General features: G+C 46.2%; 1 protein-coding gene across 2 annotated transcripts; it reads left to right on the forward strand.

Moving 5' to 3' along the window:
* Nucleotides 1–13,061: 13,061 nt before the first annotated feature.
* On the forward strand, nucleotides 13,062–94,054 carry JCHAIN (joining chain of multimeric IgA and IgM). 2 transcript variants are annotated; one of them, XR_015309344.1, is made up of 5 exons: nucleotides 13,062–13,382; nucleotides 38,365–38,494; nucleotides 42,213–42,293; nucleotides 92,324–93,108; nucleotides 93,171–94,054. XR_015309344.1 is itself a non-coding variant. In XM_086961774.1 (4 exons), the coding sequence occupies exons 1-4, from the start codon at nucleotides 13,316–13,318 to the stop codon at nucleotides 92,520–92,522; spliced, it is 477 nt and encodes a 158-aa protein (XP_086817900.1). In that variant the 5' UTR covers nucleotides 13,062–13,315; the 3' UTR covers nucleotides 92,523–94,054. The 2 variants fall into 2 exon arrangements, 1 of the variants encoding a protein (XP_086817900.1); XM_086961774.1 differs by having other exon boundaries at nucleotides 92,324–94,054.
* The last annotated feature ends 50,125 nt before the right edge of the window (nucleotides 94,055–144,179 follow it).

The raw sequence follows: 144,179 nt of genomic DNA on the forward strand, positions 1-144,179 counted from the left end.
GGATGTCCCATGCAGAATTGCCTAAAAACTTATTTTTAAATAAATGTAGCGCTTAGAATTCTTGGTGCTATATTCTTAATCACTATGTTTTGAACTCTTCCCACTCACAGGCCTTTGGCCCACCCACACAAGTGAGGTATCATTTTACTCAGGAGAACAAGGAGAACGCTGGGTGGTAGGACATTTGTGCCGGTATGGTGATCCTACGCAAAAATGTAAGGAAAAAGTGTTTTGCTCAGCTAAATTGGAGGTTTCAGGGGATTCTGTGTAGTGAAACATTGGGGGATCCATGCAGACCATACCTCATTGGACTCCCAGGGTGTCTAGTTTTCAGAAATGTGGGGATTGGGTAGGTTTCCCTAGATGGCGGTGAGCCTTGGGCCAAACAACATGTGCCCCTCCAAAACCAGGTAGTTTTGTTATAGGCAATTTTGGGGTCTCCACAACACTATTTTGGCCATTTACTGTTGCTGCCACAATGCATATTCACACAAGTGAGGTACCATTTTTATCAGGAAACCTGGGGGAACACTGGGTGGTAGGAAATGTGTGTCTGCCTGGTGATCCTACATCTTTCCCACTCAGAAATGTGTGAAATATGTGATTTTTTCAGAAAAATTTGAGGTTTGCAGGGGATTCAGGATAGGGAAACGTTGGGGGATCAAAGTAAGCCATACCTTCCTGGACTTCCTGGCCCGGCTGCCTAGTTTTCAGAAATGTATGGGTTTGGTAGGTTTCCCCAGATGGCCGCCGGGGCCGAAAACTCATGAGACCTCCCTTGCAAAACCAGGTTGTTTGGTGATAGGTCATTTTGATGTCACCTCAATAGGCGACTTGCCTGTCGCGGATACTTAAACCACCCATGCGAGTGAGGTACCATTTTTATTGGGAGACCGGGGGGAACACTGGGTGGTCGGAAATTTGTAAATCCATGCATATTCCAGAACTTTCCCACAAAGAAATTTGAGGAAAAAAGTGATTTTTTCAGCTAAATTTGAGGTTTGCAGGGGATTCTAGGTAGGAAAACATTGGGGGTCCATGCAAGCCATACCTTGATGGACTCCCCCGGGTGTCTTGTTTTCAGAAATGTGTGCGTTTGGTAGTTACCCAAGATGGCCACCAAGCCCGGGACCAAAAACGCAGATGCCCCCTATGCATTTGAAAATTACCTGGTTTCGCAAGGAGGGGTCCCCTGGGTATGGTGCCCAAAGGGTCCATATTTTCCTATGCTTTGAAGGGCATCCATGTGCTAGGAATACTGCAATCTCTGCACCCATGCATCTGTCAAGTTCTGTCTTCCATTTGCCCAGTGTCAGAGGAGATGTCGCCTTCCATACTTGTGCAATGTCCCTCTTGGCGATAGTGAGAGCTAAAAACAATAAGTTTTGCTTATACTTATTAACCTCGAAGTCGTCAGTGCTGTGCAGAAGGAAGAGGGGCAGGTCAAGCAGAAGCTTGCATGAAAGCACCTCGCTAAGACAGGACCTAGTTCTATGCCAAAAGGGTTGCAACACCGTGCAACTCCAGACTGTGTGCAAGAATGTCCCCTCTTCCAGGTCACACCACAAACATGTGGGAGACTGGATAACACCCATCTGGGAGAGTCTGGTCCGCGCGTAATAGGCCCCGTGTAGGTATTTAAACTGCATCAGGCGGTATCAGGTGGAAAGCACCGGGCCCTGTGGGCTGGCAATAGCAATAGTCATCGTCCGTCAGGTCTGGGATATCGGCCTGCCACGCCATATGCGTCTTGTCTAGTGTTGTTTGTCGGTGTGTGAGTCATCAGGGTCTGATATATTTGCCTAATCTTATAGAGACCAAGGTCACCCATGAGAAGTAGGCCTTCCAGAGGGTGGAATTCCGGGAGGGTCTCAGGTCGGCAGATCAAAGGAGTGAGTTCACGACGAAGTTGGAGAAATTTGTAAAATTGTGATTTGTGTAGGTCGAACCCTGCCTGTAGTTGTTGGAAGGATTTCAGTGTTGTACCCCGCATCACATCTCCCATGGTCAAAACTCCCACTAAGTCCCATCCCAGAAACCCTCTCAGGGCAGCCACAGGGTGGAGGTATGTGCCCTGCCAAAGTGGGGTCGCCTGGGTAAGCTTCCCATTCCAACCCATCTCTCAGACCTATGCCCGCCACAGCTGTATCGTGACCTTCCCGGCAGGAGGCATAAAATCGAGACGTGTGGCACTATAAAGGAGGTGGAGGAGAGGGGATCCTTCCATTGCAGCATGTTCAATCGCATATGCCGGGTCTGTGGGGGAGTTGTACCGCCATTGATTCACCATGAGTATGTGAGATACCACTTTATAGGAATAGATATCTACTGCTGCAATCCCTCCGCAATATGTGGATTGTGCACATGTGTGGAGGGCAACCCTCAACGCACCACCGTTCCAGAGAAATGTATTCAGTATGGCATCCATCTGTGCAAACCAAGAGCGCGGAATAGGATAAGGGAAGTTTTGGAGACGGTACAAGATCAGGGGCAGCGACACCATGTTAAAGAAGGCCAAGCGCCCATATAATGACAGGGGGAGGAAGGAACATATTGCTGTTTCACTATTGAGACTAGCCAATAATGGGGTAATATTATGTGCCCAGGAGACTGTGGGGCATGGGGATACGAACACACCGAGATATTTAAAGTCTTCCGTCGCCCGGGACAAATGCGAAGCCCAAGCTTCACGACCCTGATGACCGCACACAGGAAACAACACAGATACTGCAGGGTTTGTGTGCAACCCTGTAGTTCCCCCAAACACCCTAAGAATTTCCAAAATACGGGGCCCAGAATACCAGGGGTCTGTCATGAAAAAGAGGACGAAGTCCATGTATAACGCGATACGGTCCGATCGCGACTGAGACAGTCAAAGCCACGGAGCACCGGGTCACTTCTAACCCACGCTGCTAGGGGCTCAAGCGCAAGGGCGAACAATAGTGGACACAATGGACAGCCCGGTCTAGTGCCTCTGTGGATTGGTAAGGGGCAGGAGCGGTGCCCCGCAATACGTTCTGACGCCATGTGCTCGGTGTACAGCAAGCACACAAAGGCAATAAAGCACGGCCGAAAATTGACAGCCTCTAGCAGGTAGGGTGTTTAAATATCGATTGCAAAAATATAGTTGACAAAAATATAGTTGTATAAATATCGTTTACAAAAATATCGACACCCTATACCTAAACAGGTAAGTACATAAATATCTACTCAAAAATATCGATGTAATGAATATAGATGTTGAAAATATCGACTTTTTAAATTAATTAAAATTATATTAAATAATTATAAAATATAAGTACTATTAACAAAATACATTACATTACTTTTATATTTTAACTATTTATAGCAAATTAACTAAACTTTTTCATGATAAACTTAATAAATGTGTACATATACATATATTTAACACATAAAATTAAATAACAACAATAATACATACATTTATTTAATATATAAAAATATTATTACTTAAAACATTTGATAGCGAAGGGGTAAAAATTACTATTCCCTCTCCATAGGGTGCAACAGTAGGGAAAGCGTTGGATAGCGTAGGGGTAAAAATTACTATTCCCACTCCAGAGGGTGCAACAGTAGGGAAAGCGTTGGATAGCATAGGGGTAAAAATTACTATTCCCACTCCAGAGGGTGCAACAGTAGGGAAAGCGTTGGATAGCGTAGGGGTAAAAATTACTATTCCCACTCCAGAGGGTGCAACAGTATGGAAAGCGTTGGATAGCGTAGGGGTAAAAACTACTATTCCCACTCCAAAGGGTGCAACAGTAGGGAAAGCGCTGGATAGCATAGGGGTAAAAATTACTATTTCCACTCCAGAGGGTGCATCAGTAGGGAAAGCATTGGATAGCGTAGGGGTAAAAATTACTATTCCCACTCCAAAGGGTGCAACAGTAGGGAAAGCGTTGGATAGCGTAGGGATAAAAATTACTATTCCCACTCCAGCGGGTGCAACTGTGGGGAAAACGTTGGATAGCGTAGGGGTAAATATTACTATTCCCACTCCAGAGGGTGCAACAGTAGGGAAAGCGTTGGATAGCGTAGTGGTAAAAATTACTATTCCCACTCCAAAGGGTGCAACAGTAGGGAAAGCGCTGGATAGCGTAGGGGTAAAAACTACTATTCCCACTCCAAAGGGTGCATCAGTAGGGAAAGCGCTGGATAGCGTAGGGGTAAAAATTACTATTCCCACTCCAGAGGGTGCAACAGTAGGGAAAGCGTTGGATAGCGTAGGGGTAAAAATTACTATTCCCACTCCAGAGGGTGCAACAGTAGGGAAAGCGTTGGATAGCGTAGGGGTAAAAATTACTATTCCCACTCCAGAGGGTGCAACAGTAGGGAAAGCGTTGGATAGCGTAAGGGTAAAAATTACTAATCCCACTCCAAAGGGTGCAACAGTAGGGAAAGCGCTGGATAGCGTATGGGTAAAAATTACTATTCCCAATCCAGAGGGTGCAACAGTAGGGAAAGCATTGGATAGCGTAGGGGTAAAAATTACTATTCCCACTCCAAAGGGTGCAACAGTAGGGAAAGCGCTGGATAGCGTAGGGGTAAAAATTACTATTCCCACTCCAGAGGGTGCAACAGTAGGGAAAGCATTGGATAGCGTAGGGGTAAAAATTACTATTCCCACTCCAAAGGGTGCAACAGTAGGGAAAGCGCTGGATAGCGTAGGGATAAAAATTACTATTCCCACTCCAGAGGGTGCAACAGTAGGGAAAGCGTTGGATAGCGTAGGGGTAAAAATTACTATTCCCACTCCAGCGGGTGCAACAGTGGGGAAAACGTTGGATAGCGTAGGGGTAAAAATTACTATTCCCACTCCAGCGGGTGCAACAGTAGGGAAAGCGCTGGATAGCGTAGGGGTAAAAATTACTATTCCCACTCCAGAGGGTGCAACAGTAGGGAAAGCGTTGGATAGCGTAGTGGTAAAAATTACTATTCCCTCTCCAGTGAGTACAACAGTAGGGAAAGCGCAGGAACTCAAAAAAATAATAAACCATCTGTCAAATTTAGTATTACATTTAATGTAGAATATAAACTTATTTAATATATACATTAAAATATATTATTATTAACAAACACCTACACACCTACACACCTAAAATTAATTACTCAATTACATATAATATTTACTAATTAATTATTGATTAGTATTGTATTTTCAAAATATTTACATAATTAATTAATTGATAGCTTTCACACCATATACACTTATAAACACCACAACACAAACTAAAATGTAATTTTTTTTATTTATTTATAATTAATTAATCATTAATTATTTAATTATTCAATTAAAATGTAATTACTTCACTACATTTTCACTTAAAAATTCCAGTACACACACCTAAAATTAATTAAACAATTAACATAATTAATTAACATAATTAATTATCAATTAACTAATTGAAATTAATTAAATAATAATTATTAAACTATTTATATTAAATTAACACATTAATTAATCAATTATTTTATTATATTTAAATTACTTCCCATCCTATTCCCCTATAAACCCACAATCCGCTACAGAACTCTTAACACTAAATTCAACATAAAACACATTATTAACTAATAAAATGCTGCAAAATATACTATTTTCACGAACAATACTCATTAAAAACACTAAATTACTTATAATTATTAAAAAAACGATATTTTTGTAAACTATGTTTTTGTAAATGATATTTATTACAACTATATTACTGTTATCGATATTACTTACCTGTCTGTCGATATTCTGGTCAAACTTTATTTTTGACATTGATATTTCTTCTTGTAGATATTTCTGCGGCGATATTAAGGTAAGTCGATATTTTCCCAGCGATATTCCCGCTCTACACCCTCTAGCAATTGGAAAAGGCACACCCAACTTAAGGAATCAAAGGCCTTGTCGATATCGGCCAATAGCATGGCAGCCGGCCGGCACAGTGCTTGGGCAGCTGCTATAGCTTATGCACCCTCCTAATATTGTGGCGGGTGGCTCTGTGGGGCATGAATCCAGACTGGTCGTGATGAATTAAATCCGAGACGCAAGCCCGTAGGCAATCCGCCAGGACCTTCCCCAATAGTTTAGGCTCAAAATTGATGAGGGAAATGGGACGGTATGAGGAAGGGTCATCCGGAGGGCGACCAGGCTTGAGGAACACCACTATCTCGGCATGGCGCCAGTCTTGGGGCAATATGGTTTGTTCCTCTGCTTCTTGAATTGTCATCAGCAAATGGGGCTTTAAAAGATATATGTTTGTCCGCAGGTATTCCATAGGGAATCCATTCGGACCCGGGGCACGCCACGGATGTATAGCGTGGAGGGCGCCCGTCAGTTCCTCCACTTTGATTGGGATCTCTAATTGCTCACAAAGACGATCCGAAAGTTTCCGTGGTGGAATATCCATGAGGAATTCCGCTATGAGATCGGCCGAGATCAGATTGTATCGGACATACAGAGCCATAAGGTGTTGAGCAAATGCCTCGGCAACACACTCTGGTGACGGGCGTAGTGATCCATCTGCGGCGCAAATAGTGGGGACAATCGCCGGGGAGTTATTAGCCTGAATAGCCGGTGGAGCATTCTGCTTGATTTATCGCCCCTTTGATATACCCTGTGTTGAGACGCCTCCCAAATAATCTTAGACTTCCCTATAAGATATTGCTGCAGTTCTTGTTGCGAATGCAGCAGGTTGCGCTGTATACTAGGGCTAGGGTCTAGGTTGAGCTGCGCAACCAGGGCCTACTGACGCGGCTCCAAAGCCTCACGTTGCTCCCATCGTGCCTGTTTTTCTTTGGTGTGATAGCTGATTTCAACACCCCAAATGGTGGGCTTGAGGGCCTCCCACAGGGTACAGCGGGATGGGGCGGAGGGGCCATTCTTGTCTAGGTACGTGACGATCGCCCCACAAAGCATATCCTGATAGTCTGGACACTGGAGTTGCCATGGAGACATGCACCAGCGAAAGGGGGGCTTGAGAGAGCGCATGTGGAATCGTAAGGTGACCGGGGAATGATCTGAGAGCCCGCGGGGCTGGTGAGTTACCTGTGAGAATCTGTGGAGGAATATACATGGGGTGAAGAAGTAATCCAACCGAGACTGTGACCCGTGGACGGCAGATAAATATGTGTAGCCCTGCTCGTCAACCCAGCTCAAGGTGGAAACCAATGTACTCATTTTAGTATAATCCGGTAATGGGCAGTCAGCACTACGTTGTCTGTTTACAGGCCCCACTGTGTCATTCCAGTCGCCCCCTAGAAGGGTCACCCCCGCCTGCAAGTCTCCCCAGACTCCAGATATCTTGTCAATGATGGCAGTCCCTAGTGGGGGAGGGGCATAGACGCTACCTATAGTGACTTGTTCCCCATACATTAGGCCCGTGAAGAAAAGGAATCAACCCCCTGGATCAGTCCTATGCGGTATGTGTTGGAACTGAACCCTTCGATGTACTAAAATGGCCACCCCCAGGAGCCTTGGGTGAACCCTGCATGATACATTTGAATGAAACCAAAACGAGCTAGACATGGGGCTACGGTGCCAAGGAGGTGGGTCTCTTGCAGGAGTAGGATATCAGCCCCATACCTCTTAGCTTGGCGTAATAACACGCCCCGTTTCACTCTATTCAGGAGACCCTGTACATTCCATGAGACAACAGTGAGGTCCCCGAAGGGGGTTACGTCACCTGGCACCATTATCCCTGGCTTGAGAAAGTAGCAATGGAGAGATCGAAATTGTGATGTACTCTCTGCATGAGACATAACAAAACCAGCAACCATTGAGAACTACAACCCCCAATATCCCCCCACCCCAAACCTGACACTGCCATAACAAGGAGTATCTGTTGCGGTGTGTGGAACACCAGGCGCCCAACAGGGGAAACCTACGCTCCCACAGCAAAAGCACCCTACCCACCCAGAAAACAGAAAAAACAAGTGGGCAAAAAGAGTCAGTGGCTCGGACGTTCCACGGCCTCACATCCACGCCATCCCAGAGAAAGATTTATACATAGAGTCTCGCTAAATAATGAACAATGTCAATTTGCGGTTTACTGACAAAGGTGCATGGCCCCACATCCACGCCAACCCAGAGAAAAATTGTGGCAAAGAGTCTCAATGAACAAAAACCAATGTCGACTTGCTGTTTGTTGTCAGTTTTGTGCCAAAGAGTTCAGGGGGGGGCTGCTCCGAACTTGTGGACCTTCTGTCAGAACCAGAACCGTGCCGCCTCTTGGATTTAGGCCTCTGTGGCCTGCGTGGCCATAAGCCGCGCGATGAGTCTGAGTCCAATAGCTGCGGGGTACCTGGCCGAAGTTGAGGACACTCATCAGTCTAGGCAAAAACAGCGTCCGGAGTATAAAAAAAAAAGGACTTGGAATTGTAAATCACCTGCATCCTGGCTGGATATAAAAACATATATTGTAATTTCATGTCTCCCAACCTGTGCTTTGCGGCAGCGAAGAATTGGCATTGTTGCTGGACCAGGCTCCTATAATCCGGAACACCATGATGGAGCGGGACTCATGTTGAAAGCAGTCTTTGTGTGTCCGGGCATATCGCGGTACTGCATCTCGGTCAGCATAGTTCAGTCTCTTGGCAATCACCGGTCTGGGAGTCTCTCCCGGGGGAGGCTTCTGAGTCAGGGACCGGTGAGCACGCTCCACCACAAAGGTCGAGGACAGGAGATCTCTTGGCATGAGGTCCGTGAGCCACCCAGTGATGAAGCTGGTCATGAATGTGCCCTCGCACCCCTCCGGCAGGCCCACAAAGTGCAGGTTGTTGTGTCGCGCTCTGCCCTCAACATCCTCCACCCTAGAGGCCAGCTCCTGCGACATGGCGGTTTTTATTAACCTTTTTCTGGAGGGTGGAAACTGTATCTTCTATGGTTGAAACCCTGGTCTCCGCTTACATGATACGATCAACAGCCTTGCGGAGATCCTGGCGCAGAAATGACACCTCCGACCCCACTGCACCGATCTTAACGTCTTACATGTTTCTAGCACTGTTTATCGCTGCCAAGAGGGCCGCATTGTCGGGTATGGAGCCCCCCTTCACCTCCCATGGAGCCCCAGTGGGCACAGTATACTGGTCCAGGGTGCCCTGCTTGGGGCCAGCTGCGCTGGATTTGTCTCTGCCCATCGTGGAGGAGTGCAAGAGTATTTCGGCTGTGTAAGAAGAATGTACTGGTGCAGCATGGCCGTATACGTGCCCAGGGATGTGTTGTCACCGTACCGGAGAAGGTCTGTCCGAGCGGGAACCAACCTGATCAATGGCTTCCGGATGGTCACACAGGCCGGCCCCAACAGAGCGCAACGCCCGGGGGATCCCAGGCCGTATGCAAAAGCAGCGGCAGCGCCGCAAACGCAGTCGTCCAGGCGCCTCTTCTGGAGATAACATGAGGTTGCGGCTGGCCACCTCAAGGGATCTTGGAGAGGGGTGCAGCAGAATGGGCCAGATCCACGATGTCTCCCCCAGGTTGGAGGGGGGAGGAGTTACCAGTTGCCACCAGTAATATGAGGGCCGTGGGCAGCAATACAGAGGGCGCAGGGTATCGGTGCACAGCTGCACCGCATTGGAGCTCTCACCCTTGGGGGGCCGCGGCTGTAATCCTGGATTCCTCAGGATCGGGTAACTCTGACACCACCCTAGAACACCGCTGTTTGAACCTCAAGAAGATGTAACAGACGTGTCTTGATGATAAAACCAGCTCTTTATTTCTGCTTGCTCCTGCCAGATGAAACTGTATACTATGCTATACAGTGTAGGGCTACGGTAGATGTTCCAACCTTCCTCTGCACGGATGCCCGTCCTAGCATCCACCAACAGAGGACACCGTGCTAATTAATGGCCGACAATGCCACTCGATTATTGAATAAGCTGGTTGGCGAGATAAAGTCGTCCTCCGCACTCGTGTCAGTCCTGAGACGCTCCAACGGAGGGCAAACAAATACAACAACGAACGGAATTCCAGTCTATTTCCTCACACTCGATAACCCTCGAGCGGGGACTGGCTGAGTTCAAGAAGGGTACAAAGTCCCACGCACTCGATAACCCTCGAGCGGGGACAGGCAAAAGTCAGTGTAAGGACGGAGTCCCAAACGCTCGATAACCCTCGAGCGGGGACTGGCAAATATCTGTAAAGGGACGGAGTCCCAAGCGCTCGATAACCATCGAGCGGGGACTGGCAAATGACTGTAAAGGACCGGAGCCCTAAGCGCTCGATAACCCTCGAGCTGGGACTGACCAATGTCTGGGAAGGGACGGAGTCCCAAGCGCTCGAGAACCCTCGAGCGGGGACAGGCAAAGGTAGTGGACGGGTCACAAACGCCCGTGAAATGCAGGGTCCGGTTTGTGTCTTTACGCCTTTCAGCTCTTGCGTCCTGCGCTTCCACCACTCTCACATGCAACACGGAGATCACCTTCCTTGAAGCTTCGGCAAAACGGACTCGGGTCTATGATTCAAAATATCCGACGCCGACTGCTGGCTTCCTGGTGGTTTTTATGGTGACGCCCTCCTCGTGTGTTCACCGCGCTATGCCTTCTGGGAAGTGTAGTTTTGGGCGGGCGTGATTCTGGGTCTTGTGGTTCCTTGATCGTTTGTCTCCTCTACGGGGCTCCGATGTGTGTCTTAACAGCGGCCCAGCCCCGGCACTCCTCGATGTGTCGCCCGGCAAGGTCGGCGGACTCCAACTACAAGCGGCTCTCCATCTGATGCTGTCACTACTGTGCATCTGATAGTGTCAATAGCATACTGCGGGCGCTGTTTCTGCTCTTGTAAATGACAATGCCTTTTAGTTATCTGTTTTAAAAACAACTGTTAGGGATCGGGGTCATTGTCGAAGACATTGACATGTGTTCAGGGCTGGACTTCACTGGGGGGTATGCTATTTGGAGGCGCTCCCTAAGCCCCGTAAAGGGACGCCTCTCACGTAAGCCGTTGCTTTGTTGCCGCCTTGTTCCTGTGTGGCGTCTCAGCGTCTCCGCTTCTGAGCTTCACCGCGCGTTCCTGATCAGACGATTTCTGGGCTTGGAGGCTTTCCCGCCTTGATGTCTGGTATTTGGTTGCAGTGTTACTCAATTGCTGCCTCGCATTCCTTGCATTTGTATCCCTTATTTTGAAGCCTCGGTACTTTCCAGTGTGTGGCTTTATATTCCCGCATCGTAGTCTAAGACGCTACGACTTCGCCTTATCTTTCACGAGTGTTTGTTTGTTCCGCTCTATATCCCCCCAGAGCAGGACAACATTCCTCGTGTCCCTCCTCTAGTGTGTTGCAGTTCTGCTCTGTTTACCCCCTTCGGAGCCGGACGGCACACCTCTTGAGTGTGTGTCTGCTCCACTCTCATAGGTCCTTGGGAGCCGGTCGGAACTCCTCAAATCCTTTCCCTTGTCTTGAAGTCGCTGCATTTCCCAGCCACAAGACACATCTAAATCCTTACGTTTACCCTAAAGAAGGTTTTCACTGCAGTCACTCCTTTTGTGAAACCTTTCTTTTCTGTTGTCCCATTCCACTTATATTTCATCCGGTGTGAATGGTGTGTGAGTGCCCAATTTTTGATAATCTCCTATCGTGCTGGCTATTGAAATCTTCAGCTCGAAGACCTGCTTCAGTGGCTACCTATATTCTTTATCCTGGAAAGACTTGGGGTAAGTGATGAAGATAACTGAACACATGTCAATGTATAACAGGATAAAGTGTGTTATAGAGGAATAGTGTGTGTTAGTGTTACTATATTGCTGTGTTTTTCAGCACCTGCTGCTCCTGACTGACCAATCCCACCAGTACATTCAACCACGTATGGGGAGAGTGGTGGACACTCCTTGGTTTTAATTCCCCCATACTTTTAGAGAACAGTCACTAAGAACGTGTTACATCTAGAATTCTGGGTGCTGTTTTTTTGAAGTTAGGGGTATTTGTCTTTGCTCCTGTGGATTCTGGCTTAACCAGGCCTCACCCAACAACAACACATAAATAAAAAGCATTGTCATTTACAATGCCAATAGCTCAAACTCTCGTAAATGCGAGACCTATTGCATTGCAAATGCTTGTTAACTTCAGTAATGCCAACAAAGGTTCGAGATCAGGGGTATCACTTCTGGTGATGTTGTCAGTGTCAAAGGTCAAATGATGTCATTTCCTGTCATGTCATATGGCGGTCAAAAGCCTTGTCATGTCACTTCACCTGCCCCAGGTATTTTTAGTGAATCGATGTATTTGCTTCAGTTGCTGAAAATTCAGCCGATAACTGGCATTAACCAGAAGCCCCAATGTCCCCAAAATCACCTGCCTGAAATAAAGCAGCTGGGCCGAAGGGCTGATAGGACGCTGCCTCCTTGAGTCTTGATGAGGGCTAATCAGAGGTACGTATCAAGTGTCCTTCATATGTCAGACAATCGCAACAAAGCATATTGGATCAAACTCCCTGTTTATTAACGCTTCTCTCTAACAGTAGAACAGTCATCTCAAAAACGTAACTAGGCATCAGTTTAAGGTTTGTAGTAGGCAGTTCTTTTTATTGCTGTTATTGAAAGTTCTATTTTCATCCATGACCATCTGGACGCGTCTAAATCTTGCCCCAAGACTCTCTTCCTATAGTTCCTATGGAAAATGGTCAGTGCTTTTTTAAGACTTGCAACAGAATTCGGTGCCATCTTTGGGGCTCTCTGAGTTGACGTCATAGTGCACCATGTTTTGAGATGAGGCCACACGTGGGGCATTACTCTGAGTAGACATAGCGTTTCGAGCGTTTAGAATGCGATGCACGTTGTTGTATTTCTCTCTGCTCGCTAGACGTATGGCCGTTAGAGTCTAGAATGCATATATAACGTACAGGTGCTGGGCAATTTTGCAATGTCATTTTGCAGTCAGTACCAAAACATTGCCATTTACTGACCTTTCAAAAAACCAACATTTTGCACCTGACAGTTGATGCAAAATGTGTTCTTACACTGGCTGGCCAGTGCAAATAATTCGGCAGAGTTATCTGCACTGGTGCAATCTATGTAATCCTATCTAAACCGCGCTGCACCTGTACTAGCACCGAAGAAACCACAGCTGGTTTCACAGAGAAGTATCAATCTCGCGCCAACGGATACAGGGCAAGGACGGCGAATGTCTGCGCGGGATGTCGTGACCCCAGGAACCCCCGCTGGTTTCAGCGATGCCACAGCCTTTGAATTCGACCCACACCCCCACCCCTCACACCGAGTTGCAGTGTCAGGACTCACGCACCTCGTTTCATTGTCCTGGGCTCTTACAGACGCCAGCATCGCCGCTTCCGACCAGAGGTGTTTGTAGGAACGGAGTGACGCAGCATGGTGAGGCACGGGTCTGTCCTCTGGGCTCTGTTGGCCCTTTCCCTTGGAGCTGCTTTTGTATCAGGTAAGTGTGACATGGGAGATGGAAGGTAATAGTCCTTTTTAATGAATAATGAAATGATAATTAACTGTTATTGTGATCATCTCTACATTTAGCCAGACATCGCCACCTTGTGGCACACTGTCACAAGCGTTGTAGACATTAGGTGCTGGTGTGAGCACCAGAAACCACCGGCTCAAATTAAGCACTGGTAATACCGAAGGAAAACACAAACCTGCTCTTCTGCTCCAGGTGGGGGCGACTTTTGACTACGTTGGGCCCAAGACCATTGAGTCTAGCCTCTGTGCGTTATTAGCAAACTACTTTTAAACACTCCCACCCCCCTCCCAATTTCGGGCTGCCGGCACCCGATCTTTCACTACAGCCCCTCATTTCCTTCCTACACTTTTTCCTTTCCTTGCCTAGGGATGCCACATTTCCCAGAGAAAAATTCTGGTCGTTTGCTCAAGTTTTAAGTTTCTGGAAGGGCCAGTGCCTGATACTTAAGAGGACTTTATATAAAATCCGCCGTGTTCACTTTCAACACAGGGTTTCTGCCATTGTTTAATTTAACTATCAGTCACTGACCAATAAGAGAGTATTAGAACATATTTTTAAATTAGTTCTCTTTTGCTGCTTTAAGTGTGCGATGATAAGAGGGAAAATATTGGATTAAGGTGATTTTTCTTAATTTTTGTACTGCCAGGAAATAAAAATATTGCTCACCCCAGTAAAAAAAAAAATCGGCCTTGTGGCAAACCTATTCTTGTCTCCATCTTCCTTCCCCCACCTCTCCTCAGGGCTCCCACTATCTGTTTAGCGCCATTGGAGCTTGTGTGCGGCAGAGCAATGTCAAGTGAGCGGAGGAGGTGTTCAGGTCTGGTCACTGTGTCGAGGTGAACAGCATGACCTGACCTATGAGCACCCACCAAATGACCCAACCCCTGACATCAGAAAAGGATCGAGGCGAAGAGGAGGAAAGACATAGGGTCAATTGCTCAGGTTGCCACATTTTCAAAAGAAAAACAGTAGCCATTTGTTCTTACACAGAACGCCATATAAAATCATATGTATTCATTTGAAACATGCCTTTTCTCTTTTTGTTTACTTAGCAGTCAGGGATCGTTAATCCAGTTCTAGAGCATTTTTAAAGTATTTTTTTTATTTTTCCTGTTTGAAGTATGTAGTGTTAAAGGGGAAAAAATACTGGCTTTAGGTGAGTTTTCGAATTTGTGTGCGAGGCGGCTATAAAATAAAGGTCATGCTTGTAAAAAAAAAAGCCAGGCGGCAACCATATTATTTCATTTGTAGCGGAGGTTGAAGAAAGTAAATCTTCCCTTATTCTCTGTCACAACACAGCGACCCCGCCCCTTCTCTCTCAACTATATTTCCTTTCATGCATAGCGCTTAGCAAGTCCAAGTGAGAGGAGAGGGAAGAGGATTATGAAGGGTGCCAAACTTTGTTACCCAGGGCGAAATCTGAGCAAAGTTCAGCCCTGGCTCCAGGCATCACGTTAAAAAAAAAATTCTCCGCTTGTCTGCAGATCGGCAACAAGGTCTGTGGGGCACCGGCGCTTAGACCCCAGCAATATTTCACCTGAGGTTCCCCACGTTTACTGGGCAGAGTGCAGGCTGAAGTGCCAGGAATCAGAGAGGTGTAGGCCGCGTATCCGCCGATTGACCCGGGGGGGAGAGGGGCACTGTGAGCATAGAAGGCTGTCGGTCTGCATAGGATGCAGACAGCAGGGAGAAGAGTATGAGAAGAGGAACAGGGAGCTCAAACAGCTGTATTTGGACAGCGGCTGTGCAGAGAGGGCAGTGTGAGAGCAGAACGGACAAGGGGTACAGAGGGCAGTGCACATGCACAGGGGGTACTGAGCAGAGAGGGCAGTGGGTGAGCATAAGTGGAAGAGTAAGGAAGTGGGAGAGTGCATGCTGTGGGACAGGAGCAGAGGAGAGTGTGATATCTGAAGCAGCAGGGTGCAGAGAAGCCAGTGAAGACTGGGCAGTGTGTGAGGAGGAAAGACAGGGCGAGCTGGGGCACAGTATGAACAGAAGAGAAGGGAGGTCAGTATATGAGCAGACAAGGCAGGGTGCAGATGTGTGTGAGGAGAAGGGGCAGAGAGCAAGCACGGTATTGGGTGAAAGGTGGCAGGGGACAGGAAAGGCAGTGTTAAAGCAGAAGGGTCAGGTAGTAGAGAAGACTGCTTGGTTTCACAAGGCACTGGTGAGTTCGGATGAGGTCACCTTTCAGCTCTTTTCTTGAGATTCTTGCCTTGTAGTGCCATATTGTTCAAGAGAAAGAGTGAGGACAGAGGAAAAATCACTTTTTAATTCCAGTGCAGCGGCCGACTTATAGATCTCTTAACCCTTTCACTGCGGCGGCTATTCTGCCGCAGTGCTAAGAGGGCGGGGCGGAAATGCGGCGGACGCATGCTGGTGACGGAACCGCTCCGTCACCAGCGTCGGTTGCGCTGTGCTTATCACGGAGCGGTTCCGTCATGGCCCCGCCCGCTCAATAGAACGCTCAGTGCAGGCGCGGAATTCGCGCCGCGCATGAGCGGCGGGAGGGCCATGACAGAACCGCTCCGTCATCAGCACAGCGCCACTGCGGCTGATGACGGAGCGGTTCCGTCATCAGCAGGGGAGGGGTTAAAAAACATCATAAAATATATCTGGTCTACAGAAAATAGCTGGGACAGGCCTCCAAAATCTGGGATGTCTTGGCAAATCTGAGGTATCTGCCCCCCTACCAATAGAGTAAGATCTGTGACTATAAAGTGATTAAGATTACTGTTACCCAAATTAAGCATTCAATGATAAGCGGGAAACAGCCGTTACAACATGGTCATAACCACCCATGACCATTACCACGCATCCTTTACAACATGGCTTTACCACACATGTTTGTTGCCACGAATCATTTACCACGAATATGCCTTTACCATGCATGCCTTTACTATGAAATCAGGTCTGCATGTTAAAGGCATATTTGTAGTAAAGGATGCGTGTTATGAACGGTTTAGGATTCAGGGCCGGAGGGAGAGTTTTAGAGCTCAGGAAAAGAGGTGGTTGTAGGGTTCAAGGCTGGGCAAGGGGCTTCAGCAGGAGGCAGTTTTTAACTCAGGGCCAGGAAAAGCAGCAGTTTGAGGGTTCAGGGCCGGGCAGGGGACTGTGACAGGGGGCAGTTTTAGAGCTCAGGGCCAAGTAAAGGCATATGTATGGCAACACACAGCGTTCAACACAACTCTGCTCCTTGGTACCTTTCTGCCACTCTTGTGGAACCCCTCTCTGTTCAAGTTCTGGGACCGATTTGATACTCTCTGTCTCTGCCCCGGTTAAGATTCTCTCTATCTCTCTGGTTCTCTTTCTTCGGTTCTGGCATCTCTGCCCTGGTATTCCGTCAGTAGATGCAAGTCTGTTCACAATGTCTACTTTCCTCTGTGAGCGGATCGCATGTGGATAAATACTTTAAAACTAGACGGCTGATTCTGCAACTACACACATGTCATTACCAAGCATGAGCCTTTACCATGCATGCCAAATTTTGACCAGCAATATGCCGTTACCAACCATGCCTTTCCAACGAAATTTTCTTGATAAAGGCATGTGTGGTAAAGGCATATACGTTGTAAAAAGTTTTATGGTAAATGCATGTGTGGTAATGACTCACGTGTTGTACTGTCGACATGGTCAGGCATGCGTGCTAATTGCATGTGTGATTCCGTCATACATCCTTGATAAGCATACACTAGCCCATTGAAGAAATGTGTGACCGGGCTTTTGGCTAGACTAATTTCAAAAACATGTTCTAGATCATGCCACAGAAAGGGATTGGAGGAATATGATGTAGATGCCCAATTTTTTTTGATAATTAAGAACATGAATCACAAAACACTAGGGGACTGTTTCAGAGTTTGGCAGACACGGTACTCCATTGTAGCAGCAGCGGAGTTCACTGTCTGCCAAAGTCTTGTCTGCCTCACAATTTTGAGTTGGGTGGCCTGCCAGGTATATGCCGATGGAGTAAAATGTACCTGTTGGTGTAAATCATCCTCAAGTGTCCAGAGAGAACATGCCATTCAAGTTCTGATCATCCATCAGTGGCGGCTGCTCCTGAGAAGCTGTAATGGGGCGGGTTAAAAAAAAGATAACTTACTTGCCAGCTGGCCTGCAGGCCGCATGGGCAGCTGCCGCTTCTCCTCCGTCCTCTTCCTGGCTTCTGTGCAAACAGGAAGCAGGAAGCACCCAGGCTCCTTAAAGCCAATCACACAGCTGCAATGCAGCATTGTAAGTGGTCTGAACGCTGTAGTTCGGTGCTCAGACAGGGAATGGGAGCCTGGCCATATTCTCTACCTAGGTTGTAATACAGCTGGGATTGAGAACTTGGAAAGTGCGCATGACTGTTTGGCCGGCCCAAGATGGCCTGCCAAGCATTCTTGGGCACTTACAGAGTGCCACCACTCCTCCACCTGCGCTGCCCAGCTTAGCCCCGCATCACCCCGCAAAACTGCCTCAGCACAGAAAAATAAAGTGATAATAACCTTGTGTTATTATCATTTTCTTTTTCTTTTATTGCAGTGCTGAAAAGTAGTGGTGTGATACTCCTCCACCTTTGCTGAGGAGCGGCCACTGCCATCCACCCCTTTTTAGAATGGATAGTTGGATAGCTTATTTTTACTGTCTGTCACCGCCAGGAATATTCTGGTGTTTAGGGAAACTCCCATGGTGTTGAGGCTATTAGTGTTTACTTTTCCAAAAATAAACTCCCACTTTGGTTGTTTTTTCTGGAAGAGAAAAAAGTTGACAAAATGTGGTGTACGCATCCATTATCAGAGAAGGTCACAAACCAAACGTTTGAATGGCTTTGCATGATCCGCCGTGGCAGTGGTTCATACAAACCCATAGACATCACTGCAGGGCATAGGTGAACTCTAAATCTGGGGAGAGTGGGTGGGGTGGAGTAAAGGCAGGGTGGCTGGCATACATTGCTCCCCACTCTGGCTGCCTTTAATCTGTCTACCAAACTGTAAATCGGGCCCTAGGATTAAAAGTTGGAAATATGTGCATTATTTCGATATTTGGAGCAGGTTTCTGACTTTTTAGGGATTCACAAACAATATCAGATGCACTCAAGAAAATCTTTAACACAGGTAGGTTTCTTGGAGTGCTCCGGTATGTAAAATGTATGAAGTAGATTTTCCAACAGGTAGGGAAATTCTGCATATGCAACGTTGACGCAGATGTGCTATAGCATATGTAAGCTTTTTTCTGGACAGGGAAGACATTTTTCTCTTAAGATTGGCCCTGGCATCCCAATTATTAAGGGGATTTCTTCCTTGTTCCCATCCGAGAAAACCCCTTACTCCTAACTTCATTTGGTAGGAGGAAATTACATTTTAACAATGCAGATTTCCTACAGTTATGATTCGGTGATGAGAATATATATTTTCAAATATATTTTTTGCACACTTTGCAAATTTCTTTGTGACTCACTCCTACAAAGAGCAGAAGAGAGGGTTTTTAAAGACTTTCCTACATATAGAGATCCGAATAGGAGACAGAATGAATAGTGAACGCGCTGAACATCTCAGTAGAAGTGGAAATGACAGAAATATGGGCCAACATTCATATAAACAGGATTAGGCTAGCTGAGGACCACTTAAGGTCTCTCTGTCTACTATTGATGGAAGAATGATACAACTGTATGAGCCAAATGGTTTCAATGCATCCTTAAATTGATGCTTTGGGGATTATATGTACATTAATCTAATTCAGCACGAGACCCTCACCGGTGATTTGCTGCGCTCTATAAATGTGTGATTGATTTATTAGAATATGATACCAAAATTTAGAACGGTAAGTGAACATAACTCATAAACACATTTATGTGAAACTTGCAGGCTAGAGGTTTGAAAGCTGGCACGGCCATCTTGGTCTTTCATCATGCCAAGAAGATCTCTAATATGAGAGAGTTTCATTGGGTAACATTAACGTTTGTTAATTGCAATGTAACCAACTTCTAAAAATATGGTGTCAGTTTATACATTTGATTTGAAAATATATATATAGCACACAAATGCCCAAGGGCGTCTACGCGCTAGAGCCGAGGGGCCCGGTAGGTTCCCAGATAGAGAATGGGAACCCATTTTAGTTGCTAAAGAGCCATGTTTTTAGTGATATTCTAAAGGATAGCAGTGTTTTTTTTTTATGTCAGCCGTGAGCGAATTCCATGTTTTAACTGTCCCCAGGATAAAACTTCTTCCGCCCCAGGGAGCTTTCTTGAATCTGGGGGTCTGTAAGAGTTTGCTCTGTGGCGATCTTACATTTCTGACAAGCGCATACTAGGCCAGGTGTTGCTTCAGGTATTGAGGCCCAATATAAATATATATATATATATATATATATATATATATATATATATATATATATATATATATATATATATATATATATATATATATATATATATATATATATATTTTTAACGTTGGACTATTGCTACAGAAACAGTAATGGTTTCTAAATCCATATTTCACTTGACATTTTGTAATTATCAGGGTCAATGTAGGACCCCCACAAATGGCCACGATTGTATTCTCGATTGCCACAAATGGCCTCTGAATATAATTGTTGGTAGAAGAAGTTCAAGTCTAAACAGCAAGATATCATTTTAGCCTAGGCTCTGAAAATCCCTAAATTCCATCAATTATTTCCCATAGTTCACGCACATTACACCATCACTTTGAATCACAGATTTCAGCCAATGAGGAGCCTGGAAATGAATATACCATACCATAGTATGCACTTTTCGACTAAAGACCAGCGTTTAAGAGACGAGAGGTTGAAAAAGATCATAGGACACGCATCTAGTCGAATAATGAGTATGGGTGACCTCATTTTTGAACACTGTAAACGCTGTTCTCTGAAGTGACTCATAGTGGCACTATAGCGCTATGCAAAGCTCCTTTATAAAAAATAAACACTACATCCATAAGTGAAGTTTAAAAATTATGTGTATTATTAGTTCCTGATGCCTACTCCATTCAGGCATGGCATTTGGGAGAATGTATGGTATAGCTGTTAAGTTACCAAGCGTGAAGAGAGGAGCTCCACGCCCAAATTCTGTCTGTCATGCTTGCCAAAATTCTGAGATGCTTGGTATATTATATTGAGTCTCACAGTTTCTTTAGATGCCTACATTTAAAACACATCAGTCACACACATCTCTCCTCCTCTTAAGTGACTGGTGTATGGGGCAGTGGTAAATTCACAAGGAATTGGTTCACAAGGTATGGCTAGTCAGAATCTCCTCTCCCATTGGTTTACTCCTATTCTTGGAGTATATGTCTCACTTGCTGGGGATTCACAATACATCGCCGGAAATCTATGAGACTCAAACATTTACAGAGGTTGTCATATGGAGTAAAATGATGCATATTTAACATTTCGACCTAGGGACCATACTTGTCCATGTGGGAACAAATCATCCCCCACATCTCCTTGAAACTGCGAGTGCCTCTTGCCTCAAACTGGTAAGCCACTTACTGTTTCTCTTAAAAGGAGTCGTTTTTACATAAAACTACCAGCAAAATGTTTATGAATACCACAAAGATATTGTAGCCATTTTCTGTAAAATCTCCCTTCCCACTGTTAACCCTACATTTAAAATTACGTACTACCCCACGTTGGCTGAATTTCCATTATTTTAAGACCAACTATGACACTTGCCCTGCTTCATCGAGCCAGGGTTTGGGTTTTCGAAACTCAACACTTTATATGTCTTTGGCTCTGGGTGTTCAGCTGAAATTAAAGTTGCTCTTCTTAATACCAGATGAACTAATTAGGGCTCACTGACCGAGTCTTGCCCATATGAGGGGCTTGAAAGGCGAACTACTTCTCAAAATGTTGTCTTTCTTCAGACTTGCTGGAGTATGTGAATCTGGGCATGTTAGAGATTGTGTAGTTTCTGCTCACGCTGTCACACTCCTTTGTTTTTCCAAATCTTGATGATGTTGTGTTTTGTGTAGCAGCAGGCAATGTCCCTGCATTTTAAAACGGTCATGTCAATAACTTCCGTTCATGCCTATATGGCATCATTCTATTTATTTGATAGCATCTCTGCTTTGTATATGTTACCATGTGGATTACTAGACTTTCTCTGATTACTTAATTTTTTTGTGTTCACGCATACTGGACACATTGCCCCCCTGGACAGGTTGGTGGTGCTGCTGTGTTACTACTGCCTGTATTTTCGTCCGGCCCTGTAAATTGGCTACTTATAGCGCATACCATCTAGGTAAATTCCTGCCTCTTTCCCCTCTTGCCTTTGATCCATACTAGCATGTTGTCCGCTTGAGTACACAAAACATACGCCTTGTGTACTTGAGCGAACAACATGCTAGTATGGATCAAAGGCAATAATCCTTTTAAGCTCTGACTGAACAGACGCAAAGATGATTACCAGCGTACACATACTACATCTTATAATAGAAAAATCGCCGTGGCTATCTTTAAAAGATAATTCCAACCCTGAGAAAGTCCATGTTGGACGAAACGCGTTGGCTGGGCTGATGCATTTGACTACAAATAAAGAATAATTGAACAAAATAAATCTCAAGATTCCCTGCTCACTATTTTGCTTGGATTTGTGGATTTTAAGAAATTGTGCATAGTTTGCGAATGAATTATGTCTAATCACATGCATTTGCATAATTGATGAAGGAATTATGTTTAATTGCATGCTCCTTTTCGATATCTGATCATTTGGAGAGAAAGGCTTTTCTCTTATATTTGTGACTTCTTAGCGGTGGGGTCACAGGAAGTTGAGCATCTTCACTTTATGCATATATGAGAACTAACATACTGGTGTAGCTCCTATTGCCCACAATGCTGTTTGCATAACTTTATGGAACTTTTTTTGGTTTGCTTTCCCTGGCTGCCCACATTGAAACCGTGTCACAGCCATCGTTGCATGTTGTTTAAGCACAGCATTTTGTTGCTTGTCCGATGATAATTGCATACATTTAATGCTTAAAGGTTTTGTTGCTTGATTTTGTTTCACTTTATTTTGTTAGCTCGTGTCCTGTAATTAAGCTACAAGCCACGTCTGTCAAGCGTTTTTTACTACATACCGAGGGACATCTCTCTGCTCCGCTATTTTAATAATCGATTTCACGATTGTTTAGCCTATTTGCACATTGTAATTGAATCTGTATGAATTTGAATAGAGCTTTTAACAGTCTAACAGTTTTATACACTTTTGATTAAATTCTACCTACCACCAGTATAGCACTTGCTCCTTCCAAGGGGGCGGCTGTACTTTGCTGCACTTCTGATAGACCAGAAATCACTCAGGGGAGGGTCGGCGGTCTAGATGCCGAGCTTCAATGGAGAGAAAAGCGCGGTCTAAGGCGCCCCAAAACTAAGCAAGCCCGTCTGGACCCGTCCATGCCTGGCCTGTGCACCGGGGTCCAGCTGGCAGAACTCAACAACAGAAGTAAGTGCTGACAGGAACCTAGTCTTAGCACTGACTCGTTCGCAGCACCTTTCCAGTGCCCAGACTGCAACCTTTTCATCTGCCCCATTAAACCACAATTGGTGTCACTCAGTTTAAAGCGTGTCCCGAAAGGGCCACGCAGGACTAGGACAGTCCTATGTACTTTAATCAATGCACGCTCCCTTTGTAAACATGCCGACAAGTTTCTATGTTTGTGGAAACCCACACTGTTGACCTAGCCTTCATTACCGAGATGTGTGCTGAGGCCTCTTCAGATCCAGACTTAGCCATGGCTGTCCCTGCTGGGTATACAATGTTTAAACAAGACCGGGTGGCAAAAAGGGGCAGGGGGCAGGCCGTAATATTTTGAAGTAGGTGAAAGGGGATATTGATCACCCCAAAAATATGCCAACCCTGGAATCCTTTCTGGTCAAAATCGCAATAGACCCTCAATACACTTTTAGCATCCTTTTATTTTATCGACCTCCTGGCCCCGGGCAGACTTTTCAAACATCATAGGTCAATCCTTGGATGTGATATCCCAGTCCTCAGACTTTACACTCCTGGGTGACTTCAACCTTCACCTTGAAGACCCATCAGGCAGAGACGCCCTACATTTTATTGATATTATGAACAGCCTAGGACTCACCCAGCAGGTGGCAGTATTCATTCTGGGGGACACTTGCTTGATGGAGTATTTTCAAATAATACGTTTTTACAATGTTGTCCTTCTCTACTGCTCATTTGGTAGGATCATAAAGCTGTTATGTTCTCTCTCTCCTTCCACAACCTGCAGGTTGAGAAGTTGAGAAACAATCAACCCAGAAAGGTCCGGCCTTGGAACGAGATTGCAACTGAAACCTTAGAAAGTTCCCTGGCCCAGAATCCATCCAAGTCTAATAAAAATACAAATATGGCAGCTGTTGCCCTTGAGCGGTGGCTCAGTAGCTCAATTGCTCATGTTCTACCTGTTAAACTCATTACTAATCATAGGAAAAGACACACTGAACCCTGGTACTCTGATTCTCTCAGACTTCAAAAACAAAAATGTTGCCGCCTTGAAAGGAAGTGGAGATCCTGCTATGATATTAATGACAGAACTGCCTACAAACAAGCCTTGCTTGAATATAAAAAATCAGTGTTGGAGGAGAAAATCCGCTTTTTTACTACAGCCATAACAAATGCAAAAAACTCTTCGAAAGAACTTTTCTAAACAGTAAAAAAGCTAGCTAGATGCCCCAAAATGACAGACACACCAGTAAGCCAGACCTTCTGTAACTCCTTAGCCACTTTCTTTCAAGACAAAGTCAGTGCAATTTATGTGGCTTTTCCACTTCTTTCTCTCAGGGAGCTACTCTCTCCCCGGGTACACCAGCCACTACCAGCGGGACAATGGAAATCTCTTCAGTTACCCCAGATATTAGTGACCCCCCCCAAATTATCCTTCTTTCCTTCACTGACCTCTGACCAGGTCATTAATCTTCTTCTGTCCACTAAATATGGTTCCCCATTGGATGCTTGTCCCCCCAAAATCTTTCATCTTCTGTCAGAAGTATTTGCTTCTCATCAGTCTCCCATCTTCAACCAAAGGCACATCCCCCACCAACTGGAAACTGGCATCTGTTCTCCCTCTCCTAAAAAAGCAAATCTAGACAGGGCAGATCCCAATAATTACCGCCCAATCTCAAGACTCCCCCTGCCTGCAAAAATGGTTGAAAAAGCCATGAATGTGGTATTATTAGACTATAATGAGAAACATGCCTTTTTGGATGCCACTCAGTTTGGCTTTAGAAAGCACCATAGTACTGAAATGGCACTGATTTCAGCATCCAGACAGATTAGGCAGACAGGCGATGCAGGGGTAATACAGCACTTGTGCTGCTAGACCTCTCTGCTGCATTCAACACTGTCATTCATAAAATATTATTGGAATTCCTGGAGAGGATAGGCATCAAAAGAAAGGCTCTTTCTTTACCTAGTTCATTCCTGATGGGCTGTGAACAGTTCGTGGCTCTTTCGGAATTCAAGTCACCTAATTTCACACTGCCATGTGGAGTCCCACAGGGATCATCATTGAGTCCCACTTCCTTTAATATTTAAGCTGTTCCTCTGGCAAGGCTAATCAGATCTCTGGGTTTCTCTGCAATTTCCTATGCCGATGATACCCAGATTGTGGTTTCAGTGACAGGCTCGCCATCAGATACAGCAGCACAGTTCTACACCTGCCTCTGCCAGGTTGGGGACTGGATGGCCACTAATTGTTTGAAATAAAATTCCAGTAAAACCGAAGTCCTACTCTTTGGCAGCAACACTAATTTCTGGTTGCCTGCTTTGTGGCCTTCGGAGCTGGGCACGCTACCTATCCCAACAAATAGGGTAAAAAACCTGGGAGTCACTTTCGACTCCATGCTCTCCTTTAAAGGCCACGTAAACCAGGTCACATTTGTATCTTTCTGCACACTAAAATTACTTAGAAAGATCCGTCCATCTATCCCTGTTAATTTATGGAAGTTAGTGGTCTCAGCTCTCGTCCTATCCAGAGCCGACTATTGCAAGTCTTTTCATCAACCTCTGGCCGAAATGTCTAACTAAGTTGCAGATTGTGCATAATGCCTCAGCGTGCTTGTTGCTGAACATTCCTAAACACAAATCCAGTTACCCTGGTTACCAGTAAAGAGACCGATCGAGGTTAAGACTCTCTGTATAGCATTTAAAGCAACTCACAACATAGGACCTGTCTTTTTTAAACAGAATTTTCAGCTATACACTCCTGCTCGCCATCTACGCTCAGATCACGCTCACAATTTGGTAATCCTCAGATTCAGAAAAAGTTCTTTGGGTGGGGGAAGCTTCCTGGTTGGTACGGCCAGACTCTGGAACTCGCTTCCACAGAAGTTAAAAGATGAAACTCACTTGTTGGCCTTCAGGAAAGCGTTATGGACGTGGCTCTTCAAACTTTGATTTTGTGTTAAGAACTTGCAGCATTTTTTTCAAATGATGAGCTAGCTTCTTGACACCCTCGGGTAACTGTATTGCGCTTTATAAATTTCTTTTTAATTTAAGTTAATCTAATTTTTCATTATAAAGCTGGCTCCTGAAAACTTGATGAAGCCCAAACAGGTCAATTAAAAATAGTCTTGCTCTCTTCCCCCTCTCTCTATGTATTGACAAACCAATCTGGCCCCCTTTCACTTGATCTCTATTTTCCGCTGCTCTTCAAACCTTCCCAGGAGTGAGCCTTCCTTCCCCTCTGTGCGCCCACAAACTGCATCCCTTTCTCCCTTAATCATTCCAGTGACAGCATGATTTGGTGCATAGAAAGGCCTCAGTTTATTCATACATAACATGGTTGTACATTTCGCAATTTTATTTGGACATTCATAAACATCTATGTCGTTGTATATCCTGCATTGTCCTTGGAACATTCTTGTAGCTGTTCACTTCCTGACAGTAGCACAGTTTTTGCTCGAGCTGCCCTTTGCCAGGCCTCTGATTTTGCGGTTCCAGTATTCCCTTGCTACTGATTTTGTGGGCGTCTGTTAGGACCGGCCCGGGCTGCAAGTGCCGTCCCGCTTGCACTGGACCTTTTGCTGGCCACTCGCCTGCTCCTCAGAGCCCCTGCGGTGTGGCATGCCAAGGATCCTGCACAAGCATCTCATCTACTCTGCCTGTGGCTGTCCTCTGTCATTTGCTCACTCAGTACCCCTGCCGTGTGCCATCCCAAGGACATTGTGTGAGTTGTCTAGCTACCATTAGTAATATCCTCTTTTATGTACTTTTTCTGGGTTTCCTCCAACCTTCACCCTTGCGTCTTGTGTTGGGTGGGATTTCGGCATTGGCTGGAGGGATTTGAGTGCCAAACTGGGACCCTGTGCCCCTTCTTAAGTCCCCCCCGCCCCTCCCTTGCTGCTTGCCGCCTCGTTCCCTGATTCGGGGGGCCAGCGGCAGGGTTGGTTTGGGATTCAAAATCGGCCCGGGCAAGATAAAAAAAAGTGGCCCACATTTACATATTGCCTTTGCAAAACGCTGCTTCGGCGAACTTTTGTTTAAAAAAAGGGGTGGAGTGTAAAAAAAAATGCTCGGACTAGCTTGCACTGGTGAAGCACACCTGAATACATTTGAGACCACTTTTGCTCCGGCCCCCTGCCCCGCTCAATATGCATATGTAACTGGGCTGGCCCCAGCGAGAGAAAGGGAGTGACACCTCTGCCCTTTAATAAAAGGGAGGTAATTGAGGCCACTCAGGCACCCAATGGGCTGCTGGTGGCATCGGAACAATGCGTAGAAACCGGCCATCGCCCCCCAGACTGCTAACAAAAAGCAGCTGGAACTAGACACCGGCCCCTCGGGCATTGCCCGAGTGCCCACGTTACCAATCCGACGCAGGCCAGCGGCAATTGTCCCAGATCCCCATCCGGTCTGGCTGCCCCTCCCCTGGCCCATGTTTCTTCCTTGCTCATGTGCCCTCCCTGTCTCCCCCCCCCACCCCACCACTCTTCTTTTTTTCACACCTTGGAGTCCTCTGTTGCCTGCACCTTTTTGCACCTCCATGCGCCCCCTCCCAGTGTCCCGACCACAGGCTTGCCCATAAAAGCACTGGTGAGTTATTTTGGGATGTGGATACTCCCGGTGGGCGGTGTCCGCCCTGCTGCAGGAATGATTCATGAATCCTCCTCTGTTGACTGGTTTATTGGGTCACGTGGTTATTATAAACAGCCGGTAGAGTTTTTTATTTACCTTTTCGTTTCCATTGCCTGTTTTAATAAGGATCACCACAGTACAGTGCAAACAGTCAGCCCACCAGGAGCGCAGCTATGAGGAGTGTAGCAGGTGCAGTGCCAACGGGGCCTGAGAATGTGATATGGGACCTACTACACCGCAAACGCCATTTTTCTTACTACCGAACTGAGCCATTTTCCTTACTCACATTAGGGCATGCGTTACACTTATTATATCAGCATTGCTCTAATCACTCGCAGGGGGCAGAAATGTGTTCGACCCGTGATCCTCACATCCTATCAGAACACCAATGACTTGAAAAACATCATATTTTGCTATTGATCATGTTGGGCTGCTCTCATTTCCTTTTCGAAGGCCTAAGACAGCATTCCTCTCATCATGAGTGAAACAATTTGTGTTTAGGGTGTGTTGTAATGAAGACTCGTGAACCGATGGTAAGTTAACTCTTCTTTATTGATGTCACCCTGCTCTCCACACTGACAGGAATAAGTCACATTCCATGGATGACTGGGGGGAAGATACCAAGTGGCTGGGGCAGGGAGGGGGAATGGATCGTACCACTTTATCAAAGTTTGATACACATGCGTAGGTTACAACACAACTCCCTTTGAACCAACAAAGCATTTACCATCCCAGCTTAAGTTACAACACATCTCCCTTGGACCGAAGGGAAAGAGGGATGGAAAAGAGGGGAAGGGGAAAGGGAAGACAAAGGGGGGAAAATGCTGGCACTTAATAACAGTAACACGCAGGGATGAGGACCCTAATAACACAACACCTCGAGGGGCGGTTGGAGTGGCTAAGGTGGGTATTACCCTGGTCAAAAAGACAAGGACCTCCCCACCCTCATTTACAATCTGTATGCAATGTACCTCACCCTAGAACAGATAGAAAAAGGTTATTAGAACACATAGTTTGGATCCTGTACCTCTTTGCTTTGTACCATTCTTACTTGACTCCTCTCCCCTTCCTTACACACCCTTGCGAAGTGGTTCCTTCTGTTACACTTCATACAAATAGAACTTCGTGCAGTACAATGCACACTATTAGCAAGATGATTATTGCTTCCGCACCTGAAGCATTTCAATCCTTCTGTGACACTAAAGGGCTTATCACTCTTTACCTCTTTAGATTTGATCTTGTTACCTTCTCCTTCTCTTTTATCTTCCAACACCAACCCTTTGATTTTATTCACACAACCCATGGATTCTTTAGGTTGGTCCATCTCCTGGATGCACTTTGCGGTGTGCTCAATGGAGTTGGCGATGGCCACCGCTTCCCTCAACGAGGGATTCTTTGCCAGAAGTTTTTCTTTTATCTTTGGGTTGTGGGTGCACCTCACCAATTGATCCCTAATGAGGGAATCGTTCAACTCCCAAACTCACACAGCTGTGTGAGACCTCGGAGAGCGGCAATGTAATTAGTTATGGATTCACTCTTTGCCTGCACTCGTGAAAAGAACTTGTGACGCTCAAGCACAACGTTAAACTTGTCCCCAAAATGAGTCTCTAGTTTAATCATTGTAATTTTGAAGACATCTGAATCTAACTCGTCGTCTTCCAATGCTGGGTTTGGGAGAGTGTCATATATTTTCCTCCCTTGCACTCCTAGATTATGAAGCAAAACATGTTGCTTCCGCACCGCTGAGAATTTTCCCCCCCAATGGCTATTAGATATGAGTCAAACAAGTTGATCCAATCCTTCCAGTGTATGTCTGGATCGCCGATGTCATTTAGGAAGGAGGGGGGGGGGGTTCATAGATGAAGCCGCCATGTGGAAGGTTAGCAGCTAGAAGCACCAATGCACTAGGAAGAAGTGAAGGGGAACCTTTATAGGTCCTTACAGATGCTCGGATATTAGAAATATTTACTTGCAGAGGACAGGGAACTAAGGGCCCGATGTAGGTAGGGCTTTACCGATCGGTATCGGCCGAAAATACCGATTTTTGGCCCTTACCGATCGGTAAACAGCCATCGAGATGTAGGGAACCAAAAACAGAACGAATCGGATAGAAAACCGATTCGGAATGAGTACCGAATGGGAAAGAATCCGATACGTACATACCGAAAATCGGATATGTAACGAATCGGAAAAACACCGAATCGGTTACAAGGACCGATTCGGTCCATGTACCGAATCGTTAGTGACACCGAATCGGAAAATCACCGATTCGGTCCAAGAACCGAATCGTTAGTGACACCGAATCGGAAAATCACCGATTCGGTCCATGTACCGAATCGTTAGTGACACCGAATCGGAAAATCACCGATTCGGTCCAAGAACCGAATCGTTAGTGACACCGAATCGGAAAATCACCGATTCGGTCCATGTACCGAATCGGAAAAAATACCGATTCGGACATGAGCCGAATCGGAAAACATGCCGATTCGTATGAATCTCCGATCGGGAAATTCCCCGATTCCGACAGTTGGGGAGATGTAGGGAGGCACAGAAACACCGAAATCGGCTCAAAATCGGTAGAATTCACTCGGTATTTACCATGGATTGCAATCAGGTGGTAACCAACTCCAACCCATATAAACAGTCCCAAAATGCATTGCAACTTGCAGGATGGCAGCTTTCTATGTCATTGCGAGGCGGCTACGGCTACAGCAGGAAGGACAGAGGGAATGGCTAAGAAATGAACAGGTCTACAGACAGAGGATAACCCTGTTCATGCTCACTGAGGCTGAGATCCTACAGAGATACAGGCTGGACTCTGACACCATACTTGAGCTCATCAGGGACCTTAAGCCATACTTGGACCACCACACCCCAAGGGCACACGCCATCCCTGCCCACGTCCAGGTGCTATGCAGCCTACACCTGGTAGCGTCTGGCAGCTATCAAAGTGGAGTAGCAGCAGCAGGAGGGGTGAGCCAGAGCAGCCTGTCAAGGTTCTTCCACATATTCCTTGACGCCATGATAGACAGGATGGACCAATACATCTCATTCCCTGCAACCCACGCAGAACTGCTACAAACCAAAGCAGACTTCTACCAGATGGCACAATTTCCCCAAATCATCGGTTGCATAGATGGCACGCATATTCCGATTTGCCCACCAGCGGACACCGAATACATATACCGCAATCGGAAATCTACACACACCATCAACGTGCAGGTGATCTGCAATGCCAAGTGCACCATCACAGACCTGGTAGCAAAATTTCCAGGAAGTACCCATGACTCCTATATATTCCAACAGAGCGGCATATATGCACGGCTGATGGCTGGCGATTTTGGAGAAGGATACCTCCTAGGTGAGCCACATCATCAGACCCCCATAACACATAGTAGGTAGGTGTAATACATGTATGCATGTGTCTAATGTGACCCCTTTCTCTTCCAGGCGACAGTGCATATGCCCTCCGCTCATTCATACTCACCCCCTACCTCAACCCCTCCACACCCAGCCAAAGGAGGTATAACCGGGCCCACATACGCACCAGGAATGTTGTTGAACGGACCTTTGGCATCTGGAAAAGTAGATTCAGATGCCTGCACAAGAGTGGAGGTGCAAGGCAGTATACCCCCATCACCTGCTGCAAGATCATAGCTGTATGTGCAATGTTACACAACCTTGCGGTCAAGAAGGGCACTGAGGTGGAGTTGTCTGACTACGAGGACTATGACGACGACGAAGCTGTGCCACTGACACAGCCAGCTGGGGTGTGTACGCCAAGTGATGGCAGATACAGACGTGAGGAGATCACTGAGAACTATTTCTGACTGAGTACAGATGCAAAGACAGCTAAATGTTGCTTTGAAAAAATTTTTTTTAATAGTGATGCACCACAGTTACAGCACTGATGTGCATCAAAAAATGGAGATTGTAAACTCAAATAAAGTCCAGGGTTCTGGTTTGCTCATCCCCCCTTGCCAGGCTATTTTTTGGCCCGCTTTCCAGACCCACTGGGGTGTCCCTCGGCCCCCTCCGAATGCCCAGCAGCATCAGCGGATCGCCTGGTGCTCCTCCTTGGCTCTGATGCAGCGCTGGCCGGGCTGCTGCGGCTGCTGCTGTCTCCAGCATCACCCAGGTCCAGGGCAGGATTGGAGGCGGCGTTTGATATTAACATGGCCTCCATGGCCGTGGTGATCCTGGCCATCCCCCTAGTCAGCTCAGCTGTATGCTGACTGAGCACCGATTCTTGATTTGAGCTGCGATGGCACAGCTGTGCGGTCGCCGCTGCAAGGCGGGCCATGGCCCGGTTGAGCACCCGGGCATCCCTCCTGCGCGCAACCTCATGCTCCTCCTGCCTGGCAGATGAGTGGGTGATGGCAGTGGTCAGCCTGCCCAACCCTGCTGCCACCTCCTTGTTGCTGTCCACAACAGCCTGGAAACCCTTCACCAACTCCCCCATCTGCATGTTGTGCTGCAGGAGCTGGCGTTGGCAGGCCATGGTGGATCTGGCCTGTTGGCGCTGGATTTTGACCATCTGGCCCTCCAGGCCCAGGAACACACTGCCCTCCCGTGCTGGTGCAGCAGTGGTGGTGGTGGTGGCACGGCGTCTGGCACTGCTGCCTCCGGCCTGCTGAGTGGGCAGGGGTGCCACTGGTGGGGGTGTGGTGCTGGCCGGTCCCGGAGCCCCTGCTCCCAGGACAGGTAGGACGGGTGGCAAGGCCACGGTTGTGGCAGGAGCTGGTGTCGGCGGAATGGTCTGCCTTGTAGGGGAGTTTTCAGGTGAAAATTGCAAGGGGGGTGTGCTGGCCAGTACTGGGGAGTGCACTGCTTGGTAATCAATCACCAGGACTCCCTCCATTCCAAGCCCTGGGGTGTCTCCTTCCTCATCCTCATCCTCATCCTCCTGGGCAGCCTGGCTGGTGCTCGGCCCTGCGACTGCAGTGTCTGACGTTGATGCTCCCTCTGCTGTCACAGTGTTGCCGCCTGATGGTGCCCCTAGGTACAAAGAAGCATTTGTAAACTGAGTGCCGATGTATTACAGTCAGTACAATTATGGCATTCCACATGTCCTTGCATCTCCTTACACCGTGTCACACTGTTTCCTGTCTTGTGATTCTGCACTGACATATTTGGCTAACTTCTGCTGACTACATGTACCATGATGCTTGTCTCTTGTATGTTGGTGACAGTACAGTGCTGGTGTTTGCCTATGCATTGTGTCTAATGGGGAGGTGTCTGGTAGGGTGTGTCATGATGCGCATGCTTCTTACCTGTAGCTGTGGCTCTCGCAGTGCTGTCCAGGGTCCCGATCCCTACAATGCTCTCCCTCTCGATGGTGCTGGAGACAATTTCCTCCAGCTCGGTGAGGGGTGGCGCCGGGTTCTTGCCTCCTCCGGTGTGTCCAGCCTGCCTTTGAAGGTCAGCCAGCTTCCTCTTCGTGAGGCTGCGGAGGTCGTAAAACCTTTTCTTCAGTTCCTCAATGGACCTGGGGGTGACACCAGCAGCATTGACCTTCTGGGCGATGTCGGCCCACAATCTCCTCTTGGTGCTGTCTGGCACGTTGAGGGACAGCTTGCCAAAGAGCTGGCGGTGCACCCTCACCACCTCCTCAACCAGCACCTGAAGTTCGGTGGTGGTGAACTTGGGCTTCCTCTTTTGGGAGGACTTCTGGCTTCCTGCCTGATCTGCCATTTTCTCCTGCTCAGTTTGCAACCTCCTTCTCCCACTGCTGCTAACTGTGTGTGTTGGGCTCAGGCAGGCTTTCCAGAAACTTCTAGAAACTTCTTAATTAGCTGCACCTGCCAGGGTTGCCACTCCCTGTTTGGGTGGGGGAGGGGGAGCCACCTCATTGGCTGAATCGCCTATTGCCGAATCGGCTTTTACCGATTCGGTAATTTCCGAATCGGTAAAATCCGATTCGGTATTATCCGATTCGGTAAAAGCCGAATCGGGTCATGCAATGCATTCCTATGGCCTTTTTCGCCATGGGTCTATGATTGCCGATTCGGTTTTGACCGATTCGGCTTTTACCGAATCGGTATTCGCCGAATCGGAAATATCCGAATCGGTGGTAGCCGATTCGGTGATTTCCGATTCGTTGTTGGCCGATTCGGTAATTTCCGATTCGGACCGAGCAGAATCGGAACGTACCGAATCTCATTACCGATGCCGACCGAATCGGTATTCATTCGGTATTTTTTTCCTACATCTCGTTTTCCGATTTCAGAATACCGATTCGGCCCGCCTCGGTATTTTGAAATCGGAAAATCGCGTTTACCTACATCGGGCCCTAAGTTATGTAGAGGGAAAAATCGTCACCAAGAAGTGGTAAGTGAACTTCCTGGGACAAGGTGAATCAACAATACTAAAGGTAAGGGAATACAGCTTTATGACCTAGGACATTGAGCAAAAATAATTCTCACACCTTAAGCTAGGAAAACTGCAGGTGTCCTTACACAGTACCCTGAAGCTGATGGAGAGGTTCCCCAATGCCTACGCTGCTTCGTGGAAAGTCACAAAAGTCAACAATTTAATTAAATTGGATTACTAACACACGGTAGTCACCATTACAATGTTCACCCCCCCAAAACACATACATGAACTGATTTTATCTGCTACCTCAGTACTCCCCCTCTGCAGACAGGAAATTGCACATATAATTCTGATATGACTGTTGTGCAAATGGACAATCTCACACCTATCACGCATGTTCCATGTATACACTGTTAGAACATTGCACGGTGCACCCTAGAATTTACGGTAGTACCCTTTTTCCCCCTAGTATTACGCTGCATGGACGGGTAGCAATGCACTTCAGGAAATGGTAGGTTAGAGCTACTTAATGCTTGTAAAACCGCACACAGTAAGCATAGATGACCTCAGAGCTTCAAAATAAACATGGTAGTAGTTTCACTTAGGAAATTCTAATTATGTTGAAGCATGCAAGAAACTTTGCTTGTGAAGTAACCAACAATATACCACAGCTATGAACTACAACAATTTAAGTAGGTTACTAAAGTGATGCCGATGACCTGCAGCTGATAAAATGCTCGACGTCAACTCCTGTCATGAGCACCACTGGACACATGAGGGCGCTGGATCCTTACATAGAATATAGCAACGAGACTACGGTTTAATCGTTTGTCAATTACATATAGCCCCCAGAAGACACAGTACTGAAAATCTCTCTCAAAATGCAGGATATTAGTACACAGTCACGATTCTCTTCCAGATATGGGGTACAATGACACAGGAGCACCAGAGACACAGCAATATACCGGCTAACGGAAGTAGTCTCTCTGCCGGTAGATGCGTAGTGAAGAGCTGATCCCACAGAGGAGAGTGTTACCGCGGGACCAAACGTTCTAATTTAACTCATAGAAGACCTTACTTGAAAAAGGAAATGCCCCAAAGTGCTTCAAAGTGCGATGGAAAACTCCGATTATCTCTGCTGAAAATTGAATATACCACTCTGCAACCGCTGGTGATCCGGAAGGTCTTGAGGTGGCTGAAACGCCGGATTTTGACACGCGGCGTTCTGACTGGAAACTCCGTGTGGCAGGGACGACCAGGGAGGTGCAACAAAGGAGAAGCTTTGTCCGTTGCTAAAAACTCTTAAATCTGTGTTGCGGCCCGCTGGGAGGCACTGGACGCCGCCCTCAATGATTGAAAATAATGGTATTAGAGGTAGCTCTGAGGGAAAAATGCACCGGAACTCACGCCTCCTTCATCACTGCTGACGTTACTGACAGGATTCCAGGCGGAGCTGCTGCGCAGGCCCGAAAAAGGAAACTGACGAGGATCCTCTGAGGCGAATGAAGAGCGCCTTTCTGTTGACAGGAATGACTACCAGGCTGCCCTAGGCGGCACAAACCAAAGGGATTCCTCGGTGGGCAAATTGTACTGCGGTACAGAGAAACGCCGGCCAGGGCACACTAAAGAACTGAGGGGTAGAACTCTCACTGTTTCTTAGACTGGCAGCAGGGCAAAAGTCACCCCGTAACTCCCAGGCAAATGTACTTAACACCGGACAACTAGCGAAGACTCAGAGCCTTCAAATAAATAGGGTCGTGTAAAAACGCCACCCCTGTTGCAGCAGTTGTATGCTTCACCCAAGTACGGGATTAATCACCAGGCGCAGAAGAGGGGAACATTACTGAGGGAAGTGCTCCAGCAGTGCGCTTTCCGATATCCTTGACAAGGAAACTGCTTTCCAGTCAGTAGCGCACGCTTTCCCACCCAGTCTCGGCTTGGCTGATCGGAGCTGTTAAACTCCTCCTCGATAAGTCCATTGAACAACAGTGGTCATGCACACCTTGACTTCTGACGAGAAAGCCCTCTCAGCCAACGGCGCTCACCTCCTCACCTTTAATCATGGCATCTGCTTCAAAAAAATCTCCCGAAAACACAAGATGACAGACCTTCCTGAATCCCTAGGCTACTAGTCCGTCGAACAGAGATCACCAATGGAACTTTTCACCTCATCTGTACTCAGCACGAACTTCACTGCATTACTCGAGCACAGGTTGGAGAGAGTACTGAAAGGGGAGGTGACAGCTGGGCCCCTTGCGCCAGGTTCTTCGCCTCGTCGCCAGTGTTGTAATGAAGACTCGTGAACCGATGGTAAGTTAACTCTTCTTTATTGATGTCACCCTACTCTCCACACTGACAGGAATAAGTCACATTCCATGGATGACTGGGGGGAAGATACCAAGTGGCTGGGGCAGGGAGGGGGGAATCGATCGTACCACTTTATTAAAGTTTGATAAACATGCGTAGGTTACAACACATCTCCCTTTGAACCAACAAAGCATTTACCATCCCAGCTTAAGGTACAACAGGGTGTTAAAGGAAACTGGGGTAGGGATGGAAGTAAAAACTAAAATCATCGACTGCTCGTGCATGAATTGTATCTGCTGTTGCTGAAATGGTAAAGACTAGTGCGCAAAGCCACCAGCTTTGTGACATCAAAGCCTCAAGTCACTTGGCTAAGTAAGTCAAAAGTACCTTGTAAAAAGATAATGCCTTCAGCACTTTGCACCAAATATGTAATTCAAAAAAATAAGGGGGCATGAAAGGGGCGGTACCTCTCCTTAGGGAGAGCCAAACCAGAGATGAGCCAATAATCTGGCTCGGCTCTTAGAGCCTGTGCACTAGCCGAGCCCTGAAAAGAATTACTATGTAAATCACACAACAGACCTCATGGAAAATATGATGCAGTCCCTGATATTTTTAGAACCACATTATAGTCTAATAAATCAAACACAATAGGTTTTTGTACAACTGGTAATCTGAACTTTACGGAATGTGAGCTTTGCCATAGGTGGAGGTGCTTCATTTGCTCCCGATGCCATTCACAGTATGTCTGCTTGGTTTTCATTATGTCCAGGGCTGCAATTAAAACAAAATAAACAGTAGGTGTTGTGCTTTTTTGTGCTAGCTGGATGTACGTCAGTACATCGCGATCTTTTAGATCGCGGTACTATACAACGCTGCCATTACAACACAAGTCGTTACATTGACTTGCGTTGGTGTGTGCGGATTGAGGATTATTATAATTTTATATTCCAACACCAGCCCACGTAACAGTAGGGAAGGTGTTGGAATATAAAATTACAATATTCCTTATCCAACAGCGCCATCCAGCGCAAGTCGTAGTAACGACTTGCGTTGTAATGGCATCGTTGTAAAGGTACTGCGGTGTAAACACCGCAGTAAACGATGTTTCCCGTGCTAGCCATAATCCCAGCCTTTGCAACAGCTCGCAAGGAGTCAGCAGGTTAATGCCACTCCATTTATGAGACGAGGTTTGCAACCTGTCCCCTTGTGGCATGAACCCTTCAACCCCAAAAGGAGCAGCTGGGTACATTCCACCGCAAAAATGTGCTTCAGCCAGTTTTTTTTGTACATATCAGGCTCCAAGTGTTTTTCTTACAAGTGATGTGGTTGCAAAGATGTTTTAAATACTCTGCACAATATATTGCCTTTCTCGTAAAAAAGTCATAACACTTTTATGGAGTTCCTTTAAATTATATTGCCCAACTGTTCACCAAACTAAAACTTAAAAAAATATATTATTAATCAAATAGGCGAAACCTAATGCATTTACCAATGATTGTTTACCTTTGTGTCTCTAGCTCTGGTTCACATCTTTGATAATATCCCCAGTAAGCACAATTTCGCACCCATGCCCTCTGTCTAATCCAGAAATTCACCGAGATATGAGCTAAGTCCATCGAACGTTTGTGGATACCCTACAGCCCCGCCATGAATTACAGAAGAATGTCTGTCCTGTCCAACTTGCATCCGGGCCAGTTTGTTGACACTGGTGCACTTCATTTTCATGAGTACCTAGGATGAGTTCTACCCTGTTGTTTCGCGAGACATCCTTAGCATTTTCAGACATTCTAATCTATGTATTCTCCTAAAATTTCCACCAGTTCTTCTGAAACGTGCGACAGGCACAGTCTTGGAAACCCAAATAAATTCCTCAGATTTACAGATCCGCTTCTATTAAAGGGCGTAACCCTACAGGGGAAGATTTACAAACGTATTTTGTGAATTCGACCCATGATCTGAATATTTGAATTGCCGGATTCATCAAGTTGACAATAGGAGACAAATAACCAAAAGTGGGGATTGTAGCCCAGGAGTTACATTATTTGCTTGTTACTTTTGCCAGAATGCAGCGAGCAGGGATCTAGGGACTCAATGGAAATTGTCTTTAGTCAAGGAAGGACTACAAGAACGATTTGATGTCAGTCTCCTCCATCTTGACTAATCATTGAACTCTTTTTTGGAATTAGTCTTTTAGAATGATTTTATCTGAACATAATTTCTGATGTGCCAATCTGTTGTTAACAGCTCAGTATTATGGAGAAGATGAACATGTCCTGGTGGATAACAAATGCCAGTGTGTGAAGGTGACTTCCCGGTTTGTCTCTTCAAAGGACAATCCATCTGAAGAGATCCTTGAAAGGAATATCAGAATCATGTAAGTTAAAGAGCTTGTGGCGTTGTTTGTCTCGGCAATACTATTTTATATTCATAAATATACGTATTTATTCATAATGGGTAAATGCATATTATTGTCTAGTAGCACCAAATATGGGTTCTGATAGCATTATTAATCACAAAATTAAAGTGAGAGTGTTTTGTCAATGTAACCAGAAACCTGAGATGGCTTTGTTGGGTAACACTGTACGTTTGAATGAAGAATATAAGTTAAATACTGGACTATAAAGTTTGGATATCTGCAGTAAAATGAAAGTAAAATACAGTTTATGCAGTGATGTGGAGTTTTTATGTCGTTTTGTCACGTGAGATGTGTGAGAAGCTGATGGGTCTAAGGTGCATTTAACCATAAGCCCTGACTATCTTTAGAATATTCTAATCAGTTAGGGGAGAGAGTAGCTGACACCCATTCGGCTTCCAATCGATAGACAAATGATCAGAGAGGAATGGATCACTTGTCCTGTTGCTACCATGGTCTGGGGTTCTGGCCTTCTAAAAAACCCTAATTCACATAGTAGTCGTAGGAGCGGTATATCTTGATTGTCTGCTTTAATCTGTTACCTGTTACGTGAACAGCATCGTTTAGAATATTCATGTTCAAGTTTTGTTTAGAATCCATGAGCTCAGGAGTGTGATTTGGAGCTATATTGATCTAAATGGACTGTCATGCTCATATATTATGTATTTATTAATAGACTCTGCGCTGGGAGAAATCCACATGTCACCATAATTATGTCATATCCACGAATTATAGAAAATGTATGGGTGTAAAAGGAACCCTGTAAAATATGGGGCTTAAAATATCGGCTTTTATGAAATAAAGCATCCAAACCCATAATTAAATACATTGATGATTCAGCGCTTAGTTCCTGTTCTATACAATCTGCGGAACGGTTAAGCTGCCGTTGTGAAATCGCATGTGTTTAGTTGTATGATATAGTATTTCTACAGTGTGCCTTGGCCAGAAGGATAGGAGTGAAATGAACCGGGTTCATGCAATAGCAGAATGGAGTACAGTGAGTTATAATGGTAAAATGACACGTCTGATGTTTGCAGAATGACTCCTTCAACAACTGTGCCTTTAGGCCTTGCTCAAGGCAAGAAGTAAGGGCTGGAGTCTGATATTTGTAAGCCCGGATACTGGATGATGGAGGTTTTCTTAACCCCAAGAAGCATCAGATGAAATGTTCTCCTTGTCGGTGGGTCTGCTCTTACTAAGTTCCTATTTTTACTGAAATATGGGAGTTGAAGGATGCGGGGCCCAGCTTTTTGCGTGGAATTTTGAATGACTTTTTGCTCTCTCCATGGAGCCATTCATTAATGCTCTGGAAGCTCAAACTAAGATTGCCCCTATTTTGCATGAAGGTAAAACTCTAAAAATTACCGCATATGCGGATGACTTAGCTATCTATACCACCAATGTATCGGATGCACTAATGGGGATCACGATAGAAGCTAATAATTTCGGGATCATTTCAGGTTATAAATTAAATATAAATAAAACACAGGTTATTATGAATTATCAGGCCAATGTACCTGTGCAGGGACTATGTCAATCTGCAGTATATCTAGGGGTAAAGATATCATCTAAAATTGATCATATAAATTCCCTAAATTACGATCCTCTATTAAAAGAAGTTACAAATCTTTTGAAAAAATGGCACAAGATCCCATTAAACCTCATAGGCCGTATGAATCTGATTAAGATGAACATTTTGCCGAAGTTCTTATATTTATTTCGCTCCATACCTTGCCGCGTCAATAACTTATTCTTTAAAAAATTAGATGGCATTTTAAGTAGTTTCGTTTGGGGCTATAAGAAGGCTAGAAGGTCTATGACAATATTAAAACTCTCATATGAAAAGGGAGGTTTGAACTTCCCAGATTTTAGAGCTTATTTTCTCGCTTCTTTTTTAGGCCGGCTGCGTAGCCTATTTGCCCCTAATAATCAATATTTTTTTCACCAATTCATGCTTGGTGGTTATTCAAAACAATTCCTGGCAAAAGTTCAAGACCCAAATTATTTTAAACGTGTAAAATTTAAGACTGCGAGAGATGCCGTATTCATATGGAAACAGATGTTGACCAAGTGTAACACTTCTTTTTTTCATAATGAACTGCCAATATGGGACAATCCCGGGCTTCCAGATATTTTTAGAGATAAAACTGGTCGAGAATGGGCTAACTTTGGTATTCAGACTTTAGGAGACCTGTATGGTGTTGATGGTCTCTTACAATTTGAAACACTGCAACTTTTGTATAAACTGCCTGAAAAAAATGAGATACAAATACATTCAAATTAGGGACTACTTAGGAAGAAAAATGAATTTGATAGAAATTACAAGTTCAGATATATGGGCCTGTTTTTATACCGTGCATAGAAAGTCATTAATTAGTTTGGGATATAAGTGTCTCAGTCAGAATAGCTTTGACGAAGCTCCTAGACTGGCACTAAAATGGACTGTTAGCCTAGGATATAATGTGACAATCCAGCATATCTCTGTAGCCTTAGTCAACATCACTAAAGCCGTCCAGTCTTCCAGCCTGAAACTTCAATCGTACAGAACGGTTAGCCAACTGTATTACACTCCACAAAAAATTTCCAAATGGACACAAAATAACTTTAATAATGCCCGTACTAAATGCTCTAAATGTGGTCTGGTGGCAGCAGACCTCATACATATGATATACTCATGCCCAACACTAGCTAAATATTGGGAGGATGTAGAAAATATTTTAACGCAAAATCAACTAATTAACTTTTCACTCAATGCAGCCGCTGTACTATTGTCCATATACCCGGGTAGCCCTATCTATAAAGAACTGCTAAATATTACACTGGCTTGTGCCAGACTTGTGATCGCTAGGGCTTGGATTTCTCAGAATCCTCCTCATATAACTGAATGGTGGACACTGGTTCTTGAAATTTACACAATGGAAGAAGCTATTGCTAGGAAAAGAGGAATTAAAGCAAAAAAAAAGTTTGCCAAGATATGGGGGAATTTTCTGCAATGTTAGTAATGATTTGGATCATGGATGTTCTTTTTGTTCATGGCTTATTAATTATTAATGACCTGTACTGTCTACAATCTACTTTTCTTTTTTGTTTTTTAACTGTTGTTTGTGTGTAGTATAATATGAACCTGCACCGAATTGAATTTGATTTATCTTACTTTTGATTAATTCTGTATTTGGATATGATATGCTAATCTCCTTGACTTGCTTGTCAAATAAAAATTTAGAAAAAAAGGAATTTTGAATGATATGGACAGCCAATATATCTCAATCAGGAAATAGCGGCATATCACGTGTCTTTACTCCAGTCAGTAGCTAAGCTTCAAAATGACAAATCCCTGCGAGTGGAGCAAGGACGATCTTGAGCAGTATAGCAGGGAGAGTGTTCTCACCGCTGAGATGCAAAAGGACTAACTACTACTTAACCTCTTGGAAGTGAGCTGCTGAGCACACTACCTTATGTGTTTATGTAAGTGAAGCTGTTGTAAGGGTGTATTGGTGTTCGGGGCGACATGTACATTTCTCAAAACCTATGTCGTAAAGGGCGTTTCCTGTTCAATTTCTGGGAATAGTTAACCATCAAGTTGTGTATATTAGAAGGAGCTATTTAGTTAAATGTTGATCTGTTTTGCTGGCTATCATCAGCAAACTAATCATGCAAGATTGTTTTCTCTTTTCTTTAGTGTTCCATTGAAAAGCAGACAGAACATTTCAGATCCAAACTCCCCACCGAGGACGAACTTTGTCTACAAAATGTCAGATTTGTAAGTATAGTCCTTTTCCATGGGTCCTAAAAAATAAGTGGGGGAGAATAATCATGTAGCAGTATGCAAGTAGCATCACAGTGCATGAAATCATGTGTGGCATCACAAGAAGTGACATCACAATAAGTGATATCAGATCTTAAAACCTCACACGTGTTTAGCATGTCTAATATGAGTGTGTTGCAAGATTTAACAAATGAAAGTTGATCAGTACTTATGTCTGTGACTTGAGTTCCCTGTTTGAAGAAATAAATCGCCCAAATGTGAATGAATTTTGGTGTCTTACTAGCTACAGTGGACAAGCCACTAAGTTCTTCAAGCTCGGCACACAAAACCTGGTACCAGAGCAAAGCACATTTAATGCATTGCATTAATAATGCTAGAATTAGGATTGAGTTGTAGCCTCATTCAGACAATATAGAAGGAAAAGACAGATTATTACTAAACCAACCTGTCCTTTTGATTTGTATAAAAAGGCTTCTGATGTTAAAGTAAAAATAATAAATTGTCGAACGGCGTTGCACAAATAGTTTCTGCATTCTTTACCAGTATCTTAAAGTCAAATTAGTAATCATCAGCCTAACATGTCTTCTCTGAAAACTAGAAATATAGCTAATTACATGGAGCTAATCAATCAGTCAACCCCCTGATAAATCAACAAGGAAAGATGAAATTTGATCTACAAAATATTCATCATGCTTGCTCAGTTGGTCTAGATGAGGTATGTTCTAGAAAAGATGTACAATTGGAAAACAATTCTTTGTTATTTCCTGTCACGGACAAGTCATTAGTACGAATGTAGAATGAGGCAAACCCAAGGCTAGCTGGTCTATCCAGTTCGATTTTTCTTAACAGTTCTGCAGAAGACATAACTGGTTCCATAAATCTAAGTCTATCAACCAGCAAGATCCTGAAAAAAAAGTAAATCATTCAACTTGGATTTCCTTGAGTGTCTTGGTGCCACAGTGAAAGCACATGGGGGCAGATGTATCAACATCCGTGTTTGCGATTCTCAAATAGCGATTTTTTGAGAATCGCTATTTGAGAATTGCAAAATGGGATGTATTTAAAAATTCGCAATTCTTTAGCGAATTCTTAATATTTCTTAATTGTGATTAGCAAATTGCGATTAAGGAATATCTTCTCATTCATTTCTATGGGCCAGGAGGCCCATAGGAATGATTGGGAAGTCATTCTGAATTTGCGATTCGCAATTTGAGAATCGCAAATTGAGAATAATTTCAAGGGACCAAGGGCACGTATGTGCACCACATGACACCTTTACAAATGCCCAAAAGTGCATTTGTGAAAGAAATTGCAAATTACCGCCAACTTGAAGTTGGTGATAATTTGCGATTTCTTAATGAGAAATCGCACAACTTGGGTGCTTCATACATAGCATTTAAGGAATCGCAATTTGCGATTCCTTAAATGCTTTCCCAAAATGAAGGAATCACAAATTTTGCGATTCCTTAATTTTGCGATGCAATTTTACTCATACATTGCATTTTGCGAATTTTTAGTCGCAACCGCTGCTTTTTGGCGAATCGCAGCGTTTGCGACTAAAAAAGACGGTTGATACATATGCCCCATGATTTGAAATCTGAGAAGTGAGATTTGCAAGTTGATATTCTTCAGAATTTAGTTACCCAGGTAGTGGGAATGGATGTTAATGAACTAATTCATCCATTGGGCAAAGATAGAAGCAATTCTTCCCAGCAAAACCTGTATGTGATCACCAATAATAAATAAATTAGAAAGCCCCCCAAGCATCTTAAAGTCACTGGCTGATGAGGTAATAATAATGACTTGTCATAATAACGAGGGAACCAAGTCCACGTTGCCTCATTCCACTAAACACAATGTACCTCCAAGGTACATTTTTTTTTATTGTTTTCATATTACCAAGCAGTGTTTACAAATGTTATCAAATCTGCACAATCTGATACGATAAACAATTAGCAATTGTACATAGAACAACAGTACGTGATGATCAGCATATTAACAACTTATCTAAGCTAAAATACAGTAGGAAAGCAATGACAATGACTATACATCAGCTTTAAGGAGATTAGGATGTTCCCGTAGGTAGACAGTAAAGGGTTCCCAGAATTCAGAGGGCTTAGCAGCTGTGGGCTGTTCTTATGCATACAACAAAAAATTGTCCTGACAATATATAGAGTCCAGTATCCGGCGGTTTGCCGTAGGTGCTTTCATGCTGTCCCAGTGCATTGCCACTCTACGTTTAGCTAAGAGTAGCTCTATGGCAGCTAACTTCTTTTTGGCAGACTTCAAATGTGTTAGATGCCCCAGTAGACATGATTGTGGCGTGCATTCTAGATTATAATTCAAGATTCCTCTTAGCATAGATATTACCTGTTCCCAGAATATCTTTACTTTGCTACAGTGCCATGCCAGTTGTCCAAAGTCAGCCAGGTCAGTTCCACAGCGTTTACATCTTGCGTCTGCTCCCAGGCCATGTTTATAGAAGTGAAATGGAGTGTTGTAAATCTGGTGTAAGTATTTATAATGAATAATACTTAAATTCCCATTAGGAGTGAGAAGTTCAGTAAGTGCAAAGCCGGATTGCCATTCGTCCGCATTCAATGGCTTATCTAACAACAGATTCCACTTGCCAAGTGCTTTTTGGGTGTTAGCCCCAATTTCCCTCTGTAGGGATTTATAAAGTCTTGTTCCCATGTTGGCATTATCCGGTGCACCTATTAGTAACTGTAGTGTTTCTTATGTGGGTGGCTCATTTGGGTATGTAGGGTAGAGTTCCTGGATAGAGGCACGTAGCCTATGGTATGCAAATTGGAACAGTAGCATTTGATCACTCACATATGTCAAATCGGTCAGAGTTATGAACGTGTCATTGGGGTATAGGTCACCCATCACTGTGATGCCCACCTGTTCTAATAACTTAATAGCTCAATTTTCTTGTGTGACAGTGTAGAGGCATGTTTGGTACATAAAATTGAGTTTTGTCTGTAAGATGGCTAATACGTTTCCATGCCAGGGATATAGTGCATATGGTGTTGATTTCATGTTTTGTCAAGTGAGGTCGGTGATGCGGTAAGATATGTGCCAGTTCAATGGGATGGGCGTCACCATCTTCTACTGCAAGGTGTAACATATATCGGATCGGATGGAACCAGTAAGGTGGGTACTGCTTGAGCGCATAGATAATATAAGTATGGCTCAGGCACTGTAAACCCGCCTGAGGTGTATGGCAATGTCATCATGTGTAGACTTATTCTGGCCTGTTTCCCCGCCCATATTAATTTAATCAAATTTGTATGGAGGCATTTAAAAATGGGGGTTGGTGGTGTGATAGGGATATTAGTAAAAAGGTAAAGCAGCTTAGGAAGGACTACCATATTTACAAGGAAGATCCTATCTGCTAAGGACAGAGGAAGCGTGATCCATCTGAATTTTAAGGCTGTATGCGCATATTACTGACGTAGTTTAGAAGCGAACGGTTCCAATGCAATAGAGAATAATAGGGGGGATAACGGGCATCCCTGCAGCATGCCGCGTTGTATTGGTATTGCATCTGATATATGTCCATTAACTTTGATACACGCAGTGGGTTTAGTATAGAGGAGTTCAATCTAGTTCATGAACATAGGTGGGAGTCCAATGTGCTGCAGAATAGTAAACAGATAAGTACATTTGACCGAATCAAAAAGCTTGGCTGTGTCAAGGAGTACAGCCACAGCTTTCAGCTCAGGATTGAGTTGATGTAAGAGGGCGAATATGGTACGAAGATTATGTGTTGTAGATCGGGAAGGTATAAAACCACATTGGTCAGGCAAGACAATAGTTGTCATAAGTGGTTGTAGCCTAGTCGCAATAATCTTGGCCAGTATCTTAGTGTCCGTGTTTATTGAAGATAGTGGCCAATATGAGTCAGCCGCCTCCGGATTTTTATCAAGTTTTAGTAATGCTACTTTTAGTGCTTCGCGCAGGGTTGGGGGAAGAGTCTGATTATGATATGCCTCATCATACATTTCTAGCAAATATGAATGAATTAATTTGGAATATGTTTTGTAAAATTCACACGTATAGCCATTGGGCCCTGGAGTTTTGCCATTCGGAAGTGTTTTTATGGCAGCCTGCATTTCTTCTATAGTGATCGGTTGTGCGAGGAATTCACGTTTACCGTCGGACAGCCACGTCAATGCAATATCCTCAACATTGTTTAGTATTGTCTGCATGTGTGCCGTGTCGCGTGTTTTATATGTCGCCATAGGTGTTCATAAATGTGTATAGAATGCTGTCTGTGTCATAATGCGGTATGCTATTGCCATCTACCATTTGCAGGCCAGTATGCTGCTTGTGTTCTAAGCTTACTTTGTGTGCGAGTATGCAGCCTGGTCTGCCTCCCTCGCCCATCTTGCGCACTGCTTGGCGTTTTGTGATATATTTCAGTTCATCATCTGCTAATGCATTGTATGCGTTTATTTTGTCTCGAATGTTACCCAATATATCTGCACTTCAAGTGTTGTCATATTCTATTTCCAGTTTACGGATGCGTGCCTCCCATTGCTTCAATTGTGTGCAAATGCCTTTAAGGATCCCTACAGTGGTGATGATGCAGATGCCACGCAAGGTCGCCTTAAAGGCTTCCCAAAGGGTGCCTGCACTATCTACCGATTGTTTGTTGGTTGTGAAAAAGTCTTCTATCGCTGTGTGAATTGTTTCGGCGTAGAGGGGGTCCAAGAGAGAAGTAGCATTGAACTGCCTTATAAATGGTGGTGGAGTGCATGTCTGGACTTGGAGGGCTAGCAGGACAGGTTTATGGTCCAATAGCGTTTTAGGGAGGTGACTGACATTCTGGGCCCATGTGCATGCTTGTTCTGTGACCAACCAATAGTCAATCCTGGACCAACTATTATATACAGAAGAGGAGTGGGTGCTTTTGTGTGTGTGTGGGTTACGCATACGCCATATGTCCTACATACAAAACTCTGTCATTGCGCTTGATATTACAGCAGCGGCTCGTTAATGATACTCAGCCGTGGTATGTGATCTATCACTTGTACTATCAAGTGTCACATTCATATCTCCGCCCCACAGTAGCTCCATAGGGGGGACCCTCCGTATCCTGGGGCATACATTCGCAAAGAAGTCAGGGTCATATACATTTGGGCCGTATGTATTAATGAGGCCCACTTTTGTACCACTTAGTATGCCGGTAATTATGACTTATCATCCTTGCGTGTTCGTCAATGTTTGCTCCAGCGAGAACTGTGTGCCTTTTCTAATCAGGGTCATCACATCACACGCATATGCAGAGTAAGAGGAGGACAGTACTAATTCAGCCCATCGTCTGCCGAACCCATCCACCTTGCTTTTGAGCAAATGTGTCTCTTGGAACATGGCTATGTATATGTGGTTCCTGTCTAGGTATGTAAAGGCTTGCCTGATTTTCCCAGGATTATTAAGACTCCGCACATTCCAGGTAGCGAGCTTCAAGGGTGAGGGTTAGTGTTAGTGTGCATCAATGTTCCTCCAGTTATAATGATTTAGATATATCAGAGTGTTGCTTGGGTCGCTTATTGGTGGTGCTATATTGATCATAATTATACACTTCTGTGTGCTTGTAAGTTGGGAACGACAATTGACAACCGTACAGTGGCTTGACAAAGTAAATTACATAACTCTCGAACCATCCCAACCATACCCGCCACCCACCCATCCCACTTCATCATCCCAATTACGACAAAGACAAACCCCAAAAAAACAGGAACATTTCCTTCCCCCTCCCCTGAGAGAATCTGAAACTTGTTGTGGGACACACAGAGTGGCAGGAGCTGCCAGCTGGAAACCCTGGTGACGATAGTCACACAGGGAGCGCTCAACAACACAGAGATATACTCTGTGCTTCGGAGCCCACTATCTATGCAGGATCTGGTTGATTACCAGTTCTAGTCTGGTAGTATAATTGACGCTAAAGAGGACAGAAACAAATAAAAAGAAAGTTGAAAAAACATTATAATGAGTCATACCGTTAATTTCTCTGGAAACCTGGAAGGGTAAGGTCCCATTAAACACTTATCTGCAATGTTAAGCGGTTACTACCACATAGTTCACTTGCTCACAGCAGTGTTTGGGCAGCAGTTCTGAACACAATGCTCTGCTACTCAATGTCCGAGCCCCCATTTTGTTCCTCTTTCTCTCCTCTCTGTGATTTCCGGCGTGGAAGTTGGGATCCCCTCCGCTGCAAAAATTTGAGTACACCCTTCGTTTTGTTGTAGATTGTGGTTTTTCCCCCATCTGATACTCTCAATCTTGCATACTGGATATTTTGCTTTCTTAGTTTCTTTTTAACGGACACAAATCTTTTCCGGGCTTCCTGGACAAGTTGTGTAAAGTCAGGATAAATGGAAATATCGTTACCTTGATGTTTTAAGTGTCCCAATTCTCGAGCTTTGCGAGTGCGGGTCCCGGTAGTTTAGAATTTTTGCAATGATCAGACACGGTCTGGCTCCTGGGGGCGGCGGCGGAGCGAGGGATCTGTCAGCTCTTTCAACAATGAAGCAGACGGAAAATGTGTCTTTGCCTAAGCAAGTTATTAGCAGTTGTTCTATATAATGCTTCATGGGCCCCGTGTTGGTCGTCGCGGCTATGTCCATAAGGCATATGTTGCTCCGGCGAGAGTGCGCCTCTAAATCTTCAGCCTTTGCCAGCAGTGCTCCAAGGTGCTTGTCCATTTTCCCTTGTTTAGCATCCATTTGTTGATGGGTATCCTCCATATCCGATATATGATGCTCTGCCATGTCCAGCCTTTCAGTGTGTCTATCCAGGCGTTCAGACATTTGCTCTACAGGAGTAGTTAGAGAGCCTATTTTGCCATCAATGGTGGAGAGGAAAGTTTGTATCAAAGAAAACATGGCTTGCACATCTCCAGTAGCAATCCCACTGGTTGTTGACATCCTCTGTTGCACAGTGTGGTGGTCATCCGAGTCAGTCTCAATTGTTTTTTTTGGCTGTTCAAAGTTGATTTTGGTTTAGTTTCTGTCCTGTTTACCCATGATGCAGTGATGCAGGACGTTCCAGCCGGTACAGTGCGTGGGGCTGTTGGCAGGGTGGACTTGGCGATGCATATTTTCAAAGTTCTGTGCAGCAGGAATTCATCCACTCAAAGCACCCTATCAATGAGGTAGCAAGGGAAGCACAGTGAGGATTGCCACTCCAGGGCGCAGTGCGCCGGCGAAGAGGAGGCTCAGCTGGAGGCACAAGGCCTTCAGCGTCGGTAGTTCGCCGGGATCACAGATTTTGAGGTTCCAGTCTCATGTACCTCAGAGCGGCGTGGTGTCTAAAGGTCGGAGCAGTAGTCTGACGTCACTCCGAGCCAAAGGATTATAGCCCTGTCGATATGCGCTCTATGGGTGTACTGCAGCGTATGCAGCACAGGGTATCCCCCACCCAGGGTGCCGAAAGGCAAGCACCAGGCCCCAAGTAGTCCAGCAGCGATCTCCTCCCAAGGGGCTAAAGTGATCTATGGCCACAAGGTAAGTTTATATCGGTTCCATGGGGCACGATTCTTGCAAAAGAGTCGCTATTACTGCAGAGCAGCCCAACCCAATATGCGGCATATTTAAGGCGCTCGGTTTAACAAGCGTTCGTAGTAGTGTTATTTGTAGTGCCGGGCTAGTGGGAAGAATAGGAGACAGCGCAGCGGGAGAGGAGTAAGGAGGTTACCGGAGTCTGTACCTGCCGCTGATCATAGTCCCAGGTTGCTTTAGCGATGGCGCCGCATGTAGGGCACCACCGCTGCCAGCCACCACACCGCCTCTCAGCCCCGCAAGCAGGTAATCGAACTCAGCCCCAGGCGCGCAACACCCATTGAACTCACCGGGCTTCAGCCCCCCCCCCCCCCCGTCGTTTGTGGCAGCCCGGGATGAGACAGATCCCGGGCACACACAGCCGCACCCGAATGTTTCACGGGTCTTTAAAAGACCATTTGAATGTTAATTAGGTCTTGCAGTTGTTTCACCCCTTCTAAGAGCCCCTGCAGCTCAACTCTTAAAGGTTCAGCCCCCCCGAAATTTTTTCTTAGCCCCCCCCCCCCCCTCCCGAAATTTGGCTCTAGTTGCGCCTCTGCTCAGCCCCCACAGTAGGCAGTAGTGAACGCAGCTTTCCGCTCGCAGAATTTTTTTTCCATGGGTCAGAGGTCTGGTCGGAGCCTCTAGCGTAGTCTCAGGGGTTCACATCTTCTATGTCCCGACCTGCTGCAGGACAGAGCTATGTCCGCTCACATGGTATAGGCCGAGCCTCAGCGGAACCACTCCAAGCTTGTTTCTGCAGGTTTTGGGTTACCACCGATTGTAAAAATCGGCTCAGTAGAACGGGATGACAGTCCGATTCATCAATCATGTATATCTGCCACAGCAGCGGGATTACGGCGCAGGATAATTGGAGGATAGTTGAGCGCCCAAAGGAGCTCGCTTAAGCAGCGGCCATGTTCAGGCATGGCTAGCTCCACCCCCACCTCCAAGGTTATTTGATCAAGTACAAAGGGAGTTGGTTAAAGTGACAAGTTATCAACATTACTGTTATGTAAAATGTGCATTTTGACTTAACCTACATGCTTGTTGTGCAGGTACATAATCCAGTGGATGTTGAGGAATTGCCGTTACTAAAGACCCCCACAAAACTAATGAATAGGGAGATGTGAGGAACATAGAAATGGAAATACATTTATAAATTTAAGTATGAAGGATTCCTGTAAGGAAGTGGCTATTTGCCTGGCTGCCAGACAAAGAGTTCATATTCTGGTGCTATTTAGCCGGACATAGGATGAATACCAGAGATAATGTACACATTAACCGGTGGCTGGATAAATAGTGTGAAGAAGGTGTTTATTTAACTGGCCATGAGGAAAATAGAAGGAACTCCAGACAATTATGCTAGTGTGGTGGTCAAATTGTAATAGGGATTCAGTATGTGTGAAGAATTAAAAAAAGTGCATATGTAAGAGTTCAAAGGGTTGTACAAAGATAAGTGCGTGAATTCAGCCAACTTGTTCACAGATGAAAAAACATTTAAATCCGTTTTAAATGAAAACATTTATGTTATTTGCAGCAATCAAACTTCTGTTTCAGAAGCTACAGGATATGGCCCACTGATATGTTGCATTGTAGTCTATGAGTATTTGGCTATCTACAAAGAATCATGAGTATGGTTTTAGAGCATGTTACATAAACATAGCTGCCACGTTTTTTGATTGCTTCTGTGTGGAATTTCCATGACTTCCGTGTTCTTTGGAGTGACATTCTACAGCCATATGTGTGGCAATTTCGACGGACACATCTTTTACTGTGTATAATACAGTTAATCGCTGCCATAGTCAATATGCTTTCTCAGTTGAAGGATGGGATTTTGTAGCACTATAAATAGACAAGTCACTATTTTCTACTTTGAAAACCTGGAGTCAAATCTGTCTCACTTGTTACACACGGAGACATCTGCAGAGAGAATGAATTAGCCAATTGAGGGTTCACAATGTAAAACAGTTCATTTCGCACTGACTACTTGAATTTGCATTAATCGTTCATTTAGGGCGTAGCATGTGATTTTATATGTGGTTACTTGAAGGGCAAATACCAAGAAAAACAGAGACAGAATTATTTGTTCTATTTAACCATGTCTTTCCTGCGCCTGCCCTCACTCACTGCTACTGTACTCCATAGAGAGCTCTGCTGCTGAACTCACCTGACTACCAGGGCAGGTTGAGGCTGAAACAGCAGAGCGCATCTGAGAACTGGTGCCATGCTGGAGGTCGCCAGGATTCAGCCTGTCTGTGTGTTGCCCTTCATGTTTAGGCTCCCTAAGTGCTCTACTGCAGGCAGTTTTCTTGTGGTGCTTGCAGGCTCTGGTGCGATCACTGTCACACAGCCATTTGCTCTGCTTGGAGGGCTGTGTAGTTGCTGTTGAAGCTAATTAGCACTGTTAGAATGTAAGCTCAACAGCCAGCATTGGACTAGACTAGAGGGCTCCCTCCACACATGACTGGAGGAAGGAGGGCAGATAGGTTTACAGCTTGATGATTTAGAAGTCAACAGCATCCAGCGGCTGGGCAGTATGTCCAGGGACCTGAAGGGACTGGCTTGAGAGAAGAAAAACCATGTCTGGAAGCTTTTGGGGAAAATATTCTGTGCTGCTGCAACTGTCCAACACCATGACCACCTGCACCAGTGCCACACATAACACGGGGGCATGTGGCGCCCCATTTTGGGAATATAAGCAGAGCTGCAAAGCATATACCCCTCCTCTGTGCCAATCATTAGGCGTTGCATGCCAGAAAACAAAAAGGCACCACACCGGGCGATGTTCAGGATCCTCTTCTTTTCCCTCAGATCGTATTGACTCAGAGATGCCGGGCCAATAATTCATTTACTGAAAATGCTCAGCTGAACACCATCCATTTTAGGACATCCTTATTACTCCCTACTCATCCCTACTTCTCACCCATCATCTCTACTTCTCTTCCATCATTGCTACTTCTCACCCCTGCTTCTCATCCCTACTTCTCAACCATCATTCCAACTTCTCTTCCATCATCCCTATTTCTCTTTTCCGGTTCATGTCCATGATCCCTACTTCTCACTTCTTGTCCCTGCTTTTCATCTCTACTTCTTATCCATCATTCGTACTTCTCATCCATCTTCCTTACTTCTTAGCCAACATCTCTGCTTCTCATCCCTACTTCTCTATCAACATCCCTACTTCTCATTCATTATCCCTACTTCCCATCCAACATCCCTACTTCTCATACATCATTCTTACATTTCATCCACCATCCTTACTTCTCATCCTTCTTCTCTGCTTCTCATCCCTACTTCTTGTTCATCATCCCTACTTCTCATACATTATTCCTACTTCTCATCCATCATCCTTATTTCTCATCTGCCAACTCTGCTTCTCATCCCTACTTCTCTATCATCCTCCCTACTTCTCATTTCATCCCTACTTCTCATTCACCATCCCTACTTCTAATCCATAATCACTACTTCACACCCATCATACTTACATCCCTTCACTACTTCTCATCCACCACCCCAACCTCTCATCCATCATTCTTACATTTAATCCACCAACATCTCTGCTTCTCATTCCTACTTCTCTAAATTCATCTCTTCTTCTCATTCATCATCCCTACTTCTCATCCATCATTCCTATTTCTAATCCCTGCTTCTTATTCCTACTTATCATCCCTACTTCTCATCCACCATCCCTACTTCTCACCCATCATCTCTACTTCTCTTCCTTCATCACTACTTTTCACCCCTCATCCCTGCTTCTCATCCCTACTTCTCAACCAGCATACCAACTTCTCTCCCATCATTCCTACTTCTAATTTCTGGTTTGCATCCATCATCCCTACTTCTCACCTCTCATCCCTGCTTCTCTTCTCTACTACTCATCCATCATTCGTACTTCTCATCCATCTTCCTTACTTCTCAGCCAACATCTCTGCTTCTCATCCCTACTTCTCTATCAACATCCCTACTTCTCATTCATTATCCCCACTTCCCATCCAACATCCCTACTTCTCATACATCATTCTTACATTTCATCCACCATCCTTACTTCTCATCCTTCTTCTCTGCTTCTCATCCCTACTTCTTGTTCATCATCCCTACTTCTCATACATTATTCCTACTTCTCATCCATCATCATTATTTCTCAGCTGCCATCTCTGCTTCTCATCCCTACTTCTCTATCATCATCCCTACTTCTCATTTATCATCCATACTTCTCATCCACCAGCCCTACTTCTCATCCATAATCACTACTACACACCCATCATACTTACATCCCATCCCTACTTCTCATCCATCATTATTACTTTTAATTTACCAACCTTACTTCTCACCCATTATCCTTACTTCTCATCCATCATCTCTGCTTCTCATCCCTACTTCTCATTCATTAGCCCCACGTCTCATCCATCATCCCTTCTTTTCTTCCATCAGTTCCACTTCACACCCCTTCTTCTGATTCTTAATCCCCTCTACACACCCATCATCTTTACTTATCATCACTACTTCTCATGCATCACCCCTGCTTCCCTTCCATCATCCCTACTTCTTGTCCATCATCCTAACTTATCTATCACCCCTACTTCTCATCCATCACCCCTACTTCTCATCCATCATCCTTACTTCTCATCCATCACCCCCACTTCTCACCCACAATTCCTACAGCTCATCCCTACTTTTTATCCATTATCCTTATTTCTCATCTACTATCCCTACTTCCAATCCCTACGTCTCACTTCCCTCCGTCACATCCCTACTCTTCATCCATCATCCCTACTCCTCATTCCTCATCCCTCAGTCATACCAACACACTTTCAATGTTGTGAAACCCCCTTTCACACTGACTGGCGGACATCAGCCAATCGAAGTTAGAGAGAGCTGCATTCTATTTGTCTAGCCAATGAGAAAACAGCCTTCTCATTGCACATGCTGTTCGAGGACAGAGCAAAGGAAACACAACTGGCATTTGGTTCCAGTGAATCCAAGGCTGCACAGCATTTCGTTTTATTTAAGGGAGTGCTTTTCTGTTTACTGAGGCCTCTGTGGAAAGGTCTGATGGTATTAAGAAGACAAGGACCTGGGCCATAAACACATGGAGAGAGTGTAATACAGTTCATCTAAACCTTTTCTGGTTTTAGTTTCATATCTTACAACTCTGGTCAGGCCTTACTCTTCCTGATTTCCTACACAACTAAAGCCAAGCCCCTGAAATCTGCAAACTGCAAGGAAAGAAAACAGACATTGGCATAGTCAATAGTTCTCGCCTCTGGGACCTTATAAGTGTTTATCCATGCAGCACATTATCCTGGGTGCTGAGCTGCCAGGGATTGAAGCGCTATACAATTATTACACAATGGTCATGCAGTCTAATTCAGGAATACACGCCCGAATACATGTCTTTCATCAGAAAAATTCCCTCTCTGTCAAAATTTTAAAAGGGAGCCAAAACCTTCATAATAGGCAAGTTTCTCCCATAAATCATGCATTGCACACACCGCTCAGTGGCTTCGCTTATTTTTGTTGCAGCTAGGCTTTGGACTGACTGGCTGCTATCCATCTTGTACTGACCTAGTACTCCCATAAATGAATTTGCTCGATTTCTCTACAGTATGATCTGAACATTGTATACACCCTATTATTCCCCAAATGTTTCACCTCCTTCTACCCCTACTTATGTTTTTTTTCTTTGACTATTTCATACTTGTATACAAGGTGTTATCCCTGTAAAGCTATCTGATACCCTAACGGGTCACGTTTGCGCTCTATAAAACACTAAATAAATAAATAAAACAAAAATGTCTGCCTCAGGAAACATTTATGGACTAATTCCAAGGTTTTTTAATGCACAGAAGGAATCACAAGTGCCTCGATGCATCCCAGCAGCACCATAACATTTAGTGTGTGACTGCATCACTAGAGTATTGAACAACATATGAAACAAGCATTTACAATGCAATAGGTCTCGCAGCATTGAAGTTTGACTTACTGGCATTGTAAATGACAATGCTTTGCATGAAATTGTTTTTTTATTTGCAATTGGTAAATAAGCATTGTTTGTGAGAGAAGATAGAGTATGTGATGAAGGGAGGAAACAGGGAGAGGAGAGATCGAGCCCGCCACGGACAGAGGAAGGGTATGAGGGGACAGAGCATAGGATGAAAGGAGGGTCCGGGAGATGAGAGACCAAGCCCATGGCGGAGAAAAGCATATTGCGGTTCTCTTTGCCGGTGTGACCCCAGTGCGCTATCCCCCACCGAAACAGACCTAATAAAACAAGGCTAAGTAAACTTGCTTTGCACAGTCTCAGTTCTGACGCACATTGGCGGTTAACAGACTAGATTTTAGACCGTTCATGATGAGGAGTCATGTCGCCTTCCACGTTATTTATTTGGAAATATATGTTGCATTAGAACAATTAGTTTTCGAAATGCCAGATCCACTGGGGGCCGGTTTGAAAATGAGAAACTCTGAATTTTTAAAAAATAATGTTATCCCTGGACTTAATAAATCATAACATGTAAAATTAAACCTAAAGGTTTGCACACGTTGCACCCGCGCAATGTGAAAGAAATAGTCAGAAGACAAAGACGGCAAGTTCGAATCCACATCAGTCAGTAATACAGTACTCACGTACTGTGCGACATTCTACACACCCTTAACTGTAAATTACTGGATTTTCGTGACTTAGAATGAAAGGACTGAGTTCACAATCTTCTATTTGAAATTGGCTGCAATGCAGGGGGGAGGAGGAGGCAGCCGCAGCCCGAAGAGAGGGAGCCAGCGGCAGTACCAGGTGAGCCTGAGAGAGTAACGGAGAGTGTCTTTTAAAGTTAAAGGTTCTGAGCCAGGGAAATGCTCATTGACATTAAAAACAACTATTTAAAAATGCCAATTGTCTCGGCAGGGAGTGTGGAGTAACATCTTGAGCTGCTAACTTTCGAACTGAGTTCGAGTCTCGGCGTTGTCTCTCCCATGGTGAAACATGAAAGCGGGCGTGACCATTCTAAAAGCACACACGCTACCTCCTCGGAAGTAACAAATAAAATGAAACATGAAACACGGTGCCTGTCAATGAAGCTGTGCTGATAAAACAAAATAAAGTTTATTTACACACTAGTTGGAAAATGGAAGTGCGAGGCGAGCACCGTGCAGATACACAAGCTGAGGGGTAGGGTATCCCTTCCTACCGCTCCGCTTATTGTAAATGGATTAGTCTGCACTTGTATGGGCGGACAGGCATGACTGTTTTTTTTTTTTACATTTCTGGACGGAGCAGGCGCAAAGTTGTTAACGTAACCAATTGTATCGTTGGTGCTGGAAGTACAGCTTAGTCCGGACGATCTCATGTTGGTGATACTGTCCTGTAGCCATGCCGGTGAAAATACACGTTGTCTACCGGTAAGACGGCGCAGCTGTGGGTGGAACTGCAGCAGGGTGTGGTGTGAAATGCAGCAAGATGGGGTGGGCGCGTGTGTGTGGGCGGGGGGGGAGGGGGGGAATTGTCTGTGTGTGTGTGTGTGCTCGTGTGGTGGGGGCGCCGGCGGGGCGGGGGGAGGGGCTGGGGAGGTGTGGTGTGTGTGTGTGTGTGTGTGTATATGTATATGTATGTATGTATGTGTGCACTCGTGTATGTGGGTCTCTGTGTGCGTGCGTGATCCATGGTGACTGAAGAGCCTGCCGGAATCGGAGCGCGCGACCTGATCCGATTCTGGCAGGCTGCGTGCGTGAGCGTGCCAGTCTGTTGTCCCAAACCTCGTTAGTCCTTGAAAGCCGGAATGATTACAATAGGACTCCACTGCGACAATCGCTTTCGCGATTGCGTCGCAGTGCGAGCCCTAAAAAAGCAGTGATGAACCTTCCAATAGTGGAGACCTTACATCCCTCCTCCTCCTGTCCTCTATTTGCTATGCGCCCTTCTCTGGAGTTTCCCATTCAAAACATTGCTCCCACCTTTCATGTACCAACAACCCCCGGCCTTGCCCTCTGTCCAAGACCCCTGGGTTTAGGAGCCCCGGACATACCAACAACAACAAAATGCTCCCATTTGTCAGGTAGAGGGGAACTAATGAACAAACAAGGATGGTAGTAATCTAATGTGTTATATTGTTCTATCTGTATTGTGTATTATATTCTATGGGCTTACCAATGCTGAGTGGGTAGAATGTATTGGGATTGGTTGGAACATGGAATCCTGGTGAGGGTAGAATGTAGAAGAGTTAGTTTCCTTCCTGCGTTTGAGGTGGCTGGAACATTTCCCTGAATCTCTCGCATTTAATTAAATGAACCCTGGATTAACTCCAGTGTGACCGCCTGTTAATTACCACATTTGTTGATGAGGATGACTCCTAAGACTTTCTGCTGGAACCAGCTAATAATGCTGGTCCCTCTGCATAAATGTTCCCACCAGCAAGATGCCCTTCATATTCCAAAACTCCCTGGAAATAACCTAGCAGCGTTTGACCTTGTTAGAGAGTTCAAGTGTGAAGAAGTCTTTAGGTACTAAAGATATTTTTGCACTTGAATCAAACAGAACGTTGACATATTTTCCATTAACATTTACCTTATCAACAGGACCTCTTGTACCACATAGGCCAACTTGGAGAACAACTTTGCCACAGTGTAAACCATCATACTCAATTCCATCCTCATCATAAATCATAACTTCTTTTACTTTCTTAATTTTGCTCTTATTTTGCGACCTGCAACTTTTAGCAAAGTGCACATCCTTGGTACATAGATGACACTTAATCAAAAGAGCCGAGCAACACTTGTTATTGATCAAATGATTAGAAGTACTGCATCTGAAACATCGCCTGTTTAAGGGCTTCCTAGGAAGAGAAGGCACTAAGGCAGGGCAATTTTTATCATTGGCCAAATGACTAATAGTACTACACCTAAAACATTTCCCCCAAACAGGTTTTATTGCATGAATGGTCTTATGCCCAACATGTACGTACTCCAATGAAGGATTATGCTACTTCCTTATAATATCCACACAAGCCAGTGATGATTAATTTTCTTCACGATCATAAGTTTAGAATCATCTTTCTGCCACAATTCATCTCTTATTTTGTCTATTTTTCCACCCAAGCATGAATTGAATGCAAATGCGCTCTTCCAAATTTCCCTCAAACTTGAAAGTAGTAGCTAACTTATGATCCAGCGGGTTACCAACCTGTGAAAATTTTATACCATATATTCATCTGGGCCCATAAACACACTCACTCTTATAGGCTAGTCAACACCGCTGGGGGTCAATTTTTATAAGGGCTTAAATTGTGTGTTAATTTGCTTATCAATTCTCTATTCTATTTTCTGATCAGAAGCCCTCTCTTTAATCAATGGATCCATTTTAGTTGACTAGTAATTGATGATATGACCTACATTCATGTACTCTATTATTTATTAAATAATAACAGACTCTGGAAAGTTTTAAATTGTTTATCTAAGTAATCATATGAGCAAAACAAATTACAGTGTCAACTCCATCTTATCCGAGTAAAGAGATCATTATATTCAATTTTAGTATTTTATTAAATGATTTTTCACAACGACAAGTACCTCAGGAAAGGAGAGGATAGAAAGAGAGAGCGAAGTACATTGACACAAACACAGATTAAAATTTACCTAGAATGGTGTGAAATCAGACCCCTCTGGCCAAGAGTTAATGGGCTCTTTTGAACGTTCAGGTGAAAGGACTTCGGACAGGTTAAGGACAGGATAGATGACCTCTTCTGGATTCGACACCTGCATTTCACCCTTCTCTGACACTAACTTCCTCCTCGATTCTTCCGCGATTTTCATCTATTTCTATTACCTTCTCGATTCTTTCGCAACCTTCTTCTAATTTCTAATTTGCTCTGAAATTCTAAGTCGGCTCTTCGTGTATTCAATCAGCATTCGGACAGCATCTCGGTATCTCAGTGTTCTGGCTGTGACTGACGGCCACTAATCTAACTAACTTCCCCCAATTATACTTTTTTTTCAATAAACAATATTTATTGAAGTTGAAAACACAGTCATCATTTCAATACAATATCATCCTTCCATTGCAGTGAAATACAATTCAGCAATACTCATGGACTGTGTACACTCATTACTTTGGGAGGTTATAGGTCTGGTCCTCTCTGCATTTCCATATCTGCTGTCAGTGAGGTACAAATTTCCCCTCTATAGGCATTCCAACCACCCCATTTCTTGGGCATCCCCTCAGTTTGTAGACCTCCTTCTCCGCTATCATGCATCTATCCATCTCCGCCACCCAGCCAACTGTTAAGGGCCGTCTATTGGATCCCCAAAGCATCGCTATAGCCCGTTCTACCAGCAGGTACCCCAGTGCGGACCATTGTTGCTCTAGTTCCATCAAATCTGTTGCACACATAGGTTTAGGATCCCCAACCTTGGTGTCAATTGGATCTTTTCACCCAATGTGTCTTGCATTTTCTTGGTTGCATTACCCCAGAGAGGACGTATTTTGGGACAATCCCACAAGGTAGGGTAAAAGGTGCTTTCTTGGAGGCAGCCTTTGAGGCACAATGCATCTGCAGGACTGCCTATTTTGACCAGTTGCACCCCAGGAAGGTAGGACCTGTGTTGAATTTTTAGTTGTATGAGGTGAAAACAGCGGTTTATTGCCTTCTACCTGGGGGACATTAAAGCTGACTGCTAGTCCTCATCATCTATTGGTCCTATGTCTACCTGCCAGCGATCACAAAGAGTCTGAAAAGAGTCAGGTAGGTTGTTACAGAGTTTGCGGTAGGTGCAGGATGTAGCCTTGGTCAAGAGAGGTTCTAAGAGCAAGCAGTCCTCTAATGGGGAGTAGTCTGGTAGGAAAGTTAGGTCCGGAATTTTCATGCTAAGGGCGTGTCTAATCTGCAAATACCGAATAAACTCCCCGGATGCAAGAGCATATTTGGCTTGTAGTTCTTTAAACGTGAGAAGTGTGCCCCTGCGGATCAAGTCGCCTAAATTTGTTATGCCAATGGCGTCCCATTTATCGAAACCTGTGTGGTGGCATAGTAGTCCCAACTGTTGAGAGGACCACAAAGGTCCAATTATGCTTTCTTAATGGCATGTACCACCCCTAAATCTTTCAACTTAATGAAACTCCTATTTCTGATTGGACAAGCTAAGGAGATGATCACCACACCCTGCTAAGTTTTTAATAATTTTCTTTAGTTCATTGTTTTAAGTTCCCGACCATTAATTTGTTCTCCCATGCTTTATTTCCCACCTGTATTTGCAAATGTTATCAACAACAATGTATAAGTTTTTACAGTTGTCCATTGAATCGTCAGGATGTTCAGCTGGTTCCCAGGATATGTACTGAGACTGTCCTTGGATGAGTTTCAAGACTTGTCGTCGCTGTTTTGCACTTGTCATCTTTGCGCATGCGGGGGAAATCATGTGAGTGGCAGGCTTTAGCATCGTTCAGAGGCCCAAATACGAACTAATAAAGAAGTCAAAAGAAAAAGTATTAATTTCAAAATAAAATGATTTCACTGTATACCACCTATCTCTATTCTAATCCCATTTACTTATAAAGACTCTTCATGCATTAGCAATTAGTATACAGCTCATTTTAGTTTCAGCAAAGCAGATGCTTAGCACATGAGTTTCCAAGCGGCTATTTTGGATGCTATTGCGCAGAAGCAGTATTTTCCCTACAAGCGTAAAGACGTCATTCTGCGTAGATGCAGTTGACGCATGCGCAATACAGTTTCGCACGTTAGCAGCCATCTTTAATCATACTCGGGTTACTTGTTAGTAAAACACATATGCAAGCTTACCCCATCTAGAGATATATCATATGTGTTACATATTATTATCAAATACATTGTGAATACTTCGTTACGGGTCTATATGAGAGGATTGCGTCCGAGCAAGTCCCTTTTATATGAGTCCTTGCTCCCTCACTTATGTAAACTTGTGACATACCCTTCCACAGGCTCCTGGGGTCTTTGTGCCCACTTCCTGGAATGATACCTCTCCAGGATAGTGCTCACTTTTGGAAGGTGATGCCTGTTAAGTTTTTTATACAGATATCCAACTAACTTAATATCTCTACCTCCCTTGCTTCAATATCCAGGAGGTATTCAAACATCTCTTGTACCTCTGTACCTAAACAGTGTTACAATAAAGAATCTTTCCTATCAGCACGTAAGGTACCACAAACACAGACATAATGAAAAAATATTTTTTTGTATTATGACCTCCCAATACTTTGTTACCCAAGGGAAGTTGAAAAGAAACACAGAAGAGTGGGAGCTCAAAATCTTCCTCACATTTCTGGGAGGTGGAAATATTTCCTAATTCAGTTAAACTTAAGGACAACCGCATTTGGAACTTAAAATAGAATTGTGGTAGCATGTGCTAACTTAGGAAAATAATGTATTTCTGCTAGGGGTGGTAGAGTTGGTGAATTAAGATGTAGTGGGCGCAGTGTAGTGCCTCTCAAGTTCATGAAGGATTATGCGTGAGCATGCATTTAAATATTTAAAAGGTAAATGCGTATATTGTATTCTTGTGGAAAACAATGTATGTAGGTTTCATTGTAGTTTCCGCTAGAATTTTTGTTTGCGTTTTTGACAAAAGGGAGGAGGTGTGTAGTAATCTAATGTATTATACTGTACTATCTGTATTATGTATTATATTCTATGGGGTTGCTTAGTTGGTAGAATGTACTGGGAGCGGTTGGAACAAAGAACCCTGGTGAGGGTAGAATTTAGAAGAGTCAGTTTACCTCGTGCCTTTGAGCTGGCTGGAACGTTTCCCTGAATCTCTTACATTTAATTAAGTTAACCTTGGATTAACTTCAGTGTTGCCATTTGTTAATTACCACAGACAGAGTCAGCATCACTTAATCTCCACACTATTAAAACAAAAAAATGAATCTGACCTTGTGTAATGTTGCTCATGTAAAGCACTTCAACAGCACCGGGTGGCTCTGGTTCACATTATATAATAAAAAATGCTTCACAGTCCCTGAGGAACTACTGTTAATGTGTTTTGAAATTAAAATTCTGAGAGAAAAAGGGCAACAGCAAGAGGCAGCGGGCAGGCATGCAGTGACATTAGAGGTGGTGGGAGGGATGAATGCTGCTCCTATTTGTCAGGTAGAGGGGAAATAATGAATAAACAGGGACGGTGTTGGCATCACTTAATCTCCAAGCACATGAAAAGAAACATTCACCTTACCTTGTGTAATGTAACTGGTGCTTCTGTAAAGCGCTCCAATACCTTCAGATTAGCAATGTTGGACAGCTAAAGGTCAGGTGACCGAGGCTTGCTATAGCAACAAACAGAGAAGCAGGAGGGGTTTGGTGGAAGTCCCACACTTTGAAGTCAGAGAAAATGAAAGAGATGCCCTCAAAAATGGCGTCTGTAGCGCCTAACATTTAATCTCAGTATTTGAGCAGGATGGGGAGATTATGTGATGGGCGCCAATGCTGAAACCATCGAAAACGGGCTAACAGTGAGACGAGGAGTAATCAAAGAAAAAATAGTCCCCCAAATCAACACAGAAATGTAATGTTAAACGTAACTGGGCGATGCTCTGTGTGATAAACCCAAACACAAAAAGGAGGGACACAGAAGAGGGATTAACCATTTAAAAGCAAGCATGTTTGAGTAACAACTGTAGGGCCGAATAAAAATGGGCAGGCTATAAGCCCAAAGAGTAAATACAGCATGTCTTGAAGAGACACTGCATGTGCTTCGTGGACCTACAAATGCAGTTCCTAGAGCTAAAGGCAGCTTCAGACTAAAACATTTTGTTTGTTACAAACTAAATTTAAACCAGAAAAGCTTTCTGATGAACAGTATTATCCTGTCTCCAAGATTTGATTATGAACATTTTCTTTGTTACAATATTGAAATGAATTCAGACAAGGTTGAAGTGTCCATCAAGGAGCGAGGCTGACAACAAAGTAGAAGTGGTGAAGATGATTTATTGCAGGAAAAGATAAAGCGTTAATCAGAGCCCACGCCAACCGCTGCACAGGAATCACTGGAATGCCTGGACACAGGATTCCACATTCCAATGCATGCGGCGAGGTGAGAACAGCGGGGAGAGCGAGGAAGCACGAGGATACAACACATCCTCCTTTCTAGAAAAGAAAGAATTAATCTTAACAGAATGTACATACAGGCATAGTAATAAATGCAGACATATAACATTGAGATCAATCTGGAAAGGAAAAGGTTATTTACCAACAATGTAATCTTTATGCCACACAGGAGGTTTCCTCGGACGGGAGGAAATTGGATGAGAGGAGTGAAGGGGAGTGGACCCAACATAAGGTGGAGAAACAGGAGAATGACTTGAATTGAAACCAGTAGGAAAGGTCCTAGTGTGGTTGGGAGCAAAAGAACTGCTAAGAGAAAAAGGAACTTTGACAACCTTAGAAAGGCTCCACACATTGCCGTCTGACAACTCCACAACCTGCTTACCCACTCTAACAACTAACATCGGGTCAGAAAAGCGTGAAACACCAGATTTAAGAAAACCAGACTTTCTCACACGTACCCAATCACCAACCTTACAGGGATTGCTGGAAAAGGAAGGCACCAAAGGGGAACGACGACTAGCACACTTGCCCTCGACAAGACCATGCATCCAGGGTTGGCTCAAATTACACACACCTTTCCTCCCCCGCATTATTTCAAAAGGAGAAGGTTCACCATAGGCCTTAGGTGTATTCCGATAGCTCCACAAAAGCTTTCTAACAGCCTCGTAACAATTCTCACCATTGCACACAGCTAGTTGTAGACCTTCTTTGAGCACCCTGATCCACCTTTCAACCATGCCATTGCCTTGAGGGTAATAAACAGAGGAACGTTTGTGTCGAATACCATGATTGTTACAGAAAAATTTCATCTCGGAAGAGGTAAACTGAGGGCCATTATCAGAGAGCAAGGAAGAGGGAAAACCTTCTTTTTCAAAAATCGAATTTAGAAAATCGATAACCACCCTAGAAGATACAACAGACACGAACTGGACTTCAGGCCAACTAGAGAACTGGTCTATCAGGACAATGGCGTACACAGGACCCTGACCAAAAGACATAGGACCAGCAATGTCAACAGAAACGCATTCCCATGGTTTTGACGGTCTTGAGACGGGATCGTGGAGGTACTTAACAGGCTTTTGAGATTTGTCACTCACACAACATTCAACACACGATCGTACCTTTCTCTCGATAAGTTTGTCGACTCCAGGCCACCAAAATTCACTCCTAATCCTTTTTTTCATATTGGACATGCCTGGATGACCCTCATGAGCCATGTCCAAAACAGTGTTTCTTAAGTTATCAGGAACTACTAACAGTAAACCTCTCAAGAGGGTTTCCCCTTGGACTGAGAGTTCAGGAGCCACATGAGAATAAGGCAAAACATTAGGGGATAGACTATTTTTGGGAGGCCAACCATTTTTGACAAAAGATATGACATCTAAATAAACTTGGTCACCAGCACAAGCAGAATTCCAAACATCTTCACTAATGCATCCATTGGATACCTCACAAATAGATACAACTTTGTCAGGGTCATCATCAGGTGCAACAAAATTATCATCATCGATGGGAAGTCTTGAAAGAAAGTCAGCAAGGACATTCTTAGCACCGGGAATGTACTCTAGAGAAAAATGAAAATCTTGAAGTTTATACTGCCACCTAGCAATTCTAGAAGTGGCTTTACCGCAGCCTTTGGTTGTGAAAAGGTCTACTAGGGGCCGATGGTCTGAGCGTACTACAAAGTCAGTGCCATATACATATCTACGAAAGTATTCAATGCCCCACCAGCAGGCTAATGTCTCCTTCTCAAGAGTGGAATATTTCGTCTCAGCACCCCGTAAAGGCCTTGATGCAAAAGCAATGGTAACAAGACCTCTGTGTTGCTTTTGCATCAGAACCGCACCAATGCCAACATTGCTGGCGTCAGTAACAATAAATGATTTACAATTAGTGTCGAAAGGTGCCAAAGCAGGAGCAGAAATGATACATTTTTTGATAAAATTGAATTGACATTTACAGTTATCGTCCCAAACAAATTCCTGATGGTTCTTCATCAGGTTGCGAAGGTGAGATGTTTTATCAGAAAAAGATGGAATGAATTTGGCATAATACTCGGCCAAACCGAGGAAAGATCTCAGTTGATCTTTGTTGACAGGTTCAGGTGCATTTTCAATTGCTTTGACCAGACTGACTTTGGGAGAAATGCCTTGTCTGCTAATGGAATGACCGAGATAATCTACAGAATTTTTTCCAAATTTGCACTTTTCTTTGGTGAGAGTGAGACCGTTGTCCTGAAGGATGGAAAGGACTTTAAACAAAACTTCAGAATGTTCACGTTCGTCCTTACCAAAAACAAGGATGTCGTCCTGAAAATATAATACATTGGGTACATTCTTAAACATGTTGTGCATTACACGCTGAAACACTGAGGATGCGGACACTAACCCAAAAGGCATTCTTTTATAACGGTATGCACCCTCAGTGGTAATGAATGAAGTCAAATGTCTACTGTCATCATGTAGAGCAATCTGGTGATATGCGTTAGATAAATCCAAAGTGGTGAAAATGGATGCATCCTTCAGCTTAGCAAACATTTCACCAATATTGGGTAAAGGATGCCTATCCACCCACACGCTTGAATTTAAATCGCGCATATCAACACATAAGCGAATTTTACCGTTAGGCTTGTGGGCAACAACTACTGGCGAAAGCCACTCGGAGGATTCAATTTCCTCAATTACATCTAAGTCACATAACCTTTGAAGCTCAACTTTTACAGATTCACGTAAGGCTAAAGGTATGTTGCGTACCTTATGTACTTTTGGAACAGCATTGTGCTTGAGAATAATTTTATGTTTGAAATTTTTGAGTAAACCCAAGGTAGGGGAAAAAACTTGGGGAAAGATAGTTTCCCATTTGTTGTCTGGAACCACATCAACAGAATTGATGAAGTCAGAATACCCTAAAACTTGATCAGGGTGATTGGGATCAAGTTTTATCATCAATTCTCTTTGCTGTGGCCAACCAAGTAAACACGACCCATCTTTGGCAACATAAACCTTAGCCTGAATCGATTTGCCCTTGAACGATAAAGTGGATGGAAAATATCCAAAAACATCGATAGGTTTTTTCCCATATCCCCTTAATTTTATGTCAGAGGGAAATAATGAAACAACATCAGGAAATTCATTTAGCAACACGTCATCGCCTATTAAAGTATACTTTGCTCCAGAGTCGGCCATGACTTTTATCGACTTGGATCCAATTTGAAGCATACAGAAGGGTGAGTCTTTCTTTTCCCCTCCAACTTCGTAGACAGTACAGATGTCGTCGTATTCATCGTCATCAATGTCCACAGGTTGGACTTCAGAGAACCTGGGGCGTCTGGGGTCAGAACTAGAATATCTTGACTTGTTGCGATTCTTGCACATCCTAGAGAAATGGCCTCTGGACTTACAATAGTTGCAAAATTGTCCAATAGCGGGACATCTCTTATCCGTAGCCACATGGCCGGGAAAACCACATTTGAAACAGATAACATCTTTTCTGAAGTTTTGATGAGATGTAGAAGTGAACACAGGTTTGTTGGAAGCAAAAGAAGTTGGATTCTTTTTGACGTTTTGGACAACTGAAATACTTTGATTTTCCAAAGGGAGATCTTTAGATTTCTTTTCAGATAGTTCTTTTATTCCAAGCTTCATATCCTCAAATCGGTGAGCGATGTCAATTGCTTTTGAAAGAGATAGATCTTTCGCGTCAAGTAACTTTTCTTGAAGTTTCACATCAGAGACGTTGTGCACGAGTTGGTCCCTTAGCATTTGATCTTGAAATTGTTGATAGTTGCACTTGGCTGCAAGGATCCTTAAATCTTTGATAAAGGAATCAACTGGTTCCACTGGAAGTTGTTTTCTGCTAAGGAACTTGTGACGTGCCACGACTTCATTAACTTTCTTTATGAATTGTTTGTCGAGTTGCATAATTGCATTTTCGTAGACATCGGCCTCTTCTTCTTCTTCATCGTCTACTGTGATAGGAGGGAGATGAGAGAGTATTTGTCTCCCTTCTGCGCCGAGAGAATGCTTAAGAATTGCGAATTTGCGTTTGTCTGTGAAATTCTCGCCTCCTATAGCTTCAAGATAGGCCTCAAATCCTTCACGCCATTGTTTCCACTCCAATGGTGGTTCACCGGGGCTTGCCAAAAATGGCGGAGGAGCATTAAAGCTCTCCATAGAGAAGTTAAGAATATGACAAGAAAAGAAATAAAAAAAAAAATAGAGAGAGAATTCCAATAGCGTGTAAAAAAAAAATTATTTCACTTGGATATTGTGATGTCATAAATATGATGAACCATTCCTTGAAGAGTAAATGAGTACAGACTTTCTGTCGTCACAATGGCAGCAAAAGCAATTTCCTAGAAGAAACCCTTTGTGATGTCACAATAGCAGCATGTGGAGCGCTGATGCTGTCTGGTTGCCAGCGCTGACAGATTGGAATGCTGAGAACGAGGTGCGCGTGAACTTGCTCGCGCTGAACTATGAAGGCGCGTGGTGGAGTGTACACGTCACTTGGTACAGTCAAAATTAAATGAAAGTCATTGAAATTGAAAATAATCTCACCGCTTGGGTTGAAGAAAGCGGGATTTTCACCAAATGAGCGTTGCTGCGGTAATGAAGACTCGGAAGGGGTAGACGAAGAGATTAAGCACCTTCGAACAGCAACGGTAATCGTGGTCCGGGAAAACCGGGGCTGCAGGCTCTGGAGTCGCGTAGGTTCGTTCACCTCAAGTCGCCAGTGAAGTGTCCATCAAGGAGCGAGGCTGACAACAAAGTAGAAGTGGTGAAGATGATTTATTGCAGGAAAAGATAAAGCGTTAATCAGAGCCCACGCCAACCGCTGCACAGGAATCACTGGAATGCCTGGACACAGGATTCCACATTCCAATGCATGCGGCGAGGTGAGAACAGCGGGGAGAGCGAGGAAGCACGAGGATACAACAAAGGTTTGTAATGACCTGTATACCCATGTCTCCAAGGGTTGATTTATGGCCCAAGTTCATCTTTCCCAACCCATCAGAGCTTTCTTCAGCGGCCTATGTAAACAGAAAAACACTTAAATAAAATGAAATGCTGTACAGCCTTGGATTCATTGGAAGCAAACTGCCCAGTGTGAATGAGAAGGCTGTTTTTTTAGTGGCTAGACCAATAGAATGTAGCCCTCTCTCTTAACACTGATTGGCAGTTGCCAACCGATCAGTGTTAAGAAGGTATGTTTCACAATATTGAAAGTCTATAGGGATGGGGAATGAGAAGTACGAATGATGGATGAGGTTTGAGAAGTAGAGATGATAGAAGAGAAGTACAGATGATTGACGAGATGTAAGGATAAGATGCAGGGATGAGAAGTAGGGATGATAGAGGAGAAGTATGGAGGAGAAGTAGGGGAGATGATGAGAATTATGGTTGAGAAGTAAGGAAGAAAACCAGGATTCATGGATGAGAAATAGGGATGATTGTTGAGAAGCTGGGATGTGAAGCAGGGATGAAAGGTGAGAAGTAGGGATTATAGAAGTGAAGTAGGGATGATGGAGGAGAAGTTGGGATGAGGAGTAAAGGATGAGGATGTCAAAAAATGGATGCTGTACCCTGAAATCTACTAACTTCAAGGAAAGAAAAAAGAGCCGCTCTCAGAGCTAAAGGCAGCTTCAGACTAAAACAGAAAAACCGGAAAAGCTTTCTGATGAACTGTTACCCTGTCTTCAAGAGCTGATGTTAAACATATTCTTTGTTACAATATTAAACTGAAATCCGGCAAGGTTTCTGATGGCCTGTATACCCGTCTCTCCATGTGCTGATTTATGGCTGAAGCTTGTCTTTCCCAAACCATCAGATCTTTCTGCTGAGGCCTATGTAAATAGAAAAGCACTTAAATATATTGAAATGCTGTTCAGACTTAGAATCCCTGGGAGCAAACTGCACAGTGTGCAATAAGAAGGCTGTTTTCTCAGTGGCTAGACAAGTAGTGTGCAGTCTTCTCTCTTAACTCTGATTGGCTGTTGTCAACCATTCGATGTGACAGTGTGTTTCACAATATTGAGTGTGTTGGTATGACTGAGGGATGAGGAATGAGAAGTATGGATGATGGAAGAGAAGAAGTGATGGTGTATGAGAAGTGGGGATAAAACGCAGGGGTGATGGATGAGAAGTATGGATGATGTATGAGAAGCAGGGATGAGAAGTAGGGATGATAATGAGAAATAGGGATGATGGGTGAGAAGTAGGGATGAGAAGTAGGGAAGATGATGATAAGTAGAGGTGATGGTTGAGAAGTAGGAATGAGAAGCAGGGATGAAGGTCGAGAAGTAGGGTTGATGGAAGAGAAGTCGGGATGATGTATGATAATTAGGGATGAGGAGTGAAGAATAAGAATGTCTTAAAGGGATGGTATTCTCAGCATATTTCTTCCCACTGAGGACCCTTCTAAATAACTATGATAGTCTCAGCGAATCCGGGAGTAGCCCACAGAACCTGTAATAATAGATCTCAGGATACAAAGATTTTGTTACAATAAACTGAGACCCAAGGTACAACGTCCACAATCTCTATTAGATCAGTTCACTTAACGGACAAAAATTTCAAAAGGGGACCGGATAGTACACATTCAAGCAGGTATCTCAGTCCAGTCTTATTCGGGCTTAGATGGGCGCGGACGGGCCTGCCCTTGGCCCGGGCACGCCCACGCGCATCCCGTGCTGCGGGAGCGCTCTCGTGATTTTAAAGCGCCTCGTGGCGCTCTGGCAATGACGTACTGTGGGGTGCCGGAAGAAGGTGAGTAGGGCACACTGGGAAATGTAGTTTTTGCCCCTCTGTTTGCGGCGCAGTTACAGGTGCAGTACTGACAGTGCAGCTCTCCCGGGGGCTGATTCAGGCGGCAGCAGAGGCAGTGGCAGCAGCCGGTGAGGCAAAACACGGGCCAGTAGAAGATAAGGAACTCCTAGATGCTTATTGGTCCCATGTCAAGATTAGCCATTCAGCCACAATCACATTTTAATCACCTGGACAATATATCTTAGGAATGGCAATGGCAATTTAGATTTGTGACATTCTAAGCATTGTTTTTGAGTGGGCAAGGTTGTATCTCTACTCGAGCCCCCATTTCTGTCCTTGACAGTGCTGCCTCAGTTGAAGGCATCTGGCAAGCTTGGAGGCTGCACCTGACTAAAGACTTTGTAGAGGGGTCATGGTAAGGAAGCCATAGGACCAGTAGGAGGAGGATGATGACCTGTAAGAGAATAAATGGATGAAGGTGGACCATTAGGAGGATAATCTGATCCATGAGGACCATGAAAAGAAGAACCATTCTCAGAGAGACCACATGAACCAGGGTGACATGTAACATGGGAACTAGGGGGACCTGTGCCACAGGGAGGAGGAAGACCAGACCCAGGAGGACCATTACTAGGAAGACCATGATAGGGGGCACCATGGTCAGATAGGCAAGAACAAGGCAGAGTAGGTAAACCAGGAGACAAGGAAGGCTAGTAAGACTAGAAAGGGGCAGGAGGACGGGTGGCCTAGGTAGGCTAAGAACATAAAGGACAGTGGGACCAGTACCAGAAGACCTGATACGTGAGAACCAGAGAAAGATGTACAAGAACTAAGACCAGGACTACATGGACTTAGGGGACCAGAAGCATGATGACTAGGAACAGGCAAACCAAGGGACTAGATAAACCAGGGGAGTAGGACCAGGGGGACCGATGAACGAGAATTAGGGTGGGGAGGATGAAAAGACCCAGGACTGGGAGCCTGTGATACAGGAGACAGAGGGTCCAAAAGACATGGGGTAGGAGTGCATGGGAATGAAGAATTGACAGGACAGGAAAAACAGTGTCAGGAATTCTTAGACTAGCATGAACCGGGGATAGAGGAACGTCAGAATTGGGAAAGGTTAGGATGATCTTTCACAGGACACATTATTGCAGAATCATGCAGGCAAGGGGCAAGAGGTTTAGGGCAAGGAGGATCCAGACCAGATTGAACAGGACTATAAAGATCAGGACCTGGAGGGAAATGGCTAGTATTTCCAGGATACTAGGATAAGCAGGACAGGGACCAGGAAGACCAAGGGGTGCAGTACCTAGGGCACCCAGAAGACCAGAGCAAGAGGACTAGGTAAACTAAAAGGGTTATGACCAGGAGGACTGGAAACAGGGCTAAGACAGTCATAAAGATTAGGACCTAAAGGACCAAGGCTCGGATTACCAAATGGGGCAGAACATTCATTACAAGTAGCAGGACCAGGGTGAAGAGGATCAGATGTAAGAAGGGTAATCAACGTTTACTCCGCATCTTTTTTTCTGCGGACTTTCAGCCCGCATACCATTACTCCACGAGGTCATTGACCTCGCATACCAACGCTCCGCATTTTTTCACAACGCGTGTGTATTTACCACGCATGCCTTTACAACGAATTACGTTGTAAAGGCATGTATGGTAAATGCACACGCGTTGTGAAAAAAACCCAGACTTCATGAAGATGGAACCAGGAGGAGTGTGGAATCACGACAAGAGAGAGGTAAGGGAGTTTGGGTTCTTTTTTTAGGGGGGGTCGTGCTTGGGTAGTGATTGTGTAGTGTAGTGTTTGTGTAGTGTAGTGTTGTGGTGGTTGTGTAGTGTAGTGTCATGCTCGGGGTAGTGTTATAGAGTTTAGGGTAGTGTTGTAGTGTTTGTGTAGTGTAGGGTCATGCTGGGGGTAGTGTTTTAGGGGTTAGGGTAGTGCTGTAGTGTTTGTGTAGTGTAGGGTCATGCATGGGTAGTGTTTTAGGGTTTAGGGTAGTGTTGTAATGTTTGTGTAGTGTAGGGTCATGCTGGGGGTAGGTGTTTAGGGTTTAGGGTAGTGTTGTAGTGTTTGTGTAGTGTAGGGTCATGCAGGGGGTAGTGTTTTAGGGTTTAGGATAGTGTTGTAGTGTTTGTGTAGTGTAGGGTCATGCAGGGATAGCGTTTTAGGGTTTAGGGTAGTGTTGTAGTGTTTGTGTAGTGTAGGGTCATGCTGGGGGTAGTGCTTTAGGGTTTAGGGTAGTGTTGTAGTGTTTGTGTAGTGTAGGGTCATGCTGGGGGTAGTGTTTTAGGATTTAGGGTAGTGTTGTAGTGTTTGTGTAGGGTCATGCAGGGGGTAGTGTTTTAGTGTTTAGGATAGTGTTGTAGTGTTTGTGTAGTGTAGGGTCGTGCTGGGGTAGTGTTTAAGGTTTTAGGGTAGTGTTGTAGAGTTTGTGTAGTGTAGGGTCGTGCTGGGGGTAGTGTTATAGGGTTTAGGGTAGTGTTGTAGTGTTTGTGTAGTGTAGGGTCATGCAGGGGTAGTGTTTTAGGGTTTAGGGTAGTGTTGTAGAGTTTGTGTAGTGTAGGGTCATGCAGGGGGTAGGGTTTTAGAGTTTAGGGTAGTGTTGTAGTGTTTGTGTAGTGTAGGGCCATGCAGGGGGTAGTGTTTTAGGGTTTAGGGTAGTGTTGTAGAGTCTGTGTAGTGTAGGGTCATGCAGGGGTAGTGTTTTAGGGTTTAGGGTAGTGTTTGTAGTGTTTGTGTAGTGTAGGGTCCTGCTGGGGGTAGTGTTTTAGGGTTTAGGGTAGTGTTGTAGTGTTTGTGTAGTGTAGGCTCATGCAGGAGTAGTGTTTTAGGTTTTAGGGTAGTGTTGTAGTGTTTGTGTAGTGAGGGTCATGCAGGGGTAGTGTTAAAGGGTTTAGGGTAGTGTTGTAGTGTTTTTGTAGTGTAGGGTCATGCTGGGGGTAGTGTTTTAGGGTTTAGGGTAGTGTTGTAGAGTCTGTGTAGTGTAGGGTCATGCAGGGGTAGTGTTTTAGGGTTTAGGGTAGTGTTTGTAGTGTTTGTGTAGTGTAGGGTCCTGCTGGGGGTAGTGTTTTAGGGTTTAGGGTAGTGTTGTAGTGTTTGTGTAGTGTAGGCTCATGCAGGGGTAGTGTTTTAGGTTTTAGGGTAGTGTTGTAGTGTTTGTGTAGTGAGGGTCATGCAGGGGTAGTGTTAAAGGGTTTAGGGTAGTGTTGTAGTGTTTTTGTAGTGTAGGGTCATGCTGGGGGTAGTGTTTTATGGTTTAGGGTAGTGTTGTAGTGTTTGTGTAGTGTAGGGTAGTGTTTTAGGGTTTAGGGTAGTGTTTGTATAGTGTAGGGTAGTGATGTGGTGTTTGTGTAGTGTAGGTCGTGTAGGGGTAGTGTATTAAGGTAGTGTTGTAGTGTTTGTGTAGGGAAGAAAAATGGTTTATGGTAGTGTTGGGGGGTTTTGCTGGGTAGTGTTATTGTAGTATAAGGACTGTGTGTCGAGGGTGGGTTGTGCAGGGGTACTACATTAGGGAGTAGGGTAGGTTAGGGTAGGGTAGGGTACTTACACTTACCTTTAAATCTTTTACAATGAGTATACCTTTAACATGCATGCCTTTGCGTTGTATTGGCATGCGTAGTAAAGGCATAGTCGTTGTAAAAGTTTGCGTTGTGATAATTTGCGGGGTGTTTGTCTTTGCGGAATGATAATTGCGGAGTGCTGGTATGCGGGGTATTTGTTTGCGGAAATATGTCACATATTCATCCACCACACATACATGCACATGGAATGTCAGAGCAAAGATATGGGGGGGTCACTCAGAACCCCTCTTTGGGTCATCTGAGATGATCTATCAGGGGCCTCCATCATCCCTCTTTCTGCTCATCAGAGCCTTTATATGACCCTGAACTCTCCTTTGCTGATTGCCATAGCACCTTGACCACTTTGTTAGCCATTAACCATTTTTCCTGACTTCAGCATTCTGAGTTTCCTAAGCCATTTCTGCAATCCTCAGACCACACTCCTTTTCACCCATCTACCTTTAAAGCCCTGTGCCAAGTCTAAGTGCCTAGTCCCAAAAGTCCTCCCTCAGACTACTGAGCCAGCATCAGACAACACCTTCTATCACTCAGAGGTCAGAGTGTAACAGTACCAGCTTTTTATTCACTATGCATGCACTGAATTTTCAGCAAATGCGAAACAGTTGTATGCGTGGGCAGAAGAGGTGGGGGGTTCTAGGGGATGGCAGCATAAGAAGCATGAATAAGACCCATTTACAAAGGGATGTCCTAATACATGTGGACTAGACTCACAAAGATGCCCTTCTGCCCCGGTCTTCTTCTATCTCTTCCAGCACTTCTGTGCTATTTGGCATTGGTCCTCCTAGTCTTATTCCAAGTCCTTTATTACTTGGATTTCTTTGGTCCTCCTGGCCCTCATTCTGTCCCTGGACTAACTAGTTCAGGTCACCCTGGTACTGGTTTCCTGAATCTGGTGCTCCTGGTTGTAGTCCTTCTGGACCCTGGTCTTCCTGGCCCTGCTCCTGGCTCATCCTTGTTTTAGCCATTCCTGAGCCCCCAGATTTTGGGACTAATATCCGCATCCTGATCCTGCTGGTCTGCTGGGTCCTTATCCACCTAGCCATCTGTCCATATTCTTCTAGGGCTGGCACTCCTAATCTTCCTGGTTTGGGTCATCCCGATTCTCCTTGTCCTAGTCCTTGCGCTCCACTTGGCACTGCGTCCACTGCTCTTACTCCTCCTTATTAGGTACTCTTGAGCTCGGCCTCTGCATTTTGGTCCTTGTCTAGTCCCATTGGTCCTTGTGGCTCTGGTTGTCCTGGTTCCCCTGATCCTTGCAGCCTGGTCTTAATACCACAGCTCCGAGTCCTCTTGCTCCAGTTGAGGTTTAGGTTTTGTTTCTATTGGTTCTGACCTCTCTGGTCCTCCTAGCCCTCTTCCCAGTCCTGCGTATTCAGATCCTTCTAGTCTACGTAATCCTTCCCCGTCTGGTCCCTGGCCATAACGGTTCTAGTCCAGCTGCTCCTGACCCGACTATTTCTCCAGGTCCTCCTTCAATATGTCATGATACTCTTGGGCCTGGTCCTCATGCTTGTTGTCATCCTGGAGTAACTCATCCACTTTGTCCTGATCCTCGTTGTTCAGGTCATCCTGTTCTTAGCCAATGAGCTTGGTCATCATTGCTCCTGGCATCCTGGCCTTCATTTCCTGGTTCTCCTTTACCTCCTCGTCCCCGTCCTCCTTGCCCTGGTATGCCAGGTCCTGATACATCCGGGCCTCTGTGACTTGAGCTTCCTTTTCCCCTTGGTTGTGTTTCCACTGGTCCTCCTTGTCCTGCTCTTCTATGCTCTTGTTTTGATGACTCTGGTTCCCTGTCCATCACATCTTGATTCTTCAGGTCCTGTCCTCCCGGTATTTCACACCCTCAGTCTGGTTTGCACAGCAATGGTCTTCCAATTCCTGTTCCTCACTGTCCATGTCTTTCTGGTTATGTGCCCACTAGGCATAATCCTTGTGTATCTGGCCTCCTTGTTTGGGATTTTGTATGCCTACTCCTCTTGGTTCTGATCCTTCTGGCCATCTTGGCCCCTTTGAACCCCCCTCTCCTAGCTCTTTCGTTTCTTTCCTGATCCTGTTGACCCTCATCCATGTGACCTGGTCCTGATGGTTCTTCTTACCCTGTTCATCTGATATCTAGTACATCAGTTCCTAGTCCTCCTGGTCTCCTTTGTTTACCTGTCCTCTTGTGACCTGGCCTTCTTAGGACTTGCCCTCTTCATTCTTGTCTTCCTGGTTTGGATCGTCCTTGTCCTCTTGGCCCTGAGCCTTGTCCTTGTGGTCTTTCAGGCACTGCACCATTGGTCTGGTTTCTCTTGGCCCTGGTTCTCTTTTTTTGGATCCTTCAGAGCCAGGTCACTTTGCTGCTGGTCTTCCTGGACATCCACGTCCAGTACCCAGAGTCTTCCTGACTCTGGTTGCTCTGGTCTTCCTGATATTTCTCAACCCGGTCCTGCTGCCCCCTGGGCTTGGTCGTTTGGCTTCACTTGGCACTCTTGGCCCTTCTCCTATGGTCATGAGCCACCTGGCATTCCTATGCCTGTTCCTGGTACCCTTGGTTCCGATACTTTTGATCTTCCTTTGACTAGTCCTGATCCCCCTAGCTCTGATCCTAATGGTATTCTTGGTACTCACCCTCTTATCTTCCTTGCTTATCCTACTCCATTGGTCATATTGGCCAGGATTTGGTCTTCCTAGATCTGGTCCTGATACTACCGGCTCTGTTCATCCTGTTCCTTGTCCACGTGCTGCTACCCAATCTCATCAAGGTCTTCCTTTATCTCTTTCTCCTGGGCCTAGCCATAATTTTGCTCATCTTTCTGGCCATCCTGTTTCTAGCCCTGAGACCCGGACCTTCAGGCAGTGATCATCCTGGTCCGGATGTCCCTGGTCATCTTCACCCTGATACCCCTAGTCCTGGCAACTCAAGGTTCTGGTCCTCTTGGTCCTTATCTTTCTGGGCCCCCTAGTCCTTTGTTTCCCGATCCTCTTATAACTGCTCCTTCTAACCCTGGTTGCCTGTGTCCTTGGTCTCAGCTACCTAGCACTCCCGGGCAAGATCATGCTATTCTTGTTTTTCATAGTCGTTGTCCTTTTTGAGGCTCTTTGCCCATTGTCCTTCATCCTCTTGGTCATGTTCCTTATAGTTAAGGTTCTCCGGGGACATAGTCTTGGTCTCCTTGGTACTGGTTGTCCTGGTCCTTCTTGTCCTATTTGGCTTGTTACCATAAACTTTTCCTTTTGGCCATCATGGCCCTTCTTGGATCCCACAGTCTTGGCCTATCCTGTCCTGTACCTTTCTGGCCCTCTTGGTTCTGCTCAGCTTGTCCTGGTTCTCCTCACATTCATCCTCCTAGCCCTAGTACCCCATGTCCTGGTCCCTCTTGTGGCTTGTGTCATGTCACTCTTATTCTTTGGCCTCCTAGTTTGGGTTGGCCTAGTTCTCCTGGATCTGTTCCTGGATCATTTAGACCTACTGGTTCTGTAGCCATGGATCCAGGTTCTCTTGGTCTAGGTTCTCGTAGTTAGGGTACACCAGAACCTGGCCATTTTTATCCTGGTCCTCCTGGTCACCATTGTCCGGTTTACTTGGTCTTCCAGATTCTGGTTGGCCTTCTTACGAATATGTGACATATTTCCACAAACAAATTCCCCGCATACCATCACTCCGCAATTATCATTCCGCAAAGACAAACACCCCGCAAATTATCACAACACAAACTTTTACAACAATTATGCCTTTACCACGCATGCCATTGCAACGCAAAGGCATGCATGTTAAAGGTATACTCATTGTAACATTTTTAAAGGTAAATGTCAGTACCCTACCCTACCCTAACCTACCCTACACCCTAATGTAGCACCCCTGCACAACCTACCCTCGACACACAGTCCTTCTCCTACAATAACACTACCCAGCTAAACCCCCCAACACTACCATTAACCACTTTTCTTCCCTACACAAACACTACAACACTACCTTAATACACTACCCCTACACGACCTACACTACACAAACACCACATCACTACCCTACACTACACAAACACTACAACACTACCCTAAACCCTAAAACACTACCATCAAGTGTATTAGTAAGACTCCTTGTGTGATGAAAGTCTAAGTGCATGGACCAGTGAAATGCATTTTGCATGACATGATGGAGAGTAGATACAGCTTCCCTAGGCAGTCGGGGACCCAGAACTGAAGTGAGGGAGAATAGAAAAGAGGCTAACTAAAGAAATTCTGTGAGGTTCTTTCCAGCAAATGTCTGCTGGTTGGTTCTTCTTGAGTTATATTATAGGGTAGATGGTAACAGTAAGTGGAAGGTCATGGGTGTCTCTTGTTAAATGTGTTAATGTTTCTAAGCAGGGCTGCCTTTTTGTCTGTGCCTGATGACTGCTCAGGAAGGCTGATGACAGCCAGGAGCTGAGATCTCATGCTGCAGATACTTTTGCTTGGAGCCAGAACTCTTGCTACTGCAGTGAGAGCCATCACATAGAACAAAGGCTGTGTCTGAGCTACAGTCTGAAATGTATAATCACCCCAAATCAGTTCTGAAACCTCAATACAGGATCCACATTCCTGCCTGGAAAATGAGTATTTAAGAGAAACTGTGAAATAGTAGCTCTGTAGATCACAAGAATGAAAGGTAACATATCAAAATGTCTCTGTTGTGTCTTTAATGCCTATATGTCGTTCTCTAATTTACTGGGAAAATCCCTTCAAATTCTAATGACATTCAGTTCAATTAAGCATAGTCCCACTATTTTACGTGCGTCTACTTGATAGAATACTTTAGCTGATGGCCTGGAAGAGTAGGGGCCATCAAAGGTAAGGCGTTGTACTGTCAACTTATTTAGAGTAAAACCTGGCTGTGAGAGACAGGAAAAAAAATAATGACCCTGTCACCCTGGGAGAACACTCCCAATGTGTGGCGCCATTAACTATTTTATTTTACAAAAACAAAACTCACGCTTTTAGAGTTTGTTTTAAAAAAAAAACTTTTTGAACCGTTAGCTGGTCAGCCATCATGTGTGATAATGCTGTCCTTCAAACGTGTCATGCATAGACAGGAACCACCATGATAGCTGTTCCTGTCAATGTAGAGCTGGCCACAGACCCAGCGGACAACTCTAAATTTGGCAGGCAGAGGTTCCTCCGAATGGCGAAGCTATTGTCCGCTGCCATCTTAACTGAGGTAACTCTGTTCTCAAAACTCTAAATCAGGACCATAATTTTAATTCCTTCTGTCATGAGATTAGAATGAAGTCTCTCAATTATACTATTTTAGTAACGTCATATGGGCCCTATGGAATTGTTTCTATTTTGATAAAAATCAATCTACATTTTAAATGGCTCTATGTCTTGGGGATAAAACATTTCCAGTTCTTTTTTTTACTTTTACAAATCATGTTTTCAGGTGTTTTAGTTTGATTTGTTTAATTTAACAGACCAGTATTGATAGTTCTGAAATGCACTGATGTGCTGCAGAAAAAGAGGTGTTCTGATAAGATGGAGCCTTTTGGAAAAATTATATCTGGCTCTTTCCTATGGCTTTGTGAGTAGGAGTGGTAAGTTCGAGTACCTAGCTTTAGAAGAGTTAACATCTTTAACTAGTCTTTTAAAGGTTCTAATCAGCCTTATCATTAGTCGCCTCTGCAGGTTAATATAAAGGAGTAGGAGCAGTTTTTTTTTGGTTTTGGAGACAGCATAAAGGGCCTCCCAAGTTGCTATGTCTTGGTCCATAGGGTAATGGAGTGGCATTCAGAGCCATGTCTGTCAAAATAACTTTGGAACATTCAAACATTTGGGACCTTTGGATCTATAAGTTATTGCCTGCATCTAAGCCACTTGTTGCACTAAGGACCTCATGTCGCAAAATCTCAGGGTTTGTGACCACAAAAGTGCTTGTCATTATGTACAAACCCTTTATAGGAACTGTAAAAAAAAAATTGACGAGTAAACAGGACCTTTGCGATTTTTTAAAAATTCCAAATAGGAGGGTTCATGAAAGTATTAACAAATATACCTAACAGTGAACCTTATAGCTGCCAGCACCTAACCTGTTATCACTCCATCAATCTTGTCCCCTCTATACTAGCTGGGATTTGTGTGCACACTGAAAGGCACCCACTGTCACAGTGCATGTTCCCTCAGGAATCTAACAATTCAGAACAAATGCACAGGTGCACCACACAATAGACATTTAAACAATAATGACAGTTATGAAGTCCATATCCAGAAAAGAAAGTTCTTCAGTTTTTTCTTTTTATTCCATTTTCATTTCACGTAGATAAAACACAGAGTCCAGTTCTAATGACTCAATACACAGTACAGCCAACGTGTTTCGTCCAAGTGCAGGACTTCTTCAGGGCACTAGATGATGGTAGGGTCAAACATATCCTTGAGCTGAAAGGTCATAGGATTCCCTGCTAGTGAGCTGTTCCCGTCCGGTATGTTTTTATATTAAAGAATTTGAGCCGTCTATATAGCGGCCACGACCAAATGATGACTAAAAGACACGTCCCACATTAGTGATTTCAACACCGCCAGGCTATGTTGTGATGGTACTCGAGACAAATCCCGTTGAAAATTATCTTCAAAATATCACGCGAAGGTCTAGAAGTAAAATAAGTAATACCACTTGTTTTCCTGCCTAATTGGTTTGCAACTTAGGAGTTGTTTCAAATGGGACGTCCCCTTTGCTCGGATGTATTAAAGGTATAGTGGTTTTAGAAAGTTGGCATTTCTCTGCTCTAGGCTCTGTGTGCCTGCAGCCTGTCTCCAATACATGTCTGGGGTGGGTGACAGCTGGACTTCGTGCATTCCCTCTAGACAGCCACACACAATGGAAGGTTAGGTGTGACAGAGTGGCCATCTACATCCTCATGGGTCATCCTGGTCAGAAGGGGAGGGGGGAGCTGACCCACACAAAGAATTGCACACACCCCTGTAGTAAGTCTAGAGCTAGGGCTGAAAAGAGAGGGCATCTGTGCACTTCAAACCCCTCTTTGAAGTCACCACTTCTTCATAGGAACAACTGGGTATAAGCACTGGGCCTCTGACCCCACCACATCAGACACTATTGGACCTGAGAAGAAACTCTGCCAGGAGGAAGGACTGCTGTGCTGCTACACGGTCTGCCACTCTGCTGGACTACAGCTCTATAGGAACTACTTTTCTGCTATGCTGCCCTGCTGTCTATAACCCTCTGCCCTGCTGAGGAAGTACTAGAATCTTGCTTGAACCCAGAGTGATCTTCAAGGGCATGCTGGCTTGCCTCCTGTTCTAAGACTCAGGGATTTCAAAGTCTTAATACCTGCTCCCGTGTCTCCTCCATTAGAAGTGGATCCAGATGCTTGCTCAAGTGAAACCAACATATCCTCGGCTACTTATAACAGCTGTTGTGGGAAAAGAACCGGTGTATCGGAATTGGAACCAGCGCATGCCCATCAGAACTGATGCATTGGAGCCACCACATTACCACAGATGCAGGAGAGATGATCTGCGCATCCCCTCACATGCGTGGAGATACCTGGTGCATCTCACTTGGAACCAATGCATCTCAAAACTGGCGCTTCATCTTTGGAACCTGCCCATTACCATTGCTGCATGAAGAAAAGCAATGCATTTCCTCGACTGTGAGATCGATACAGACCGGCTGAACCCCTCATCCTGCTGTTGTGACCAGGATGAAGGTACTTTTGTTTAGTGGGCCTTGTGTGGCTCCTGTCCCTGTCCCTGTTCCACACTCCATTGCAGTCGGCCTGAACTCGTGACTTTGCCCCGATTCAGGGTGACCACATAACCCCCATGTGCTATTATTGTTTCTAAGCTGTATCTTTACTTTTAATTTTTGATAACACATCTCTTGACTTTTACATATTGGATTTTGTCATTTTTATTTATAGAATCATAATTTATTATTCCAACGTGGTCTGGAGTTTTTTTGTGGTGTTTGCACTGTGCTACTGTTTGAAGGGTTGCACAATTAATTTACAAATTGCTTTTTAAGTTAAGGCTGCCTGCCCCATGCAAAGCTATCAGAGGGTGAGCAGAGGTTAATTTATTGGCTGATCTGAACAGGGTGCATATCTCTGCCAAGCTGAATCCCAATTTCCAAACAAAGTGCCAGTGCAAAATAAGAATTGGGCTATGGTTGGAAATTAAACCTAAATACTCAGATATTCTCTTTCATGTGAAAGACATTGTACAGAAGCCAACTAGATCAGATGACACGCAGCTAGTTCTTCTAAACCCCTTAAATTTGCACAGGACAGTAGTCCCTGAAAATCAAAAGCTCACAGAGCATTTAGGTATACAAATTCTCCTTGGAAAGGATCAGAAAAGTCTATGCAAGATTGATCCAGACAAGTTAAAGGAAGAATCTGAATGGAGTTGGCTTCACACAGTATTTCATTATAAGAAAACGAATTGACATAAAGTCTTGCCTCCAACCTCTTTTGAACTTTTAAAAATATTCTTGTGGTCCATGGGGGTTATTGGGCTTATTGTTAGATGAGAAGGCAGTAAAGTTTTTGACAAAAATTTGATATATTACTTTTACAAAAAACTTGGCCTGAATCTTCCTGCCTGTTAATAAGAAACATTGAATATCATCGTTCTTCAATAAGAAACATAATAAAGGCTGGTTCAAAGATGGTCTAGCTATGTACATTGCAATGGAAAATGATTCATTTGAACATAAATTTGCCTTGGCTACTTGAAATTACAATTAAAAATTGTACTTCCTTGGGATGGCTGTTAGCAATTTTTTTTTAAAACATTTTTATTAGAAACAAATAGCAGCGTTATTGGCAATACATAGACATCTCAGCAGGAGGTACAATCCTTTGGCATTATGTTACAGTCTGCAGTCCACCCGGAGCCCACCCTATCAAACCGTGCAAGAATCTTAAACGTGTCATGAGGGTCACCGTCTTGCCTTCGGGTTAGGGGACGCCATCTGCCCACACAGTTTTGGTAGATCGGATATTACATTACCATGTCATCACCCGCTTCCTCCAACCGTGCTTGTCACTCCCTTCTAAGTTCTATCGTGTGGGAGATGCAAATTTCATCCCTGTATTTATTCCAATGTCATCACTTGTGATCTCATTTACGTGGGCAGCCTCTCTCTTTATATACAGTTTTTTCCGCTACCATTGCATGGTCCATGTCTTTATCCCAGTCGCGTAGTTGTGGTACCGTGTCCGCTTCCCACTTTGGGCAATGTTTTGTTTTGCTATACTCCACCTCATAGTGGCCCATGATTGTTCAGCATGGGTGAGGTCTGTTGCCTCCCAGATGTTGAGGAGACACAATTTGGGAGATGGCTGTATGGGTTTGTCGTACGTCCTTTCTAACTGTCGGGTGATGTTAGTCCAATACTGTTGTATATGGGGGCATTCCCATTGGATGTGTATGACTGAGCCAGTTTGGTTACAGTGTCGAAGGCAGAGCGTGTCTGGTCTCCGACCTAGTTTAAATAACATTTGACATCAAAGTACACCCGATGGAGGATCTTGAGCTGAACCAGTCGAAGACTCATCGGAATAGCCACTTCTTGGGGGGAAGCCAGGGCCTCTATCCAGTCCTCATCAGCTATTAGCCCTAAGTCCAACTCCCAACTTGTTCGTAACTTCTGCATTGGGTCAGTCCGGTTATTGATCAGTTTCTTGTAAGTGAGGGAGATGGCTTTACGGTCCATGGGGTCTAGCAATAATCTATCTGAAAGAGAAGAGGAGTCAGGGAGGGGGGTGTCTTTAGGGAGGGTACAGTCTATGGCGTGACTGATTTGGAGATATTGGAAGTATTCTGATGGTGCTAATTGATATTTGATTTGAAGCTCAGCAAAAGACGCCTTTTTACCTTTAATCCACATATCTCCCACCATAGATATTCTGATCATGTCCAGCTTGTCGAACCCTGCACAAGCTCTCACTCGTCCCAGGACGTCAGGTTCCCACAGGGGGGTAGCCTTCGGTAGGCGTCCTCGCCACCCCATCCGCCGTTGAACTCCATGCCACACTTCTATTGTATGGGCCGTAGGGCCAGTCAAACATAGTTTCTTATGATTAGTATATAGTGCTCATTTGTAACCTCCCTTTCCCATTAACCAAAGATCGGTGCGGAAACTGGGGTCGGTATGAGACCCGAACACCCATTTGTTAATGGCAATTATTTGCGAAGCCTGATAATAGAGACGCATATCTGGCAGCCCGATACCCCCCATCGTGCCATCCCATGGTGAATTTGTTTATAGCTATCCATGGCGACCTGTTGTCCCAAAGCTGGTCTCTGCCTGTTGCCTCTATCTGCAAGAAATAGGATTCAGGGACCGGGATGGGAGTATTCTGGAGGGCATATAGGAAGCGCGGTAGGGCGAGCATCTTGAATAGAGACATCCGACTTAAACCCCTGCAATGGTCCCAATAGATTCTGTTAATAAAACAATGCTGAGTGAATGGTTATGAAGAAGCCCAGGTATTTGAATCCTCTGGCCGCTATGGGAATCGAGGACTTTGTGGAGGGTCACCCCAGAGGAAATACATCTGAGATTTGGACCAGATTATCTGGTAGCCAGAATGGGCCCCAAATATGTGGAAAATATGGAGCACACGGTGGAGTGAGCGCGCTGGCGAGGGTAGATAGAGCAGAATATCGTCTGCGTATAGTGATAAACGGTCTTCATGTTCGTCCGTCCATTTAATGCCTCTGATACCTGGGTCACCACTAATCCAGACTGCTAAAGGTTCAAGGACCAGAGCAAAATGGAGCGGCAACAGTGGGTAGCCATGCCTCGTACCGCGGCAGAGGGAGAAAGATTCAGAGCGATGATTGTTTACTGAGACATGGGCAATGGGGAGCGTATACAAAAGTTTGATCCACGCAAGTAACTTGGGTCCGAGCCCTATGCGAGTCAGCACCACAAACAGGTAATCCCATGCTATGGTGGAACGCCATTACCCGTCCCAGTGCGCCATGAACCCGACGTAGATTACGTGCCGTGTTTCAACCCGGCATAAATCCCGACTGATCAGGGTGAATCAGGTCAGCGAGATAAGGGAGCAGACAGTTAGCTAACAATTTGGCCAGAATTTTGGCCTCCACGGTTATCAGCGAGATGGGTCGATATGATGAGCATTCCTCCACCGGTTTACCGGGTTTGTGGATGACCACATAGTGGCTGCACGGATATCAGCCGGGAAGAGGCCAGTCTTGAAACATTTATTGTATAGATTTAACAAGTGGGGGGCAAGTTTCGTAGCCATAGGTTTTAACAGATCGAGCAGAAGCCCATTAGGGCCCATCGTCTTACCCGAATCTCTTCAACCGAGATATCAGCATCTAGGGTCTCCCCGTCCTGTTGGGAGCTACATGCTACATCTATCGTGGCGAGGAGATCTGCTGCTAGTGGCGCCTGTGAGTGCTGTGGGAGACCATATATTTACTCATAATGTTTTGCAAACGCCTCCTCGATGCCCCGCGGGTCGGTAATCATTGTATCGTCAGGCCCCTTTAATGCTCGCACCCACCTCGCTGACTGTTCTTTAAGATCCAGCCTTGCCAATAATTTCCAAGTTCGTTCGCCCTGTTCATATATTCCATGGCGGGTGGCGAGAGCACGCCTGTTGGCGTCCTCTAAGAGCAGTTGCTTATAATCCTGCCTCTTAAGACTAAGGGTATGTTGAGCATCTTGATCAGTGTCTTGCGCAGTAGCGCGTTCAAGTCTCAAGATCTCAGTTTCCAGATCGTTCACTCTCCGGTTGCGCTCTGCCCTGTGGCCCACCATCATGAATAACGCCCTCCCCTTTATCACCGCCCCGTATGCACCCCAAAGTGTAATCGTTGAATCCACAGATCCTATATTCTCCTCAAAAAATAGTCAGTATCTTTTTTTAAGTTTTCTCGGATGTGCGGTATCTTTAGTGCCCAAGACTGGATGATGATGGGGCCTGGTGGTAACGTTCATTGTGCACCGAAAACTGCCAAGACCGGGGAATAATCCGACACTCCTCGCACGAGGCAAGCAGAGTCGGTGAAGTCCTGTATTTGTTGCGCGTGAGTAAACAGGTAGTCAATTCGTGATTGACTGCCGTGCACACAGGATTGGAATGTGAAGAGTGCGTAGTGGGGGTGTGTCCACCTCCAGATATCTACCATCTCCAGGGCGTTGGCAAAGTCATGTAATTATGAACCATGTGTCGAGTCTCGACTGGGCGGGGATCGGTCTACTTGGTTATTCATTGTCAGGTTAAAGTCACCCCCCCATCACCAATGTCCCCACAGGCAAGTTCAGTAACATAGCTCCAACATCATGCGTTGGAGACCCGGTGGGGCATGCACGGAGACAACATTGAGGACTCTGCCCTCCCAAATGAATGTGCAGGCGGCTTATCTACACTGCGGATCACTCCACGTGTTTTGTATCACAAAAGGGCAGCCTTTACGGAGAAGGATCCCCACCCATCTGGACCTTGTCGTGAAGCCTGAGTGTGTCACCATGCGATATGCTTTCCTGTTAAGAGCCATACAGGAGTTGCCTATTAAATGGGTTTCTTGGAACAACACCATGTCAAGCCCCTGACGGTAGATGTATTGTAACACTATTGTTCGCTTTATTTTGTCCCCCAACACGTTGACATTCCATGTCATGAGTCTAAGACCTTTCCCACCAGCCATTGGTCTCTAGCATAGGTATAATGAAATAAGCAGAGTGTTCATGACAAGTGGAACCCTCAACTGCGTCCTTCCGAGTGGCTCCATGAGTGTAACAGCACAATACAGCGTTTTGTAGCATGCAATCAGCGCTTTGAATGTTAAAACCAGCAGAGATGTACTTATACAAGATGCCATTTTGTCCAGCTGCAATTAAATAATAACAAATACCCCCAATCAATATACAAGTAGTCGTTCTGTCCCGCTGCAGTAACCCCAGTAGATCGACCCCCCTACAAATCAAACCTAAAAGTACCCTTACCATTAGGAACACACCCCCCCTCCCTGCCTCCCTGCTTGACGGAACTAGAACCGGCCGCCCCCACAACATGCAGAGAGCCTGTTGCCCACCCATGAACAACTCCAGGGAACGTGAGCTACCCCACTCCCAAAACAACCATCACTTATCGATAGGTGCCCGGCACCCCTGCCCCGCCCCACCCCCACAGCAGTGTTTAGCACATAGGTCCAATAATACTCTCTTGTATCATCCCGCTATGACTTTGGGAAAGGATCAATACAGTAGTGGCCCCATTAAAGAGCCAACAATTGTGAAACAGTCTGCTACGATGAAAGAAAATAACGATCAAGACATTAAGTGGGTCCATTGAGCGCTGGGCCAATCCCATAAACAACAATTGGGTGTATCAAACATCCGGTAGGGGGACCCCCGCCCACTCGGCCCAAGTCCATGGTCAATTACCCCACATTTAAGGAGGCAGTGGCTTTGTTTTCAAGCCCCCGTGCAGTTTTGGAGAGCCTACAGGGATCTGGATTGATATCAAATAGTCTTACCAGCCTCCAAGATCAAAGCCCCCATGTGTCCCTGGGAGTCCGAGTCAGAATGTGGAGGAGATCATCTCTGCTGGTGCCAGTCAGCATCCTCATCGGGAGCGAGAGTCCTTTCTTCGTCTTTTTTTCCGCTGTGCCCCAGCCCTCCAACCAGTCCCAAGCTTCCTCTGGCAAGGTGAAGAACCAGGATTTTCCGTTGGCTTCGACTCTCAACTTAGTGGGAAACATCATAGCATATTGGACCTCTTGGACCCGGAGGGCTCGCTTCACCTCGAGGAAGCTGTGACGCTGTTTCTGTACTCTCAAAGTGAAGTCTGAAAAGAACATGATTTTTCTGTTTTCTAGGGTCAATGACGGGGCCGCCCGCGCCATCTGTAGAATGACATCACGATCTCGAAAGTTGAACACCCGCACCAGAAGTGGTCTAGGGGGTGCGCCCGGTTTCGGCCAGCCTCCCGGAACACTGTGGGCTCTTTCAATTGTGAAGCATTTGGAAGGTCCGCGGGGTTGTAGATGCTTGAAGACGAACTCTTCGACAACAAGATCTGCCGCCTGCCCCTCTGCATGTTCCGGAAAACCTAGAATGCGGATGTTGTTCCCCTGCATTCTGCCTTCATAATCATCTAGCTGCAGGACCATCGCCTCGTGGGAGGCACGTAGTTCGGCAACTTGTCGCTTTAGAAGGGTCGTGTCGGTAACCAGTTTCTTCGTGATGTTTTCTACTGCACCCACACGCTCCGCCATCTTCTTCACATCTTCGCGTATCAGCTCCATCTGTGGCCACCGTGTCAATCCTTACCTCGAGAGAGGTTCTAATCACTGTAATTGCTTCGAGGAGATCTTTGTTTGTGGGCTCTGCCGTGCCATTCGGGGCCACCATCTCCCCTCGATCTTCATTCTGCTGTTTTTCCCAGGCCCCTCCTCCTGTAGTGGAGTTGTCCACCGGGCCTGTTGGTTTTCAGGGAGCACCCCAAACCTCTGGGCGTACTACTGAAAGCACTGTGCTGAGGTAGTTTCCCTGGAGTCCACTCAAACTAGGTGCGCAGCAGTAGGGAACCAGGCTGGATTCTGCCTCCTGGTTCCCAGCAGTCAGCAATACCGTCCACACCAATTCCCTGCTCTCTCTCCAGGGGATCTGGCTAGTGTTTGAGGGGGATCAAAAGTCTCAGGGGCCCAGACGGCTAGATGTCTCCCGCCAGGCACCCGGGGCCCCTGTGATGAGCCAAGATAGTCTGTACCCTCCTAGCCCTCCAGCGTCAGGGTTTACTACTCTGCAGGGATCAGACGTCCTACGGGCCTCCAGGCACCCATCCACAGTTGCTCCAGTGAGGATGTACAATCCAGGGGCATCCAATCCTGGTGTGCGTGGACGGCTCCAGGACCACTTATATGGCTCTTCGATCGCCAAAAAGTCACACTGCAGTCTTCAGGCTGCCCACCCCAATCACTTGGGCTAGAGTGCTTGGGGCCGTGGGCTGCTCCTGGTCTCGCATACGCGCAGTCTTTACAGACTCAATGGCATCTCGGAGCGGGGGCTGCTTCAGTCCTCACTCGGCCCCCAACACTCCTGCTGTCACTCCAAGGGTCCCCTCCATTTTCCCAGACTCTTCGCTGGGGCTATGTGCAGTGTTCAGGCCCCACACACTCGCTATGAAGGTATCGCTGGAGTGGGCCACAGCCGCTGCCTCACATAGTGCTCACGCGGGGCTGAGTCACACGGCACTCCCAAGGGCACCCAGCGGGTCTCTGCCGTCGTCGCCGCTGCACGGTTGGGGCACCTTGCACTCCCAAGCTCCTCTCACCGGTTTTCGAAATTCCGCTGGGATGGGCCGCAGCCGCGGCCGTGCGTAGCGCTCTCCCAGGGTCGCGTGCCAGGCCCTCGACGGGACCGCCCATGAAGCCCCAGTCCGCGGAGCTCCTTCAAATCAGGGCCGCTGCTCTGCTTCAAAGTCAGCCGATAGGGCGCCGGAGTCCTTCGCACCACAAGGAGGGCACAGGGGCGACGATCGGGTCAGGGGAACCCAGGGAAAACAGGATAGTTCCGGAGTGGCGCTCCGGAGCTAAGCTACCGAGCAGCCATTCCCTTCGGTGGTAAGCTACACCCCCGCTTTTAGCAATTTTGATTGAGAAGTCCTGTGCTCAAAAACATCTTCTCTATGTCTGTTTTGTAGATTCAAAATCTGCCTTTGATAGGGTTCCAAGACACCAACTCTGGGCTAAATTTAAAGAATGGAATATTCCAATGCCATTTCTCTGTGCAATTCAGATATTATGCACGGATATCTGGGATGACACCAAGTTGGGTGATGAAGCTACTGTGACTAAGAAAATTGAGGCCACTGATGGCAGTGGCAGCTGGTGTCATTTCAAAGTCATTGAGTGTCAATGTTGGGGATGAGATTTAAGTAGTGAGCCAGCTAAAGGAGGGAGCCCAACTGACATTATGGTGGGTTCAGAGGCTGTCCAAATGAGAAAATTTCGAAAAAAGAAGGGCAAATGGCACACTTTCAAGCTAATTTTAATACAAACATTTGTGAAAAGCAAGGCTTATAATGCAATTCTAAATGTGTTGTCTTGAAATATTTAAATCATTAAAGATTTCTCCATATTGTACTGTATGAAATCTGTTCAACAGTTTCTACTTGCTTCAACAAGTCCATCTGGGTGAGCTTAGTTTGCTGACAGTGTTTATGATGCTGCAGTATTGAGAATTCTGGAGCTGAGCGCCTATCAGTGGTTCATAAAGGTATTCACACAACAGGCACATTCAGTCCTTGTGTTCTCCGCAGAGCTCCTTGAAAATGGTAATGTCCAACGGCGAGGTCGTAGATAAAGGAGGTCATAGTGCTGTTAAAGTATGTACAGCAAGAAAGGAAAAGAGAATGCAGTGCTCACAGGTGAGTGGAGTGGGCATGTTCTGTGCGTATGGGATATAGAAAAGCGGAGAAGATGAAAGGAAGTATGCACAAAAAGGAGAGAATCAAACTGTGAAGAGGAAAACGACTACTTGAGAGGTATGCAAATGCAAGATTACATAAATATATGTGGAGGAAAATGGGTGCATGCTTCAAACAGAGAAAGACTGCAGAGGAAAATGGTGTGTAAAAGAGAATGAGAGTGATTGAGACACTGTAGACCATTTCCACTTACACAGAGCTTAGCAATTTTCAAGTCCTTCACTCCTTTTAGAGATCCCTCCCCAGCTTTCATGCCACCAATAGCCTTTCCACCTGTTTTATTCTTAACATGTATTAAAGTAGACTTGAAATGTGGTCACTTTTTTGTTTTTATAATGAAGGTGCCAAAAGCAGCTGTGTGCTCCAATTAATGCTACATAAATGTAATAAAACAATTGTGTTTAATAATATTGATAATGATCTTATCTCAAAATGGTAATAAATACCCTGTAGCAGATGAGTTTAAGATCACGTAAACCATCATCCAAGGATTATAAGAGGTCCACTGAGAAAATAACTTGTCTGTGAAACAAGTAACTGAATCAGAGCGATTGCTGACCGGCCAAAATCTACAGAACATAACAATTGAATTAATCATGCCTCTCAAACAGGGCTCACGGTTATCAAACAGAGAAAGCATTTCCACTCCTTCACGCACAATGCCGTCATTGGCAAAGGATGTGAAAAAAAGAGATCATTGTGTCCAACGGAAGGGGGTGGACATGGCCAATTATTGATGGCTTCACAAGAAAGCTGCACATTGATTGGCCATGATCTGTGAACATCCCACCCCGCATGGATTTGTGTGCGCATCCTATGCCTGACTTTTAAGCCAATACAAGCGCTGCTTTCATGCTGTTTATGTTAGTAAACATCTTGTGAGCAGGCTTGGGCAGTGGAACCCAGCGCTCAAAGGAAGACTGGAGGCTATGGCTCTGTCTCTCCTGACTTCCTAATATTGCACAGAAAGGAGAAGGGTAAAGTGTGCATGTCGGGCTGGGCACAGCAAGCCACCAGACCAACCTGACATGCGCACTTCACTTTAGGACTGATACCCTGTAGCCGATGCTTTATTAATCGAGCCCCACTCCCGCCCTCACTCTCAGGCAGAAAAACACGTGGTCTGAGACTAAAAAAAAAGAGTACAGTGGCGGCTAAAAATAAAAGCACATAAATAAAATACCGGAAAAGGACACTATAATGTATAATTTATGGGTTGGCTTTCAATGGGCGGTGGGGGTGAAAGCTTTTTTGCCCCAATGGAGCAGCTGCTCCTGAATGATGGCCTTAAGAAGCGATCCGTGTTGGCTCCTTTGCTATTTAACTTGTATATTGCTGACTCGAGTCTTTCACTTGTTTGCTCAAGTTTTAACATGCATTGACTTAATTTTAACACTTTTAAAATTCTCTAATACATGGCTGATATTGTGCTGCTAAGTAGGACCTCAGTTGGCTTACCAGAAAAATGCCACACACAAAAAACACATAAAGCGGTATACTGATCAAATTTCTACAAAATCTTGTAATATTTGGGAACAATACATTCCAGTTATTTAACAAAAAACTAATTTTAAGATCTGTTCTATTCTTTACTTGCAGATGTAAAAAGTGTGACCCACAAGAAATCGAACTGGGAGGCGAGATAGTATTGGCTAGTCGCAGCAACTGCAAAGCCTCTGAAGATGTGTGCTACACCTACGACAGGAATAAGTGCTACACGAGTGACATCAAGTACACTTATGAAGGACAGACCAAAATTTTGAAAGCACCCTTAACCCCTGAAACTTGCTATGAATAAATAACTACCATGCTGTTGTGGCAAAATGGATGGATAAAATGATACCACGTGAAATACCATATTTTACATTGTCAAGGCATATCTCCATATATAAAGACAGACCAAAAGTCAGATTATGCAGCTTGTTTATAGTACGACTCCCGAACAAAATATAAGCTTCAACAATGCCGGTCTGTGTCAAGGCAGCATCACAGCTATTTTAGTCAAACCATTAGAAATTGATAATGTTAACAGAATATCAAAATTTCAAATAATAAACACCCCTGTTAGGCAAACACCAAAGAAAGAAGAGTAATAAAGAAAATAAAGTCTTATTACTAAGATTCTGTCAGCAATTCCTATTTATTGATCTTAATTCATTGTGTGTATTTTTTACCAAAATTATTTATAATCCTTCTAAAACCATTCTGTACACGATGAGTCATCGTATCTATGACAACACTGTTTGTTGTGTCAAAATGTGTACAAAACTCATGTTTAGAATGATACATGGAGAATTATGAGTAATTTTGTGATAAAATATACCCAATGTGTTAAAATTGAATTAAAGCCCAATAAATAAGAACTATGGGCCTGATTCACTAAGGTAAATTTAGACTAAAAGTCTAACGTTACTCCGACTAAAATTAGACTTTTGATCTAAGTTAGACGTTTGGTCCAAACTTAGACCAAAAGTCTAACTTTACTTGTAGAAAAAGTTAGACTTCAGGTCTAAACTTAGACTTTTGGTCTATGTTTACTTTTGTGAATCAGGCCCTAAGGGCGTAAACTTAGTACCTAGCATTTGTTTTCAGTGTCTATTATTTCCTCTGAATTTGTGACACCAGACTGGTGTCTTATTTGAGTGCTGCTGGCACCAGATACTATTCCCCAATACGTACCTCACTGGTGCCCTGATTCACAAAGGAAAACTGTAATTTAACGAACAGAAGGCCTGTCCTATCTTTTTTTGTGTGAGTATCCACCACGAGTGCATATACTACTAGTATAATTTGTTCGAGAATAGCAAAAATATCGTAAACTTACACTAAAATGTATGTTTATGCTTGTTGAATAAGGCCTAATTGTATTTTTATGTGTCCCCTGTGTGCCAAATATTTACCAAGCTTGGCTTCTTGCTTTCACAATGACGGCAATATTAAACAGTTTTATCCTCTGCTTTTTATTTTAAATATACCATTTTCACTTGCTCTGATTTCCTATGCACAGCTTCCAAACCTACTTTATCCTTTTAATTTGAATGCCTTCAAATGCTCAGGAATTAATTTTCCTCATGCTAGCGCCCTTCACAGCCTTAAAACTAAACAATAGAAATGGCAGGAGGACTTGTTCAGCTGCATTACAGTTCTTTCACTATTTTCAGAAGAGTAGAGAAGAATTCGAATAGTTCACGAGAACCATGCAAATGTAACCATTGCTCTTTAAATATTCCTCTCCATTTTGATTTTACTGTCCAAGTGGCTGTCAAATTATTGTCAGTTTCTTTTTTGCAGCTAGAAATTACGCATCAAATAAATTACATCAAGATGTAACGTTTTTCTTTTTTCCAGGAAGTGGTAATGCGTGTTCACCCAAAACCTTACGCTCACCAGGATTATCTTACCCTGCTGGTCTATATTTTATATTTCTCATCTTGAATGTTTGGTTTGCAACATTCTTTTTTTATTTCACAGTTAATATTGTATGTAGGCACAGGTATCAAGGAATAGGACTCTTTTGTGTAGTCACACAACGTGTGTTCACTTCAACAATGCAATAATTGTTGCGTATTTACTGAATTGATTTTAATTGTATACTTAATGTGTATCCCATTGCCTCGTCCTTCTTGGAGTAGAGGAGCATTGGCAGGACCATTTCAAGGCCGTTTGGAGTCCAAAACAAAATACTAAACTGAGGAACCTAAGATTTTCCACACTTTTTGTGTTATATAAGTGAATATGAACTTGAAACAGGGTACTTGCTAAATAATTCTAATCTAAATGCAGCTTGGTTGCAGTACTTTATGAACCAAGAGATCTCTTCACAAACTACATTTTGTAGTAGGAAGGGGTGGGAGCACACTGCTGACCTCTGAGCACAGTTCGCTCCATAGCATTATGGTAAATGCAGTTTGTAGTGCATGCTTACTTGGTATTTTGCTGGAGTGTTCCACCAAAGTTGGTGCAGGTTAGTGCTGTACATTACCACAATGCTAAGGGGCGAACTGTGCTGGGAGGTCAGCAGTGTGCTCCCACCCGTTCCTGTTTCAAAAGGCTCCCTTGAGCCATGTAGCTGACGAGCTAGTGGAGATGCACCTTTGCGCCTGTGAGAGGTATTGAGACCTGTAAGAATTGTGGCAGCCTGCTCTGCAAACCCCAGAAGAAAATCGTTTTTGATCTCTACCGATGAAGGATAAAATTCAGAAACACATGTGTCTAGAGATGACAGCACTAACCTGCACCAACTTTGGTGGAACACTCCAGCAAAATACCAAGTAGGCGCGCACTAACTGCAAACTGCATTTACCCTAATGCTAAGGGGCGAACTGTGCTGGGAGGTCAGCAGTGTGCTCCCACCCGTTCCTGTTTTAAAAGGCTCCCTTGAGCCATGTAGCTGACGAGCTAGTGGAGATGCACCTTTGCGCCTGTGAGAGGTATTGAGACCTGTAAGAATTGTGGCAGCCTGCTCTGCAAACCCCAGAAGAAAATCGTTTTTGATCTCTACTGATGAAGGATAAAATTCAGAAACACATGTGTCTAGAGATGACAGCACTAACCTGCACCAACTTTGGTGGAACACTCCAGCAAAATACCAAGTAAGCGCGCACTAACTGCAAACTGCATTTACCACAATGCTAGGGGGCGAACTGTGCTGGGAGGTCAGCAGTGTGCTCCCACCCGTTCCTACATTTTGTAGTATATGTGATAGCCTACGATCGTGTTACTCGTACTACAAAATGCTATTACCAAACCTCTTTGCAGAGATTTCTACCTCTTCTATTATTTCTGTGCAGCGATCTCCTCCGAACTTTAGAGATCTCTGCAGACATACACTTGATATTCCCTACTGCAAAATAAGGTGACTATATACATACATTATGTTCACAATCAATCACCAATTTTTTTCAATCAAATTTTTGTGTTATTGATTTATGCAGGGCTTTCTCTCCTGAATGCGGAGGGTTCCCTCCTGCATGCAGAGTCTCAGCCCCTAATGCAAAATAGAGATATCCTCATTCTACAACACTGTGAGTAATTGGGCTGTTGATTGACTGGGGTGTGAGCCCTGGCCTAGCAACAGCCACAATCCCTTGCAGGGTGAACCACAAAAGGTCACTGAATTATCCTGTGTTTAGCTCTCGGTAGCTTGGCACAAAAAGCAGTTAGACTTAACTTAAAGGCAATGTATAAAGTATTTATGGAGACCACAAGCAGTAATTCGGTGGAAACACAATACTAGAAAAATTGTAAACCAATTCAGAAAAATAGAGTACATTGTAATAAATAATTTGACATAAAGTCCACCAAAATGTAATCAGTAGAACAGGAGTTAGACATTTTGAAAGATTAAACAGTAGAATAGCATCCAAAACATAAAAGTGACAACCACAGACATCTGGTTGCACTAACCTGAGGCAAAGTCAAATGTTAAGGCTGACCGCTATAGAGGATACAATAGTGCATTGGGCCCGGTTAGGGCTTACCTCCGGATTTAAATTTTTTGAAGAAAAAGTGTCTGAGAAGGTAGGAGTTTAGCAGGGCAAGGCTGCAGAAGTGTCCAAAGAGGTAGCTTCATTGACAGATAGTCGTGGAGCAAAGCTGCAATGAAGATTATCTGACAGAGACATGAAGCTGCAGATGTCTTACTTTAGAATCCTCCCCCAGGTGCAAGACTGGATCCGGAAATTGTTTCCCATAGTGTATCTGCTCATCAGCAGAGGGTGAGGACTCCATTTCAACGTTGTCCGGCCGATGTGAAATCAATGGAGTCCATTTTACCCCCTGCCAACGTCAGTTAAATCTTTACCATGATTGCAACGCAGATCTGGAGTGGTTAGGGGCGCATTTTTCAGGCCCTTCTCAACATTTTGTTGAGAGAACAGTGTGCTTTTCTCCGATGTTGTTCGGGTTCAAACTCTGTATGTTTTGTGCCAGACAGTTGTCAGTCAGGGATCACCATACCATCTGTTTATAGTGCTTTGGAAAACACCATGACTCTGAGGCATGTGGTTCCTGTCAGCGTCTTTGGCCGGCGGTGTTGAGAGAGCATCCGATGAAACTTCTGGTGCCACATTTATCTGAGAAACCGCATTATCTTCAATCGTCACCGAAGCACAGAGACTGGTCGAGGAGCTTTTCGGTGAGGGGCTGCCTCTGTCCACATCAAGGGAGGCTCCTAAGCACAAACTGCCAGTACATATGTCCCTCTCAGATGCCGTCTCCCAACCTCTGTTTGCAGGGCATTCACAGGAGTCCACACCGCTCCTCCCTAAATATCCTGGAGTAAGGCGACTCTAGTCCAAATGAAGGACTATTAGTTTACCCTGCATAAGGTTTTTGGGCCTCAGTCTCCCTCTGGTGCACTTTCTGCCCACAAGGAGGGAAGAGGTGCCCTGACTGGATCCTCACTTGTGGGTTTGCCCTCTGTGACAGTTGGGCCCTCTTAATCCGTTATTGGATTCCAGGCGGTGCCAGTACACAGCCCTTTGGGGTTCACATCTTTGGCATTGGGGTCAAGTCAGCCAATGATGTAAGTGGCACCAGTCGACACCGTTCAAATTACTCTTTTCGATGTCTATACAACGCCACATTGGCATCAGATGTGGCGCCGATGGAGCCGTCTGCTTTGGGCAACTTTTCATCTGGCCTCATTCAATCCGCTTCTGTTTTTCTTACGGGAATGCACAGTTTGACGGGTGTACAAAGGAATATAGGGTGTTTAAACCCTTTTGGAAATACTGTCCTGTCTGCTTTGGAAAATTGTCTAACTGAACTGAGGAAGGCTAATAGACTAGAGTCCTCTCCAGTTTCAGATTTACTTTCTCCACCTGGTATGACAATGTAGGAAAGTTCTTCTTTTCCTGAGGTATTGAGGAGGGCAGCTGTAGTCTGGACTGCCAGCTTACCTTAGTGTAATTGTCCACAGACCCTATGGCAGATGTTCTTCATCAGGGTGTGGCAGGAGTGGAGCCTTTACTCCCATATAATGAGTCTCTGTTTGACCTCTTGTTAGGTGCCTGGGCGAGACCTATGTGAGGAGCTCCAGTTGTCCGGGCTGTGGGCCGGAGTCATAAACCCACCCCAGGGGGCCCATTTTGTTTCCTGCAACATCCCGCCACAAAAGGGCTGGTGGTTGAAGCTGCTACTGCTCGCCTGACGCTAGTGTCCTTCCCTTGGTTCCACTAAATAAAGAGTCCAGATGGCTAGAACATTGTGGGAGGAATATATTCTCTTCCATCAGTTCGGCATTGAGGTTGTTAAACACGGCATGAGTTTTGGGCAGATTTTCCCATTCGTTATGGGACTCTGTGGTGCAGTAACTGCCTTCCATTTCAGTGGAAGCTAGGAGTGAGGTCCTGCAAGGGGTGCAAGATGGCCGGGAAGCACCCAAATTTACCATGAAATGTGTTCTGGACACCACCTATTCCATGGATAGAGCTATGGATCAGTCACGTGTACTGTCCAGACATGCATGGCTGTGTCAGTCTGGGTTTTCACAGCCTGTACAGGAAAGCCTCAAAGATATGCCGTTTGATGGTGTTCATTTATTTGGTGAACATGCTGATTCATCTTTAAGGTGCTTCAGAGATGGTAGATGTGGTAAGACCACATAAAATATCTTTGACAACTTTTTTTTTTTAAATATATTTTTTATTGCGAAAGTATAAAAGAGGCACAAAATACCTGGTCATCGAGACCGCTTATATGTAAAAGGTGATAACATGCTGTTTCAAGGGCAATACACAGCCAAATACGGCCCACATCCCGGAGGCTGGGCGGCGTAGGAGCAAAGCATGTAAGAAGGAAAGGAAAATTGCATTTGTGCTCTAAGGATATGAAACTATCATTACATTCGCTAATTTTCTTATTTTGTACTCTTATTCTATGTAACATTTTAACAATAACCAAATACCCGAAGAATGGCATCATTAGTACAGAGTCGAACGAAGTAGGTCATTTATGCGAGGACCAGCTAAGGCACAGTCATTATAATGTAATACGGACCAATGGGGATCACAGCTATGTACAAGCATACATATCAAGGAATATCGGTGTGGCTACGTAGGGTCTTTACACCGGATCCAAACTCCCCACATCAGCCCCCTCCCCAGCACAGTCAGACTCCGAGTCAGCGGGAGTAAATAACTCAGCGCTGGTGGCATTCGAATCATCCTCCGCCAGCCCCTCCATGCACAACATCCTCCAAGCAAGCAGATCATCCTGCAGCTTCCCATCCCTGCGAGTGCGTTGCATGTGCGTCTCCTCAGCTAAGGCCCATTCTCTTGCATCCCTCAGCCAAAGGGAAATCTCGGGTGCCCTCTGACCATCCAAGTGATAGCCACGCGCCTCCTCGCCAGAACTAGCAAGAGTTGCAAGAATTTATAAGACAGGTTCTTCTTTCTGGGCTTGGGCATCAGCGCCAGGAGACAGTGGAGTGGGTCTATAAGAAGCCTAATTTGTGTGGCTCGAGCAATGTGGGCCACCCCTTTCCGCCAAAAGTCCTGAACCAGAGGGCATTCCCATGCCAAGTGCAAGAAACCCGCCCTCTGTACCCCACACCTAGGGCAATTGTGTCATCTATGCGCCGATATGCGATGCAGGGAGACAGGGGTCATATAGGTTCGATGGACAAAGTTAAAATGTATAAGTTTAAAACGTGCATTGCAGGAGACCTTACAGGTCAAAAGCCCGATCTGTTTCCGTTGGTCAGGTTCCAGTTCCACCCCTAGGTCCGCCTCCCAAGCCGGTGCTATCGAGGGGGTCGAGTCTCGGCGCATGGCCGAGTAGAGAAGGGAGATCAACCGTTTGCCTCTCCCACAGGATAAAATGATGTCGAGAGTATAGGTGAGTGGAGGTGCCTCCGGATATTGGGGCCATGTTGTCCTGGCCACGTCCTGGAGGCTTCTGTAGTGGATGTATTGCCCTCCGCTTAGCTCAAAGGACTCCATGGCACGTTCAAAAGACACGAAGGGGTCGTCCGGGTAGAGGTCCGCTAGAGTCTCACATCCGCCAGAGCGCCACTCCCTGTAGGACATATTCTCTTCCAACCGGAGTATCGGGGCCATGATCCATACTGGGAGCTCCCTATGAAACGGTGCCTGTCTCAACACCCTTTCAACAAACCGCTGCCAAATTCCGGCTGTGTGACGCACCACATATGGTAGAGTGTTATCAGCGCTGCGACCCTGCATCAAGGCCTCCCGTAGGGCCTTTTCATTTGCCGTACCAGCCAGCAGTGCCAGTTCCCAATTCTCCTCCTCAGCGAACCACCTTGCGGCTGGGAGAAGCTGCGCTGCATAATAATACAGGTCAAATCTCAGGGCCTCAAGGCCTCCTTCTTCCCAACACCGCCTTACTGTGCGTAAAGCTACCCTGCTGCGCCCACCCGCCCAAAGTAGGGAGGTGAGGAGCGAGTCCAACATGCGAAACACTCAGGAGGTAACGGACATAGGGCGTTCTGTAAGACATATAGGATCCTAGGGAGCATCACCATTTTGGCGATCGCCAACCGCCCCATGAGAGAAAGAGGAAGCGTGTTCCAAAAGGTAACAGATTTGTGGAGGGCTTTGAGTACTCTGTCGACATTGTGAGTCAGTATGGCCTCATCAGATGTGGCCACCTGAATGCCAAGATATCGGAACGCCTCTCGCTCATAACGGAGGCCCAAATAGGGCATATCCATGCCCGATTCCGGGGCACAGCCCGTCAGCGGGAAAACCAGACATTTGTTAAGATTAATACGCAACCCAGAGGCTGCACCAAAGTGGTCCAGGATCTGCATCAAGACGGGGAGGGCCTCAGAGGGGGAGGTCAGATAGAAAAGCGTATCATCTGCATAGAGGGAGACTACATTGGTAGTGTCACCCACTGCTATCCCCCATTGCTGTAGTTCAGTGCGGGCGGAAATGGCAAGGGGCTCAATTGCGAGAGCGAACAGGAGAGGGGAGAGAGGACAACCCTTCCGGGTGCCTCTCTCCAATGGCCACTCTTCCGAGCGGGCCGATCCCAACCGCACCCTGGTCCGGGGCGCTCCATAGAGCACCCGGATCCAATTGCGAAATCCAGGTCCGAACCCCGTTTTCTGGAGCACCTGCATTAAATATCCCCAATGTACCGTATCAAAGGCTTTAGCCAAATCAATTGACACCAACACATGAGGACCCTCTCTTCCTTGTACCTCATGCAGGACATGATTCAGGCAGCGCAAATTCATCGCCGTGTTACGACCCGGGATGAATCCGCTCTGGTCGGAGTGGATCAGTCGAGTCATGAGTGGGGCAAGGCGAGTGGCCAACAACTTAGTAAGGATTTTTGCATCCGTATTAATCAAGGTGATAGGGCGGTACGCCGCGGGATCAGTACTATCACCGCCTGGCTTCAAAATCATGCACACTTCTCCTTGATTCATGGTGGGCGGAAGGGCGCCAGTATGCAGAGCCTCATTGAAAACTTGCAACAGGAGGGGAGCCAGGACGTGCCCGAAGGAATTATAGAACTCGGCCGGATATCCGTCCCCACCAGGGGTCTTAGCATGAGGGAGGGCGGCTATCGCCGCACTAATCTCACCCAGTGTCAGCTTCGTATCGAGTTCTTTTGCCGCCGCCTCCGGCAGGGTTTGGAGGTCCAGGTCTTCAAGGTACGAGCGATAGGCATCCTCCGTAACCAATGGGTCAGCCTCATATACAGCCTGCAGATGGCACCGGAGGACCTCAAGGATATCGGACTCAGAGTGGACCATAACTCCATTCGAGCCGCATAGGGCAACTATTCTTTCAGGTGCGAACTCACGGCGAAGTATCCAGGCCAATAAGCGGCCAGATTCATCACCTTCACGGTGGAGACGTTGCCTGTATTGGCCCAACGTAAATTTGTCAAGTCGGGTGAGGATGTCATGTATCGATATCAGGGCATCCATCTCCGTTCGTTGATCTAATGCGTCCGGATCGGATCGGGACTGGGCGCGTTGAAGCACAACTTCTGCATCCTGCAACTCAGACAACAATTGTTTCCGGACCCCATAAGTGAGGCCCATACACGCTCCACGCACCACTGCCTTCAAGGCGTCCCATTTAGTAGAGTAGGGTAGCCCATCGCCCCCCCAGTTGAGTTCCAAATAGTCCGACAGCGATGCCGACACATGGTCCCTGCCCACCTGATCCTGGAGGAGGTCAGCGGGCATTCTCCATGTGCGGGGACGTGCAGCTCGATCAGGCCACTGCGCCATGCATGTCACTGGGGTGTGGTCCGATAAGTATTGGGCCTGATGAGTAACCGTCAAGGTGAGAGACGGTGTGAGGTTAGCCGCAAGAATGCGGTCTAATTTGCTATGGGTACCATGTGTCGGAGTGTAACACGTTTAGAGCTTCTGGGCAGGATGACAAGTTCGCCACACGTCTAGTGCCCCAAGATTGTGGATCACTTCCCGTAAATGCGCCGTCATACGGGGCTTAGTGCCCGATCGGGGTGGGTGACGGTCCAACTCAGGGTGCGATACGCAATTAAAATCCCCAAACCAAAGGAGGGGTGCATCCAAACTTGAAGCCACAAGATCTTGGATTCGAGAGAAAAAGGCCGGATCATCAGTGTTCGGGGCATAGGTGTTAAGGAGCAGGAGTTCCTTGTCATCTAATCTAAGTCTCACTAATAGATACCTGCCGTCCACGTCCGCATCAATATACTGAACAGCGCAAGGAATCCCCGGGGCCATCCAGATGAGGACCCCCCTAGCATATGTGGAGAAGGAGGAATGGAAAATCTGGCCCCTCCATTTCTTGGACAGCCGCTGAGCGCCGTCGTCGTCTAGATGGGTCTCTTGCAGACAAGCTACCGAGACCCCATGTCGTTTAAGGAAGGTGAGGACTCTGTGTCTCTTGGTGCAAGTACCCAAACCACACACATTCCACATTAAAAATGTAAAGCCCATGGCCAATGATTACGCCCATTCGGGCCACAGTATAAGTACAATATGACCTGCCACCACTCGGCCCCCACTGTAGTTAGACCTGAAGGAGTAGCCCTGTCAATAAGCCACCCACAAATCGGATTCAATATGCACATGATACCAGCAATACCTTCTTCATGAACCCCAACCCACCCCCCAAAAACCCCAAAACACTGAACTTTTGCAAAAACAGGTTCCCCACCCCCACCCACGAGCAAGAGGATAGCAACAAAGAAAAACGCCACCCCGCCCTTCCCCTGCCAGTGCCAGGATGTACACAGCCACCCCATACAACTCACTCAACACACACTCACACACAACAAATCAACCCCACCCACCCTCCCTCCCAGCTCCCTGAAAAACCCAATGATCCTAAGACAGTACCCTGGCATGTCTTCTCACCTCTGTTAGCAGTTCAGGCAAGATGTTACTCAAGACGAAAGTTGGCCCCATCCTCCCCCCCAGCACCCCAGGCCATAAGGGCGCAAGTCCTCTGCCATGGTCCATTATCCAAAACCCTGAGTGTCAATAAGGAGCCGTGGTAGCCTACCAAAGTGTCAATATGAGGTCCCCCAATCGGAGGACATTCGCACATACAGGAACATTCAACTCAAGTCAATAATTTATTCCAACCTTGGCTCAGAGAGGGCTGTCTCCGGGACCACCGGGGCTGTAGAGTCTGTGTCCAGCGGTGTTTCCTGCAAAGTGTCCGGGACCAAAATCTCACCAGGGGCAGGAGCCCCAGGCGATCTCGGTCCCGCTCTCATCTGTGATGTTTCCATATGAATAGCTCCATCCGCCCCCACTGTAGGTCGAGTCTCAGGAGAACCACGGGATCTAGATCGGCGTCCTCCCCTTCCTCGGCGCTTCTTCTGTGGTCTGGTCCCCCAAGTTTCACGGGGGCCACCTCGCTCACCCGGGGGCAGGTCATCTCCTCTGATCTCAAGCCACTCCCACACCTCCGCTGGCATCTCAAAGAAGTGCGCACGGCCCTGGGAGAGCACCTTGAGTTTGGCTGGATATAAAAGCATATACTGGAGTTTCATTTCACTGAGTTTTTGTTTAACTCCCAAGTAGGATTTTCTATGTTCCTGCACTTGTTGGGTCTAGTCAGGGTAAATTGACACGCAGCTGTTCTCAATCATGAGGGACTCTGTCTCCCTTGCAGCCCTCAAAATACAGTCACGATCCTTATAGTTCAGGATCTTTGCGATGAGAACTCTAGGAGCTTCGCCTGGGCGCGGAGGGGGCACAAGGGCTCTATGCGCCCATTCCACAATGAATACACTGGACAAACCAGACGGGCACAGATGCGTGCGGATCCAAGTTTCTAGGAAGCGTTCAGGGTTTCCCGCCAGGACCCTTATGTTGCTTCGACGGGCCCTCCCCTCTGCTTCCTCGACACGTCTCCCCAATGCGCGGGTGGTAGATGTAAGTTGCGCAACTGATTTTTGTAAAGAGGCCACCTCACCCTGTAATTGTGTAATATTGCCCTCCGCATCCGAAACTTTGTCTGCCACTTTGCGGAGATCGGTTCGGAGTAGGTTCAAATCTATAGAAACAGTCTCTATCTGTCTCTCCAGGGCAGAGTGGGAACCCTGAATAGCTTTCAAGATTTCGGCCCTCGAGGGTTCCGCGGGGCCCTCACTCCCGTCCTCGGGCCCCGTCTGACGTGTGATCTTCTGCGATGGCAGGCGTGGGATAGTATATTGCACAATAGTGTTAGGTTGGGAGCCCTTTGAGGACCGATCTTTGCGAGCCGCCATCTTACAAGGTAGGTGCTGCACCTATCTAGTGTGTGCTAGAGGGCTCTCCCTAGGTCTCGCTGATTTGAGAAAGCAAGTGCGAGGAGGCCCAGGCCAGGGGCAGGTAGCGATAAGGTCGCGGTAAGACTTGCAACAATCAGAGTATGGGCAGCGTTCAAGGCAAGCCAGGCGACCCCACAGCAAGGATAGTACGGTGGTAGCGGCCTCCCGACCCCCCTACAACGTGAAGAGTCCAGCAGTGATCAGAGTCCGGCGCCTGTCAAAGGAGCGAAGAGGGGGCGGCTGGTCTGCCCATCAAGACACCCCACGAAGATCCCCACACCTTCAGTTGGCAGTAGTTCGGTCACAAGGGCTCCAGGAGCAACCCCCCGGACGGGCACTCAGTTGCAGCTCAAGCTGTATCAAAGATCTCCCCCTCCGCAGGCGTCCACAGCACCATCCAGGAATCGCCTGATCATGCAATCAAAGATGGCGGACGAGCGTGGGACGGATGCCAGTGCTGCCGCCACTCTCAAGGCGCCTCGTCCCACGTCCCCCCCGGGAATTGGAGCACCGGCAACGCCCAGCAGGGGGTATAATTCAGGCTTTAGTGTGGGAGGGGGGAGAGTAAGGCCGCAGCTCTTGTGTGTCCCGGCCAAGGGATTAGACTAGGCCGGCTGCCCAACAGTCCAGGAGACGCTGCGCTTGATGTGTGGTCCCAACAGGGGTCAGGGCCAGAGCACTTACAGTTTCCTCCGCGTCTTGTAGGACCCCCGAGGTCCCGGGGGTCAGTCAGCCGATCCTCGGCAGGATTAGCGCTCGGTCGGGAGCTCCGTTGCAAGGGCACCGCTCGGGAAGGACGGCGCCGCGATCCTCTCACTCCGGCCAGTGGATATCACCGGGGTTCTGTGGCTGCCAATCGCCACCTCCAGATGCACCCCAGTGGTGTAGTGCAGAGCGCTGGGGTCTGCCAAGGAGTCGCTTGTTTCAGAATCCTCCGCGCGCCTCTTCTGGGCGGGCCACTCGAAGGTCGACCCCACGTCTCAGGCCCAGACCGTGGCGTCGCGTAGTACAAAGCGGCGCCGCAAACGCCAACAGTGCCACCATCTCCGCTCACGGCTGAACCCCGAATCGCTCTTTCAGCTCAGGTGTCCCAATCGAGTTGGAAAGGTTTCCGGCACCGTTTTCAAGGACTTTGACAGCCCAGGCAGGATGTCTGTTCAGGATTTGCAGGTCTTCAGGACGGAGCTGGTGGAGCTCACGTCCTGTCGGCCATGTTGCATGGCCACGCCCCCATCTTTGACAACTTTGGTTGGATTCTACTATCTGGCCTGTGTAGAATCCGGACATCAGTGGAATCTACTACTAGGTTCCAGGCGGCGAGTCGTCCCGTACGAAACAGAACGGGACGTGAAGAAAGGGCCACACTGAGAGACCATGTGGCACACTAACTTTCCAAACAGAATTGCATCCAGGCAAATAGCAGGAGCATTGACTGCGGGTAAAACCGTGAGTTAACTGAGGAGAGTACTGAATTCTGGTCTTTTCTCTTCTGTCCTAACGGTGTGGGCACGCCTTAGCGTGCGTGGACCCCAGGAGGACGTTTTTTTCTATTGTAATATTGGTCCTGATGAAAGCTGAGCTTAGAAAGCAATAAACAGCAGAAACATGTTGACCACTCACACCGGGTCACTGGGGTTGTAATACAAACCTCAAAGTGACCTCACTGTTTTTAATGTGAACAACTGGCCCTTTAATAAAGTTGTTGGGGTCCAGCTGTGATCTTTTACCACACTATTCATTTTTCACTCATCACACATATCACGCTTTTGCAACACCTGCTCCGCTGCAATCGCAGGAGTCGAAGCACACAGGGGGGGATAGTCGGTCCCTCCTGTGACAAACCCCATGATGAAGCATGTCACCACTAGGGTGAGTGAGGGTTCTTTTAAAAAATAGTTTTTTCTCTTTTCCCTTTTTTCTGTTTTTTGACCGCACATTCAATTTAGTCTAGTCACTGTGTGTTTCCTCACTAAGGCATCATGTCATTTTGAAATTCACAGCAGTAGGCGCTCTTTTGTTGTTAATAATAAGATGTGGTAAGACCACATAAAATATCTTTGACAACTTTGGTTGGATTCTGCTATCTGGCCTGTGTAGAATGAAGTGCTTCTGCATGACTGATTTACAATATGTGCTTCATCTGTGTAGTGTTTCTGTTTAATGCAGGGGCTTATGGTTGCTTCGCTAACCTTGCGGTCTTTATCTGTGTTTTCCTGTTCCTTAATCCCGGTCAGTTGGAATTGCAGAAGTTATATTGCACTACAAGTGCCTTTCTTGATTATTCTGCTGGGTGCATACGTGGTGGCGTTATCTTTCAACTCTATCAATGACAGTGTTTCAGCTGTTTATCTGTTCTTGGGCTTTCAATTGACACCTGATATACAGATCTTGTAGATTGGTTTACTTTGAAGAAGAGCTCAGGCTCAAGAGTCAAAGCCTTTTTGGCCTGTATCTTACTCTATGTGGAGTATATTGTGTGTGCCACCATAGCATTTCTCAACATATACGTGCAGAGCTGGGGCTGCTCAGCTTCACCAATATTAAACTCTCTTTTCAGGGTGCAGATTTCAACCCTCTGTGTTGGTCTATGCCTCTATTGTTTGAGATCATACATCATGCTTATTTATATGATTCTCTTATTGGTCTTGGTTAACTACTTGTCTTCCAGTCAGTTAATAAACATTGCTTATGGTTGATAGTAAAAGTTCTATACATTTTCTAGATTTTAAGCATTCTTTTTTTTGTTTTGTAATTTTTTACTAGCATTTTTGTAAAAATTAATCACAGGGACAAGAATGATAATAGCATTCAACATGTAACAATTCATAGTAGAAAAATGAAAACATTATAAGCAGAAATATATATAGGTGATAAGTACTATTTGTTAAAAAATAGAAAATATATTTATAAATGCGTAAATAAAGAATTTAATAAATATAGGAATAAGAAAAAAAGGGGGGAAAGGTGGGTGTTTTTGAGATAATAGATAGTGTGGACAGGTATAGGAAAGAAGTTAGCTATCAAATAGTTAGCTATCAAAGTTAGCTATCAAATAGTATAATATGACATGATATAAGGGAAGAGAAGATAAGATAAGATAGGATAAGATAATATAAGATAAGATTGGATAAGATAGAATAAGATAAGATAGGATAGGATAACCAGGGGTGGGAAAGAGTAAAGGGTAAAAAGGGGAAGAACATAATAGGACTAAGGTAGAGAAATAGTAGCAAGCATTGGGGGTATTAACATCAATATCAATACCACTATTCATATTCAAGAAATGTGACCAAACCTGAAGGAATATGTCAGTTTGATTCTGGAGGTTGTAAATCACTTTTTCATGTGATGCTGTGTGTATCATAGTTGTCAGCACTGGCCACGGCAAAAACCTGTATCTTATGTCATTTTTAATCCACATCTCCTCCTTCACAAGAAGCTTTTAAGCATTCTTAACCAAAGTTAATCTTCCTGTGAGCCTTACGCTGCTCTGTATTTTTGGTCTTCAGGTTCTATCTTATTGCCACAGCTAATTGATTGGCTCTTCAACCCCTTCGTGTAAACATGTTTGTGCATGACCCTTGGACAAGATTGTACACTGGAGACCTATAAAACATGACATAAACCCAGGAAAACAACATAGCATCTCTGTCTATTTCATTCCTTCTATTTAGAAGGTACTTAATAGTCTTGTCTTTTGGGATGTTTTAATGCCTTGTGTTATTACTACACATTTTCCTTCTTTTCTGAAGGACATTTTCATCTGTGGTGTACCTTTTCTTTTTGATGAAGGTTTTCTTAAATGTGGCCTATGAGGGAATATGCATTTACTTCATAGCTTCTACTTTTTGTAAATGGCTTTTATGCTTATCTTATAGCTAGGTGCTTGTAGTTGGTTTCACACTGAGCGAAGTGTGATTCCTAGAGGACATGTATACATTTATGTTTATTTTACAGATCTATCAGGTGTTTTTCTTTCTATATTTAAGGAGCGTTGTTCTTCTAGGTGACTACTAGTTTCCCCATTCGACTAACTTTAATTAGTTGTAGTTTGAGTACATACTTTGCGGAGTGCTGTTTCTAGATGGAATATCCAAAATTAACCAGATTGTTTTTTATTATAGAATCTTTTTTTTTTTTTTGTTAAAGATATTTTTATTGAGAATACAGAAAGGAAGAAATAACAGAAGAGAGAAAGGATGGAAACACATGAAATGCAAAAAAAAAGAGCCCTAGCAGGAGCTAACTCCACATGACCAAGAAGCAGTAACATTGATGAAGAGTCGTACAGCGTGACCGCTCTAGGCAAGATAAGGCTCAAAGTCCGCCAGCAACAGCGTCGTGCCCCACGAGGAACCCCGGAGGGGCATAAACCCACACTGGCACCAGGCAAAAGCTGTCCAAGTCCGAGGCTCAGTCGACCAGTTCAAGTTGCGCCTCCATGTGTCTTGGCCATGAGAAAGACATTGCAGCGAGGTCTAACGGAAAAACCCACCCCCCCTCTGAAGAAACAAACCAAATCCCCCCCCAAAGGCTCCAGCCATCTATCAACCCCCCTCCCCCCAGTGGTGGCAGCCCAGCAGCAGGCATTCGCTCAAACAGTCTTCACACCTGAAACAAATGTAAGGCACGTAAGGTGGGTGGACAGACCGCCGATGGCAAACCTCGAGAAAGAAAGCGGACCAGTGGGCCCCACCTGAAAATGAAATTCTTAAAGTCACCTCTGAAAACATCAGCCACACTCAACAGCTTCCACAACTTAGCAAACCAGAGGGAAAGTGCAGGGGCCTCCTTCTTCTTCCATGCCGCAGCCAAGGTTAACTTGGCCGCACCTATGCAGAGCCAAAGGATTTGTTTATCTGCCTTGGTCTGATACTCTAAAAGCGGGTCCCGAAGACCCAGGAGCACGAAGCCTATGGAGTCCGGAATCGGGTAACCCAGCATGTCCCTGATATAAGACAGTATCTCCTCCCAGTAGGGGCGTATGATAGGACAGTCCCACCAGATATGGCGAAAATCCCCAAGGAAACCACAGCCCCGCCAACACCTATCCGATGCAGAGGGAAAAATCTTTTTCAATCGGGTCGGGTAAAGATACCAATCCAGCATTGTCTTCATATGGGCCTCCCGAAGATCAATAGAATGATTGAATTTGTGTAAATCACGCCAGAGGTGACTCCACTCCTCGTCGGAGATATCTCGCCCTAGGTGCTCTTCCCACAGACCCATGTAGGGCGAGGCGAGATAGCAGTAGTCAATAGAAGATCATAGAGGAATGAAATCACCCCTTTCATAGATGATGTGCGGGTGATATAGGATTCAAAATATGTGGGAGGCCTTGTCGCTGCATCCCGCACCTCTGGTGACAACGCCCAGTGGAGCAGTTGGGCGTGCCGGTAACGCTCGGTAGGTAGCATCGCGTAGTCACGCATGCAATTATGGAAGGTGAGCGGCTCATACCCATGGAACAAGTGTGTGAGTGCGTGGCAACTGCCCGCCCTCCACCCGTCAAAGGGCCCTTCAATGAGAGCTGGCGGAAAGGCCGGATTAAAGTGGATAGGCGTGAAGGGGGATGGGAAGGAGGTCCAGCTCTCGTCACTAGAGACCGAGTCCCAGACCTTCAGAGTGGTACTCATAGGAGTGCTAATGTAGGCGTTGCGAGGCCGATCCCCCTTCGCCTTCCAAACCAGGTCCCATATCGATCTTCCTGCCACACTCCTGTCCATATGTAACCAGTGCTTCTCCGACTCCATTTGGGTCCACTTGGCCAGCACCCAGAGTTGCGCCGCCTTATAATAGAGATGCATGTCTGGGAGGCCGACCCCACCCTTCTTCAGAGGCCGACGCAGCGTAAGAAAGGAAAGTCTAGCACGGCCTGCCTGCCAGATATAGCGCAGAATAATGGATTTAAGATGCCTAAAAAAATCCCCCTCCAAAGTGATAGAGAGAGCTTGGAACAGGTACAAGAGCTTGGGGAGCATCGTCATCTTAATGGCATGCACGCGACCCATCCAAGAGATGAACATGGGCTTCCAGCATTTAAGCTCGGTCTGTATCTGGGTCAGCAGGGGAGGGAAGTTGGCCGCATATAAGGTAGCGACGAACGAGGTCAGCCGGACCCCAAGATATTGTATGGGGGAACTAGACCACGACAGGGGCGTGAGTGTTCGGATGCGGTCCACCTCAGCGGGCGGCAGCGTGAGATTGAGGATGTAGGATTTGCCTGGATTGACCCGAAAACCCGCCACCGCTTCGAACTGAGAAAGCACTTCCTGCACCCGTGGGAGGGAAGTCCCCGGGTCTGCTAGTAACAATAGAACGTCGTCAGCAAAGAGGGATATTTTATGCTGCTCCCCCGAAAAGGGGAGACCAACAATATCCGAGTCTTCCCGCACCCTAAGGGCAAGAGGCTCGATGCTGAGCGCAAAGAGTAGAGGAGATAGGGGGCAGCCCTGCCTCGTACCCCGGGAGTGTGCAAAGAAGGGCGAAACATGGCCATTCACCATAACCCTCGAGCGTGGACCATGGTAGTTGGCCCGAAGCATATCAATAAATTTGGGAGAAAAACCAAAGGCCTTCAAAGTACTAAAGAGGAAGTTCCAATCCACCCGATCGAACGCCTTTTCAGCTTCGAGGCCCACCAAGACCGCCAGGATCTTAAAGCGATTAGCCTTCTCGATCAGGTGAATCAGCCTTCTGGTGTTGTCGTGGGTCTGGCGACCTTTTATGAAGCCCGATTGATCGGGGTGAATAAGGGCAGGCATGAGGTCCTGGAGCCGGGCAGCTAAGATAGAGGAGTACAATTTAGCATCCACGTTTAACAGGGCTATGGGCCGGTACGATTCACATTTAGAGGGATCCTTCCCGGCTTTGGGAATGATCGAGATCATTGCTTCCGCCATGGTGCCCGTTGTTTGGCCCGCCTCCCTCATGCCGTTGAAAAGAGTCACCAAAAAATCCCCCAGCTCAGACGCAATTGTTTGATAGAAGGGAGCCGTAAAGCCGTCCGGGCCAGGCGCCTTGTGCGGTTTAAGGGACCGAATGGCAGTCAACACCTCCTCCCTAGTGAAGGGGGCCTCCAAGAGGTCATTCCATTCCTTGGAGACCTGCGGAAGTGGATAAGCCCCTAAGTATTCCTGCTGCTCTGCAGGCGCCAGGTGGTCTGCCGAGTATAGGGCGGCATAAAATTCGCCGAAAAGCTCGGCCTTGATAGCATCCCTATGTTCCACGGCGCCGGAGGGCGTCCGGATGCCACCCACATATTCCCTCCCACGCTTATCACGGAGCTGCCGTGCCAGATGTTTCCCCACTTTGTTGCCTTGAGCATAAGAGAGGTGCCGTAAGCGCAAGAGGGTATACTCGGCCCAATTATTATAGTGGGTCCTGAGTTTACCCCACACTGCAGCAAGAGGGCGAAGGGTCTTTTGAGAAGGATTCTGTTTATGCGCAGTTTCTAGTGTCGCCAGCTCCGCCTCCAGCGCCTCCCTTTCCTCGCGCCTAAGCTTGTTCAGGGCGGAGTTCAACGCAATGCACGTGCCCCGTGTCGTCGCCTTAAAGGCGTCCCATTGGGTGAAGACCGAGGTGTCCCCAGCTTTGTTGAACTCAAAAAACTCACCAATGGCTGCCCTAAGTTTTTTGCAGGATTCCTCATCACGTGTAAGGGAGATAGGGAAGTACCATTTGCGGTGTGGGGACGTCTCTGGGGCCCGAGTCAAGCACGTCACCAAAAGTCTGTGATCTGATACAGAGAGCGGAAATATTTTACTATCACGCAAGTCCCCCTGCAAAGACTGATTTAGAAAAATGTGATCGAGACGTGAATACGTGTGGTGAACATGGGAATAGAACGTGTAATCCCTAGTGTGGGGGTGGAGGGCGTACCAGCTATCAATAAGGCCTAAACTAACCAAGGCGTCGCGCAACTCAGGGGAGAAGAGACCCGCCTCTGTCCTTTGTTGGTGCGAGCAATCAAGACTTTTGTCCCAAACCAAATTGAAATCTCCCATCACTATCAATGCTCCCTCCCCAAAGTCCCCCACCTCCCTTAGAAAGGCCTCAAGGAACCCATTCTGGCCCGCATTCGGTGCATAGATAACCACCCACGTGCAAAGCTTACCCAGGAGTATCCCCTTCACCATCAGCCATCTTCCCTACTTGTCACCTCGCACCCCCATGGGTTGAAACTGAAGTGTAGAGCGGAACAGAAGTGCCCCCCCCCCCCCGGTGCTTAGTAGAGGCAGAGGATTTATAAATCAGGGGGTATTGCCTATGCTTAAGCCTAGATTCGTCTTTACGGGCCAAATGAGTTTCCTGCAGACCCACCACATCCAAATGATGATCAAGAATATACTTCCACACTTTCTAACGCTTTTGAGGAGAATTAAGGCCTTTAACATTCCAGGAGCCTATCGTAACAGGCATCATTTAGTCAGTGCCCTCCCCCCCCCCCCGCTCCAATCAATGCCCCCCAGAATGCCAGAATCAAACCAAACACACTCGCAGTCATACCAAATCCCCTGCCGCCACCACTGAGCCCGTTCCAAAACAACCCTTCCACAATCCAAAGGAGCCTCAAAACAATATACAAAAGAGAGAGAATCAGAACCAGAAAAAGAACAAAGAAAGTCAGACATGACCATAAGGGTCGGGGATAGAAGACCCGGGTAATGCCCCCCTCGAGTTCAGGGTCGGGGTAACCCTCCAGTGGAGCACTGTCCTTCAGAGTACCTGAGATGGTAGATCCCCCCCGGCCCCAGGGGCCGCTGTTGGGGGAGCCTAGGCCGCCCAAGAGCTGTCTACCCGGCTTGACTCAGTCACCAGGGCCACCGAAGCCAAAACCTCTCCCCTCTCACTTTGGCTCGCCGATGGAGTCGGACCCTCCGCCACACCATGCACCCTCTGCCACGCTGGGTAGCGGGAACAGCGACGTCTTCTCGGGGAGGCGCTGGCACCCGCCGACGTGGCTGCTTCCTCCATGCCTAGAAGTTCCCTGGCGGCTGCTAGAGATCTCACTTGCACCAGTCTGTTCTGCCATCTGAAAATGAGCCGAAAGGGGTGACCCCAGGAGTAGGACACCCGCGCTCCCGCAGGAAAGCCGTGATCGGGCGGAAGTCCCGTCGTTTTTGCAGTGTGGAAGCCGCCAGGTCTTGAAAAAGCTGAAGGTTGTGCCCACGAAAGAGCAAGTTGTTGGTGTCCCTCGCTTTCCGTAGGATTGTCTCCTTCAATTGAAAATCATGGACACAAACCAAAATGTCAGGTGGCGGCGAGCGCGTGCCACGCGGCAGTCCAACCCGATGTACTCTGTCCATGCGAACCTCCGTGCGGTCGTCCTCCGCCAGAATTTGCAGAAACAAGGCCTCCACATACTCCCACAAGTTCTCACCCTCTCCTTCCCAGGGTACCGCTCGGATCCGAATGTTATTACGGCGGGACCGGTTTTCCAAATCTTCGCAGTGGGCCTGAAGGTCTAAGTTCTGCTCGCGTAGCCGGAGCATGTCCTGCTGTAGCTGATGGACGTCACCATTGAGGCCCAGCTCATGGTCCTCCAGGGTCGCAACCCGTTCTCCGATGCCGTCCACGTCTCGACGGACCTCACGTAGATCGGAAACCAGTTGCGACTTCAGTTCTGTGATATTGTCTTTGATAGATGCGAAAAGTTCAATCAAAAAGGCCTTCGTGACTGGGCCCTCTCCGTCGTCCTTGGCCGGGGACTTGCTAGAGCCGGGGGGCGATCCGGACGGCCCTTTCCCAGGACCGTCCTTCCCTGGCTTATTCATGCGATTCCTTGTCGTCATGATGCGGCGCCTCAGCCTACTTCTGGGCTCCTCGCGTCCTCCCGGAGCGTCCCGGATATCAGGCCACGCTCCCTCACACCTTCCGCGATCTCCGCTCCGTAGTCACCGGGAGGCCGATGCGATCAGAAGGCAGCACTCGCCGTGTCTCTCAACGTCCGTTGAATCTCCCCCAAGGCATAGAGGGTTAGGGGCAAGGCGGCACCTCCTCTTCTTCCCACAGCCTTCTGCACTGTCCAGCAGCCGCTAGACAGGTCGGCGCCTCCTCGTCACCTCCGCTCAGGCGCCAATAGCCAGATGGGTCACCGGGGCGCCAGGTGGGCTCGCGACAATCCCAGTTGGGGATCCCGCAATGCAAGCGCTACACTAGTCAACTTGCTAAGGTCCAGGGTCCCCTCGTGCTAAGAGCCGATGCAACCCAGGCGAGGCTCCGTAGGCCGCACCAGCGCTATTGTATCACCACTCCGACACCTCGGCTAAGTCCGCCGTTCCAGGTCGTAGCTCGACGGGAGACGGCTCAAACGCATTCAAGGCACCTTAGTGACCCCAGAAAAGTCAATTCCGGAGCTGAAATTGCCCCAATTCAGCTACACAAAGCTATGAATGGCTCGGGGTGCCGGAGGAGCTCGCAGGCACGTCTTGCTCCGTCGCCATCTTGGCCACGCCCCCCCTTTTTTTTTTAAATGTACGGTTCCAGTATGGGAGACCCTTTCTAGATTATCTGTAGATGAGTCTCTATTCATAAAGTACGTTCATGTACTGACCTTCACTTCCACTAAGCTTTCATGATTTCTTTTTCGTACTTTAAATCTTCTTCAACTTATACTACTAATGTTGGATAATGATGTCTCAGGCAAATTATGTAGTGTGATGCCCACTATGGTTTCCATACTGTTGTGTCAGTATTGCCTGACTGATTCATCCTTCTGAGGTCAATAAAATGAGAACCATTGAGTTGGGTAACAATAAACATCTGTTATTCAATTGCAGGTATTGTGCACTTTACACATATACAACTTATGTTGTGTTGTCTTCAACTTTTTTTTAGAGAGGATTGCGTTATGATTTTCCACAGCTGAAGGACCTTTCTCTGTGTTTACAGAGCAGGTCTGGTTTGGGTAGAATTTTCAATTGAGAGGTACCGCTCCATGATATGGCCTGCTGATCTGTGTGTTGCAAGTATCGAACACGCTGTTCGAGTCTAGTTATGCGTGCAGATAGATTTATGTTATGGGGTCATTTGGCAAAATTGTCCTACTATAATGGGCAATGATCTTGCCATGCTATGATTCTTCTCCCTGCGGGCCCATCCGCATGGCTTATGCTGTGATCAGGCACAAGTTTGGATGCAAATAGTTTCTATTCATTTTATTACTTGGCTTCGACAACAGGCTGTTAGGCCAACAGGGATGATTTATTCCCATGCTTTTTAGGATTAAACTATTTTTATTAGCAGAATGCTAAATGATAGCTATACACAGCAATTAGCCTACAACCCCAATGGGCCGGCTGCGATAAGCATGAACAGGAAAGACAATGCAAGAGGCAATTAAGAGCACAATACGAAATAGAGGTTACACAGCAAGCCACCTTCATCCCATCTTGGGTCGGCTGCTGTGCAACCTGGGGGGTTTAAAGACATTCCACATACATGCAATAGAAGAGAAAGCTGTTATACATTGCGTAAGTCCTTCAAATGCTACTCTCGTCAGGGGATAGCTGCAAAGCGTTATATCTTGCCATTTCAAAAACTAAAATCAACAAAAGAACCCCTATGAAAGGAAAATACCTCACCCCACCCTCCCCACCCCAGCCCCTTCCAGACCATCCAATAGCCTAGAAATATAGCCCACTGACAAAAAGCGGGGCTATGATGGCCACGAAGCAGAACAAGTGGCATCACTCTCCTCCTGAGTGCCGAGATTAATCTCGAAATGCGTAGGTATTTTGGGAAAGTCAATTCTCGAAACTCACAGCAGAGGATAGATAAAAAAAGGAGCCCAGATCTTCGTATAGTCAGACTTGTCTCCCAAAGTTGCTGGTGACAGTCTTTCCATGCCAAGTAGAAACCACAACTGGTGAAGCCACTGCGTGTGATCTGGGATCTGGGATTCTCTCAGATTTCCAGCACAACAAAAGCACTTGATGGGTGGCGTTACGTGCCAGGGCCTTCTGTCTATCCTTTATTGAGCGAAGCAGGAATGTTAATGCGTTAGGTAGACCCAGCAGAGTATTGGGAAATCTGGGAATAGTAGAGTCAAAAGCCTGATCAATCTCATCCAAAATTCGCTCCAAGTATCTAGAAAGTTTTGGGCAATTCCATAGGAGGTGGAGTAGTGTGCCTGGATTGACACAGCCCCGCCAGCATTTGCCATCACACTGAGAGTTCCACTTCTTTATCCGGGAGGGAGTATAATACCAATATGATGCAATTTTATAGGATGTCTCAATGTGAGCCGTGGAGTTTGATGTGTAGTGAGTTTCATAAAAAATGTCCTCCCATTCCTTGTCCAACAGTGATCGGCCTAGCAAGTCCTTCTACCTCTTCTGGCCGGCAGATCTATCTTTGTACAAATTCATGGATACAAATGAATACATTTCGGGGATGAGTTTTTTATCATCTTTCTTAAAGAACAGCCATTTTTTGAAGGGAGACGTAGGTCTGCTTGCCTCAGGGCGGACAGACGCACCAAGCGCCCAATGCAACATTTGCAGGTGGAGAAAGCGGTATACCTCGGAAAAATAGTAGTCTTCCTTAAGTTGTGGGATAGGTCTGTTATGATCAAAGGGACATCCCAGCCGCTTACATCCACCCTGAACCCAGCTAGTGTCAACACCCTTTGCCTTACCTGGAGGAAAATCTAGCTTAAACAATAGAGGGGTCAGAGGTGAGGGGAATGTGGTGAGGCCTGCAGAGATTGCCACCTCATCCCATACCTGAAGAAACACCAGGGAAGAATAAAGCCCTCATGCTCCCTCCATACATACCGACCCGCAACCGTCTGGTCCATGAAAACCCAGTGCTTCTCTATATACGGGTGATTCCATTCCACCAAGTAGCGGAGCAATGCAGCCTATTAGTAGCGGGTCATGTTGTGTATTGCAAGGCCGGCGTCCAGCTTTGGGCGTTGCAAGAGATGTTTCTGTAAACTGGGTTTCACGGTCTCCCAGATGAATCGATCAATCTCCCATTGAAGTTTAGAAAGAAGACCCCAGGGAGGTTGCAACAGGAGAGTCTGGAAGATGTATAAAGCTCTGGGAAGAATGTTCATCTTCACAGCTGCAAGCCTGCCAAACCACGACAGCGGGAGCCGCTGCCAATGTGCCAGGTCCTTGCGTATCAGTGTAAGTATCTTGGAGTAATTGGCTTCGGCAATCCTCAACAAACTCCTACAAAGTACTAGACCAAGATATGGTAAGTTGTTGTATTTACTTTATTCGATGGAAAATTCATCATAAAAGTATACAGTTTATACAATACATTAAAAAAATAAAAGAGTAGGGGCTCAACACTCTATAAGCCGGGCAAGCAAACAAAAAGTGCGCTACTGACTCATTAGGGGCTGCAGAGCCATTACATGATTTCGGGAGAACACCTTTACTTCTCCACCCAGAAGAAAAGTCATTCACCGGCAAAGTCCCATGCCTGAATTTAAGGTAGAGTGCTCTTTCCAGGGGTTTTTCTATAAAGTCAAGGAAGGGTTCCAGTTTTCTTATCCATTTGATCTCCAGAAATCGCTGGGAGAGGGGCCCCCCTTCACTCCTGCATATGGCCGTCTCCTGTACCCAGTCCCAATGGAGTTTCTTAATCACTGCCTTAGGAGGCGGAGTTTGGCTCAGCCATGATTCGCTTAGGCTTAGGCCCAGTTGTACAACCAGCTGTCTAAAGTTGCACAACCACTTGATTTTGTTACCTGTGTTGAGCAAGATAAGTTCATCTTGAGCTGCAGCATAATTATGTAGCTCCTGGGTCCTTCTTAGTCGCACCCAAAAAAGTAGTGGGCGCAAACGAACTTTATCTTTAAGGGTGCGCCTACCCAGGTCTAGCCGCAACGGGATTAGCGGGGTGGAGACTGGGAGGGCCACCAGATCTCGCATAAATTTATTTTCCGATGTGACTAGCTCCGTTATGTTCTCAAACCCCATAACTCAGATCCGTATAGAGCTGCCGGTAATACTTGGCCATCATATATTGCGAGAGTCGGTGCCACAGGTTTACTCATCGACTCCCGCTGTTCCCTTAATACCACCCCTGAGACTCTTTTGTGGTTTAATAACATTTTGGCCAAGTGGTCTTTTCATTTCATCCGGCTATTTACCCTGACTCCCAGGTAATCAAAAGAATCAACCAACTCCAAGGGGACACCATTAAACAAAACGTTGTTCCTGAATCTCTTGGAAGGAGAAATGACCATAAGCTTTGTTTTAGAGGCGTTGATGGTGAGGCCTCTATCAATGCAAAACTCACTAAAGTGGTCCAGGAGTTTTTGGAGACCTATGGGGGATTTAGAGATCAAGATGGTATCATCCGTGAAGAGTAGAGTAGGTGTTTTTTACCCCGCCAGGGATGGCGCATCTGCCGCTTCCTCCCTCAGGTGATCCACCACACCATTCACAAAGAGGGAGAAAAGGGTCGGTGCCATAACACATCCCTGGCGGACTCCACTCCTCACGGGCACCCTCTCTGTCAGTTGCCCCTGGGTGCCCCATCTGATCCTCGCATAATTCCCCTCATGTAGCTTCACAATAAAACCCAAAAGAGACTTTGGGAAACCAATCTTCTCCAGGATAGCCCATAACCTTGCCCGGGGAACCAGGTCGAATGCCGTTTTGAGATCTATGAATGCCAAATAAAGGCTACCGTTGTTGATGGTCACGGCCTTTCAATAGATCGCAAAAAAATGGAAGACCTGGTCCATTGTGCCCACCTTCTGGCGAAACCCTGCTTGGAAGTGGGAGAGGACGTTCTCCTCTTCCATCCAGACACCCACCCTAGAAATGATGACCCTGCCAACCACCTTCTGGATCACGTCAATCAGACTGATCTGTCTGTAATTGGCGGGGTCATCTCTAGGGCCCTTTTTGTAGACTGTTACCACCTCTGCTCCCTTTCATGAGTCTGGCACCGGGTAACCCTTGGAGATCAGACTCATTATTACGGCAATAAGTCTGGCCCAGGCATCAGGATCATTCAGGAGAAGATCTCTTGGTATCCCATCCTGGCCAGCTGCCTGCCTGGGGGTCAGATGTTTAATCGCCAGAATTACTTCGGAGAGCAGAAATGGTTCTTCAAACTCCAGTTGAGATAGAATCCTAGCTTCTGAATCGGGGGGGGGGAGGGGAACCTAACACTTCTCTCCCACCATACAGTGCAGAGAAGTGGGAGTGCCATTGGTGTTCCGTTATATGGTTAACAATAGGTGGTGTACTTTGCTGCCTAACCTTATTAATTAAATCCCAGAACAGCATGGCATTTTTCTTGTTGGCCGCAGTTTTAAGATCCTGCCAATATTGTTCCTCCCACTCTCGTTTAGCCAACACTAACACCCTCGCATTATCCTTCCTAGCCGCTCTAACTAGTAATGGATCGTTTTGGAGCAGGGCAACTGTTATCTCCTTCCGTTTTGCCTTGCACTCATCTGAATACCACGGGTTACTGGTTGTGGCTGGTGTATTATTCACTCTACCCCTTTTAACCTGCACTACAAAGTATTGTGCTACATCCTCTATCGTGTTCTTATAGGCCGAGGAGAAGGCCAACCCCGGGGCACTAACACTTCTTAGTTCAAGATTCTCCAGCTCTAATGTCAATTCTGTTACATGGTCCCTAATCCTCTCCAGGTTTCCTTCCTGGAGCTGGGCCTTATCCCATTTTAACCTGCGGTTACCATTATAAGGGATGACTTCATTGGTTGTCCTCAAAGGGGCATTATGCCCACTTCCCTTTAATTTACCCCACCTTAACTTAGTACAAAAGGGATTGTGGTCGCTATCCTGCGAAGGTACGACCTCCATATCTATTAAGTCACGCCACAATGTGACATCAAGTAAGATATAATCTATCCTGGACGGGCCATTAAGCCTGTTAAAGGTCATTGCTCCAGCGCGATCAGAGATTGTCCTGCCATTTAATGCTCTTAAATTAAATTCCATGGTCAGGGCATTGATCTGTATTGCCCTTGCTGACCATTTTCTAATTGGCGCTAATGAGAGGGCTGGGATCGACCATCTAGAGTCCTCCTCCTCTATACCCAGGGGATCCTCCCTAGATAGGGGTTAAAATGTACAATGAAAGTCTTTTGTGACCCATTCAAAGTCAAACTGATTGCGCAAAGACCCCACCATATGAGGGGTAGAAGTCAAGTTCAATATTTGTGACTTCTACATATTGACCCGGAATCTCAAGACCTGGCCAAATGCATGTAGGTCTGCCATAATAGCCGGTAACGAGGTCTCAGGGTAGGTAATAGGCAAAATAATGTTGTCGGCATAGAGATTGATCAGGTACTGGTCTGCCCCTAAGGGAATGCACTTGGCGTTAGGGTTGTCCCGGAGTCATTGAGTGAAAGGCTCCATGTATAAGGTAAAAAGCAGCGGGGATAGAGGGCATCCCTGCTTTGTGCCCGGGCCAATCGGGAAACCACGCAATCTGACCCTGTTCACCCTGACCGACGGACTGGGGTAGCTGTAAATGTTGGCAAATTAATTCCGAAAGCGGGAGCCCAGACCAAATTGTTCAAGAGTTGGGAACAAGTAAGGCCAGTGCACCCTATCAAAGGCCTTTTCAGCGTCGACTGCCAACAGCAAGACCTCTTGCCGGGAACATTGAACCTTATTGATCAGATGACCAAGGCGTTTGGTATTGTCCCCACACTGTTGACCGAGGATAAACCCAGCCTGGCCCGGATCCACCAGCCCAGGCTTCAAGGGATTTAGGCGATGGGCTAATATGCTAGCAAATAACTTTACACCTACAGTCATCAGTGAGATCGGGCGATATGAACTGCAGGGCTTGGGATCTTTTCCAGGCTTTGGAATCACTGTGATTGAAGCTTGGAGCATCGAGTCTGTAAGCGTACCCGTATTGGCAAACAAGTTAAACAAGCGAGTGAGTATGGGCGCTAGCTCTGAGCAAAAGGTCTTGTAGAAGACTGTGCTGATCCCATCTGGGCCGGGCGCCTTCAGAGGTTTCAGCCGAGCAATCACTGAAACCACTTCCTCAATGCAGATGGGCGGTTCAAACCCTCACCTTCGTTAGTAGAGATGGAAGTGACTGCAGCTGTATATACATATGTTTGCGGATCCAACACAATTGAAGAGTCGGTCGAATATAGCTCGGAGTAATAGGCTCGGAAAGCATCAGCTATACTGATATCCTCAGTGACCTCCACTACAAGAGCCCCGCAGACCTCCTTAACCACTTGTGCATGCTGTTTGCTATGCAAACAGTGCACCAGCATACAACCCCCTTTGTTAGTCCCTACAAAATATTTATGTTTCAAGCGGATCACGGCATGCTCTGCCATATCCAAGTCAAGGCATTGGAGCTAGAGCGATTCCTTTTCAAGTTGTCTCCAAATCCGAGAGGCTCTGGAGCGCTTGTGCATTGCCTCTAGCTCCATCACTCTCAGTTCAAGCTCCTCTCTCTGAGCTCCTCTCTCTGAGCTCGTCTCACCTTATTCTTGTGTGCAGCCTTAGTTATGAGAACCCCTCAGACCACCAGCTTCAAAGCCTCCCCGATCGAGGACACGGCAATGAAACCATCAGCAGTAAGTAGTCCTGTATAGTATTCCCAAAGATGCCATAGGGATCATGGTATGGGGGAGGTGTGCATAGTCAAAGTGATATGTGCATGGTCTGAAAATTAGTGAGCTTCTTTGTCACAGCCCAAATGCGATCCCAAGCAGCGGGGATGAGCAGGAAGTGGTCTAGTCGAGCATAGGTTTTATGGGCCGGTTGAATAAAAGGTATAATCCGGTTCTCTAAGGTGCGCCAAACATCCCGCATCCCACAATACTCCAGCCACTCCCGACTCCCAGATGACAAGGCTCCTGTGCCTCCAACCCTCTGGCCTCAGCGATCCAGCTCGAAATCCATAACAACATTTAAGTCCCCTCCCGCAACAACAGGTGTATCTGGGGTGTGAAGTAACTTGGCTATAGCTTCCAGCACAAAGGTTTCCTGGTGATAATTAGGAGAATAACTTGAGGCCAGTGTGAAATGAAATGAGCCCATCCACACCCGCAGGGACAGCAGGCGGCCTTTGATTTCAGCTGCTGGACCCAAAACTGCGCCCTCAAAATGTGTGGAGATCAAAAAAGCCACACCGTCCTTCTTGCCCTTCCTGGAAGACCAGTATTGCTTTAAAAAAAATATATATATATTTCTTTTTATTGAATATAACAAGCAAGGCAAGAACAAAATATACAGCGTGCTTTGTTCAAACGAGGACGGAAAAACAGTACATCGAATAATCAATAATCAATACAAGGAAGGGAGGGGAACAGGGGGAGAAGCAATAAACAAACAATAGTGCAACTTTATGTGGGGTCATGGGGAGAGTGGGATATCGATGTTATCCACTGCATACGGTGCACATATGTCTCCACGATACCTGTTCCATGGCCCCCATACTCTATGACATTTCTGGGGGCGGCCCAGGCTAGATACACCGTTTTCTACCTAAACAAACACCAGTCCATGTTTTCCTTCCCTACTTCAACTGTAGGAGGCCTATGGGATCCCCATAACTGTGCAATATCCCGTTTAGCAATCATGGCCCCTAGGGTTGCCCACTGGGTCTGGGCTACGTTATAATCTGTAGGTTCCCAGACATTTAACAAGCAGCGCCTGGTCTCCGGTGAGAGAGATATACCCGTCATCTCTTTCATTACATTGTACACTCCGCTCCAAAAAGCCGCGATCTCATGACATTCCCAAATAATATGAAGAAATGTCCCCACCTGCCCACATCCCCGCTTGCACAGACCCTCCTCGGAAAAGCCCATCCGAACCAGACGGGGGCCCGTGACGTACACTCTGTGAAGGATCTTAAGCTGGACCAGTCGAAGTCTCGCTGGAATCGTGACCTCCTAGGGAGAGGAGATCGCCGATTGCCAGTCCTCGTCATCCAGTTCGAGGCCGTCACAAACCCAGAGATCACGTAAAGGCAGCAGGAGGTCCGACCTATCATTAATCAACTTTTTATAGACAAGGGAAATAGTACTGTCTGGAACATGACCGTCCAACAATCTATCTTCAAGCGGGGACGACTCCGGGACTACCTCCCCCACCGGAAAGACTGACATCAAGGCATGGAGAACCTGGACATAGCGGAAGTACTCCGTGTTCCCTAATTCAATCTCCGTCCTTAAAGTCTCAAACGATTTCACTTGTCCCTTAACCCAGAGGGCTCCCTCCTTGCTAAAACCAATGAGGTCCCACTTATCGAACCCCTTAGTCTTCCTCAGTTTACCAAACCTCTCAGAGTCGAAAAGTGGGGTTGCTAAAATTTACCGGTCCTTCCAACCCATCGAATTAGTTGCATCTTGCCATATACGAACTGCCGTCTTCGTAGGCCCCGACAAAGACTTGACCACTTATTTCGAGTACAGCGCCCTATAGTATTTACCCCCAGGCAGCAGCCATCTATCCATGGCGAAAGCAGGGTTCAATTTAGAACCATACATACCATGACTAATGGCCCCCAATTGGGACGCCCAATAATATTGTTTGATGTCAGGGAAGCGTTAGTTTGGCAAGCGCGATGCGAAGACCAGTATTGTTGAGGAAACCCTCTTGCTTTCATTCTGTATGTGTCTTTTGGAAGTAGGTGACTCTCCTGGAGCAAGCATATATCCCCCCCAGATTGCTCCAACAGGGAAGGTACTGCTTTCCTCTTAGTAGGGCTATTAAGGTCTCGGACATTGAGGCTGATTATTCTAGTCTCCATGGACATAATAATACTAGTAAATCTAAGAAAGCACAGCTAGTGTACTACTAATCTCTAGTGAGAAATGGAAAAAGTGTAATATGTGCTCCCCTCTGCTCTGAGTGTGCGCAAGCATAGGGCATATAAAAGAAGGCTCGCCCGAAGGGGAACCCAAATAACCCCAAAACAACTGACGGGAGATCTGTAAGCATGGGGGCAGCAAAGAGGGCAAGAGACAATGACCAATTGCATGACAGCCGCCTCCGCCAGGACCAACATTACAAACTGTTCATCCATCGAAAAATACCTCAACTGAGAGAGTCCAAAGCTTCCCCATCAGGGCCAGAGAGCGAGCGGATCTCTGCTGATCGCTCCTTAACAATAGTCGCAGAGTCAGGGCGAAAGTGCTCCAGCCTGGGATCGGACCTTGAGCCCTGCTGGCATCCAAGTGAGGTCCTACCCCCAGTATAAGGGGTCTGTGAGGCCATGTCATTGAGGTCCAGGTTTAGGAGCCTGCAGGTCTCTTCCAAGGAGCGGAACTGTCGGTGCTTGCCATCCTGTCGGAATATGAGGCGGAAGGGGTGGCCCCAGGAGTAGGCTATTTTGGTGGAGCAGAGATGGTTAGTTACAGGTCTAAAATCCTTCTGCTTCTTGTGCTTGCTGCCAGGTCATGAAATAGCTGTGGGGAGTGATCTCTAAATTGCAGAGCTTGGGTGGAGCGTGCCTCTTTGAGTTTATACTCCTTTACCTAGAAATCATGCACACAGATCAAAATGTCTGCTGGTGGATGATTAGCCTGGCAGGAGGACCCACACAGTGGCAGTGGTCTATCTTGAGTTTGTTTTCCACAGGAGTGCCTAAAATAAAGTTAAACGAGGCTTTCAGATACACCTCCAGATCTGCGCCTTCTGCACCTGTGGTGACTGCCTGAATGCAGATGTTATTATGTCTCGACCTGTTCTCCAGGTCCTCAGCTTGTGACTGGAGATCCAGCTGTTAGTCCTGTAGTCAAATGACCTCTTGCTGAAGTGCTGTGATTTGCTCATCGCTAGACACTGAGGATTCCTCCAAGGATGCTACCCTCTCACCAACATCTCGTCGCACCTCCGTCAATTTGACTGCAAGTCAGTCTTCACTGCCAAGATGTCTTCATGCAGCATGGCGAATAGGGACTCAATGAAGTTACGTGTCACCGCCCCCTCTGTCTCCAGTGCCAATTTGTCCTGGGCCCTGCAGGTCACCTGTAGTTTTCATGAGTCGGTCATGCACTGAGCGCTCCTTTTTCACTTTGACCGTCGTCATGGTACGATCTCGTCAGCTTCCTGTTAGTTATAGAGCGTCTGGCATCAGAAGGGTTGATTTAGTGATTCCTGTGCTCCAGCCTGAATACTATGCTGTTCGTTGCTGAGAAGCAATGGACTGAGCCTCCTTAGGGTAAGATAGGTGTGTGGGCCCCTTATCGTGATGTAGGGGGACCACTCCAAATCCTCCCGCCGGTGACACCTCTGGGGGCCATCACATTAAACAGGGGCCACCCCTCCCCACCAGTGCAGAGGACAAGGCGATATGCAAGTTCCAGCGAGAGTCGGAGTTAAGCGCTGCAGGATCAGCAACAGCAAATGTCCCCCAGTCCACCCCAGCGCAGGGCAACGGGCGGCCCTGGACGGCAACCAGCGGGGAAACAGTGGGGCTGCAAAACAAGACCACCGCCCCCTGTGGGCATGCAAGTCCAGACTCTGGTCTCCATCAGTTGCCTCAAATACTGCTGTGCAAAGTAGGGCAGGCAGCACTTCACTGTGCTCCGTCAATCACTTTACCCCAAGCCACCAGATGGTCGCCGCATTGAGGCCTTCAACTAAGGCCAATGGTCACCGGTATCTCTAATGGGTGCTGTAGTGTATGAATTGTTCTGTGTCGTGATGTGGGGGGCGGTCTTTAATCTGCCTTCCTGAAGCAGTTGCTACTCCAGTGGTGCCTCTCAAGGGGGAACCGGTCATCACCTTCACCGTGGGGCACCGCTGGAGGCACCAACCAGGCCAGACATCGAACAGCTTCCAAGGCGACACTGACTCCCATATGCCACTCCGTCGTCACCAGCAGGCATCAGACTGCAGGCTCAGGAGCGCTCCCAGACTCCGTCAAGTAGGCCCTATTGCAATCCCGCTATGTAGGTCAGGCGACCCGGGATCCGGCGGTCCAGGCTAATCCCCGGCCCCGGCACTCGAATCACTGTTGCAGTGCCGGGGGGTTGCGCACGGTTCTCCCCTTGCAGGGCAGGCCCAGGCATTTTTTCACACGGGCAGGTCAGCACCCCTCGCTCTTCTCAGTGAGGCAGGTTGATTGCTCATGGGAGGCCCACACCTAGAACTCCACAATCCAGTGCAGAGACAGTTTGTTCTCAGAGCCACGGCTGGGGGGAGCCTCTGGTGCCTAAAACAGGGGTGCAGGTGCTGTGTAAATGCAATGGGCCCTTTGTTATGATTATTTGACACAAGGGTGTTTTTATTTTAGCAAACCTTTTCAATATGCAGTTTTTATATGTGGTTCCACATTTTGAGCGAGGAAAATAGTCATGGAAGAAACTGACGTCAGCGCGTCGATGAGTGAGTTATACGCAGGACATCCGCATTACTGGTTTCAGGTGGTCTAATAGCTATGAAGATACGGTTTCATTGGATGCTGATGACCTGCCTAAGTAGCTGTACCAGATGTTGCACCTGCAGTGTCAAAAGTAAAGGCGAAAGTGGCACCCTGACTTGTGTCCCTTCATAAGTCAAATGATTCTGAGAGAATTCCTCCCAGTTTTACTCTAGGTCCCTAGCACCTCGTGTAATAGTTGAACATATGATAGAAAATATGGGCACAACAAGGTATCCTAACTAAGAGAATAAGCATATCCACAGGAGGCTAACAAAGGCCATTTTAAAATCTATAAGCATCATGGCCAAAAGCTCATACAATCTCAGAGCTATTGTAATGGCATTATACAACCTTCTAATGTTATGTCTAGTGGATTAAAATGGCATGAAGCCACACCTATCATTACGCACCAGATCAGTGATCACAGTGATCATTTACACCACTAGTGATTTGGCCAGTATCTTTGTTTTACTATCATTAAGAAGATTGGGTAAGTATAATTCACTTTAGTGCACATGCATTTTGAGAATGGTGCCCTGTCTTCTGCTCACTTTAAGGTTTGTTCCAACCTTCCATGTTGTTTTTAACATGTTTTTGCGTGCTTTGAGAGATTTGAAAACGTAACACTGCTCAAATGTATGTATGGTAGTAGTTTTGTTTGGATTGACAAATAATCTGGTCTTAAAAGGGGGTGGTGATGGACGGAGCATCTGAATCAATCAAACACTCACACCCAGTCAACAGATCTGGGTTTAATCCATCACTGTTCTTTAGCCCACTCTGCCACCCCAGTTCAGACATGGCTATATGCAAATCAGGTCTTGACAGTTAAACCCCATTTACACATGAGTGATGTATTACACGAATGAAAGAATTAATTTGTAGGGTGTGAACAGCTACTCAAAATTGAGTGTCCCGGCACTGCCACAAGAATTAAGAGGAAAGATGGAAAAGCAGCAGAGAGGGTATTATTGGCTGAACAAATAGGTTTTTAGGGATTTGCGGAAGGTGTCTATGCTTCTGAGCTGAATAGGGGGTGGTTCAAGATGTTAGCAGTGCAAACTAGGAAGGAGGTCCCACCACGTCTAGTTTTCTGAAGCATTACATTGCTATGCTGTGGGCCTTACAAGTACGTAGATTTCTGCTGGGCTAGTACTCGGTGATTCTTTTCTACTGAAAGCTGGGGCTGGCGTTGTGCAGGGTCGTGTGTGCCACAAATACACTCAAGTTCAAGTTAAAATAAAAACTTTATTCGGATTTTGGTTCATTTTTATTAGATTTTATTTTTTATGCAAGGAATACATAGGATACATAGAACACATATAAACCAGACAAATAATATATACAGCATACACAATATGGATTATTACAATACAATAATATAATGATATAAACACATAAGAAAGGAAAGGAAATAAAGCATTCTGGGCATTAAAGCCATTCAGTAATAGGGGTCCATATTTTTTACCCTCTATTCCTCTTCCGGGTACTCTTTATTTTATATATTGCAACCTCAAGGTTATACATCGATAGTAACTGGGCCCTCCACGAAAGAAATAATGGAGAATCTGGAGAAATCCATTCCTTGGTAATACAGGCCCTCAGCACTGCCATACAAATGAAAAGAAAAGAAACCCGCTCCTTAGGCATAGTCAAAACTGTAGAGTCTGTACCGAACAATACCATATCTGCAGTAATGCATATATTAGAATCAAGTATTTCAAACAAAAACTGTTGAATAGAGCTAAAAAGAGACATCAGTTTAGGACATGAGAAAAACATATGTGGAGCATTGGCAGCGTAACACCCACATCTACTATAGCTAGCGCCAGTACCAGTACTCAATTTTGAAACTTTCCTCGGAGAATAATACATATCATATAAAGCCATATAGTGTTGAGCTACCATCTTGCCCGAAATCAAAACCTCCTTAGCAAGACAGATAGAGGAATATAGATCAATTGTTGCAATATTTAATTTAGCTCTCCACTTTTCCTGACATTGATCCAGATCCTCTGGAAGTAACATAATTAAGTTTGAGTAAAAAAAACTAATACAAAGCCCTTTTACCATCCCTTCTATCAACGGAAATTGCTTGAACCGAGAATCATATTGCCTCAACTTAACATAATAGCTCCGAATTTGTAGAAATTTAAAAAAATCATTTTTATGTACATCATATTTACATTGTAGATCACTAAAAGATAAAGGCTGCAATTCATGAAACATATCCCCCAGATTACTTATTCCCAACCGATGCCAGTTCCTAGTTGTTATATCTCGAAAAATATTAGGGAGGATTCCTACTGCTTCAAACGGGGTTTAACGATTTATTTGCGGAAGCTCTAAGTGCGGCTTGATTTGCCTCCACACTGAAAATGCGGCAATCAGCACCTTAAACTTGTTTTTTTTTGTAGTAGCTGGGTTCAAGTATTTTAAGAAAGTAGCCGTTGGCCTCCTCTCCAATAGCAAATTTATAAATTAAGGGACTATGACACTGCAGTAGGTTACATTTTTTACCGACAACTAAAGGAGAAATAAATTGTAAAACAGATGCCCAATAATAAAGTAAAAAATGCAGGATACCCCAGCCCCCCCTTGATCTGGGAATTACAATTTTTTTAAAGTCTCTTCTACTCCGTTTATAACCCCACAAAAATCTTAAAGAGATATTTTCGAGTCTTTTAAAGCAGGATAACGGGAATTCTAATAAATAAATACATTTTGGGAGAACCAACATTTTTAAGACATTTGCTCTTCCATATAAAGATAAATGAAGATGGTTTAGACGTTCTAGTGTGGAATTGACTTGGTCTAGGACTGGATTAATATTAATCTCAGGAATCCTGCTAATAGGTGAGGTAATTTTTATCCCTAAGTATGTAGCCTCTGTAACCACTGCTAAATTTGTCGGAGAATCATCCCCCACGTATAATATCTGAGTCTTGTTGATGTTAAGCTAATACTCCGAGAAATTACCAAATTGTTCTGCCAGTGTTTCTACTGTTGATAGAGCGGAGTGCAGATCTGTGGCTATAACCACGATGTCATCCGCATAGGCAGGAGCTCTATATTCCATCCCACTGATACTTACTGGTTAAATCTGTATTGATTCAGCTAATTTGACCAAGAAAAAAATCTATATATAGCGCAAATAATAATGGCGACAAAGGGCAACCTTGTCTAGTGCCACATGAAATAGGAAAAAGGTCCGATTCTGTACCTGCTAAACGAATAGATGCCTTAGGGGACAGATACAGAGTCCTAATAGCCTGAATCATCCTTGGTCCAAATCCCTTCAGGCGTAACTCCTTCCATAAATATGGCCAAGCAACCCTGTCGAATGCCTTTTCGGCATCCAACTGGGTCACACCTACAGATGTTTTAGTCGCCTCTGCCCAATCCATTAAAACGATGACCTGCCTCACATGATCTGTCGTGTCGTGACCAGGAATGAAGCCGTGCTGAAAATGTGACACTAAGGATGAGATCATAGAGGAAAGTCTGGTGGCTAAAATTTTGGAGTACAGTTTACTATCGGCATTTATTAGAGATATTGGTCTGTACGATGATGGTAATAGATCGGATTTATCCCTCTTTGCAAACATAGTTATTATGGATTTATGCCAAGAGGCCGGGGGTGCACCACTTTGTGCCATAATAAAAACTTCCAGCAGGTATTTCTTGAAAATAGAAAAAAAGTTCGGAAGAATTCCAAAGGAATCCCGTCAGGGCCTACTGCTTTTCCGACCGCTAACGACAGAATCGCCAGCTCTAATTCGTGTTCTGTGTACTCCCCCTCTAAAACTTCCCTCTGAATATCAGTAAGTTTAGAGACTTCCTGGTCACTCAAAAACATGGCTAATTCGTCTACAGTATCCAAAGAATCCTCACTGGAATAAAGTTTACCATAAAATTCTCCAAATACTTCCAACATTTTTCCTGGTTCAGTATGTATTAGACCATTGACATCCTGTATAGCAGCAACTTTCCTGGCCACGGCTTTCTGTCTTAGCCGTTTAGCTAGCAATCGACCGGATTTGTCCCCAACCTCAAACATATCGGAACGAAAAATTGCTATTTGAGCAGCCAGCTTCTCAGCATAGCATTCATATATTTTCATTCTCTGAATTGCAAGGGCACGCACCTTCTGTTCGTATTCTACTTGATTGGAGTTTGGGGTTTGCATTAGCGCCAACTCTAGATCACGCAGTTTAGCCAGTTCCAAATCTTGTTTGGCCCTGATACTACGCTGTTTATTTATAGCAAAACTTAATGTTTCCCCACGTACCCCAGCTTTAAAAGCGTCCCAGACTATGCCAACTGCTGCAGAACCGGCATTACACTAAAAAAACTCAGGTATCCATTTGGCCATATGCAATTGATAACCCTGGTCCACCAATAACTGGCGATCAAAGGTCCATGACCTCCTGATGTTTGGGGAAAGAATAGTATCTAATTCTAATTCAAGCATAACAGGGTTGTGATCTGAAATAATGTTAGGTAAAACATCTATTTTGGCATTAATTAGCAAATCTGCTGGGGCAAAAAAATAATCTATACGGACGTGTTTTTGGTGTGGGGCAGAAAAAAAAGTAAAGCGCGGGGTACCTGAATTTTTGAGAGACCAGGCATCAACTATCCCGTACTCATTCATCAAGCCTTTTGTAGCTTTAAAGATTTTAGGCTTTCTGCCTAAATAAGAACTGTTAAGGCGCGTATCAAAATCCCCGGTAAATGCAAGTTGAAATCTCCACAGATCACTAAAGGAGATGGCCATTGCGACAGTTCAATACTAATCTGATTAAGCATTTCCGGGTCATCTCCGTTAGGAGCATATATAGTACAGATAGTAAATAAAAAGCTGTTAATCTTCATTTCCACAATTGCCCACCTTCCATATGGATCAGCTTTAGCATACTTACAGTCTCCCCACCCGTATTTTTTCAAAATTGCTACCCCTCTTGTTGTTGTACCTTGACGTGTACATGTCAGTTTCAATGCCCAGATCTTTCAAGAACATCCTATTGTTCCATACAATATGCGTCTCTTGGATACAGAGTAAATGTACCCCCATATTCTTAAGAATTTGCGCCATCACCCCCCTTTTCTTTCTAATATTCAACCCATAAACATTCCAAGAACATATAGAAAATGTAGCCATTATCAAGGAAGTGATTCATAATCAAGGCGGACAATTTATTGTAACATCTTCTCGGTTGCAATCTCAAATAATTGAATAAGATCCTAGCTCTGCACCTACTATTCCTTGCCCCATTAGGCCCTATCCATACCCCACCCCACCACCCGCAAGACCTCCCCACCCACACCCCCCCTACTCCCCACACCCACCACAGTGAGGCAAAGGGACTGAAGAGTCCCTATATGCGATGGAAAGAAAGAATTGGACGCTCTCCTGTCACCCCTCCCCCCCTGCTCTAAAGAAAACGGATTTTGGTTCAAACCATAAAAGTTACACATAATAAAACAATTTAAGTGACAGTGTATAAGTTAAGATGACAACCAAAACAGCAATCAAAGTTAAATAAATAAATAAAAAGCCTGAGAAAACAGTCTTTACAAATCCATATAACTCCTAGAATTAACAGTAGCTTTTAAAAATCCCAATATAAAAAATATACAGTCCTCATTCAGTAGTAGCAAAAACACCAATGCTGGGCGGGCTTGCCTAAAATTAATTCTTTTTAAAATGGGAACCAGATAGCGTTTGCGAGAAAATTCATATAATTTACATAAAAACATAAAATGCAGCTTATCCTGCGAAGACTGTCTGTCGCAGCCGCAGGGTGCTGCTACTTTACCTCTAGTAAAACCTTTAGGTCTGGCGACCAAAAGGTGAAAAAAGTTCAGCGGAAACCTAGTTAACAGAAATTTCTCATGTGTGGACAAAGACCCCATGAGGTATAGTTCTGCCCTTGGGGTTGTTTTAAGCATTATGTAGGTCCGCACGCTAGGTTTCAGTACCTCCTTGACTTCCCTTTCCATATTCCTTACTGACAAGAAGGCTACTTTAATCACTTTCACATCTATCTTTGTGATACCTTCAGGATTGGTAAATAGGTCCCCCCCGCCCTAACCCCTCAAAGCTTTTCTTAACATAACTCAGCCACGAAATACGAGCCGAGTTGTGAAGAGACATACAATTTCTTAGAATCAAGTGTGTAAGAGGGAGGTCTTAAGTCAACCAACATTTTAGCCCAAAAATCAGGGGTCGCAGAGAAAGTGCATCATTTACATAGGGGACCCCCAGCTCCTCATGGACCGCTAGATTGGATGTACCCCGGGGAACACATAGTAAGCATTTCAAAAAATCATTTTCCGCAATCTGGAGGGTTTCTCCGACATTGTATCCCCATATTTCGTTACCATACGAGGCTATGGCCAGGCTTTTGGCCTGATAGACTTGCAGCATAGCTCCTGTAGGTTTCTTCCCTAGTTTGGAAGCAAAATTAAAGATTGCAGAGTTCACCCTCACCAGGTCCCCTTTTTTTCTGTAATAGGGGGCCCCATTTGAGCTTATCATCAAAGAGGACCCCTAAATAAGAAAACACATTTGTACGGGGAATTTTAGAGTCACCCACTCTAAATTGGAAATTCTTCTTCCCCGAGTGCCCCACTTGCAAGACATATGATTTGGAATTATTAATTGCCAAATCCCTGTCTGACATAAATCTGAAAAAGGCAGATAAAAGTGATTGTAACCCCACTTCAGTCCTGGATATGAGAACGGCATTGTCCGCATATAGCAGGACAGGGATCCCTCGCCATCCTACACTTGGGTAATCAGCACCTGTTGCCTTTAATACGCTGTCGAGTTCATTGATATAAAAATTAAATAAAAAAGGGGGCAAAATGCAACCCCGCCGGACTCCCTTTTTTTCACAACAAATTTTATTTAGCGGATCGGGCAAGTAATACACGTGGCTCCCCACAATCAGGAGAACACCACCAAGCATTTTGATACAGTTTCAGCATAGGACCAAGCGCCCAATCAAGGAGTCAAAAGAAAGCATTTATAAAAGTTCACAGCTATACCCGCCCCTACCCCTATCAACCCCAACTACCCAACCCTCCCACTCCCTTCCCTGTGTCCCACCCTAACCCCGTGCACGTGTGTACCATTAGCTTCGGTGTTTAATCGTGACATGATATTCGCGGCGTAATGTAAGAACTTACATACATCAGGGGACTAAAGATCTTCCTCCAGTTCTGCCGGAGGGTCTAGTGTCAAACCCCTATAATCGCCCCACCTTTTCCACACCTTAAAATGTTTGCGGGGGCACCCTCGTGCTTCAAAGATCGGTCGCTCTAGACCCATACAAAAGTCCATTCTGGCTCTCCATGCACTCAGGGGGGGGGGGGCTCGCGTCCTTCCAAGCCCGAGCCAAGTCCCTTTTGGCCACTACCAGCCCCAGGAGCAACAAATGACGTTTGTATATGTTTCCACCAACCCCCTCTAGGATGTGGAGTAGGCCCAGGCGATGGGTGCGAGGAAGAGTCCAACCCAGCACCTCAGACAGGCAGCCCCACACACCCCTCCAGAAGCCAACTAGCCTAGGGCATGACCACATTGTATGGAGCAACGTGCCCTCGGCAACACCACAGCGCAAACATTCCGGGGATCCAATCAAGCCTGCTCTCCACAAACGCTCACGGGTGTAGTAGGCTCTATGGAGAATTTTGAACTGGATTAGCCTAAACCGTATGGCTATGGCTGCCCCCTAGGGGATTCTAGGGCTTCTCTCCAATCATCCTCATCTAGGGGGCCGATATCGGTTTCCCAAGCCGTCTTTAGTGAAAGAAGGGTGGAGGAACAATGAGTGACCATCGTCTGATATATACGAGAGACTTTTTTATCCCCCAGGTCACCCATAAAGACTTTCGCCTCAATTGGACTGAATTCAGGAAGCGAGTCAATGTTGGCAATACTGGGCATTAGTGCATGTCTGAATTGTAAGTACCTAAAAAATTGGGACTGGGGCATATTAAATTCGGTGCTGAGCGCCTAAAAGGACTTGAGCGTTGTCCTGGACATCACATGTCCCAGCTGTGAGATCCCAATCGCGTCCCAGCCATCGAATCCTGATAGGGCCGACAATTCGGGTAGCAGGCCGTTGTGCCATAGCGGTGTCTCTGCGGTCAGTCGACCCCACCAGCCCATGCGACGCAAGGCCTGTCCCATACAGCAAAAACGAGTCTTGTGACTCTCAGCAGCCTCCGGTGCAAACGGGCCGAGTAGAGGATGGTGTGGAGCGTATTGTCGCCCATCAGTGTGCGTTCCAGGGCATAGGCTGGATCCCTGCCGTCGCCATACCACCACTCGTTCAGAATGAGCAGATGAGCGGCTTGGTAGTAGGACAGTAGATCCGATGTGGCCAGGTCTCCACAGTAAGTGGACAAGAAGCATGTACGCAGCGCTACTTTGGCTGCCCCCCCCAGCCCATAGAAAGCGGCCTAAGACCAAATTGATCTGTCGGAACCACTGGGGTGCAATCGGAAAGGGATGATTCTGCAATTGGTAGAGGAGACGCGGGAGCGCGACCATCTTAAAAATCGCTGATCTGTCAAAAATCGACAAGGGCATCCGAGACCAGGCTTTGACATCAGTCTGAACTCGGTCCCAGACGGGCACTATGTTGCGTTCCCAGGCAATGTGTGCTGACTCCGACAGGAACACCCCCAGGTATTTCAGACCACTCGCAGCCACCTGCAGTCCCGATGTCCAGGGACCCGTTACAGTGTCATCACCCAGTACCCATAGCGTAGATTTACGCAGGTTCAGTTAGAGGCCCGAGACTTCCCCAAAAATTCGCATAATTTCCAGCACGCGCGGCCCCGAGCGCTGCAAATCGGTAAGAAAGAAAAGGACATCGTCCGCGTAAAGCACAATTCTGTCTGATAAGGTGTCGTTCCATACAAAGCCTCGCAATTGTGCATCTATACGCACCCAGGCTGCCAGTGGCTCCATGACCAGAGCGAATAGATAGGGGGAGAGCGGGCACCCCTGTCGGGTCCCTCGTCCAATGTGAAATGTTTCTGATACCGCCCCTGCAACACGCACCGAGGCCGTAATGTTCGTGTATAGTAGCCTGATATAGGACAAGAAGACCGGGCCTAGATTGAGACGGGGCAAAAGTGCAAAAAGATATGCCCAACTGACGGAATCGAAGGCTTTGTTAATATCAGCTAGCAACAGAGCCGCTTGTTCTCCTGTGGCTCCCATGGCATCAATTGCTGCCTGCGCGCGTCGGATGTTGTGCCGCGTCGCCCTATGAGGCATGAACCCGGCCTGGTCTGGGTGCACTAGGTCCGTTATATGCGGGGATAGTCGATTCGCCAGGGCCTTAGCCAGGACCTTAGCCTCAATATTGAGTAATGAGATGGGGCGATACGAGTCGTGTCTCTCTGGGGGTCTACCTGGTTTCTGAAATACTACGATTTCAGCATGGCGCCAGTCTCGGGGCAGTGTGCCCTGCTCTCGCGCCGTCTCGAGCGCACGGTGGTAATGGGACCCCAGTTGTATATGAAACTTTTTGTAAAACTCACTCGGGTAGCCACTCGGACCAGGGACCTTCCCGGTATTAAGTTGTCCCAGGGCTTCGCCCAGTTCCTCAGCCGTAAGAGGTGCATCGAGGGCCCTCCTGGTCTCATCCGACACTGCCTTAGGTGGCATGCCATCAATAAAGTTAGCCACATCATCAGCCGACAGGCGGTCGCACGGGGCGTATTGAGTTCCGAAGTATGCGGCAAAGCTCGCTGCTAGCTCGACTGGGTTAGTAAGGACCTCGCCGTCGTCGGACTTGAGGCACGGCAGTGTAATTGGCTGGAGGTTATGTTGGCAGAGTCTATGGAGCATTGTACACGACTTATCCCCCCATTGGTATACTCTACTGCGTGTGGCTAGCCACGCCTGTTTGGCCTCATCGATTAGGACAGATGCATAGGCTTGTTGAGCCTGGAGAAGCAGCCGTAGCCCGGCTTCATCGCCCCCCACTCGGTACTGCTGTTCTAGAGTTTCCACCTCTGTGGCTGCTTCCGTGATCATCTCTCGACGCTTCCGACAGTGGGCTTCTTGGCCTCCCACACCACCCCTGCGTCAATGTCGCCAACTAGGTTTTCCCGCCAATAGAGGTCTATCGCTTCGCGCAAGTGTTTCACATAGGCAGGCTGCTGGAGATGCCACGAGGACATCCTCCATCTAAACGGCTGGCGTTGTCTACAGAGTTCCACCCTAATTGATACCGGGGAGTGATCGGACAGACCCCTCGGAAAGATGTCAGCACTCTTTACTCTACACAAGCATTCACTAGGCACAAACATATAGTCCAGTCTTGAGTAGGAGCCATGCACAGCAGATATATACGTATACTCGCGCGCTGTAGGGTGCATATGTCTCCAGGTATCCGTCCAGCCCAGTCCCTCAGTCATAGCATGCAGTCTAGTGTGTGGGGGGGGAGGGGTGGTCTCACCTACTTCCTGGCGCCGCTGGCGATCCACACACACGTCCATTACATCATTCCAATCACCCCCAACTATTGCTAGGGATTCGGGGATGTCCTCCCACACTGTGAATAGCCTCTAAGCCAGGGCCCATTGCAGGGGGGGCATAGACACTCCCAAAAACCACAGACTCTGTGCCTACCATGCCCTTGACAAAGATATAGCGACCCTGTGGGTCTATCCACAGCTTCTCATGGACATAGGCCACCCTGCGATGTATCAAAATGGCCACTCCTCTGGATCCCCGGGAAAACCGGCATGAAATACTTGATGAAAGCCGAACCTCTGTAGACCCAACACCTTCGAGCCCATCATGTGGGTTTCCTGGAGCAAGAGTACATCAGCATTCTCTCTTTTCCCCCAGCACAGCACCGCCCCACGCTTAATCTTGTCCAGCATCCCCCTGACATTCCACATGATTACCCGCAGAGACGCCTCGGGGAGTCTATGAGTCGTTTCAGCCATAGTCAATTGGGACCCACCAAGCAGGTCGTCTGCGCCATAGCCACTCATCGCGCACTGTAATGAACACCATTGCAAAACACACGTGCAGTCCCACCCTTCCGTCCCAGAACCCCAAGATAACATGGCGAGCAACTCTCGCCCCACCCCAAACCCCAGAACCTACCATCAACTTAATGTCGTCACAATCCTGAACATGGCTCGGTCCCAACACAGCGGCCTCGTTCCTGGGCACCCCCACCCCCCCTACCCCCCTATACCTCAAGAAACCATGAAGTACCTGTCGCGGCATGGGTAGCCCCGAGTCCAGAACAGAGGGCCCAGAACCAGCCATGCCAATGGATCCCAACTCCCCGGAAAACAGTAAACGTATCCCTCCACCCCCAACACCTCCCACATCAGTAGGAGAGCAGTAGCCCCTCATGTGTAGCCCCCGAACCCCATCCCACAACCCCACCCATGATCCGTGATCAGTTGCAAATCAATCTTGAGGCAGTATTGAAGTTACCAGTCTATCGAGCCTCAAGAGCCCTTTTTTCGCCGTTCACTAGAACCTGTAATGCCAAGTGTACAAAGGGCGCCAAGTCTTCATAGCTGGCCATGATCTGTTCCAGAGTGCTCCGAGTCCTCTGTTCTACCACTGTCCTGTGTGCCGCTGACGGAGGCCGACCGCTTTCGTGACTTAGAGCGCCGGTTCCTCCTGTTCTTGGTCGTCTGGCCTCCCCGTTCCTGCGATGACCCCCTCGAAGAGCCCGGGTTCAGTCCCGGTTGAGAATTCGGCCTGATCCTCACTGTTTCGTCGGTCCATTTGAAGAGGTCCTCTGGAGTGTCGAAAAATAGTGTTTGCAATTGGAAAATCACCTTCAGGCGCGCCGGGTATAGCAGGGAGTATTGGAGTTTGAGACCTCGGAGTTTCGCTTTTGCAGCCATAAATGATTGGTGCTGCTGCTGCACTAGCTTTGTGTAGTCAGGGAAGATCATTATCTTTCGATTTTCATAGAGAAGAGCCTCTCTGGTTCTTGCTTCCCTCAGGATGACATCTCGGTCATAGTAGTTCAGAAGTCTAGCAATTACTGCCCTGGGCCGTTCGCCTTCCGGTGGCATCTGTGTTAAGGCGCGGTGTGCGCGTTCGATAACGAAGCAGTTGGATAAAGCCCCCGGGGGCAGCCAGGTTCCCAGCCACTGCGTGAGGAATTGTTCCATGTTACCCTTCTCGCATCGTTCCGGAAATCCAATGAAACGGAGGTTGTTGCGGCGTGCGGCCCTTCAGCATCTTCTACTCGGAGCGCCAGGCCCCGTTGCGCAGTTTCTATCGCCGCCATTTTCTTCTTGAGGGTGCCGATATCGTCCTCCACTACCGACACCCTGGATTCGGCCTCCGTGATCCGTGCTACAGCATTCCGCAAGTCTTGGCGCAGCAGGGTGACATCTGCGCCCACTGCACCTATTTTTGCATCCATCATGTCCCTTGACTGGGTGATGGCCGCCATAAGTGCTGCGTTGTCTGGCCCCCCTCCCTGCTGTCCTCCTCCTGATGATCCAGGGCCCCCACTGGGCCCGGTGAACTTGTCAATTGTTGCCTGCTTGGTGAGGCCGCCACCTCCCCTGGTCATGGCTACGAGTCCTTCGTGAGCCGCCAACTATGTATGCAGAGACGCCAGCGTGGGGGCCCCAAGCACCTCCGCTAAGTCTATCGAGGGAGGACCACGCAGCCGCTTCTTCTCCCTGCGGGGGCTGGATGGTCGTATCCCCGGTGGAATCCTGCGCCCAGGCCAGGTCAAGGCAGGCCCCTATACCAGCTCCCCACTCGCCAACAGTCAGTGCCCCCCACACCCTGCGGGCTGGGCAGTGTCTCTCCACCACAATGTGCGGGCGCTACAGCGTCGGCCCGAATGCCTGCAGTGTCCAGGGGCCCAGGGGGGGGCACTTACAGTTTGTCTCCAGTCATGTAGCCAGCCAAGGCGCTTTGGGCTGTCCGCTATAGTCCAGTCACTTTCGGGGCTTCCGTCGTGTGGAGGCAGCAGGGGAGGTCCACTCCGAGGACAGCAGTGCCCCCGCAGATGCGGGTGAAGACTCCCGCGGCGGGGGTCGCGAAACTCGAGGCCGCGGCTGCTCCCGGATCACAGGGCCGCCGCAGCCGAGCAGGCAGGGTCACAGCACCAGGAAAGCATTCCCCTCCAGCGGGGCCCCAAGAAGAGAACCGTCGGTCGTCCCTCGGCCCTCAGGGTAGCGAAGGTCGATGGCAAGCGGTGGGCCAGCCGACCCACACAGAGGCCGTCCGGCCGGGTATCTCCAAAATCGAGGCCCCGGCGTCACTCCGGCATGCAAGGCCGCACCCCTCGTTCTTTTGTACTGGCACGTCCGGTCACCCAGGATCTCCGCCGACTGCACCGGAGGATCCCTGGTACCACTAGCAATGTCTGCCCCACAATAGTCATGAGTAGTGGGCTCGGGGGCCAGGATAATTAGCCGGATCAAGTGCGGGCCGGCGGGAGCTCTAACAAGCTGGACCGCCATTGCCGCTCGCGAAGCCACGCCTCCCGCCGGACTCCCTTTTTAATGTTAAAATCACTCGTGACCCGCAAATCCTGTGAGAACCTGACATTAGCTTTAGTGGACATGTGCAGGTCCTCAAGGAAATTAACAACACTGTTCTCCACTCCCATTGCCCTCATGGACTGTCAAAGCTTATTCCTGTTAACACAGTCAAATGCCAATGACAGATCCATGAAGGCAAGGTGAATGGTCCCAGAGTGAGCAACAGTGTATTTGCTCAATATCAAAAATAAATTGAGACACTGAGCAACAGTAGACCGTCCCTGTCGAAACCCATACTGAACCTCCGATATAAATGTATTGTCCTCTGCCCAGGATGATAGTCTCTGAAGGAAGACCCGTCCCACCACTTTTACCACTGAGTCAATAAGCGAGATAGGTCTATAACAGTGGGTACTGTTTCTGTCAACTTTTTTTAAAACAGGAACTATGGTAGAGGTTGCCCAAGACTGGGGACAACCATACTTTGCCGCCACATTAAAAACTGACTCCAGTATCGGAGCCCAAAAGGAGGGGTCTGACTTAAATAGATCTGGAGGGATCCCGTCAGGGCCGGGCACTTTTCCAACAGATAATTCTGTGATGCCTTCCATGATCTCGCCCCTCTCAAATATTATTTCTGGCTCCTTCATGTCATGGGACTGTCTGTAATTATGCTCAGGCGGACAATCAAACATAGTGTTAAAATGAAGTACCCACTCCTCCTCAGTGATATCTTATTCAAACACCCCCCCCCCTTCATGGTCAAAAAGGGGCGTGTTCACAACGCTCCAGAACTTCGAGCTATTTCTGAGAGTGCTGGAATCGATCAACTCCCTCCAAGCTTTATCCTTCAGTGCTCCCTTTCGTGTGGCAAGGGCTTCCTTATATTCCCTGCGACAAATGGAAACATCAGATCGAATTTAGGTTTTATAGACAGGATTTCCCTCAACCTCTTGGCTGCTTTAGAGCAATGAGAGTCAAACCATCTAGGACTGGACAAACATTGACCTCTGGCTGGAGCAGATAATAACTCAGCCACCTTTTGTGAAATAGACTCAAATGCGCCAAGGATCTCTTTTGGCGAGGACTGCTCCATTATACATAGAGACAATTCATCGGCACATACTGTTTTATCCTTATTATAAAATGTCTCTGGGAATACATGAGACCATTTTAGTCTGCGCTTTCCATCGGTTGGTCGCAGTAGGCCCTTCATTGGTGCATCCCCAAGTTTTTCTGCCAATGGGCCTGTCATATAAAGTGTTAGGGGGTTATGGTAGCTGAATTCACTTTCTATAATTTTAAAATGATCAATAAAAGATTGTAGGGAGGACGAAATTAAAATAAAATCAATAAAAGACCCCCTCCCGTGTCCTTTCAATGTGGGCACAGCAAAGTTAGTGCGCGGGTCAGTTATGATCATTGTAGCCACCAGATCTAGTTCATTTGTCAAGGCATTTAGCAGCTCTCCTTGAGCAGTATGTTCGAAATGAAAACCATACATACGGGGACAACCCAATTCAGAAATACACAACATTAGTGGCTTCCCGCAGGGATGGGTATTAAAATCACCATCAACCACGAGGCTATGTAGGCTTTGGCCCAGGGATTGTTTTATCATTTCTCCCAGGGCAGTTATGTTACTAGCCTCAGGTGGGGAAGAGAATGAGTTATAAAAATTGACAATTCCCCAACTGGTAACCCCCCTTCGGGCCATTAATACTAAAATTCCTGGGTGTGTAATAGGTATAACCTGCCATTTACAATCAATAGCCACAGAAATATATGTGACTAAACCTCCCTTTGGTCTCCGACTCATAGATGGTCTGGCTGGAACAAAGAAGGCCTTGTAGCCTTCCAGGAAAATATCACAGTAAACGGACCACGTTTCCTGGAGGCTAAATACCGCAAATTGCTTAAAAAAGGGCATCCATCTTGGGTCCTGAAACTTTGCTGCCAACCCCGCTATGTTCCAGGAAAGTAAGTTGTTCGAGCTAGAACTTGGAAGCCTTGCAGCTACCTCCTTTGGGTCCTGAGGCTGTGCTGCCGGCTCGGGCCCTGCAAATACAGGGCCCCGCAGTCAGTCACATTCCTCCATATGTGTCAAGGCAGCATATCTATTGTTTAAAGCCAATCTTTGGTCAATGCCAAATTGCCTATCCACAGCTAGCAGAAATTGCACCAGGGGAATAGAGTGCTGGCTAGGGTATGGTCTTATTGAGTCACCCCCAGAGAGGGTTACTCCGTGGCCATTTACAGTCATGTCCCTATTGAGAGGTGGCCTATAGAAGTAGCCCAAAGGTAGTGCCTTGATGACAGAGCCCACTAAGGGGGTGAAACTGCAATCCCTGGAAAGTATGCGGCCTGCAGTATAGAGGTTGTCAAATTTTATAATAATACAGTCACCTATCCCCTGTTTACGTGAGCTCCCAATCCAATTGATCCTACATGTCATGAGTATGCTTTTAGATATATGGGCACCCACGGTAGTATTATGTGTAAACCAATGGTTTATTTTATTTAATAGCTGTCCATAATCTTCACTCTTCCCTATGGAGAGAGTCAAGTCAAGTCAAGTTAGAATTTGTATAGCGCACTACTCACCCAGAGGTTCTCAAGGCGCTTGAGGGAGGGGGGGGTGGGGGGAAGCGTTACTTATCGAATATCCACGTTTTGAGTTGTTTTCTGAAGGAGAGGTGGTTCTGTGTAAGGCGGAGGTGGGTGGGGAGAGAGTTCCAGGTCTTGGCCGCTAAGTAGGAGAAGGATCTTCCTCCCATGGTGGATCTTTGGATGCATGGAATCGCGGCGAGGGCTTGATTGGACGATCGTAATTGGCGGGTGGGGGTGTAGAAGGTCAGGCGCGTGTTGAGGTATTTGGGTCCTAGGTCGTAGAGGCCTTTGTGTGCGTGGGTGAGTAGACAGAACGTTATTCTCTTGATGACGGGGAGCCAGTGGAGGTCTTTCAGGTGACAGGATATGTGAGCTTGGCGGGGGATGTCTAGAATAAGTCTGGCTGAGGCGTTCTGAATGCGTTGGAGTTTTTTCTGTAATTTGGCTGTTCTGGCGTAAAGGGTGTTTCCGTAGTCCAGTCGGCTTGTGACAAGTGCTTGGGTGACCGTCTTTCTTGTTTCGGTGGGGATCCAGCAGAAGTTTTTTTTGAGCATACGTAGGATGTTAAAGCATGATGATGAGATGGCGTTGACTTGTCTGGTCATCGAGAGGGAGGAGTCCAGGATGAAGCCCAGGTTACGTGCGTGGTCCGTTGGTTTGGGTGTGATGCCCAGGGCCGGTGGTCCCTGAGTCATAGGAGGCCCTATTCTTGTGGATGCCTGCTGTATAGGGGCTGGAGTATCTATACTGGAGGGCCTCAGACTAGTTGGGCTGTTCTTATCTGACACCTTGCTATTAGCTATAAGCCTGACACTAGGGGCTCCCCCTTCTCCTTTCCGCCCGGCTCTTACCCCTTCATTAGCTAGTTGAGCATTGGGCATGTTTGAGCTAACTGTTGGGATGTCAGGAGGAATATGAACCATCAGCCTTTCTAATTTAGACAACCTGTCTTCTACTGTACTTATTTTTTGAAAAAGGGGGTCTATTAGGGTAGTCAGCAAGGTTTCAAGCCTACCCCAAAAGTCCCCCTCTGGTATACTGACAGTTGGTGGGCCTGCCCTGTTCTGATTCGAAGTGGTAAGGTTTCCCTCATTACCGGCACCTGTGATGGGAACAGATAATTCAATTCTCCCCGTTGTACCCATTGCAGGTTTTTTCGGCTTCGCTGATCCCCGGTTCTTCCTTGTCGCAACAGGGGGGTTATTGGGACGATCAG

The sequence above is a fragment of the Lissotriton vulgaris genome, chromosome 3_1 (genome assembly GCF_964263255.1).
Source record: "Lissotriton vulgaris chromosome 3_1, aLisVul1.2, whole genome shotgun sequence".
Taxonomy (NCBI): Eukaryota; Metazoa; Chordata; class Amphibia; order Caudata; family Salamandridae; genus Lissotriton; species Lissotriton vulgaris.

What these genes read in the sequence shown, in the direction of transcription:
- JCHAIN (XM_086961774.1), top strand. Translation starts at nt 13,316, where the DNA reads ATGGTGAGGCACGGGTCTGTCCTCTGGGCTCTGTTGGCCCTTTCCCTT. An exon ending in TGGAGCTGCTTTTGTATCAG is followed by an intron (nt 13,383 to 38,364) that starts GTAAGTGTGACA and finishes TGTTGTTAACAG; the next exon opens with CTCAGTATTATGGAGAAGAT. An exon ending in GAAAGGAATATCAGAATCAT is followed by an intron (nt 38,495 to 42,212) that starts GTAAGTTAAAGA and finishes TCTTTTCTTTAG; the next exon opens with TGTTCCATTGAAAAGCAGAC.